This window comes from Papio anubis, chromosome 12, assembly GCF_008728515.1.
Source record: "Papio anubis isolate 15944 chromosome 12, Panubis1.0, whole genome shotgun sequence".
Taxonomy (NCBI): Eukaryota; Metazoa; Chordata; class Mammalia; order Primates; family Cercopithecidae; genus Papio; species Papio anubis.
Window position 1 is genome coordinate 39141665 of NC_044987.1, and position 138295 is coordinate 39279959.

General features: G+C 38.4%; 2 protein-coding genes and 2 long non-coding RNA genes across 8 annotated transcripts; 2 read left to right on the forward strand and 2 right to left on the reverse strand.

Annotated features, from left to right (window-relative positions):
- Positions 1 to 17004: 17004 nt before the first annotated feature.
- LOC103877826 lies at positions 17005 to 38825 on the reverse strand. Of its 2 annotated transcripts, XR_004177399.1 has the most exons (5): positions 38587 to 38825; positions 37984 to 38108; positions 37481 to 37565; positions 21923 to 21988; positions 17005 to 17527 (listed from the first exon to the last, which is right to left on the reverse strand). It is a non-coding gene; the product is annotated as an uncharacterized LOC103877826 (long non-coding RNA). The 2 variants fall into 2 exon arrangements; XR_637695.4 differs by having other exon boundaries at positions 37344 to 37565; positions 37984 to 38825.
- Positions 37702 to 104223, forward strand: SESN3 (sestrin 3). Of its 4 annotated transcripts, XM_017948881.3 has the most exons (11): positions 62526 to 69077; positions 69210 to 69400; positions 76823 to 76888; positions 78738 to 78935; positions 80374 to 80556; positions 84795 to 85031; positions 85703 to 85877; positions 91488 to 91606; positions 92409 to 92599; positions 94683 to 94827; positions 96401 to 104223. In XM_017948881.3, exons 4-11 carry the CDS (start codon positions 78828 to 78830, stop codon positions 96485 to 96487), a joined length of 1245 nt encoding a protein of 414 aa, XP_017804370.1. In that variant the 5' UTR covers positions 62526 to 69077; positions 69210 to 69400; positions 76823 to 76888; positions 78738 to 78827; the 3' UTR covers positions 96488 to 104223. The 4 variants fall into 4 exon arrangements, with proteins under 4 accessions (XP_009185401.1, XP_003910622.1, XP_017804370.1 ...); XM_009187137.4 differs by lacking the exons at positions 62526 to 69077; positions 69210 to 69400 and adding an exon at positions 37702 to 38007; XM_003910573.5 differs by lacking the exons at positions 62526 to 69077; positions 69210 to 69400 and adding an exon at positions 38958 to 39372.
- Positions 86595 to 113226, reverse strand: LOC116269698. The gene is made up of 2 exons (XR_004177400.1): positions 111901 to 113226; positions 86595 to 90850 (listed from the first exon to the last, which is right to left on the reverse strand). It is a non-coding gene; the product is annotated as an uncharacterized LOC116269698 (long non-coding RNA).
- Positions 113227 to 118646: 5420 nt separating this feature from the next.
- Positions 118647 to 124079, forward strand: LOC116269816. Its single transcript, XM_031653955.1, has 4 exons — positions 118647 to 118665; positions 122491 to 122633; positions 122762 to 122898; positions 123458 to 124079. Exons 1-4 carry the CDS (start codon positions 118647 to 118649, stop codon positions 123960 to 123962), a joined length of 804 nt encoding a protein of 267 aa, XP_031509815.1. The 3' UTR covers positions 123963 to 124079.
- The last annotated feature ends 14216 nt before the right edge of the window (positions 124080 to 138295 follow it).

Consider the following 138295-nt stretch of genomic DNA (forward strand, 5'->3'; position numbering starts at 1 on the left):
TACTGAATGAATGTTGAATCCAAGATACTCCATCCATGTGAGCTGGTTCACTGCCTGAATTTGAAACCACACCACTGTCATTTCAATTCCTCTCTATCTCTCCCTTGTGTGGGAAAGGCACAGGGCACTTTTGTTACTCTCTTCCCCCACCCCTACACCATTAAGGCTTTCCTTTGGAGAATCTGAACTCAGGGAACTATTCAACTGTCAAGTTGACAGCACCAAGCATGACACTTGGCATTCTATAGGTACAAGTCATTGATTGACATCTAGTTTGCAATGTATTGTAGAAGCATACTATGTAACCAGCTTTTGTGTTTATACAGTTTGTCCAACAGATTATGCAATTGTCCAACAATATTATGCAACGAAACTGTGACTGTTTGAAACAGTCTGTCTCCATTCAACAAATATTGATTGAGCACTGACTACATGCCAGGTACTATTCTAGGTGTGGGGACAGAGCGTGAACAAGAACAACATGGTGCCTGCACTCACATTGCTAACATCCTCTTTCAGGGAGGAATAGAGATGATTTTGTTTTGTTTTGTTTTGTTTTTTGGTGGGGTGAGGAGAGGGAAACAATAAACATGCAGGAAGAGAGAAAACCATGTGCAAACTTGAGGATGGGTATAACATGAAGCATGGTGCTGGCATGTCCCAGAAGCTGAGAGAAAGCCAATGTGGCTACAGCCCAGTAATGGAGAGGACAGGGTCCAGATTGTGCAGGGCCTTGTGTCGCGTTAAAGATATTCATTTCTCTTCTAAGAGCAAAGGGAAGCCATTTAGACAGGAGAATGATGAACAGATTGCCATTCCTGGATGTACCTCAGAGTCTGAATACTTAGCCAATTGTTTATCCTACTGAGGCATCTCTCAGCTGGCAGATTACTCAAAGATCTGGTTTCCGTTTGGCTTTGTTTGCTCTTGTCCCAAACACAAATATTGCCGAGCAGGGTCTGCATTTTGAGCCACTTCCCTTCCACCTTCACAATTCACTTTAATTGTCCGGGGCCATTTCTGCTTCTACCCCACTCCAAACTTCAAGCCAAACGGTAACAGAAAACTAAAATCCATACTATAAGAGCCTGGGGTTGACAGAACTAAAGCCACTAGCACTCAGAACAGTTTAAGAGAGTTTAAATTTCAATATCAAAACATAAAACAGTACGAAAACATTTCCCTTTGTTAGAGTAGAAGGTTTTGCCTCTATTCTACTCCACTCTGCTGACCTAATTCCAAACTGGAAATCCTACAACTGCTAACTCTATTTTACCTTCTCAGTTTCCTTCTTGATTGCCTGTTGCCTGGAAGCCTCAAGATCCACATGACCACCTCCCTTCTTTTCCCTGCATTCCAGAGGTGGCTGTAGATCTGGACTGGTAGGCAGAGCTGACTCCATGAACTGCACCACACTGGGTGTGACAGGAGAAGCGTAAGCTTCTTATGTCATGCACGTGTCTGGCAACTTGGTGTATTAGGCCATTCTTGTATTGCTATAAAGAAATACTTGAGACTGGGTAATTTGTAAGGAAAAGAAGTTTAATTGGCTCACAGTTCTACAGGCTTTACGGGAAGCATGGTGCTGTCATCTGTTCAGTTTCTGGTGAAGCCTCAGGGAGCTTTCAATCACAGTGGAAGGTGAAGTTGGTAGCAAGCAATCACACGGTGAAAGCAAGAGCAGGAGAGAGAGAGGGAAAGAGAGAAAGAGGGTGGGAGGTGGGGGTGTGCCACACACTTTTAAATGACCAGATCTCACAAGAACTCATCATCACAAAGACAGTACCAAGCCATGAGGGATCCACCCCATGATTCAGACATCTCCCACCAGAACCCATCTCCAGTATTGGGGATTACAATTCAACATGAGATTTGAGCGGAGACAAATATCCAAACTATATCACTTGGCTTGTGTCTGGGAAGTGTGAATCCCCAGGCTGAATGATTAATTAGAATGACAGTAGAGGCCTGCTCAAGGTGAATGCCCAGGATTCAAGGTATGGCTGCATCACAGGCACAGGGAAGCCTGGTAGACTTGTCCTTGTGGCGTGGGCCATGGAGCCAATGCACTATGTGGATTTTATTGAAAATATCTGCCCTTTACTAGAGAGACCATAAACCCAGTGTGAAATATGCCACCCACCCCTACCTGACAATGGGGGTGGGAAGCTGTTTTTGCCTTACAAGTAAAAGCAGGAACTTGTTACTTTTGTAATTACCTCTACTTCATTTGCTGACCTTTGACTTCTACCCCTTATGCATTCCGAACCTCCCTGTTCGACCCCATTAAATCAGCCCCAATTTAAGGAAGTTTTGCATTGTCCCTCAGTTCTTTGTACTTAACAAATACAATCTTATTTAATTTTTTTCAAATCTCTGTGATGGCAATGCAATGCAATTAGCTCATCGAATAAACCTGATGTTGAGTCTAAGCTGTGTTTTCCTTCTTAAGCAGTCTAATCTCACAGAACCTTATTTTCTCAACTAGACAATAGTGGGAAGCCACCTCATTGGTGTTGGGAAAGTTAAATGAGATAATGCACAGAGTCTGGCACAGTGTTTGTGTTCAGTAAAAGTTAGCTGTTGTTATTGTTCCCACTAACCCAGGCAGGAAGAAATCACCCGGGGGTTGGTCTTGTCCTATAGAAATCTTAGACACTTGAAGATGATCCAAAGTTTCTCTACTGCAGCTCAATTGAGTATTCTTTGCAAAATACAACAGACTGTATTTTGTTCTCCGCTCTAACCACCAAGATTAAGAGGCTGAATGTCACCTGCTAGACACAGCTCTGTGTTATACAGATGTTCTTTTGAACTGCATGCCCTTATAAACAAATGAATTCTGTAATGGAAGCACCAATATTTTTTATTTAGAGTCAAAATGCAGAGACAGGCGGATCTCAGGCCAATATACCCAGGGTTCCAAAGTCCTAATTTCCTACAATGTGGTGAAATCCTCCCAGACACTGCTGGTGGGTGGGTTTGAAAGCAACATAATAATCAGTCCCATGCTTCATCTTTTGTCTGTAGCAATCCCCATGCCGGAGACCTTTCTTTTCTGTGGCTAAGCGATCTTCTCCCTGGGCTTCTGGATGCTCATTTCAAGAGTACTCCATTTCAGTGACTCATAGCTAATTTACTGAACCTTGGATGAGGTTCTGGGCTCTGTACAAAGTGTTCTGGAAACACAGTCCTTGTCCTTAAGTTCCCTTCAGTATTCTCTTTATTAGTAAAATTGTACTTCTCCTTTTCTCCAAACATACCTGGTTCTTTCCTGCTTCTATACTTTTGCTCATAGTATTTACTTCCAGGAATACCATCTCCATTCCCTACCCTCCCTCCCTACCCATATCATCTCTACTTGTCAATATTCTTCTTAGCTATTTTAGTTCAATTCAAATACCTCCTTGCAGCTTTTCTCCTGCTTTCCCATATCCCTCTTTCTCCTCCAAAGTCTCACCTTAGAGTTCTTATCTTATTCAAATTATCATTTTGGAGTGTCATTTTCTATTTACACATTTGTCTTCCCTAATTCAGGATAATATACTAAAGAGAGAAATCTGTTATTCCCCTTTGGGTCTCCTACAACATTTACAGAACTTCACAGTTGATACGAAAGTTTGAGTGATTGATTGAATTCATTTATTCATTCAACGTATATATTGGCTACCTGCCCACTGTGGACCAAGCATTTTTGTAGGAGCAGGAGACATACAGGCGATTAGATAAAGTTCCTGTCCCTGGGGAGCTCACATTCTATGTGAGTTAATTGCAAAATGATTCTAATAGTAGACATGCAGGATGTTAAAAAGAAAAAAATGGATGTTACCACAAAACAAGAAAGTATGGCAAATATTTAACATCTTTGTTATTCCTATGCTGATTTTTCCCATCAACTAATACTTACCTTTTTGTTTGTTTGTTTTTTTGAGATGGAGTCTTACTCTGTCACCCAGGCTGGAGTGCAGTGGCACGACCTTGGCTCACTGCAATTTTCACTTCCCAGGCTCAAGTGATCCTCCCACTTCAGCCTCCTGAGTAGCTGGGACTACAGATGCATGCTAGCCACACTTGGCTAATTTTTTTGTATTTTTTTTTTAAGATGAGGTTTCACCATGTTACTCAGACTGGTCTCGAACCCTGGGCTTCGGCCATCCACCCTCCTCAGTCTCCAGGGATTACAGAACATGAGCCACTTTAACAGATATCATTTTATTCGATCCTTACAACCAAGTTGAGGAGCTATTATTACAGTTGAGGAGACAACAGCTCTTGCAGGCTAAATAACATATCTGAGCATGAGAGTGTAAATGAATGAGAAGGTTGAGATTTGAATTCCACTCTACCTAACTCCAAAGACGCTAGCAAAGAGCCGCAGTGCCAACAGACGAAGCAGCCTGACCCACAGCGTGCATCCGTTTTCCCCTCGGCATAGTTTCCCTGTAGCAGCCTTCATTGCCACAACTTTACCCACCACTTTTGATATACATTATTAGCTGAAAACATTTTCTTCATAAATTTTAACAAATTCAGTTTCTACATTTAGAAAACTGTTGCCAACCGTTCCTTTGTCCAGAGAGTGTAGGTTAGGAGAGCAGTCATCATTAATTTGAGTTTTGCCATGTCATATGCAGTGACAGCCCAGCTTCTTGAAGGTATTGCCATACCCCACACAACTAATAGGTCCAACCACTGACAACGTTTCTATATTCCACATACCCAACCAATAACTAACTTGTAAATCATCTTCTAGAAACTCACAGTTTCAACATGTGATGGCTCTGGTGACAGATGTGATTGTGTTCAAGGTCACCCCTGGAGAAACGATTTGAATATAATCAGTTGACCCGAGGCAAAGTAACGCCGTCCTTAAAATAGGAAAGGCGGCCGGGCGCGGTGGCTCAAGCCTGTAATCCCAGCACTTTGGGAGGCCGAGACGGGCGGATCACAAGGTCAGGAGATCAAGACCATCCTGGCTAATCCGGTGAAACCCCGTCTCTACTAAAAAATACAAAAAACTAGCCGGGCGAGCTGGCGGGCGCCTGTAGTCCCAGCTACTCCGGAGGCTGAGGCAGGAGAATGGCGTGAACCCGGGAGGCGGAGCTTGCAGTGAGCTGAGATCCGGCCTCTGCAGTCCAGCCTGGGCGACAGAGTGAGACTCCGTCTCAAAAAAAAAAAAAAAAAAAGGAAAGGCACTGCAGAGTGAGCTTCCTGAGAGGAAAAACTGTCTTGGAACTCTATCTCCACTATCTCTGGGACACACTCCTCATTCAATAGGTGTTTGTTAAATAAAATGAATACATAAATGATTTCCTTTTTAACATCACTCTGGAAATAATTTAATATTATTATTATTATTATTGTTGTTATCATACCACTGCACTCCAGTCTGGGTGACAGAGCAAGACCTTGTCTCAGTTAGTAATATAATTATTCATTATTAATGGCTCACTGCAGCCTGGACCTCTCATGCTCAAGTGAACCTCTCACCTCAGCCTCCCAGCTAGCTGGCACCACAGATGACTGCCATCATCCCAGCTGTTTGTTTGTTTGTTTGTTTTGTAGAGACAGGGTTTTGCCATGTTGCTCACGCTGGTCCGGAACTCCTGGGCTCAGGTTATCCACCACCTCAGCCTCCCAAAGTACTGGGATTACAGGCATGACCCATCGCACCCGGCTGAAAATAATTTAAAATGAGATGTATAATGTGGCCAAAAGAATATTGACCTTGCAGTTAAAAAAAAAAAGAAAGAATTTTGTTCCTAGCTCCAGTACTTGATATTTATGCATGGTATGATGCAAACAAGTAAACTGCGTTAACATTTTTTCACCTGTAAAATGAGCATAATGTTGTTGACACATGACTGTTGTGAAGAAACAATGGGATAACAATGGAGTGCGCAACAGTGTCAGCACACAGCAGGTCCTCACGAATGTTTCTTTCCTCTGGAAAGCAAATTTGCACGATTGGTTTGCACTTTTTCGTAAAACATAGATCAAAAGAGTCAGATTAGGTCTGGAGTGTACCCTTATTATCCTCATTTGAAAAGTCTTGTGATGTGGACATAGCAGTTGTTCATAATTTTAAATGACCATTGATAGGCCAGTGGCAGGTCCTGAGTTACTGTCCTTGCCAGGAGTTGGCAGTAGTATGGTAGCACACATGGGACAATAAAGTGCCACTTGAAGTATCTCCCACAATATTCACAGGAAGGCTGTAAGTCCATTTAGCCCTTTAGTCTGAGAGCTTCATAATGAAAGGAGTTTCAAGGCACCAGAAGTTCCCATTATTCCAAACAGGTGAATGTTCCTCTAATTTCCCAGAGGTTTTCTGTCCAGTGATCTGATCTGCTATCTCCAGATATCTTGGTTGTTGAGATCTGAATGAAAGGGAGTAAAGTGAGCAACAGCTTCAGAAAGCACTCAAGAGTACTTGAAGCATGAGAAGGTGTTGTCAGCTCATTGGAATTTTGCACCTATTTCCATAGGCTATGCCAACAAGAGTAGCTCCAAAAGCGACAGGTAAAGCTGTTGGCATATAGCAAACGATCAACAAATGCCACTTCCTCTCCTCCTAGAAGAAATCCTCGTATCACAGCCACAGTATTTAGGCAAACCCTCAAAGCTGATCCACAACAAACTAAGAAAGTATAGTGCAGTGGCTTTAGCAGCTACCAGGCAATGTGGCCTTGAATAAGGTTTTTCACTAGTGTCATCAAGTGACAACCACTTGAGTCAATTATCTCTACCCTATTATCAGTTATGTGAGACAGATATTTTCATCAGCAATTTTTTTTTTTTTTTTCAGACGGAGTCTTGCTCTGTAGCCCAGGCTGGAGTGCAGTGGCCGGATCTCAGCTCACTGCAAGCTCCGCCTCCCGGGTTCACGCCATTCTCCTGCCTCAGCCTCCCGAGTAGCTGGGACTACAGGCGCCCGCCACCTCGCCTGGCTAGTTTTTTTTGTATTTTTTAGTAGAGACGGGGTTTCACCGTGTTAGCCAGGATGGTCTCCATCTCCTGACCTCGTGATCCGCCCGTCTCGGCCTCCCAAAGTGCTGGGATTACAGGCATGCACCACCGCCCCCGGCTCATCCTCATTCTTAGAAATAAAGACAATGTCAAAAATGTTAGAAAGCTTCCCAAGGTCTCACAGCCTGTGAGTGGTTAAAACCCTAGATCCCTTTGACCGCAAATTACAGTTTCACTGTACTTCTAGATCTTCAGCTCTGACATGTCATCTAGAAAAATCTTTCCCAGTTCTAAATACCTACATTTTTATTATGCAATTTAATAAAAAATTGAAGTTCTACTACTCAGGTTTTCCTATGCTAGGTGTAGTTAGGTGATGTCAGGAAGAATAAAATGTGAAATCTATATTGACACACACACACAATAATCGTAATACAAGACTGAAATGGGAACAGTCAAGAAGCACTGAAAAAAGGGCTGAGGGACTTCAGAAAAGCCAGCAATTGGGTCTTGCAATTGAGCGGGCCAAAGGAGACTTCCGGGAGGAGGAGGAAGAATATGATCTAGACCTCTCAAATGTCCACTCAGTGTTCAAAGAAAGATACTTCTATTTCATAGGCACCAAGACTTCTGTGCTTTTTCTGCTTCTCCATTTAGGTTGAGAGAACCGCTCTGTGAACTGAGAGCTTGATATTATTTTGGACAATTTAAAGGCAAGAGATTCCTAGTGCCCATAATAAGGCGTATTTCAAAATGCTTGCTTTAAAAGACTATGCTATTTAAGGTTCAGTTCATCTAAATCCTTTCACTTCATCATTATTGTCATTTCTTCTATAAATCATGCACACATGGACATCTAAATAATTCAGAGCCTTACTGTCAAACTTTTCCTCTTGGTTCAAGGTGGGTGGGTAGAGGGTTTGGATTTCAAACCTTGGACACTAAACAGAGCTCTGCTTGTTTAGAAATCATACAATGACAAGGGAAAACACAGGTTGCACTCACCGTGTGCCAGGCATGGTTCTCAGTGCTTCACATATACTATTCTCAATTAGTATATGCAATTATCTATGAGATAGATACTATTAATATTCCCATTTTACAGATGGAAAAGCTGAGACACCAAGAGGTTAAATAATTTGTCAAAGATCACTCAGCGATTAATTGTCAGAGCCCAGGTTTAAACTAACAAAGCCTCGTTCTTGAAAATGTGTTCTTCACCGCTGTTCCACATGGCCGCCTCCTATGTGTACACAAACTGATTCATCTGGTTTAAAAATCAATAAAAGGAGAAAAACTATCATGATTCCAACATTTGAGGAAAATCAAAAGTGCGTGTGTGTGTGGGTGTGTGTGTGTGTTTTACTGTAAATTTTTGGCTCAATGTATGATTCATAGTTTTAATGGTCTAAATTTTATAGGCTTAGATTTTCTAAATTATTGTTAAAATGTATATATTGCTATTTTTGTAATATTGAATGTAAATCAAGATCATTGCAGAAAAATGTTATACACAGTATAGTATAAAGAGGACAACAAAATCACTTACGAGACTGCTACTTACATTTTTGGAGGATTTCCTTGTAAATTTTGTTTTATATGTAGAGCTATGTATTTGCCTTCTCTTTGCACATATTGGAGACCATGATATACCCAGCTTAATATATTGATGTTTGTTCATGTTGTCACATCTTATTGAAAAACTTTTGGCCAGGCTCAGTGGCTCACGCTTGTAATCCCAGCACTTTGGGAGGCCGAGGTGGGTGGATCATGAGGTCAGGAGATCAAGACCATCCTGGCCAACACAATGAAATCCCATCTCTACTAAAAAAATACAAAAAAATTAGCCGGGCATGGTGGCGGGCGCCTGTGGTCCCAGCTACTCAGGAGGCTGAGGCAGGAGAATGGCGTGAACCCAGGAGGCAGAGCTTGCAGTGAGCCAAGATCACGCCACTGCGCTCCAGCCTGGGCAACAGAGCAAGACTCCATCTCAAAAAAAAAAAAAAATTGTTTCATCCTCATTTTAAGGGCAGAAAAATATTCCATCAAATGAATATTCTATAATATATTTAATAAAACCTCTATTTTAGGCATTCCTGTTATTTCCACTTTTCTTGTTAAAATAAATGTTTCAATAAACATCCCTGTACACTTTTATAACTGAATATTACTTTCTTAAGCTGTGTTAGGTTTATATCTAATTTAATTAATTCCATAAATTAATATATACTAAATGTCTATAAAGTACCAGTTGCAGTTGAGGGGCTAAGGACACTGTGGTGTCACTGGATCAAAAGGGATGAATATGGTTAAGAATCTTGACACATATGACTAACTACTTCACTTCAAAGTTGTTCCAGTAATTTATCCTACATGAGTTGTCTAAGATTTTGCATCTCACTAAATCCTATATGCATTAAGCATTATAGTCCACAATTTGAAAGGTGAAAAATTGTATCTCATCATTTCCTTTATATTCCTTTTACTTCTTGTGAAGTTATACTTTTTTTTGTATATTTATTATTCATAAATGTTTAATTTTTAAACTCTTGTTCAGGGCCTAGTCTAATTGAAAAAAAAAAAAAATCCCCATTCCATATTTCTTTATAGCTTGAGAAAATGCATATCAAAAATACCCCCTGAAAGCCTTAATGTTGCCTTTTAGTACCCATAAAAGTCAAGGTCAGGCTTTTAATACTTCCAGCTCTCAGAAATCTGGGTTATTGGAGAACATCAAAATGGGCTCACTGTCTGCATTGAGAGCTTAGAATGACCTGGGCAGGGACATTAAACCAAATTGGTAGAAGACATAAAATCTGTTGGCCTCAGCTCAAGAAGTTTAGCAGGCATATCAATAGTTAGAGAAGTTCTTTCTACAAAATGTTTTAAAAGACCCAAGTTTGTCTCGAAGGCAAATTGTTATTTAATGTAACTTGAAATAATGTAATAATGTTACTGAATGTAACATGTGCATCTCACTGAATCCTATATGCAAAAAGTGTTTCAAAATAAAAGTCTCTTTGTAACCTGTTCTTAGAAATAGCATCCTTTCATCTTTGCCATATTCTGTTCATTACAAGTGAATCACTAAGTCCATACACATCAAGTCATTATAAAAGGGCATGAATACAAGAAGGCAAAGATTGTTGGGGACCATTTCAGAAACTGCCAATTACACTTTCTATCCTTTACCATATTTTATGTTCTTCATAGCACTTAGTATTCACTAAAATTATTTGTTTGCTTATATTTTTATCATCTATTTCCCTTCTCTAGAATGTAAGCTCCATGAGAGCAGGGACTTTATCTAAAGTCTTGTTTGCCACATTATCCCCAGAACCTCAACTGTATCTGGCATATAGCAGGTATTAAATAAATATTTTTTAGTTGATTAATTAATTGATGAATCTGATAGAATATAATGGACTGGGAAAGCATGTTTATTGGTCAAAAGGGTCTGTTGAGTCAAACAGACTTGAGTTACATTCTTGTATTTGCCACTTACCAGCTGCGTGACCTTGGACACATCAGCTAACAATTTTCTATCTCAATTCCCATATTGCAGTTAGTTGACTTGCAGATTTAACTTGACCTTGACATAAGTCAGAGACAGAGAGAGAGAACTTGACACATAGTAAGCGTCCAATACATAGTCATTATCCTTATAATTCAAATGATGGTTCTGATTTGTGTGTAAGACTAAGCCCAGCAGGCCAGCCTTGTACTGGGACCCATTTGCAATGAGATCTGCTGGGGAGAAGTGTGTGCATCATTTCCCAGGAGGGTTCACTCCTTCCCCACCCACCCGGGGCCTTATTTGGCCAAACTGACCCATGGAGAAAGAGAAAGAGGGGGTTACCAAAGCAGAGATCCACATTGCAAGGAGCCCATTACCAGTCACTACTTAGCTCCTGACCAAGGAGCTGAGCTACTGACCACCCTGCTGAGTTTGTGCTGAACCCTCTGTACTCTTTCACTCTGTCGCCATTCAAATGGAAGGGGAGGCCTTGCTCTTCAGAGTTTCCCAGTACCATCTAGTTAGTTCCCAGCTAACTAACCTCAAATAAGAGCAACACTGAGGAAACCAACCTTCTGCATACACTCTGACCGACTGAACTAAACCACTGTGGCCACAATCTGATTAAACAAGTCAAGTTGGTTGCGTCAGGGTTAAACTTTTTCCCTTACCTCAGATGAGTTGAAGCTTTTCACAGTAAACAACAGTACATCCAAACATTTTTAATAGTTAGAACTTGTTTATTATTTATTTGTCCATCCACACCACATTTATTTAGTTTAGTGCAAAGCACCATGCATGGATCTGGCAAGATTCACAGATGGGAGAATTGATTTAAGAAAATTGTGACAGAGTGCAGTGGGATCTAGGAGGGAACACCTAACTCAGGTATTCATATTTTTAAAAAATCTTTGAAATGGATCTTGAAGAATAAATGATTCCTTTCTTCAACTCATACTTACCAAGTTTTTACTACATGCTAAGGAAAGTACTAGGTAATAGAGAAAAAAACAGTGAATTGAGGTCAGGTGCAGTAGCTTATGCCTGTAATCCCAGCTCTTTGAGAGGCTGAAGTGAGAGGATCGTTTGAGCCCAGGAGTTCAAGACCAACCTGGACAACATAGTGAGACACCATTTCTACAAAAAACAAAAAACAAAAAATTAGCTGGGTGTGGTGGCCCATACCTGTAATCCCGGCTACATGGGAGGCTGAGGCAAGAGGATCACTTGAGCCCAGGAAGTTGAGGCTGCAGTGAGCCATGTTCAGGCCACTGCACTCCATCCTGGACAACAGAGCAAGACTGTCTCAAGAAAACAAAAACAGGCCAAGCACAGTGGTTCATGCCTGTAATACCAGCACATTGGGAGACCAAGGTGAGTAGATCACTTGAGCCCAGTTCGAGACTAACCTGGGCTACATGGCAAAACCCAGTCTCTACAAAAAATACAAAACTTAGCTGGGCATTGTGGTGTGCATGGTGGTGTATGCCCAAGTCCCAGCTACTTGGGAAGCTGAAGTGGGAGGATCGCTTGAGCCTGGAAAATCAAGGCTGCAGTGAGTTGTGACTGCGCCACTGCACTCCAGCCTGGTTGACAGAGGAGACTCTCTTTCAAAACAAAAACAAAAACAGTGAAATTTCTTTCCTCAAATTGCTCCTTGTTTTGTGGAGAATAAAAGGGCAGGTGGGAAGTCCCTAGAGAGCAAGTGAGTGTAGGATTTAAGAAAAGAGAAGTTCATGACTTAATATTTTAGTATGGCTAGAACACATCAAATGTGGACATGAGGGGAACTGGGAGGGAGTTCGTGGGAGACAAACCTGAACAGAGATGTTTGGTCCAGATGTGAAGAGCTAGGTATCAAGCTAAAGAGTTTCAACAGTATTCTGTAAGCAGCATCAGCTGTAGAGGGGGTGTGTAGGGGAATTATGTTATCAGATCTCTGTTTACAAAGATTCCACAGGCACTTATGTTGTACCGTGAGAGAGTGAAAGCAAGAAAAGTTTTACAGTTTTCAAGGCAAGAAATAACTGGGCCCTGAACTAAGATATATGCAAGTAGAAACAGAGAGATGGACAGGAGTCAAAGGGTAGATCAGAAGGAAAGCTATAAAACACTGGGAGACACTACATGCTCTCAAAGGAGTTTAGAGTCCTTTTAAGTCACCTACTCTACTCCTATTTCACAGGTAAGAAATTTTCTTCCACAGGGTTCAAGTTATTTGCTCAGAATTACACATAGCTGGCAGCTTTTCCCAGTCTGGTTATTTTGGTTATTGCTATATATATTAGTTTGCTAGGGCTGCTGTAACAAAGTACCATAAATTGGGTGGCTTAAAATAATAGAAATTTATTGTCTCCTACTTCTGGAGAACTCCAAAATCAAGGTATTAGCAGGGCCAAGCTCATTCTGAAGCCTCTAGGGAACCCTGCCTTGCCTCTTCCTGGCTTCTGGTGGTTTGTCAACAGTCTTCAGTGTTTCTTGGCTTGTAGATTTACCAGTCCAATCCTCTGTGTTCACATGGCTTTCTTCCTGTGTGCACCTGCCTTCACACTGTCATCTTCTTATAAGGACACCTGTCATGTTGGATAGGAAGCCCACGCTACTCCTATATACGTCATCTTAACTAATTATATCTGCAGTGAACCTGTTCCCAAATAATGTGACCCTTCCAAGTAAGAAATTTATTTAACCCATGATACCATATAAAATTTTCTGACAAAAAAAGAAAAAGGACACTCTCTTGGAATGAATTTGCTTCCCTTTGCCTAAATATAGGTAAAGATCTCTTAGGCCCATATACAGAGATCCAATTACTCAAAACTAAGCAGGTCTTGCACTCTTGGTTAAAGGTACTCATTTTAAACTTCTCCATTTGGACTTGAAGTGATTGGAATAATGGCGGTACTGTCTGGAGATCTCAACTTCCGGTTTCATTGTTTCCGCATTCAGTATCTCCATCCTGATGTCCTAATGTGATCTTTTGCAAGTCCCTGAGCTTACCCACAGACTGTCAGTTTATCTTTCTGTACAGCGGGAAGAAGGAGACCTTCTCTGTGTTGCAGTAAACTAAGCCTTGAGTGGACGGCGAATCTACGAAGTTATATCTTAGTCAGCAATTGCATTTCTCAGGAGAAAGGACCAGTAGCAATAGCAGAATGTTACCATTTCTGTAGTCTTCTTGATTTTTGACTAATGAGGAACCTAAGAGTCCAAAATAGCTGATTTGCCCTCACCCAGGAAATGCATCCCCTACCCGACTTCCTCCAGAAGTCTCTGGGTTCTACAGCTGCTATAACATCATACCTTCCCAGGGCTTTCACCTCTGTACAGACTCCTAGTCTGCTCTGCTTTGTCAAAAGTTTTTCTAAACTTCTCTGGCACCAGAAGCACCCCTTGAGGGATGTTCAGCTGAGGAAAGGGAATGGTGATAACAGCATTAGTTCAGATACTTCACATTTATGTCTTTCTTGTAAAGAGCACCAGGGCCTTATAGAATCAATCAATGGCCCATTGCATTAATCTCAAGGCTCCCAAACAAGTGAAAGTTAGATCACACTAAAGCCACCTTCATTTAGAGTTTGTGGTCAATCAAACAGAGCCTAAACTGAAATTTAATTTTGCCCTAGCAGTGAGAATTTGCTAAGCAAATTAATGCTAGAGGGCAAACAAGGCTTCTTGAGGCTGCCTAAGAGCCTTTAAAGGACAACATGCTTTCAAGGGCTGGAAGCAGTCTTTTTACATGCTAATTACAAATCCTACAGTATTTGTGAAAGCAGGTCCCTCTGGGATTTCTATCAGCCAACAAGTTGTTTATTTCCAGTTTAAAGGAGGTGGAGGGTCTATGAATTATTGAGTAGCTACTATGTGTTTTGCTTGCGCTTGGTGGTGAGAGATTGTTTATCTTCATAACCATCCTTCGAGCTAAGCATTGCCCCAGTTTGTACCTGTGGAATGGAGAGGTGGCTGGAAGTACAGAGCTAGTAATGGGTGGAGCTGCGATTCAAACGCTGGGAAGCCTAACCTCTGGAGGCTGTGCTCTCTCCTCCAGCATATTACCAACCTTTGAATGTAATGTCAGCTTTTCTTTAAGGAATATTCTCAAATCCAGCATTCTTAGTATTTCAGAATAGCCCGTCCCTAATTAGTTCAAATTAACTAGCTTTGTAAACCCTTTTTCATTTCAGTAATGAGGAAAACGAGGCATTCAGCCAAGAAGCAAACTGTGGAAGGATAGGTTGCAGCAGGTCTGGGCTAATAAATTGCAGTCCATGGTGCTTCCTGAGACCTACCAAGGACTCTGAAAGAAGACAAGATGAAAAATCACTCCCTCTCTTAGATATATATTTTCTTTTGGAAAGATGTGTTTTCACCACTCACAGGAAAGACTGCTTGCTGGCCTTAGATAGCACAGAAATTGTCCTCAGATAATGCCAGTGAGGAACCTGCCTGGGAGGTCTAATCGACCTGGGATATGTAATAGTAGGTTTAACCCTTCGATTGCACCCTTTTCCAATACTGCTGTCACTGCCTACCAAGATCAGAAAAACTGACAAAATATTGGGAAATAACTTCATGTTTTCAGAAATGCTACAAAGCCCTCTCCACTCCCACCCATGAGACAATGTCTACAAGTCACATCATACCCTTCCAGCTTAGACTTATTTTTAAAGCACACACAAAACACATTTTAGTGTAATTGGAGAATTAGCGCTTTTGCCCCAGAAATGAAACAGCTGTTGATTTCCAGGCTGCTTGTCATTAGAGAGAAGACTTGAAACATCAGAGGCAAATTCAAACTCTGTAAGAGGCAGTATTGAACTTTACTTGTAGCTCATGTGCCAAGAGCTGCCCAGCAGCACAATGCATGAAACAAAACAGGTTTCAAGCAATTATAAGACACAACATATAAATCAAGACTTCAGAATCTTTATTAATGCTGAATTTTTTATTACAAAAAAATACTTTCAGGAAAACAAATATGACTCATGACTTATGAGACTGGCTGCTTGGATGCAAATCATCTCAACTGCTTGCACACTCCTTGGTACCTTTTCAGCTAAAGAGTCATTCAGCCTCAGCTTCAAGTGCAGAGGAAGTGCAAATAACCCCTGCACTTCAGAGCACAGCTTGCTTTGCTAAGAGACAGTTGAGCAAAATCCCAGCACGCTCTGATTCATTCTGCCTGCTGATTGGTCGTTCTCCCTGGCTGCTGACATCATCCTGTTACTGGGTGGAAAACTTATGCAGCACAGCCCTGATGCTGACTTCTGATTCTTGTGAAGGGGACATTGTACTCAACAGCGAGATCAGATCGTAGCTCAAATGGAATTGGAAGATATCTTTTTTTGTGTGATCACTTCAGTCATCTTATGCCTCTTAAATTATAGAGCCCTCCCAACCCCCATGCAGTAATCTAGCAAATGCTATTGTGTGGCACTTTCCCTTCCAAGCCACCCAACCCCCAACAGCCTCTAGAATACAAGAGAATAAGAAAAAAACCTTATCGTTTGCCTTTGACTGTAGATGGAAGATGTCTTACACGTCTTCTAGGTGGGGCTGGTCTTCTGATTAGTTCATTTGTCTTTACTATCAGTATTAAACTATGTCTTCACTTGCTACAAAGAATTGTGAAGCAATATTTAGGACTTTCTATAAAAAATGCCTTATTACCTCTCATTTATTTTCCCAGCATTCTGTAAGCCTTAGGTAAACTGGGGAAGTAATGGCAAAGGCCAACTTGTCTGTTGCTCTTTACCGTGTGCAAAGAACTTTTTTATATACAGTGTCTCATATGTTCTTCACGGCAGTACTATTACTTCCCCCACCGTATAGATAAGAAAACAAACCCCCAAATATTAAATCCGTTGCCAGCCACATAGCTCGCACATGACGAAGCTGGGACGCAAACCCATGGTTTTTAATCCTAGTTTTTGAACTCTTTTCACTCCATAGAATCTTTCAACCTTGGGAAGCTAAGTGATTTGCAAGAACCAGTGCAAATTAAGTAGCTAAACCAGTGCCAGAACCCAGCAATTCTTGTTCTCCACACGAGGCCTTTTCTTCTAAACCTCTTGGTAGCTCTCAAGACAACATTAGAGATGCTCTTAGATACACATTTATTTTAGAAATCTTTAGGCTTTCACAAGCTTTTACTGATTAAGTGCAGCTTTGAGGGAAAAAAAAAAGAAGCCTAATAATTCAGATGCACATTTGCATTTATTACATAAGGCTTCCGTAAGGGATAAGATTATCCAGTTGCAGGCTTATTTTAAGTTTTAATGGAATGATTTTGACAGAGCAGAAATAGCAAGCTTAGTAACTAGCTCGGTAACTTAGATGTCAGAGACATTTCCATGGTGGATAGAGGGGCTCCTCAGCTCTCAGGAGACACTGGATTTCTCTTGTTTATCTCTGGCTGGGATGATTAACCACTCTTAGCTTGGCTTTCATCTTTCCTGGCACAGCTTTGTCTTTCATCTCATTCATTGCTCCAAACCCTTCTTCTTTTTCACCTTTAATTCACATACAAAATATTTCAGCTTCCCTAAGTTATTTTTACATAAGCAGAGCAGAAAAACATGGATATACTTCACGGAGCCGGCCACATTTGGTTTGCTCAGGCGAAAACAATGCTCCCTTACCCATCTTTATTTTTAAATGAGACAAAGAATCCTTCAAAAAGGCTTAGGAGACTAAAATGTTGGAGGAAAGGAATGAAAGAATGGGGGGCAAAGATTACTCAGACATGGAGGTGAATATTTTTATTTTCTATCTTGATCTTTGTGACTGCAGCCCCAAAACACATAGTGTGGTGACTTATATTTCACAATGTGCATAGCTGATTCTGTGTACTTTGCAATCTTCTCTCATTTTCCCAGTAATTGCCTTTTTTCACCGTGGGGCTGTTTGTCCCCTTGACCCCCAGGTCTCCTACTTCCTGTGTATGACTTAGGCACATCTAGCTCACTCTAAATTTCAGCAAAATGTTCTCTCTGAAAGTGACTTCATTTCACACCACTCAGATCTTCACATTTTCACCGCCTGTGGAAATACAAACTTACTGATTTTTGTCTTTCTGTGTTATTTGAAGGTAACAAACAACTTGCTGTGCTGAAAAACAGAACTGTTGTCTCATGGAGTCCCCAGAGTAATGGGCAGTTCCCACATCCAGCTCTCTGCCTCCCTGTTCAGTGGACCTACCACACCTTTGCTTCTGCTATCTCTTTTGCCTGAAATGTGTGTCTTAAAATATGGCACAGTAAATGCTGAGCAAAAACAACAAAATCCTATGGTCACATAGTTAGTGGCGGTTGAAACTGAAATTAGACCTCAGCCTCACATGATTATTAAACGAACATTTTAATGATAAAGAAAGACATTAATGTAGGCTAAAAACAATGTGTGCCCCATCCAATTCCAAAACTCCAGACAGGCACAGTGACTAACACCTGGAATCCTAGCACTTTGGGAGGCCAAGGCAGGTGGATCACCTGAGGTCAGGAGTTCGAGACCAACCTGGCCAACATGATGAAACCTATTAAAAATATAAAGAAATTAACCAGGTGTGGTGGCAGGAGCCTGTAATCCCAGCTACTCAGGAGACTGAGGCTTGAGAATCGCTTGAACTCGGGAAGTGGAGGTTGCGGTGAGCCGAGATGGTGCCACTGCACTGCAGCCTGGGTGACAGAGCAAGACTCCGACTCAAAAACAAACGAACAAACAGAAAACAAAAGTCCAGACATGAAAGTCCCTGCTGTGAGTCTGGGACTTGGAATCAACCCACCCAGGCCCACTCCCACTTCATCCATTTCTCCTACCTATTTTTCACTCTGGGAGATTCATTTTGCCCAGAAAGTAGGAGCAAATCAGGCCCACAGCTAGACATTATGTTCTAAGCTAGATGATCTCTAAGGACGCTTCCAGTATGACATTCTATGACTTTGAGCCCTTTGCAAAATTGTGTGCCGGATTAAGAGTTCAGGCTGTGGAATCAGGTCCTATTAAAACCTCAGCTCTGCAACACACCAGCAGACTACAGGGAGAGCGGAAGAGACGGAAACCAAGATAAGAGTGGGGATGATTTAACCTCCCTCTGTCTGTTCCTTTCTTTCTTTCTTTCTTTTTAATAAATCAAGCAGAGTAACATACCTGCCTCTTATAGAAGAGGATTAAATAGGATAATACCTGTGAAATCCCTAACACAGAATTGGATGTGGGATGTTCAAAAATCCCAGTAAATGTTGCCAAGTATTTTTGCCAAACTGATAGAAACTCAGATACATTAAGAAAGAAAAAAAAAAAAAAGATGGAGAGGAATTAATAAAAGCAAATTTCAAAAATCAGAATCTGTGGTCCTCATAGCTTAGGTAATCAAAGATAAAGGCAAAACATGTGAGGATAGAACGAAAACTCTAAATATCTCAAGATGGTTTACATCAAAAAGAAGAATTTTTATTTCTCTTTCAATGAGCTTTCCCAAATTAAGCTGTAGTTTTTATTATATTTATTTAGTATACCTGTTCACCATAGTTCTACTGTCAAATTCCAGGATCTTTCTACATGTCCTTCCCATGAAATTGGAGATCAGTGATAAGGGGGTTACACATCTCTTTTCTCCTGATTTCACTGCATCATTTGTAAAATCTCTGAGATAATCTGAAGACACTAAAAACTCGTATGACATATCAGGAAGTGCTCCAGAGACCAAAGTGTATGATTCTGTGGAGCCAACACCACGGCATGAACGTGGGACCCAGTTCCTAATCACATACAGCTAAACTGGGAACTGCCAGAAGGGCTACATTTTATATTTCAACCCTCAAAATTTATCAAATAGCCTGGCTGTTTTGAAAGTCCATAAAAAGCCGGGTGCGGTGGCTCACGCCTGTAATCCCAGCACTTTGGGAGGCCAAGGCGGGCAGATCACGAGGTCAGGAGATTGAGACCATCCTGGCTAACACGGGGAAACCCCGTCTCTATTAAAAATACAAAAAATTAGCCGAGCGTGGTGGCAGGCGCCTGTAATCCCAGCTACTCAGGAGGCTGAGTCAGGAGAATCGCTTGAACCTGGAAGGTGGAGGTTGCAGTGAGCCAAGATCACGCCAGTGCACTCCAGCCTGGCAACAGAGTGAGACTCTGTCTCTAAATAAATAAATAAACAAATAAATAAATAAAAGTCTCTAAAAAATCATGCAGGTTAGATTACTGAACAATGTTTACTGTCTGTCACGTGCAATACAAATACACTGTGCTCAATTTTGAGACTATTGTGATGAATAAAACAACAGCCCCATACTGATAGATGCATAACAACATTAAAATGTAATGTCATGAGTAGTGTGGCATAGGTATTCACAAGTCTGTGGATGCCCATAAATCAGGCACTTATTTCTAGCTGTAAAATAGGGAGAGGCTTCCCAGGGAAAAAACAGTGTATGGTACCCTACATGTACTGACCCATCAATTAAGAATCACCTGGAAAGAAATCTCTACTTGTGCCATGCTAAAGGGCTCAAAGACCCTCTGAGACCTGTCATCAAATTTTTTTTTTTTTTTTTTTTTTGGTACAGTCTCATTTTATTGACCAGGCTGGAGTGCAGTGGCGTGATCTTGGCTCACTGCAACCTCCGCCTCCCGGGTTCAAGCGATTCTCCTGCTTCTGCCTCCCTAGTAGCTGGGATTAAAGGCGTGCACCTCCATGCCCGGCTAATTTTTGTCTTTTTAGTAGAGACAGGGGTTTCACCATGTTGGGCAGGTTGGTCTCGAACTCCTACCTCAAGTGATCCGCCGGCCTCGGCCTCCCAAAGTGCTGGACCAATTTTTTAAGTAAGATCTTGAGTTAACAAAAAGAAGACATGTTCATCAGATCTGCATGTAGCATAAAGTTGGATGAAAGAGCTGGTAGCATGATTCAAAAAGATATAGCAGGCAGGGAGGATGGCCTGAAACCAAGAAAAATGTAAAAATTTGTATTTAAAAAAAATCAAACGTATAAGAACAGGAGGTGAAAAAACTGGTTCAGAAGCACTCCATGTGAGAAGACACAGGGAATGATTAGCTGGAAGTTCTTGGTTTGACTATTAGCTTCTTTAATGAAACAAAATGTCATTACTAAACTGTCATATCCTCAAGGACAGGGGTCACATCTTAAATATTTTAATATCTCTCCCTTGTCTAGCATAGGGCATAAAACAGAGTATGTGCTCAATATATCTTTCTGAAACGGAGTCAAAACTAAGAATGGCCAAAGGAACAGGTTCCACTAAAGAATGGACTGTGGTCAGAACCACCAGAGAAGGCTGTTTCAGTTCTCGGCTCATGTACAGTCTTTCTGACACTGCCCTAGGCTTTCTCCTCCCATTTTCTTCTTAAGATAAAAGTCAAAATCTTTTGCATGATGTAGAAGGTGGGACCTCTTCCCCGTTTGTCCTAAAGCCCCACTCCCCACTGCTCTCTTCCTGGCTCACATACTGCTCCCACTCTTTCAGTTCCTTCCAGTCTGAACAAGTGCCAGTCTCTTTTCATGGAACACTCCTCACCGGCCTCTCACACTCACACACATGCACACACACTCTTGTCTTTTTAACCTCCCCCTCTCTTTCTCTTTCTCCCCCTCTCCCAACTTTCCCTGTGTAGCTTCAGTGTAGGGGCCCCACAGGTTCAGCACATTTCTCCTCAAAGCAAAGAAAGGACAGCTGAGAGTACGGATGAACAAAGCCTCATAACCGCAGGGAGGGCTATTCCCTGGAGGAACAGAGAATCACATACCAATGCGAGACCCACTGCATCTGGGGGAGGAGATTCCTAGAACAAGGACAGGGCTGAATACAAAGGAGAGGGGCAATTTTGCCGACCCAAGCTGGCTAAGAGTTACCCAAAGGATGACAAAAGTAGCAATTACTCACTGCAGCCTGAACACTAATTCCTATCCTGAAACTTACAACTATATTCAATATTACATTTACACATGATACATGATATAAATTTGGTTTACAACCACTGATTATTAAAAACTCTTGAGTCATGCAACTCATATTTTATTAACCTGATAAGAATTCACTATTCTTGTAACAGATCAGATGACTTTTTGCATGGACTTTATTTATTTTCTTCCAAAACATTATTGTATTGAGGATATAATGATGAGAAAAAGCGTCCTCATGAAGCATATCATCTCATGGAGAAGGCAACCAAGCAAAAAGACAAACAAACAAACAAACAAACACGATTGCAAAGAAGGTGAGAAGTGTTGCAAGAAAATAACCCATAACCATATTATTGTATCAAGATGTAAAATGATAAAGTGAAACAGTTTAATCAAGCTCCTTCATGACTAAATATCAGTTTTCTGTGTTAACTTGATGAAGATGGCAGAAAGGTTATTTTTACTAAAGTAAGTTTTTCCCTGGCATGTCTGAAGAAAAGGCATCTACTTACTTGGAGTTTCCAGTTTCAAACTCAGCAAAGGCACTACTGCAACACAGCAGACACTGAAATCGGCACCTTTGGAGGCACAGAAAATATAACAGAGTAGTTCAGGTCAAACAGGTGGCTTCCATCAGTGGTTGGGTCGTAAAGAATAAAAAGGGAGAAAAGCGAGAAGATTGGCAATGTCTCAAATCCCACAATCCTCAATCCCTTATGTCACCCACAGTTCTGATGTGGGTCTTGAGTTTCACTTATTTTTCTCAGATTGATGCTTTCAGCTTTTCTAACAGGGTGTATGACCTCTCAGGTGTCACCTTTGCTGTGGATGTTCTTTTTTCCATGTGCAGTGATATGGCATATGACTTAACCTTCAGAATCTGAAGTTCACGAAAAGGTTTGGATGATCCCACTCTTCTCTTGGGCAGAGAATAGCAAAGCTTTATCTTACTTGCCTCTCCAGCCTCCATCGTAAATTTCAAGTTATTTTGCTCCTGAATAATGGCAGTGGTAGCTGAATTAGAAAGGTCACTGGAATTCTGATCTCAGCTTTTCACTTGTTTTTAAAAACGCTTCCTGTCGCTTGTTAAATCTTAGTTGCTATTGTTAAGTAGCACACGGTATTTACGGTGTGAGTTAAGAAACATCAAGAAAACTGTTCTGGATTACTTTGTCAACCCATTTACAGAAAGCACAGATGTGCTACCCTCAGGTGACCTAGGAGGCAATGGGTTCCCCTGTCATTGTTGGCCCACACTGTGTCCCCAGATAGACTAACATTTTAATTTCTGCCTCTTTTGTGCCTTCCATTATCCTGGGGTCCAAGGTATAAACGTGTCTGGAATCACAATTTGTGGAAGGTTAGTAAAATTTTGAAACAGGACCAGGACCAGTCAGTGCTTGAGATGGATTTTTTGGAGTTTCTCCAAATGTATGGGTTGTCCATTTGTGTCATGTGGCCAGATTTGAGTCTAGAATAGACAGTTAAGACAAAATTATGCTTACTGCAGGCTAGTTTTACAATGGAAAAAAACTGAAGGGAGCAGTCTGGAGAGGATTGCCTCTGTGCTTTAGAAGGCTTTTTCCATAGAGGAATGCTGCTTGAACACAGTAAGGCTTTAGGATCCTTAGGAGGCCATTACTATATAAAGGATGATTTAAATGGAAAATGATGGTGAAGACTGAAAAGGCCCTGGTTGTTGGCAACTGTTCTGTCTACTCAAAAGGAAGATAGTTGGTATCCCAGCACCACCATGTATCAGCTATATGAATTTGAGAACGTTAACTTACTTCTCAGAAAAGCAGTGGTATTATGAAGTTAGGGTTAAATGAGTTAATATGTATAAATGTTTAGCGCGATGCCTGACACATTGAAAGTATTCTGCCAAATCTTTTAAAGAGACAACCTAAAATATTATACTTTAGTGGTTTATATGGTTTTTGGGGTTCACTTTGGGAATTTGATGAAAACTGCAGATTCTTGCTCCTCAGGAAAACATATATATATACAAATTTTTTGCACAGTTTTAGGAAATTCAAAGATCCAAAGCAGTACAGTGATAGATTTAAGATTAAGATCCTTTGTTCTAGACCAAGACCCATTCCCAAAGAAAAAATAAGGTCCTCAGTTTAATTTATATTTTATATATTTTTGATCATTTGTAATCATAATCTCCTTTTTAAATTTGGAAGGGAGCTTATCTAGTCTAAATTCTATATTTTATTTATTTTATTTTATTTAGGAGTAATAGTACTAAGGTCCTGAGAAAATACTTGGTATCTCAGTTAAGCTGAGAACTCTTTATCAATTTTGCATTTCTATAATAAAAAAATTAAATGCATTTTCTCTTTATCCACTACCCTTCATGTCTGAGCTCTTCCTTAAATTTTACTTATTTCTACTTTGTTCCTAATCCTGTTCTCTGAGATACACTTACAGCCCTGAGAAATTCATGTCTATTCCAAGGTCCATGACAGATATAACAATCTTTTCATTTCTGCGTATTTAAATTAGCATATTAAACTCTGCCCTGCCATATCCAGTTGATATTGTGGTATTTAATGGAAAAGAACTTTGTGCTGTGCTAGAGTAATAACTTCATCAGGTAGGAATTTAAATTAACAAAGACTTATTGAACACCTACAATAAGAGAAGCTTCATTCTATGTCATCTGGAATACATGAATGAACAGAATCCAGACACAGTGCGTGCCCTCATGGAGCTTAGAGTCTAACAATGAAAATGGTCTTTCTTTCAGAAGAACATTCTGGGGTTAGAATTCAGTTCATGGATGGGGCCAGAGATGAGCTGCAAATTTTCAGCCATGTGAATGCCACCAATGTCTCCATTACCACTCCACAAGACACTTGCTTTCATTTGCTTAAACAATAGCTGATTCATCATGGGCAGCACAAAACACAGAATGACCAAAGTATGTCTAGGCAAAATCCCGTAACTTCCCCCTGTCAGGAGCATGAACTACTGAGAGCAAATAGGACATATTTAGGTAAGTCATCTCTAGGCTTTTCAGTGCAAAAATATTTTTAAGCTCTTCTACTTTGCTACCAGGATAATTTGGGTGACTTTTGAGGAGAATTTTAACAATAGAGCAAAGGTTCCAGGGTTTAGCAGTTTGCTATAGTTAGAAGGTGGCAGGAAGTAGGACAGATGATGTGAAAAGAAGCAGATTAATAAAAAGGATGGGAGACTGGGACATGAAAAATTGGAAGTATATCAGATATACGTGCCAGGGCCAAAGCAAGAGACATGAAAAGGCCTTGAAATCATGTAACATTGTTGAAACTGTTTATTCCTCAGAGCCCATGGATCCCAGTGACATGTTAGCTCTTCTGACTTTGCATCACCAGTGGTGATTCATAGGCTCTAAGGAATTCACCTAATCTCACTCCAGAATGGGGTTGAATGATGTTGCTGGAGCCCTGAAGACAAAAGGCAAAGAGAACAAAAAGCTGAGCTGGTCCAGAGCTGGTAGGGTGTGACTCCAGCCTCTACTCACCCTGGGTTGTCGCCTTATCTAGGGGAACGGACTGCTGGTCTTCATTTCAAAGCTACTATGGGAAGCACCAGGGCTATGGAAACTATGATACCAACACATAAAGGCATCTACCTTCCTTTTGCTTTTTCCACTCAGAAAAATGTTACCCTACTTGGTTACCCTCCATATCTAGAAACTTATTCTTGTTTGGCTAAATATACCCTCTGGTTCTTTGAAAAAGGGGAGAAACTCTTCCCAATGTTCTTAGGAGGACTGAACTCAGACTTTGCTTCAGCCCCTCTTACCTGAGATGCCACTGCACAATGAGCTAAGCACTATAGGTGAAAAGCAGAAATTAGGTTTATGACATCTGAGGAAGGTGAAATCAACCTAAATGAGTTGCATCATTAGCTCAAGAGAAGAAAATCATTTACTTATGACCTGGTAAAGCAGGGATTTTTCATGTGCACTCATAATTCATAGGCCGCAATATTTTTTAGCAGAGGAATTGCTTATCTCCTCTTCTGGTGAATGCTTTGATAGACAACAGTATAAATATCCTGTAGTATGGGTCTTTGGTTTTGTAAACAATCAGAAATAAATACGGCATTTTGCCTGATGACTAAGCCAGACTTACAAAGAAAGAGGCTTCTACAGACAGAAGGCAATCATAAAAGGCAAAGAAGACCTTCTAGAAGAACTGTGGTGCTTGGTACACACTTAAATACTCTTACCCATTTACCACCAAGGGGACCCTCTGAGCCCAGCCCCATATTTATAAAAACCAGACCTATTTATGTTTGGGTTCTTCCTTGAGTCATACAGAACATATTGGACATATTATCTTCTATATTTTGTTCATATCACAAAAGGTAGTTGCTTCCTGCTGAGTGAAAACAGGAATCATTACCTATGGCCAGTAGACAAAGCTCTAGAAGTATTCCAAAGCACTCTATCTCAGAGTTCCAGCTCTTAAATGGGAACAATATCTCCTTTTCATTAACTGGAAAACTGTAATTTTTTCAGTTAAAAACTTAAAGAATGATCTTTAGCTTAGAAAAAAGAGAATTTGTTGGGAGCAGGACACATAAGGGTAAATATACGTGTGTGTGTATTTGTGTGTGTACACAGACTCATCTGCGTACACATAGACTCATCTGCATACACATGTAACGCCAAATTTTAGAAATCATCTGTCTTCATCTAGAGAGGGGTTAGAATGAAGAACACATTCATGTCATTTAATTTCTCCATGACCTTAGCTTCTTCATTATTCAACAGTATCACTGACACTGAGTTCTCTTAGAATCTGACTGGATAGACTAGCTAACGGAAGACAAAAATGTACTTTGCAAACACAAGTGCAATAAAGATGTTTAATGATAAACCCTGAGTGTTATCAAGCACTTGAGGCCCTTTTAAATCAAAACAAACTGTCTTGGTAAATGGTACTAGGGAACCCAAAACATTAAAATTCAAGTAAATTTCAATTGCTGTTTAAAAATATATTTTTGTATGAAATCTTTTAAAAATAAAACAAATAGCTAACATTTACTGAGTACTCATGACAGGGAATACCTGTTCTAAGTGCTTTATATATGTCTTTTAATTTAATCCTCACAAAAAACCTGTGAAATAATGAAAAATGAAGTTTGAGGAGTTTTTGAATGGTGACTAGATTATACAATATTGAGGTAAAAAAATAACAGAAAATTTTCAATTTCACTCTTATAGAAGTCTTTAGGCAATATATTTTAGGTCACAGCTAAAGTTATACTTGCATAATGAGAATGTTTCCATTTGCTTCCATTCCTGGACACTCTAGTTCCCCATAGACATGTGGAATGTCTAGATGTTCATGTCTTCACTGAGGAATAGAAAATGCAAAGTGACAGGTCTGGTATATACAGAAATAACAGTAGTGCTAGCTCATCAAGAGCAAGGCCAGCACAACCACAACCCATCTAGTACTGCCCAGGGAGGCCATTTTATTTTCTTCACCATACCTGAAAGATGGCAGAGTGAAGTACCTCATTTATTTTCCAAAGGTTTAGTGAATCCTAAGAACTATTTCACGTGTCAGGTAGAAAATGAGTTCAAGGGTTGCTGAGCTCAGCATGAGTCCAGGATAAACTAGGCGGGGAGAGAGAGCAAGAGAGAGAGCAAGAGAGAGAGAGACAGAGAGAGAGAGAGAGATTTAGAAAGGAAAGGAAGGAGCAGTGCCTTCTGCAGAGATGAGGAACACGATGCAAAGGAATGGAAAACTAGAACAGTCCAGCTCTACTGTGATTAGCTGAGGCTCCTCCTCTAAAGCTAGCGATTGACCCTAAAGAAATGTATCAATTAGTTGTTCAGGGACATTCTACCTCTGGCAGGTTGAGTAAAATTAAAACATTTACACATATTTACATTTCCAAAACTAAATGACTTCCTAGTATACACATGGTCCCTTTATAACCACCCCACAGAGACCACCACAGTGATCTTTAATTTGCATCCTGAGACAAAGTGCCCTCATTCCCTTTGTTTTTCTCCTGACTACTTCCTTCTGGAAAACGTTTGAGGAAATTTAACTTTGATTTTTGTTGTTATTGCTTTGTTTTTCTTTTTCGTTCATAAACTCTGGGAAATCATTAAACCGGACCTGCAGGCATTAAGTCTGAATGAAGGATAATGTGTGGAAAGGGAGAAAGCCTTTGTCTCTCAGTTTTCTGTGTAGGCAATTGATAGCACAGACATATTAGAATCACTTCAACATGAAACCTAGAGAGGAGAAGCACTTTGGGTAATAGATTACTGATTGCCATTCTCTAACTTGCAACAGAAAAAAAATTCTAAAAAGTTTGAGGTTTTTGCACAGCAGACATTCTTAGTGAAACATAGACTGTAAGAATTTTTCTGTGTAAAAACTGAAATGGGGGTTTTCTGGCCCAGTGAGTTCTAGTTCTTTCTTTTGGAATGTCCTGACTTTCACATCCATTTACTAATGAGAACTAAGGGTAATATTTCATATGTATAAGTGCTTGACATGGAAATGAAGGAAGATTATTTCCGTCAGTCTCTTTTGGTTGAAAGAAACAGAATTAAGTTACTTCACAAAATCAGCCATGGGAAGAGATTAGATCGGTGAAGGAAATTATTACAAAGATACACAAGGACTGGAAGTGGAAACACACTAGGATTTAAGGAACTCTAAATACCAATGTCTTAGCTTCTTTGCTTTCTTTCTGTGTCTTGCCCCATCCTCCTACCCCTCCCAGCTTCCTCACCCTTTACTTCCTATCCGTTCTGTTCCTTCTTCGTTTTAGTTTGCATATGGTTCATGACATCCTCTTACAATCTGACTTTGCTGCCAACTGGCTTAGTATCATAGTTTCCTGATGCCAAATTTCCAAGAAAGGAATCTGATTGGCTCAGATTATCATTTTGAGCTAGTCCATACAGATGGATGGCTAGGTTACAGAATGACTGTCTTTGAGTCAACTGTCTATTCCTCGGTTGACTCACACAGTACAGAGCATGATTATTTAGAATAAGGCCACCAGCAGAGAGATTTACTTAGAGGAGTCTGTGGATAGGACAGGTTGATATGAACATCTTGAATTTGCTGGCAGGTTATGTGGAAACCAGTTTATTCATCTTATTTCTAGAGAATCTAATCCCAGCGATAGACCTGTACTTGCCTTGGTATAGCATGTGAAAGTACCAACAGCATCTCCTTCCTCTACCCTTAATTGTTAATTTTATCAACTTTATCTTCATCATGTCTGTCGCTTTATCTCTGTGACTAGCCAAGTGCTTAGGAATCTTCAGACTTATGTCTCAGAACATTTGGAATTTTGGCTTGGGTGCCAACAAAGGTAGTTTTCTTATCCAAAGATAACCCAAATATTTTTCGCGTAATACGCCAGTGGGTAATAAAATACTGGAATAGAGAATAATGGCTATGTCTTTGCCTATTCTCATAGCATTTATTTGAATAGGTGTCCAGTGAGCTATATTTGGTAAATGTATGAGAGATTTAATCTAGTGGACCTTACAGTTTGGTAACTTAACACAGATAATTAGTTCAAAGATATTTATAAAAATGACTGACTGAATAATGCCAAAGCATGATTTTATAACACTGTAAATGCTGGTGGCATCAAGCAGATCTGGGTTCAAATCAGAGCTCTACCTTTTGTGACCTTGACCAAACTTTCAGTCCCTAAAAATCACATTTAAATGGAGATAATTATAGCTACTTCATAGGCGTTTTACAAGTATTAGGCAAAATAATGTATGTAGGTTATTGAATAATTATTGGTACGTACTAAGTACTCAGTAAATGATAGTGGTTGCTTCTATTACTATATCTATGATGATTATCATCACTACCATGAAGGTTATGGGGATTACAGAATATAGATTAGAAATATGATGGTTATCTTCAAGTGCTTTACTGTCTTAAGACAGAAAATATCAATGTACTTGTTAGAAATGGTGCACACATATCACTTGCACATACACAAATGGAAATCAACAGGGTGGGGCCTAAGTGTGAAATGCTAAATGTTAGATAATAAAGTGATATTATTTAATTCGGAAAAATAGATTAAAATTTTGGTGAATTTTTAATAGGGATCTTGTCCCTCAGAAAAGAAAGGAAGATTTGTACCCCTTATGAAAGTTTGCCTACTGCAATGTAAAAAGCCAGGATTCATAGGAGTTTTGCAATTGGAGCATGAACTATATTAAAATGGGGAACTGAAACACTGGGAAAGGACCTACTACGTGGAGTCTCTGGGAGTTACTGTTGGAAACCAGGAGGCAGCCCACTTCTTGGGTTAACATTTCACTTCCTCGGGGAAGGCCTAGACCAGGAGAGGCCTAGACCAGGTTTGATCACCCTGCTTTATGTTCCCTTCCTGTGTTTTTCCCTACTATAACACTCGTTACACACTGGGATTATTTGTTTAAAGTCCGTCTTCTCTGCTAGGTTATAAATTCTGACTCTTATGTTCATCACTCTATCTCCATGACTAGTCAAGTGGCTGGAACATGGTAAGCACTCCACAAACATGGAGTGCTTGAATGCATGTATGAGTGAGGTAATGAACATGGAATTAGGAGGTGATTTCATCATACACTGTTTTGTATTGTTCTCTGGTATTTATAGGGGTTAATCCTATCTTCCTGTTGACATTGTACATTGCATTGAAACACAGCAAGAATTCTGTATCACATATCTTCAACACTGCCACTGAGATGTATCCAGTTATAGGCATAAATGCTCAAAAGATCTTTCTGGACTCTGCTAATAACCCTTTTTACATTCTATTCTCCATTTTCTATTTATCTTCTGTAACAATGCAGAGATTATACTTCAGTCTCACTATTAGATTATAAGCCTGTCCTTTGTTACTTTTATCACCAGGACTTACTGCTTGGTAAGGGTTCAATAAATAAATGACTAAATAAAGGATTATCTGGACAGCATATACTTCAAAGCATAATTTTCCAATTTTGCAGCCTTTCAGAATCTCAAAAGTTGCTGCTGTGATTCCAAGCTTGCAGTTCATGTGAGAATGCATCATCTCAAGACATTTCATCTTTGAAATTGCTGTCTTTGCTGCTATCATTCACATATACTTTGTGAATGTGTCTTCTTGCTCATAAGGCAAATTTTACCTTTGTATAAAAATAAATTTACAATTTTAAGACATTTGGGAATTTTTTGGTTAAAACAATCTGTTCACTTGATTTCTAGCTAACAAACTCTAATATATCTAATCATTTCATCCAGTGGGTTTTTTTGAGCACCTCTTAGATTCCAAGTACTAGAAATAGTCAGATGAATCAGTCTTGTCCCTAAAGATGCTCAAAGTCTAGATGTGCCATAGTCACATCCAGAAGATCTGAAAGTAGAGGTATGAATTATTCCCTTCAGAGGTTCCCTTCAATCCCACCTCAGTCCTGTGTTGATTTCCTGTAAATTCCTTATAATAGAATACTACATTATCTAAGACTTCTAAGTCAACAAATTATAACTCCTCTTTACTCCCATTAACTATATCCCACTCCCAAACTGCCTTATGCTTGTGTGACTTTTTCTATTGTATTAATCTACTCTCATTTTTAACACCCAGACAGCCAGTATATTTTACGGTAATATTTTAAATATATTTAAAAATATAATATTTCTGTCTTAATTTCCTCCTTTCTGAAAGAAGGGTTGAATATTTGGGACAGTGGATTTGGAATATCAAGAAGACTGTGGCTAACAACAACAACAAAAAATCACTGGGAGAACAAACAAAAACCAATACAACTCTAGTGATATCTGAGGATAGAGCTCCTTTTACTTTTACCCTGCCTACTTGAAAAAAATTCTGCTACTTCTCCTATATGCTGTTTCCACTAGATTCTTGTTGAAATATACTAAGACAAAACAAATCACAAAATTATAGAATTTAAAGAGGTCTTTGAAATTCTCTACTGAGACATGGATTAATCGTGAATTTAATAAAGTTTAAACTTTAGGATCCATCACTAGCATTGGCCCCTTCTGAGGTCCTGAGAGAGGTCCAGGCAATTTACTCACATGGTCATACTTTTAAATACATTTCAAAAGTAAGCTATTATAACCACTGTTGGTAAAGACCACAGTTTCTTTGTATACCAGTTTCCATCTTTCACAATCTCCCTCATGCTGGAGGCATTGGAGAAGCTGTGGGTATCTTTGTTGATCTGGCTGAGGGGAAGTTGAGATGGACATACCTTTAGCTTGAATTTATAAGTTAAATTTATGGGGCTCACAGTCATTTCAGTATATGGTTGTTATTTCCAGTGGTCTCAATAAAAGAATAGGTTCTAGGAATACTCCCATTGCTCACTGGGCCAATTCGCCAGGCATAATATCACAAAGATGTAAGGTCACAGGCTATTTCATGACACACATGTGTCCTAGGACACTCAGAACTAGGAATGTGTGCTAGGGGAAAGATTGAATTATCTTTCCATTCCCTCTAAAAAAGATAGTATTACAAAAATCATTAACAGAACAGGCATGGTGGCTCATGCCTGTAATCCAGCACTTTGGGAGGCCGAGGTGGGTGGATCACTTGAGTTCAGGAGTTCAAGACCAGTCTGGCCAACATGGCGAAATCCTGTCTCTACTAAAAAAATACAAAAATTAGCTGGGTGTGGTGGCATGCACCTGTAGTCTTAGCTACTCTGGAGGCTGAGGCAGGAGAATTGCTTGATGCCAGGAGGCAGAGGTTGCAGTGAGCCAAGGTCGTGCCACTGCACTCCAGCCTGGATAACAGAGCAAGACCTCGTCTCAAAAACAAAAAAAAAAAGTCATTAACATATGAAGAGGAAAATGGAATATACAGCCCCAAAGATGTAGGGAAAAAGTAATATAGGGTTGTGTCAGGCAGTTAATAAATATTTGTTATTTTTCTGGCTTGTGTGATTTTATAGTATTTTTCATCTTTTGAAAATTTATTGTGATTTTATTGCTGATTTTAAATAAGTATTCACTTTCATAACTATTAATAATTTTGCATCCATAATTTTATATTTCTTTTTTCAAAGAAGGTTCCTATAGCCTATAAGTTTTTGCCCCCACAAAACCTGGATCTGCTTCAACCCAATTTAATCACTCTTCCACATTTAATAGATAAGGAAGTGATTCCAAGTGATAGATAAGCTGTGATTCCCAGCTTGCATATACCATATAGTTCGTATATGGTTCACACCTGTAACTATATATGATACAGTTCACAGTGGTTCACACCTGTAACTATATATGATACAGTTCACAGCAGTACTGAACTAAACCCTAGGTCTCTTGACTTTCTGTCCAGTGCTATTTCTATTACCCTACATTATCTTACTTTTGACACAAGTATCTCAAAATCAAAGATCTTCACTGGAAAAAAAAAAAAAAAAGACAAATAAAAAAAATCTCCTGACAACAGTATATAATAATAGAATTTACATGGCATTTCTTATAAACTAGGCATTGTTTTAAAGTGTTTTATGTAGAATTCATTTAATCTTCAAAAAACTCTATGACAAAGCTAATCTTAATATTTTCATTTCTGCAGATGACAAACACTGAGATGCAGAAAAGTTAAGTAACTAGACCAAGGTCACACAGTATGTGGAAAGTATAACATCTTTTATATTGTGTCAGCTCACAGCAAGCATTTATTTAGGGCTTACAATGTTTCAGTTACTTTGCTGAGCAACTATAATGCATTATTTCAGTCCATCTTTACAATTGCCCTTTGAGTTAGGTAGCATTATTACTCCATCTTACAGATGACCAGATTGAAAGCATAGAGAAATTTACTAATTTTCCTGAAGTCATACATTTAGTAAGAGGCAAAGTCAATGCTCAAATTTCTGTCTAACTCCAGAGCCAGGGCTTCCAGCCTCTATGTGATACTGCCCATCAAATAAAACACTCTCAGTGTATCAGGCCTGGCTTCCTTGCTCTTCCAATATTCCCACATTTGCTGTGGCTCCTTTATCCTAAAGCAACAATTAGAATAGGAATTTGAGCAGAATGAGGATAAGAAGTGGAGTTAGCAGCGTAAAGGACATAGTAGCCCCTTCTTCGTTAGATAATTGTGCTCCCCATTGTGAGATATATATACTGTATATATGTGTGTGTGTGTGTGTGTGTATATATATAAGTTCATTTTCACACTGCTGATAAAGACATACCTGAAACAGGGAATAAAAAAGTGTAATTGGACTTACAGTTCCACATGGTTGGGGAGGCCTCAGAATCATGGTGGTGGCAAGAGAAAGATGGGGAAAAAGCAAAAGTGGAAACCCCTGATAAACCTATCAGATCTCATGAGACTTACTCACTATCAGGAGAATAGCATGGGGAAGACCAGCCCCCATGATTCAATTACCTTCCACTGGGTCCCTACCACAACTCGTAGGAATTCTGGGAGATACAATTCAAGTTGAGATTTGGGTGGGGACACAGCCAAACCATATCAATATACATATATATACATATTTTTAGGGTACCTGACATCATCATACATCACAATATTGCTTGCATGTGACCCCTTTCCTTAGCTTTTGTTAAAGAGATGACAAATTTATTTTTAATTAATGTTCTCTGATTAAGTTAACAGTGATAACTAACAGATCAGTAATTTAGATGCTGGAGAAGGTTTATAGAGGTCGCAAATTCAAATCCCTACAAAGAGCAAGAAGATAATGTAAATAAAATGACAAAAATGTAACCCCTAGGGAGTGGCAGGGACCTTAGTAAACAGAAGAGTGTATGTCCAAACCAAATAATAGGCCATTTGGGAATATAAGCCCAGTGTGACCAGATCTGACAATCTTTCTAAAGAAAATGGAAATCTAGATTTTTGGTTTTAAAAAAAATCCTAAATTGTGAATATTTGAAAGCAATTCAAAACTTTTTTCTAAAAGCGTCATGCTGGCTGACTGTGCAAGCCAAACAAATAAACCACACACCCTTCACATCTGTAGGCCTTTTGTAGTCTGCTTTATAGTGGGGTTAAATAAAGAACACTCTGATCTGAAATGTTAGAAAAGAAAACTGATAGGAATTTGGGTCCTGATGGAATATTTGTGTTTTGAAAAATGAGCTTCGATAAGAATAATCTCAGTGGAGGTGGGTGATTGAAGAGGTGGAATGGGGTGGGAACTAAAGTAGTGGCCTTTTTGAGAACAGATTCTCTTATTTCTCCTTTGGAGTAGTATTGGTCTCGGGCCTTAGGAAAAAATAGCAGGAATCTAATTAACAGCTCTAAGGGAGCAATCAATTTACAATTGTGTGAAGTGTAAATTCCTTTGTGCAAGAAACAAATTACAGTATTTGCAAATGTGTAAATAATGCAGCACTGCCTGAGCAATCCAAATGCTTTGGGTGTGCCCTTGAGAAAGAAAAAGAAGCTTGAAGAGACAAAATGTTAGAAAATGACCTATTGTCTCAAGAAATGGAATTTTAAAATTATCTTTAGTAACTGATTTTTCTCAATTAACTCCTTATTTTGAAACTATAGAGGAACTCAGTTCTTTGGTCAATAGAATGAGAATATCTAAAGAACTAAACAATTTCAAGTCCAAAGTCACAGCATATTATTAAAAGGGTAACTTCAATCAAATGTGCTAAACACAAAAATTTTCCTTCAACCCTTCCTACAGCTCTGGTTTGTGGCAATAACTTTCATTTCATAAAAGAGAGAATGATGCCCAACCCATAATAGTTAATACTTTCAATGTCAGAGAAAGATTGGTGACAGGTAAGAACATGAACCTAATCTCTCTGCTTCAAAGCAGTGGATTTTTCTGAACAATTCAATTCACATTTATTGGGTTGCTTTTATAGAGAGCAAAACTCATTACTTTCTATAATATTTTTTTGAGTACTTCCCTATTGCTTGAGCTAGGAGCCAAGGATACAAAGTAAATGTTACTCTATCCCTGCCTTCAAGGGGTTTGAAGTCTAATGAGAAAACAGGATTTAAACCTATCATTTGCATAGTAAGCTTTTTGGTAAAGAAGAGGTATAGAGGGGCAATATGGATGTTTGGACAAGTGCTTGATTCAGGAAATGGTTCAACAGGAGAAGATATTCACCAGGCGGAAGGAAGAAGGGAACGGGATTAAGGTAGAGGTAAGTGGAATACTGATGGACCTTATGCAGAATGATAGCTTTAAATGATTGCTCTCGCCTGTGTTCTTATTCAAATCTTTCCACAAAATATTTTAGCAAGTTGCACCAGGAGCCTTAAGACATATGTATACCCTTTTACTCAAAAATTCCAGGCCTAGAAATCAGAGATGCTGCCAGAAACTTAAGTATGAGGGAGTTTATTTCGTTATTTACAATCATGAAAAACCTGAAACAACCCACATACTCAACAATAGCACAAGGATTAAGTAAGTTATGGTACATCCAAGCCATGTGATTTTATGGATTTCCTGTTTAAAAAAAAAAATCACACTTTAAAAGAATATTTCAAAACAAGCAAAATGATTATAACAGTTTTGAAATGATGTGCAATGTTTAATGAAGTTATCATCCTAATTTTGTAATAAAAATTAAAACGTAGTTCTCAACATTGGTTGTAATTTTCACTCATATCCTACTTTTCTAAAGTTCTTTCTTGTTTTAAACATACCGGACACAAAAGGGGCGGAGTTTCTCCTTGTTCTATGTGCAATAAAAAGAACTGGCTTTTGTTTCTTTCCCTTTTAAGTGTGATCCTGGGTTTGAAATCACATTCTCTTTATGGTATTCAGGCTGGCTAAGAAAGGAAGGAAGGTTAGGTGAAGAATGGAAGAGAAAGGAGATGTCCAGAAACTGAACATTTCCATGAGAGAGGAGAACAACTATGATGGGAGTGAGGGTGTGAGGACAGACCAGAAAGAGTGGCTGCTGTGTTAAGAATAAGGTACTGGCATTGAGTAGTTGAGGGCAGAACATAAACACATATATAATGGTTCAGTATAAGAAATGTCACAGTGCAATACATGATTAACTGCCAAGTAAATAGCACTACAGACAATATATATTATAATAGTTTGGAGAAATTTGGTGGAGAGATCCATCATATGGTCAGATACATGTATGTGACCATGTATTATTGAAGATATTCATCTACTAAAATCTCCCTTTATCAATCTTTGTTAGAGGGTGTTATTGTATAGGGCTAGATTATCTTGGCTTTCCTTTCTGGGGGATTTAGTTACTGGGGTATTTAGTTAGAACTTAAAGGAACTCATTTCAAAAGGATTTTAGCTGTCAAGTGAAAAAAGAAAAGAAAAGGTTATAAGAAGAATGTGCTAGAAAACAATATGAATTTAAAATACTATTTGAGAAAATTCAATCTGCACAAAAATTCACTTCATCCTTCAATTTCTCTTTTCCTTTAAAATGTACTCACATAAAAATCTGCTTTAAAAGCCAGAACCAGCCAGGAATATAGCCCAAGAAATTTACCACTAAATGGGGACACATATGTGTTTCTTAGAAAAACTGTGCCTTGCTGACTTTCTCCCTGGATTTCTTGGTTCTCTGCATCGAAGGGCATGTGGTAATTCCTTCCTTTTCTGAATTTGCTTGCTTTTACAGTTTCTTCTAACTGAATCTTAAACACCTTCCCCACACCATCGGTCTTTCATTATATATGTCTACACAGCATCAAGCGACCTTTAGCTAACACTGGAGAAATGGATCAACACCTTTACCCAACTACATCACTTAGACCCTTTGGGGGGTTTCTACTCTATTTTAATCTATTTAAACCTGACACTAGCAGATTTCCATTTCCTTTGTTCCTTGTGTAGACTTGGTTTATATGTGTTGGTCTCTAAAAAGGGACAGAGAGGAGACAGCTGTTGAGAAATGAGATTGGCAGTTTTAACCGCACAATTTGGTCTAATACCTTTGATATGCTAAACTTGCTAGCTCCTCCAAGTGTACCTTTCCGATTTTGCATAACACCACCCTGAATCCCTAAGGAAACCAGGGTTTGTTGTTGTTGTTGTTTTTTAATTAAAAAGAAAAGAAAGAAATGCAAACCAGTGAAACCGTTCTTTTAAATCATCTCCACATAGATTTCATTCTACGAACTGCAGGCCTTCACAAATCCTGGTACGCTAGAGACCTTTAAAAAAGGAGAAGCCGAGAATACTGATTAGGTTCTAAAAATCGAAAACAGGTGATGTCATAATGCATAGTCCTGTGGCCACGGCCATGGCCGGGTGGGGAGCTGGGCTCCAGTGATCACTGCACAGCGCTCCATGCCAGTAGGCGATGCAAGTTATCTCCGGGGCCCGGAGGACACGAGTGAGGACCGGGCACCAATCAGGTTCTCGCTCTGCGCCTGCCTTTGTTCTCACTCGGGAGCAGGTTGCGGGCGTCTAGCATCGGGAACCCGCATTCGACTCCGACGCGCATTGCTAGCCCCTTCGGGAGACCTGGCTCCCCTACCCGTCTGTCCCCCCACACTCGGTCAGCCTGCGCTTTCCCCAATCAAGTCTGTCTTCTCTCCGCAGAACGTGGAAGCTAAAACCCTGACTCACCATTCTAAGCTTTGGAAGAGGCAGGTTTGTCCCAATAGTTTTAAACGGCAATTTGTTCTCTGAACCTTCCTTTCTGAGCAGGGCTCTGTGCTCTGCATGTATTCGAACAGCTGCCTCAGGAAGGTCTTTTGGGTGAGAAAACAAGCCCCTTTGGCCTTTTCGTGCTGGACAAGTAAAGGAACTTACATCTCTAAGATAACCGCGAGAAGGTACTTCAGAAACAGGAGGAAACCGCTAAACCAGAGGTTTTGTGTCTCTCCCCTCAAACTCGATTACTTGCATAAATATATATATAACTCAGACATTTATCCCCTATCCGCCTCTCAAGCCTCAAGTAACTGAAGTCTTTGCAAAACACGGTTCACAATAAATGATGCATAAAGTTCTTTGAGATCCCTGGATACAAAGTCCTTCATAACTGCAGGCTTCTTTACAGCTAAAGTTAGATTTTGGTGGAGAGAAAGCCTAACCACTGCCCTGAAGGAAGGAACATTTAATCCTCCCACTCCCCTCCCCCTTTCTCGAGAGATCAGGAAATATTTAGCTCAATCTTAGACTCTCTAGCGAGCTCTAGCTCCCAACTATTTATCTCATTCAGCTCACCACTTTTGCAGGGACCTGGGGGGCGTGGCTTATCTTGGGGGTGGGGCTTGGATGGCAGTATATTTGCATACCACCCACCCTCGTCCTCTTATTGGCAGAGGAGAGCAAACTGTTCCCTGCTACCCTACTACTTAGCTAACCGCCATCTCCCTTCAGTTCCGAGCCTCGGAGACAAACTTAACTTGCCCGGAGATTCAAGGCTTCCTCGGCCCCTGCGATTGGCCGGCGCGACTCCCAACCGGGCTCTCGTTGCTCATTGGCTGCGGGCTAGCGCCTGGGGGGCGTAGCCGGAGCTGTCCGATTGGCGGGAGGGGCGGTACCGGAGCGTCGAGGTGGTGAAGGTGGTGGGGCGGCGGAGGCGGGGCCGCACTGAGGCGCTGCGGCGGCTGCGGTGGCGGTGGCAGCGGTGGCGGCTGCTCGTCCTAGCCTGGCGGGGGCGGGGGTCTGGAGGATGGGGGCGGGTGGAACAACGGGCCGGTGAGGAGCAGCCGCCGCCGTCTCCGCCGTCGCTGGGGCAGCTGCCGCGGTGGTCGCCTCTGGCAGTGCCGCTCGCTTTCGGGCAGTCGCCTCTCCTCCCGACATCCCGCCTTGAGGAGGCTGAGGCGGAATCGCGGGTGGCGGCGGGGGGACGGACCGGCCCCGCAGTGGCCGCAGTGACAGCCCGGACCCGGCCCTCCGCCCGCTTGCGCCTCGGCGCCCGTAGCCACGATGAACCGGGGCGGCAGCAGCCCGTCGGCCGCCGCCAACTACCTGCTCTGTACCAACTGCCGGAAAGTGCTGCGGAAGGTACGGGTTCGGCCCGGGGTCCTGCCGGCGAGGGTCGCTTCTTGCCGGCGGGGGCTTGGGTGGCTCGTCCCCGGGCGCGCACTGGGGGAGGCTCAGAGGGATCCCCGGGCACCGTCCCTCCGCAGGGACCGAAAAAAGGGGGCGTGGGTTGAGGGCGGGAGGGTTTGGACTGCTGCGGCTTTTTATTTCCGCCGGGACAGACGCAAGTCCGGAGGGGTTGGGATATTTTTTTCTTCCCTTGTTCTTTTTCTTTGGTGCCTTTGCTCTCCTTTACGGCTCATTTCCCTACCTTACTACCCCGGGTCAGCTCCTTCGGCGGAGGGCGGTAGGGATCGATTCGATCCTCCTCCCTGTGCAGTTTAGCTGTTGATGGAGATCGGTGTGAAATCAGAGCAGCTGGGTCGGATCCCGAGGAACCTGGCTGGCCCCTCTTTGCTGTAGCTAACTCTTGCGAGTGTTGTTTTTGTTTATTCGGTTGCTTCTGCCTTGCGCGCCTTGCCCAACACCCCTCTTTTCAAATTGTTTGGATGGTCGTCCTGTGTCTGTAGTCTCGAAAAGGAACCAGTAAAGCATCTTGAACTTTATGCCCATGGGAAATGCAATTCGACCTGGCCAGTTCCTGAGGCTGGGGTTGGGGGAGGAGGAGACTGAGGTGGATGTGGGTTATTCCTCCTTAGCACCCCCCTCCCCCCCGTTGATCCAGAAAAATCAGGCGCACCATCAGTTTATTGCTGCTTCCTAGAGTGACTGATAGAAAGTTTACTCCAGTATTGTTTAGCTTACTTGGCTTAATCGCCCCGTGGGGAAGGACGAGAGGGATGGGGAAAGGAATGAAAAAAAGGTCTCTAGAGTTTTTGATCAGATTTTAACAGCTGCCCCAAAGTAATATTGTAATCAGTTTATTCGTATTCAAACTCTATTTTTACATTTTATTAAGTGGAAACGTTAGGTGAGATGCTTCTGTTTGTTCACTACAAATGAATTAAAATTGCTGAGCTGTGCAAATGCATCGGGACTGAAAGCGAGATGAATATGGTACCGTTTTTAGTCAATATCTCTAAATACAGTTCACTTTGGGATTGTTCTTTCTACATTTTTTTTAAAGGAAGAAAGAAAAAATCACGTAAGTAAGCAAGCTCAAATATTTGCGCTCTTTGTCCAAAAACTGTTTTTCTTCCTCTGTGGGTCAGGCCAAGTGCCAATCAAAGTTGTTTTTCAAGCCTCTTTTCCCTGCAGTAGGGCTGCTGCTTTTTTTTTTTTTTTTTTCTTCCTATTTTATTTGAGAGCGTGAGAGCAAAGGGATTGCAGATTTGAGGTTAATTGAACAGTTAAATATGCCTTAAATTGTGTTTATTGGATATGTTTCTCTTGAAACAGATTTTTATTAAATGTGCATGTTGAGTATGTGCAGTTATTTTTTTCCATAAACTCTAGGATCAAATTACAGTTGATACTTGCTCAGCTCATTGTAGGGTAGCTTGTGAGAAATGTAATGGATCAGAAGTGCAGATCAGCTTAGCTGAATGTTAACTCTTTCACTGCAGGGCCAGATGTCATCTGAACTTAGCTTTCAAAAAAATGTATTTCTTAATTTTTAAATTTATGTTATGTCTTTGACATGAAAAAAATGTGTAGTTTAAGACACGTTTGATTAAAGTGCAGCCTGGTTAAAATGACAGCAAGTTATGTTTTTTAATTGAATAAGGAAAAAGAGCACTGTACTGACTTTGATAAAAAAAAATTTTTTTAATGGCTCTGGCAATTTGTTAGGCTAATAAAATGTTTGGAGGTAATATTAGGCTTCAAAATGTATTTCATTTTTCTTTTGAGAGAGCTATGGCTATGGATCCATGACACTTTCCTAGCATTTAAGATATTACATCTTTCCTTTAGCTTTTAAGAAAAGAAACTGTTTCTGTTTACCTAGAAAGAACATCCTCATTTTTAGCCATTATTAAAAGAAACGTGGAAAAGGAGTATTCACATTTTCATATTTTATAATTACTGTGCACATCTCTGCCAGTATTCCAGTTTTTAGTAACTCCAAGGTATTTAATACTGATTCATGCAGTGGCATGAAATAACTTAATGGAAATAAGATTCTTTGAGCCAGTTATAACATGACTTGGCAACATTTGCAGCTTTTTAAGAGTGCCACTTTGAAGTGCTCTTAAGAGAATCAGTATGTAGCATTTTAAATGTTTCATCATTCTTAAAATAACAGTGAAAAATGTATTTCTAATAAAGACATGTTTTTCTTGTTGATATAACTCTAAGTTAAAAGTCATCTGTAACTCTCAAAATGTGATGCTTTGAATTTATCTTATTTTCCATTTAATAAAGTGTTCAGTAATATAGCCAAGTGAGTCATAGCATTTTGAATGTTTCTTCAGTCTAATTCATAATGGAAGAATGAAACTCATGCTCATCCAGTGTGAATTACTTTTGATTTTATATTTCTATAGAATGATGGAAGAAGGGTCACCTTTATATGGGGCAGAAAGTGTTATTCTCTCAGTAAGTGGCTTAATTTGTTGCAGTGTGTTGAATTTTAGGGGAACTTCACAAGGAATGGAATTCACCTTCAAATGAAATAGTTTAGTTTAACCCAATGCCTGAATATTGAATTGTTTATTGTATGAGAATCGCATTTATTCTTAGAAGTCCATTTACAGTTTTGATTTAGTATCCTCCAAAATAAAGAGACTTATTAAAATATTGAATGCACCTAATTTGGTAAACTTAGGTAAGTCAAAAGAATGGAGAGGTAAACCATATCCATAAATAAATGAACCATCAAAACTATCCTGAAATCCCTAACTCTTAAGTCTAACTTGCTCTATTGTCAGTGATGTAGTTCAGTAAAGTTTTTAATAAAAGAGGAAATGCTTCTATTTATTTTATAAAGTTAACAAGTTTTTAAGTTGAATCTTTTACTTGAAGAAATTCAAGTGATAACTAGAAGAACATAATCTTTTAATTTGAAAAGTGATGTCAAACTGCATTGAGGAAGGTAGGTAATTATCAGTCCACTCATCTTCCAGTAAATAAAAAAAGTGGCATATTACAATGTACTTTGGGTATTGAGCAGTTAGTGCTACTTGAATGAATAGTTTTGTCCTCTAAGTTTAGATGATCTAACATTTAAACTTTTTTAATGTAAAGATAGTTATAGTGATATATCTTTGAATTGTTATTGCACTTTTCACTTTGTTATATGATCATATATTTTGACAGCTTTTTGATGGTTTTAGAAAAAAGATACTGTCAAAATGAAAAATACTAGATTGAGGGCTGGGCATGGTGGCTCATGCCTGTAATCCCAGCACTTTGGGAGGCCGAGGTGTGCGGATCACGAGGTCAAGAGATCGAGACCATCCTGGCCAACATGGTGAAACCTGTCTCTACTAAAAATACAAAAATTAGCTGGTCGTCGTAGCATGTGCCTGTAGTCCCAGTTACTCAGGAGGCTAAGGCAGGAGAATCCCTTGAACCTGGGAGGCGGAGTTTGCGATGAGCCAAGGTCACACCACTGCACTCCAGCTTGAGCAATAAGAGCAAAACTCTGTCTCAAAAAAAAAGAAAAAAAAAAAGAAAAATAGTAGATTGAACTATATGGGCCTCATTTTTATAGTCAAAATTGTTAAGTAATAGCAACTTTATATGGTTTAGCCAATAAAAGGTATTTGCTTTATCTGTGGACCACTAGTTACATTATGCCTTGGTTAATCAGTTTTCTTGTGTTACATATTTTTGATTGTCAAAGGCAGTTTTTAACTTGGTTATTTTAAATATCCTAAGCAGAGATCAAGTAGTAAATTCGTGATGGCAAACCTTTATGCAATGGTTTTTAAACTGCTTCGTATGGACCCTTAAGATTCTTTGGGGTTTTAAAATGCTTGAGTTGCATTAAATTTTTAAGTATGTTTTAACTTATTTTAAAATTGTAATTTAAAAATATGGGTACCCCCAAATATGTACACATAATTTGAATACACTGGAATCTACCACCATTATCTTTCATTACAAAATTATTCTTGTGCAGGTCTTGAATTTTTTTTGTTGCTGTGTCATGTTATGAGAAAGATTGTCATTGATTGTGAAGGCACTGGCTTATTCAAAAGAATTCCTTGCATATTTACTTAAGTTAAATGTTTACTTGTGAGAACATAAATTTATTGTTATCAGTAGTTGTTACTTTATTACTAAAATACTTGAAAGTTGCTTGGTATATTTATATGCTTTATGGTTCAGGTTCAATAGAAGATTTAATTTGTAAAAAGTGGTCTGCTGCTTCCCCCAACTCCCCCCCACTAAATAAATACAAAACGTAACTACTAATGTAGTGATACTGGAAGCCACAGACGTGGTTGCTGTTAGGTCTTTGACAGATCTTTTGATTTCGAAGCAGAGTTTTCTCTGTAAAATGTTGATAATTTTTACTTGCCTTATAGGTTGCTGTATAGTTGGAGAGAGATGTGTGTTAATGAACTTAGTAAACCATGTAAGAAAGAAAAGGACAAGTCTATGTATTTTTCCATTTTCCCAGACTGTCTTAGTTCTTTCTGTGTTGTGGGAATATATTTCAGTACATACTGAGTAATTTGGTTAATACTCACTTTTCTGTCCTGTTTAATTATTGCCTGTAAATGAGAGGTAAAGATTATGCTTTTAGTCAGAATGACTTTTTTTTTTTTTTTTACTTATTTTTGATGTCCATATTTCTATCTGTATTTCTCACCCCTGCACTTAAATAGTAATTCAGGGCATTGACTTTTGATTCTCAAATAATTAAATTGCCTCCTTGACACTTCAGCAGATAAGGGGAATTAGTATATTTAGTTTGTAAAGACTAAGAGTTAAGGAAAATTGTGCTTAATGAAAGTGGGGGTAAATCTCGGGTAAAGCAAAAATTTTTAATTATTTTAGTTTAGGAGAAGAGATGAAAGTAAAAGTCTCTTAACCTTTTCTCCCCATCTCTTCAGCCTTTTTATTTTCTTCCTTTGAAAGAATTGGATTATAATACCTTAAGTTTGTATTGACCTTCACAGTGTTTAGGGTGCTTTCACATTATCTCAGTTGATTCTTACAAACTGAGAAGATTTAAGTGGCCTGATCTCAGTCATACAACTAATAACAAAGAAATCCATTTAATTCTTAATACTGCCTTTGTAATAAGCTGTTTCAATTTGTCCTCTGCAATATTGAGGCTGCTAGGGAATATCCCTACTCCCAGCTTCAGCATCTGTGAATGCCCAAAGGCACCTAAGATTCTCCAGGTAATATTGGTTGGAAACATGAAAGTTAGCCACACTTTAAATACTATTGAAGATTAACTGAAGGAGTAGGAGAAGAGTAAGCTGGCTGCTTTTATCTCTCTAACAGTTGTTTCACCAATTCCTTAATAAGATAAAGCAGCAGTTCTCAAAGTATGGTCCTTGGATCCCTGTGGATCCAAAACCCTTTCAGAAGGCCTGAGAGGTCAAAACTGTGTTCATAATTATACAAAGACTTTATTTGCCTTCTTGACTGAGAGCAAAAGCAGTGGGGGTAAAACTATGCTAGCCCCTTAGTATCAATCAGGTTAGTAGCACCAAACAGTTATCACTGTATTCTTTACCACCGCACATTCAACAATGGGGAAAAAATTTCAGTATCACTGAATGTCCTTGAAGAAGCAGTAAACATTTAAATTTTGTTGAATCTTGACATTTTTGTGTCCATCTTTTTAATACCCCGTATGACAAAATGGAGAGTATAAAGTGCATCCACTGCATAGCAAACTGGCTGGCTCCAGGAGAAAACTTGTGCAGTTGTTTTAGTTGCAAGCTGAACTAGCCACTTTTTTCATGTAACCCCATTTTTACTGGAAATAACACCTGTCAGACAAACTTTGGTTACTTAGACCTGGGTGTTTGATAAACATTCTTATAAATGAATAATATGACCCTGAAAATTCAAGGAAACTAATTGACAATATTTGCTGCTAGTGATAAAATTCAAGCTTTCAGGGAAAAAATAGAGTTTTAAAAAATATGTGTCTGTCACCAGTAGCCTTAAAGCTTCCCGATTCTTAAAGGCTGTCCCCTTGAGATCAAGTATGATATTAGTGGATGTAATTTTTTGATAATGTATAATAAAATTTGTCAGTATTTGAAAGATTTATGTAACTCATTGAGCCAATATTTTTCAAAAGACCAACAGAGAAAGACATTATTAATTGGGGTCTTTCTTTCCTTTTCTGCCAAGAGCAGCCAATTAGAGCGTAATGGACAAGGTAATGTTTGTATCTGACTATTCTTTTTATCACTGACAATGATTATTGTCAGTTGTTTTCCTCTAGTTTTCAGGATCACTTTGTTTATTTTTGAGGAAATGTTTATCAAAATCATATATGGGTAAAATCCATTCAAACCACAAAATGTACAAGTGGATTTTAATATGATATGAACAGTTGAGGTCATGGATATGATTTCAGATACCACATTGCAATTAGCCTTTAAGAAGCTATACTTGTTGAGTTTTAGTGTGGTATCAAAGAAAAATATTCACACTTACCTTCTTTTTCCAACTATATAGCTATGTCAGGTTCGATTTTTCTCGCATTGTTCAATCAAAACACATCACAGCAGATTGAATGGGGAAAATTTAGCTGTCTTGTATGAAATAGACATTAAAGAGATTTGCAAAATGTAAATGTCACTCTTCTCACTTTTTATGTTTTGGAAAATACAATTATTCCTAAAAATAATGTGATTTATATTCACATGTAATAGATTTTATTACTATTTTAAATGAATTAAACATGTCAAAGTTTTCTCGGGTTTAATTTCTAATACAATAAATGTTGGCAGTTATAACCCACACATAAACAAAGGCTCTTTGGGGTCCTCAATAATTTTTAAGAGTGTGAGGGGGTTCCAGGACCAAGACATTTATGAACTACTAAGCCAGAGTTACTACTGATGCCAGTATATGGTATATATAAATGTAGTTCTATGGGGAAAATAAAAAGCTTAATACCACTGATAGAAAATGTTGGTAAAGCCAACTCAGTTACCTCTGTTTGGTGTGTGTATGACTTGCAGATGCTGTCTACCACCCTTTCAGTGACGTCCTAGAAGCTTCTCTACTACCACAGTAACTGGCTAACTGGAAATGATCTTTCCCTAATTTCCATGAGCATCTTTTTATCTGATAGAAACCAGGGAGGGAAAAAAGCAAAGTTCTTTCACTTGGAAGGAATATTCTCCTTTAGTACTGTGCAACAGCTGAAGAAAGGTCAAATCCAAAAATTATGTCCTTTATACCGAATTGATTGGTTCTTGGCTGCAAGGGAAAGAAAGACCCTGAGTAGCAAGGTTAGCCTGTTTGGCTTGAAAGCTGAGAAGTGTGGGAGAAGCAGCAGCCGGAGGAACAAGAAAAAATCTGAGAGAAGAGACAGAACTGTTAATGCAGGGTACTGATAACAAGCATTGTTAAGATTAAGACAAAGGAAAACAGAGCCACTGCTGTAAACAGGAGATGGGATAGCTCTGAATGTGGGAGTCCCTAAATAAATCCACAAAGGTACAGTGGACTTTCTATGTGTGTGTGGTGGGTTTGCGGGGGTGGGGTGGAGGGGGTGTGGTACACTATACACAAAAGCTATGACAGCCAGCAACTACCTGCATTCAGTGTGGTCTTGAAGGCATAAGCATAAGGGTCTATTTACTCTGTCTGACTAGATCTGGTGAGACCTATAAGTGACTAGCTGTATCTAACTTGTCCCTTAGACATCACTGTGATAGGATTAGAGATGGTGGGCAGGAAGTGGAATTCACTATATAAAGTAAATACATTACCAAGCAAAAACGTTTAGTCATGTATCCCCATAACAGTTCCTTAAACCTATGTGATTTAAACTATTTAAAATATGTATCCTATGTAATCTAAACCTGTAGTTACCATATAGAATTACTATTTGTCTTTCAAAAATCCGAAGAAAGACTGTTCTTCAAAAGTCTGATGACATTTCCAAAAAGCCTTTTCTAATCTTCCAACTCTTCCTTCTCCTTCTATCCTCTGGACTGCCATGATATTCAATTGCACTGCATTTATTGCACTTAGCATACTGAATTATAATTAACAATTACATAAACATTTCTCCAACTAGGTTGCCTCTTATTTGGGATCTAGTTAATGGAGAGTTTATTGTTAGCAAAATAGGATTTTGATTTAAAAACATTTATTTAAAAAATATCAGTAGCATATTTATATTAGATACAATACAATATAGCCACTGTATGAAAACTTTTCTCATTTTCCAAAATACGTCTGTTCTTTTATGGCTTTATTTTGTTCTCTTTATAAGAAACACTTTCAGAAGTGCCATAGCAAAGATTATTTGAGAAAATAATCTTTGAGTGCATTGGTGCCTGGACTTCTTTGCTTCTTTGTTTTTGCTTTCAAGCATTTCATCATCCTTGTGGCCATGAAAATGTTTCAATTAAATACATCACTTTTGAAGGAAATTCTAATAGAGAGCAAGAATGTCCCGTCAAGACACCAGCCTTAGCTGCTGGTCCTTCTCAGAAATGTAAAGTGGCCATTGCTTTTAAATGGACACATGCTCCACTTCTTGGAATCTGTTAGTGTTTTATAAGGAATGGCTGTTTTTGAGTAGTTAAGGGTATACCTTCAAAATTCCAAGATTCTAGGTGAGCCTAGGGTTCCAGTTTGACTTTAGAATTCTGACAGCCTTTCAGTCTTCCACTTCCACAAGCCCTTTACTTTGAAAGTCTCCCAAACCAGCTATGAACCCCTTGGCCAGCAGGCACTCCCTTGGTAAATGTGAAATAGAGTTGTTCATAGGCCCAGACTACCCCATAACTAGCCTTTACTTTTTAGATCCATGCAGAAGTGAGTCATTTATTGGTCTGTGGGCCAGTATATTGGCTGCCTCTTGAGGGACGCATGAATATCATAAGATATTTTATTCCTATTTAGGCTGGTTGAAATATCTTGCCTTATGCTGCCTAAAGTTTCTAATAAGGTATGACAGGCATTTAACCTTATGTTTTACAAAGAATGTATTGAAAATATTATATGTGAATAAATAAGACCAAAAATTAAAATGGCTGATTTAGGGCTATATTATTTCTTGCACCACCAGGCACTTCTTAACAAGTATAAAATACGTATTTTAGTAAGACTTATTTTCTTTTTATTCCCTGCTAATTAATAGCTACTTGTAATGGAAAGATATGTTCTTCTTTCTAGATACATATTTTATTTTTACATCTTCCTATACTGAAAAGATGGAACTAGTCAGTTGAAGAAATGAAAATTATCTTTTCAGTTATCAATATATATGCTGAATATTTAGAAAGATCACATTTACCTCATGGGTACTAAAATTGGGTTTTGTAGAAGATCATTGTAATTATCTGAGACTGTGACTCTTACTTCCTTTTTTTTTTTTTTTTTTTTTTTTTTGAGATGGAGTCTTGCTCTGTCACCCAGTCTGGAGTACAGTGGCGCCATCTCGGCTCACTGAAACCTCCGCCTCCCGAGTTCAAGCGATTCTCCTGCCTCAGCCTCCCAAGTAGCTGGGATTATAGGCGCCCACCACCATGCCCAGCTAATTTTTTGTATTTTTAGTAGAGACAGGGTTTCACCATGTTGGCCATGCTGGCTTCCAACTCCTCACCTCAAGTGATCTGCCTGCCTTGGCCTCCCAAAATGCTAGGATTAAAGGCATGAGCCACCCGGCCCAGCTGTGACTCTTACTTTCAAAACACATTTTAGAATATCTATAATAACAATAGCTTCTACTGAATACTGCTTGCGTGCCATAGTCTATGCTAAGCATTTAAGCTTTGCGTATGTTATCACATTTAAGCATCACAACCTGCAATGAATTATTACTCACAGATTATGCATAAAGAAACTGGGGCTCACAGGGCATTCTTAACTTCTTAAAGGTTATAGTACCAGTAAGTGACAGACTTAGGATTTGCAACCAGGTTGAACTCCAAAGCCTGGCTCATTATGCAGGTATAACCACTGCCTTGTCTTATATTTCATGTTTTTCTTTGTGTAAAAGGCTGTTATAAAATGTAAAACTAATGAAACTTAATAGGACCTGATTATTCAAGAGTTTATAGGAGTGATTTCAAATTCATATGTATTCTATCTTATTTTTACATTAGAAATGCAAAAAGTTATTTTATAAGATTAAATCTATTGAGAAACACATTAAAGTTCTTACTGAACAGTTTTAACCTGTATAGTTATCTCTTTTATGTGTGTAAATCCTAATTATGTGACCATTCTTTCTTAACCTCAAGATTTTTTTCCCTAATTTACCAGCATACTTTGCCCTCCTCCTCCTGCCAGCCAGTCATTAATTAGTTCAATAACATTGAATCATTTAATACTGCTCTAGTGTCTGTGACAAAAGATATTATCTGGAAGCATTTTGAGTTTAAGTATGTGTCTCGCAAATTGGACCTCTAAGAAATATTCTCACTTTTTTGTAAGTTTTTTTCAGTAAAACAATTATTTATGAAGATAAATAATAACATGAATGCCCATTTCCACTACTCGTTTGGCTTTCATTATATGTTGAGACAAAAATTTTGTTTAAAGGAATCAAAGAAACCCTTGGACTGTTATCATTCCCCTACCTACATCCCCTATAGTCTACAGAATCTACATCTCTAGATTTTCCAGTCTTACAAAGGGTTTGTGCTGGGGAGAGGGATTTATGGGGAGATGTGGTTCTGCTATTTATTTTAAGTTAGAACTCCAATTCTGAGAGTTTTGTTCCAGAGTACTATTAATATTACAGGTATGTTCAGGCATTTGTGAATTAGCCTAGAAACCTAACCACTGCGTATAACATTGTTTCCAGAGGAACCTATATCCTCAAATTCAAGTAACTGCTTCACTGGAGACTGTCTTTTCTGACTTGTTTACTCAACATTAAAAAGGTAATGATTTTGGCAAAAAAGTATTTTTCAATATGTTTACTCCAAGAATGTGCTTGTCAATTGTGCTGTGTCTAATAGGAAAACTGTGTTAATGAAGTTCTATCCAATATTTAGGTAGGAGATGAAATGAAGAAACAGATAAAGTTGGTTAATAAGCAAGGTGTTGGGACAACCGATGGCCAATATCAAGCTGGTTTATCCTTGTTCACTTGTACTGACCAAGGTTTGAGCCCAGCATGGTGAATTTTAAGTTGGGTAGCATATTTGTTATTATTTATTTTTGTCTTTAAGGTAACACAAATGAAAAAGAAATCATATTTTACCTACCCAGAAAGTTCCTCTTTGATATAAAATTAGATATTTAATATGTATATCTCAATTTTTTGGTGTAAATTAGTAAAGTAAAACAAGTCAGTCCAGCAAATGTGCTCCAGTAAAGAAAAAAAACCCTAAAACTAATAAAAATAAATGGCTTTTAAATGAAAGTAAGATACCTTAGCACTAAATTCCATGTAATGTTCGAATTCTTTTATCAAAACTTTTGTATGTTACTTGAAATTAGTGAACTCTCAGTTGAGGTGTGGAATACCTATTTGTGTTGTAGTTTCATTATTTTAATAGAGTATGACCTATATAATTAATCTCATGAGATTAATTTTTATATTGTATAGCTGTTAAAAATAACTAAAGCCCTAGTTTCTAATATTCTTTAGGCAAAGTGCAATGTTGAACACTCAAAATTTGCATAAACTAGTAAGTATTCTTTTGATTATACAAGAAACCTATTTAGTATTTGGTGCTCTTAAAAATGAGGGTAAATGTATGTTTAGGTAGATAGGAATATAGAAACAGTTTTCTTTTTTTGTAAAATTATACAGATTGCCATTTTATGCTTACCAGAATTCTATGTCAAATGCTCTTACCTTTTACTGGCCTTCAGATTCTTAGGCCAGAAATGTTAAGGCTATTAACATTTATAAATCACTGAGTACTATATGAATATCTTTTATTTATTTAGGAAACATTAAGTGCTCTCATCTGTTAGGCACTGAACAAACTTAGAAGGAGAACATCAGGGTTTTTACCTACATAGCGTGATGACTTGCAACACATGCCTGGGTCTCACAGAGATCTTCAAGGTTATGCCTCCCAGTTGACAAGATGGTCAAGAGCAGGATTTGGTAAACTTTCTGTAATGGGCTGGGTAACAATATGTTGGGCTTACAGGCCGTACACATAAGCACAGTAGTTCTATAGTAAATAATTGTAAAGCTTTGAACTAATCGTCTTATTGTCTTAAAATCCTAATTCCCTACCTACCTTCCCTAACCAACATTAGCACAGTGGTGCTCAAGAAATGTGTCACGTAATAAATGAACCATACACTTAACTCCAGAGGGGACAAAGGTGGTACCTGATGCAGGAATACGTGAGTGTTGGTGTTGGGGAGTGTTGTGAGAGGAAGGTTATTCAGCAGAAACAAACCCTTCCTCTGATGAGCAGAAGTGGTGGACGTCAGTAATTAAAAAATGGAAAATCAAGTCATTCAGAATACTTTTTTGGGGGATAAGCTTTTAAAATTGCACACTGAGCATTTAATCAATGTAGTTAATATGGCACCATTATCTAGGTTGCACATTTGTGAAAGCATCAGTATATGATGCGTTCCATGGTTGGGATCTAACGATACCTAGATCAAACCATGACATAACTAGTTCAGTGTGCAAGATTCAAGCCCTATTCAGTCAGAATTCTTCCTTTGAAATGAGGATTGACAATTAAGCTTTTTTTTTTTTTAGACAGCGTCTCACTCTTATTGCCCAGGCTGGAGTACAGCGACGCCATCTCAGCTCACTGCAACCTCCGCCTCCCGGGTTCAAGCAATTCTCCTGCCTCAGCCTCCCAAGTAGCTGGGATTACAGATGCCTGCCACCATGCCCGGCTACTTTTTGTATTTTTAGTAGAGATGGGGTTTCACCATGTTGGCCAGGCTGGTCTCGAACTCCTGACCTCAAATGATCCAACCACCTTGGCCTTCCAAAGTGCTGGGATTACTGGTGTGAGCCACAGTGGCCGACAGTTAAGCAGTTTATTAATGTATGCTTCAAATTAGATTTGGTAGGGAGTCTCCTGACTAACTCTTGTTATGGTTGTGTAGTTTTATGATTACATATGGGAGAATTAAATGCACAAAATGCATACATTGATATGGGTGACCTTTCTTATCTTACTCTCTTTTATCTTGTCAAGCAATCACTAATCTAAATGCGTGTGGTTTTAAAAAACAAATTTGCATGATGTATAAGCAGGTAGTAGTGGAAAATATTTTACTTTTTTTTTTTTTTTTTGAGACAGAGTCTTGCTTTGTTGTCCATGCTGGAGTACAGTGGTGTGATCTCGGCTCACTGCAACCTCCGCCTCCAGGGTTCAAGCAATTCTCCTGCCTCAACCTCCTGAGTAGGTGGGAGTGCAGGCGCACGCCACCACACCCAGCTAGTTTTTGTATTTTTAGTAGAGACAGGGTTTCACCGTGATGGCCAGGCTGGTCTCGAACTCTGACCTTGTAATCCACCCGCCTCGGCTTCCTGAAGTGCTGGGATTACAGGTGTGAACCACTGCACCCAACCAGTATTTTACTCTTAATTGATGTTAAACTCTTTTTTTTTTTAAATCTTGCCTCCTTTACTAATTATTGCTAACATCTATGTGATTTTATCTTACTTCCTTTACTAATTATTAGATATTTATTAGAGCTGTTGTGGAGAACATATTTGTCACAATGGAAAATGGAATGAATTGATAATAAGTACCTCAATGATAACTCCATTTATAGTTAGATGTAGATATTTATAGAAACAATTTGATTTTTAAAAACAATTTGATTTTTAAAAACACTGAATAGGAAATTACCTAGGATGCTGCCATCAATGTGCTGAAGCATTTCATTTTTCATTTTAGAGTGCTACTAAAATTTGAACTCATTTTGACAGTGTATATTTAGTAAATTTTGCATTTAATAAACCACTGTGTTATCATTCATAAAAAGTACTGTGATGTCACAAAAATGAAGTAATATGTCTTCTATCACTCCTAACCTGTCCATTGCCTTTTCAGTGATAGGTATACATTACATGACTGTAAAAAACGAGTCTTTTGTTACTATAAAAGGTCATTTCTTTTTATTCTACCTGTATAGTCATCTTAACACATTTTATTGTTTATGGATCATTTGACAGAAGGTGTAGAGCACTTAGAAACTAAAATACAGTATGCTGTCTATTGTAGGATTTCTAAAATGAAGGCATAAGTCAGTGGAAAAGCTAGACTGGATTCACAGAAACTTGATACATACCTTTTCTAGAGCATATGTGCCACATAATTGGTTTACAGTTATTTCTAGGAAAAATTTACATTCAAATACTAAGTTCCTCTTCATTATTTTATAATAGATATTTGTTTATCAAGGCCAGTTGAATTCACAGGGGACACAGACCGTGTATGACATGTCAGGTGTTTATTTTCCTGAATGTCATTGTAATTCAGCATTTCACCAAACTAGATAACAATTTTTAGGACTTAACTTCATCTTCATTGAATTAATATCCTTCCCAAATTGCTATGATTGACTGTTCTTACTTCCCCTCCCCCTGACCGAAGCTATTGTTTTATTTAAAATATTTCATTTGGAGAAAGATTGAAATATTAACTAGCAAGGAATAACAATTCCGTAAGCGAATCAGTTTGTTTAATGTCTAGGACGATGGTTCTGCAGTGTGGTTCTAGAACCAGCAGTATCAGTATCAACTGGGAGTTTGTTAGATTACTTCCCCACCCCCCACCCCTAGACCTGCTGAATCTTCTGAAATTCTGGGGATGGGACCCAACCATCTGTAGTGTAACAAGTCTTCCAGGTGACTCTAATACTCTTAAGAATTTAGTACCACCAGTCTAGTATTATTAACCAAATGCATCCACAAATGAAAATTGTTTACATCCACTTTAGTTTCAACATGCATTATCAGTTGTTTGAGAGAGATTATATCGGCAGTACCAGTGCTAGAATCAGGAAGATTCCTTTTGCCTGTTTTACAAAATACAGATTTGAGACCTTCAGATATAATATGCTCTCACTGTAAGAAAAATATGTCGTATTTTGTTGTTGCTACATTCTGAACTTTAGCTTGGGGAAAAAGGAATTGGGTTTTGAAAACTTGTTTACTACTGGAATCAAGTGAAAATATCTCTTGGACGTGCTTGCTTACATAAAAATAAGCATTTTGGCACTAACACTGGTAGACTCTAGTAGGTCTTTCCATTTAGATTATTTTTATTTCAAGGAAGATTGATATTTTAAGCTTTCATAAAGAAAAGAACTTTTTATAATCAAAGAAGAAATGATAACATTTGTCCTGATGACAGATTTGGGATTGATATATATATATATTTTTAATTCTTTTGAATCTCTTGGACAATATTAAATATATATATATATAAATTATGGATGTTCTCTTTCACCTATAGTAGCTTACTCTTCAATTAAAAATGGAGTGTCAGAAAGTCTCCATTAGCCTCTGTAGGAGGCCTACAAATTAAAACAAAAGAAACCCATGGCATGTGTATTATACATGGACCATAGATAAATAGAAGGTTGCTCTTTGAAAAGCAAAGATTGTTTCAGTTAGTTGCAGTTCTATCTAGGACAGTAACTATAAGTAATTTTATTTTGTTCTTTGGTTGCATCTAATTTTGAGGTAATGGGTGTTTTCCTCATATTAACTCTAAGTTAGTACTAAAATTTAACCTGTATTGATGTTACTTATGTGAATAGTGGGCTGTATTAAATTATCCCACTTTAATTCCAAAGTTCCTTATGCATGGGCTGCCCCAGAAGCATATGTAATTACTTAATTCTAAACCATGGTAGGTGACACTTTTCTATTGAACATTTTTCTATCTCCTTCTGTGAGGAAAGGGCTAATATAGTACCTTAAATAGAACTGTCTCCATGGCAATGGACAGTCAGCTTTTGACTTTGAGTCTCATGAAAAAGAAAAATGTAAAAAGCATTTTCATGGTCTAAAATAGCAGTATGGCAAAAGTAAGGTATGAGAATATTTCCTGTCAGTTATTGCATGACTGGTTAAGGCAGCAGAACTTTATCTTTTTATCTTTTTTTTTTTTTTTTTTACATAGGACTTTTTATTTGAGTATTTTGAAATATTACAGAATTCCTTCTCTGAATTAATGAATGATAATTATTATCTTCAGATTGATAGAGAACTTGAGAAGCTTAGATATAGGATTGGGTCCATGCCTGAGGAAAAAAGAGTTGCCTAGCTCTGGTTGTAATTTTACTCTCATAAAGAATAAAAATACTGACTAAATTATGGGTCATTCATAAGTACATTTAAACAGAACTATCTCTGGAATACTGGAAGCAATAACAAGATTAAAAATAAAAGCTTAACAAATTATGCCAGTTTTTTTTCCAGCCAACTCCTACGATTTGGGGTCTACAGATCACTTATCCTATTTAAAAGACTCCACTGGCAGCCTGCTTCCCTTGTTCACTCTTGCATCCACACTTACTTAAAAGCAGAGCCCTTTGATTCTAGCTGCTTGTTCACCTAGCTTTCAGTAAAGGTCAGTGACAGTGCTGTATATTAGAAGCTAGAGAATAAGACCACATTGTCATCGGTAATCTTTGTGTTTTTCCTTTCTATTGTTGTTTGCCCCTTGACTAAATCTTATCTCAGTATAGGGCTCATTTTCAATTGAATCAGCTGTCATCTTTAACATATCGTCAGTAAATGCTTAATGCTCTGAGGTTACTGTTAATGAGGGAATTGGTTAAACAAATTATGTGATATAAATACAGTGGAATACTGGGCAACTCATAGGATATAGATCTATGTATAGAAGTGGACAGACATCCATAATATGTTATTGATTGGAAAAGACCGAGTTTTTTTTGTTTTTGTTTTTTAGGAATATGAAGATTTTTGTTTTCATTTAAAAAAAAATAAATACAGAAGGAAGGAATCCAAAATTAACAGTATTAATTTCTGGGTGGTGGGGTTACAGGAGATTATTTTTACGATCTACTTCTCTTCATTGTCCTTTGTTTTTAACAATAAACGTATTTTATAAAATTTTGAAAGCTATTACCTTTTTGAAATAATAGAGAAGAACAGATAATTTAAGTGATGGATAGTACAGACAGTAGATTCAAATGAGATGGCAAATTAAAGATTCATTGAGATAAAGACAAATGTTCACAGGTTTAATAGATATCTAAAGCAGCTATGGGTAAATCACCAAGGGAATAATAATGTGTGTGTAGGAGGCTAATGAGGACTCAGATGCATAGACATAGATAAATACAATCTGGAAATGAATGAAGGTACTGTGCCTATCTATAGCATATTTCTTTATGTTGTCATATCAGTCATTCTCTTTAGGAATCTGATGTGCTTTATTAATATTTCATCAGAATATTAGTTCTTTTCCTTAACTATGAATTCAAGAGATAGCTGCAGTTGTATTGCTATACTTTTATACCATATGGTAGATAATAAAACTTACTGCATAAATTTCAGGAACTTAAATATATAATCTGAGCACTATATGTTAATCTAGAGATATTTTCTATTAGGAACTGAAATAGAAAAAGATGGCTACTTTATAAAATAATGTAATTTTATAATTATTTAATTAACATGTATACTAGGATTTTTGAAGACTAAAAAAAGGTATATGGAGTCTGTCCTAGGTTTTAGAGAGCTTACTGTGTGGTTAGAGAGAAAGATGTTTTATAAATAACTATAAAGATGGCTAAAAATGAAAAACTATACCTTTTGGCTTTTTGTAGAGGTTAATAGATTATTATGGATCTTCACTTGTGAAAGCATGGATAAGTTTCAATTAATTTAATACATTACTGTATGGAAAAGAAGGGTAGTTAAATATTAAATACTTGTTCTTATGTTTAAGGCAAAGGTATGTGGTTTCAATGGACTGTCTATTTTTAATGATTTTTTAAAATATATATTTTAATTCTCAAAAATGCAAAATGTGTTATAGCATTATAGAGTATCTATAACCAGTTATTTTATAAATGGGTGTTTTTTACTTAAGTGGCTTTACTTTCCAATTTTATTTTCCATTTCTAATAGGATGGATCATTTGTTGAACAAAATATAGAATTAGGGGCCTCCTTTGAGCCAATTGATAGTTTAGTTTTCTAAACCCAGCCTATTCTGTAAATCTTTTCTTTAGCTTGTGAGACAATTTCTAAACATTTTGTCTAGTGTTGTACTTAGGAACTTAATATTGCATAATTCTAATAATAACAGTTACTTTTTTTTTTGAGATGGAGTTTTGCTTTGTCGCCCAGGCTGGAGTGCAGTGGCGTGATCTCGGCTCACTGCAACCTCTGCATCCCAGGTTCAAGCGATTCTCCTGCCTCAGCCTCCTGAGTAGCTGGGACTAAAGGCACGCACCACCATGCCCAGCTAATTTTTGTATTTTCTTTCTAGTGTAGATGGGGTTTCACAATATTGGCCAGGCTGGTCTCAAACTCCTGACCTTGTGACCCACCCGCCTTGGCCTCCCAAAGTGCTGGGATTATAGACGTGAGCCTTTTATAGTTGTATAGATAATGTCACACTCTTAAGAGCTTTACAGATATTTATTCATACAATATTCTCACTGCCTGTTTTAATAGCCTTCTATTCACCCACTGCTGTGGGAGGGACTGCCACTCTTGGGTCATGGGGGTAGCTGAACATATAATACCTAACACTGTACAGATGAGATCAACAGTTTGGTTTATTAGTCACATATACACACAGCCCGGGGGAAAGGACACTGCACACCATGCAGTGCACTTGGAAGTTGTATTCTGGAACAGAATGAGCAACCAGGGGCAGTGAGACAGGCTTTGTAGAATAAAGAGAGTGAGATGCCCCACGTTTCTACATGAAACTATGATTGGCTTGTTTACATAATTGCACGAACTGGCAGTGAACTGAAACCTGCCACCCAGGAATAAGTGGGAATTACACCTGGTTCGTTTGAGAAGGTGAGCTGTTTGGCCAGGGGACCTTATGCCCATGAGCAAGGTAGGGAGGGAAGGGGAACTTGCAATTATCTTTTAAGGTCCTCCCAATTTTACCAGATTCAAGGGATCCTATAATATTGGACTTCAATTTTAGGCCTTATACCACACTTACCCTATGAGGGAGGTATGTGCTATTATCCTCATTTCATAGATGAGGTTATTAGGTACACAAGGTAACTTGTTTAAAACTATTAACAACCATTCCCCTATTTTCTTCTGTATTTGGTTTCCTTCAACCCAGGTATTATAGAAATTCTTGATGTCCAGAAATAAAAGGAAAGCATATAGAAATGTGATGTTTTATCCCATTTCTAACTCAGAAATGAACTACCTTGACATTTTTATTAATTGCCAAAGTTTTTAATCCAAGTCCCCTGATGATTCTGTTTCCATTTATTAGTCCACAAACTCTGATATAGGTAAATACATTTGTATTTCTTGACTGAGAGCTGATAGACATAATCTTTATAGACAGAGGTAAGAGATTTGGTTTCCTCTTTAAGAGCCTTTAAAAGCAGAATGAATAGTAAGATAATTTGGATTTTGCTACTTTTGGAGGGAATGGTCTCCTGATCATCATTTCTAAAGATCAGTGTTTCTGTGAGTAATTTTAACTATCTGTGTTTCTTAAAAATGTATAAAAACCTTTTGGTCAATAGAAATTTTGCTGGTTTACTTGATTACAACTTTAGAATTTGCAAACTTGGTTTGTCATTATTGTTTTAACACATACTTTTCTATGCACCAGGAAGTAATTAATGATTATCTGGGATATTTTTTATTCTTTTCCCCCATAATTGTGTCAGAGCATCTTATTTCTCTTGATAAAACTGGGTATCTTTTTCTCTGAATTTGTTTTTCACATAATGCAAGTGTAATTGTAAACTAGCTGCTTTTGTTTTTTCCTTTTCTTTAGTCTGGCCAAACCTTTGATATAAAGAATAATAATATTTATAGAGTATTATTTGTAATGAACTCTATGTCCTAATTAAAAGCAGATTTACCAAGTTTGGGTTTTTCTCATTCCCTTTATCTTGCCTGTGAACTTTGTCAAATTAACTTTTAAAAAATATAAACTCTGTTTATTAAAGAGTCTTGAATCTAGTATATGGTAACAAGTTTCTTTAGTCTTCCTTTCTGTTTTAATAAGAACTGTGATTTAGTTCTTATTAAGTGATTTAGTGGTAGAATGCAAAATGCTCTCAGTTCTGCTATAATACGTAATGCAAATTTGTTTCAATTGATGTATTAGGGAATGATTTGAGTATAACAGTGAATTTTGTGTATTAGGATACATACTTCAAACATCTACCCTCTACCTTTAGTTCATCAATGTGTTATGAGTGCCATCCATTCATATCTGGTGTTACATTGTTCTGTCTTATTTCAGATCATCCTTCTGCTGCTACTTTATAACTTACAGGCTATAGGCCTTGCAGTAACCACTTCCTTAAACAACTTTCTTTTTCAAGGTAGAGTGCCATATGCATATATATTTTAATTATACTTTAAGTTCTGTGATACATGTGCGGAAGAATGTGCAGGTTTGTTACATAGGTATACATATGCCATGGTGGTTTGCTGCACCCATCAACCCGTCATCTACATTAGGTATTTCTCCTAATGCTATCCCTCCCCTAACCCCCTACTCCCCAACAGGCTCTGGTGTGTGATGTTCCCCTCCCTGTGTCCTTGTGTTCTCATTGTTCAACTCCCACTTATGAGCGAGAATGTGCGGTGTTTGATTTTCTGTTCCTGTGTTAGTTTGCTGAGAATGATGGTTTCCAGCTTCATCCATGTCCCTGCAAAGGGCATGAGCCCATCCTTTTTTTTTTTTTTTTTTTTTTTGGAGATGGAATTTCTCTCGTGTTGCCCAGATTGGCGTGCAATGGCACGATCTTGGCTCACTGCAACCTTCGTCTCCTGGGATCAAGCTATTCTTCTGCCTCAGCCTCCAGAGTAGCTGAGACTACAGGTGCATACCACCACACCCGGCTGATTTTTGTATTTTTAGTAGAAACGGGGTTTCGCCATGTTAGCCAGGCTGGTCTCAAACTTCTAACCTCAGGAGATCCACCCGCCTCAGCCTCCCAAAGTGCTGTGATTACAGGCGTGAGCCACCATGCCTGGCCAAACTCATCCTTTTTTATGGCTGCATAGTATTCCATGGTGTATATGTGCCACATTTTCTTTATCCAGTCTATCGTTGATAGGCATTTGGGTTGGTTCCAAGCCTTTGCTATTGTGAATAGTGCTGCAATAAACATAAATGTGTATGTGTCTTTAGAGTAGAATGATTTATAATCCTTTGGGTATATACCCAGTAATGGGATTGCTAGGTCAAATGGTATTTCTGGTTCTAGGTCCTTGAGGAATTGCACACTGTCTTCCACAATAGTTGAACGAATTTACACTCCTACCAACAGTATAAAAGCATTCCTATTTTCTCCACATCCTTTCCAGCATCTGTTGTTTCCTGACTTTTTAATGATGGCCATTCTAACTGGCGTGAGGTGGTATCTCATTGTGTTTTTGATTTGCATTTCTCTAATGACCAGCGATGATGAGCTTTTTTTTTTGTATGTTTGTTGGCCACATAAATGTCTTCTTTCGAGAAGTGTCTGTTCATATCCCTTCCCACTTTTTGATGGGGTTGTTTGTTTTTTTCTTGTACACTTGTTTAAGTTCCTTGTAGATACTGGAAATTAGCCCTTTGTCAGATGGATAGATTGCAAAAATTTCCTCCCATTCTGTAGATTGCCTGTTCACTCTGATGATAGTTTCTTTTGCTGTGCAGAAGCTCTTTAATTAGATCCCATTTGTCTATTTTGGCTTTTGTTGCCATTGCTTTTGGTGTTTTAGTCATGAAGTCTTTGCCCATGCCTATGTCCTGAATGGTATTGCCTAGGTTTTCTTCTAGGGTATTTATGGTTTTAGGTCTTATGTTTAAGTCCTTAATCTACTTTGAGTTAATTTTTGTATAAGGTATAAGGAAGGGATCCAGTTTCAGTTTTCTGCATATAGCTAGCCAGTTTTCCCAACATCATTTATTAAATAGGGAATCCTTTCCTCATTGCTTGTTTTTGTCAGGTTTGTCATAGATCAGATGGTTGTAGATGTGTGATGTTATTTCTGAGGCCTCTGTTCTGCTCCATTGGTCTATATGTCTGTTTTGGAACCAGTGCTATGCTAGTTTGGTTACTGTAGCCTTGTAGTATAGTTTAAAGCCAGGTAGCATGATGCCTCCAGCTTTGCTCTTTTTGTTTAGGATTGTCTTGGCTATATGGGCTTTTTTTGGTTCCATATGAAATTTAAAGTAGTTTTTTTCAATTCTGTGAAGAAAGTCAATGGTAGCCATTTAAGTGAGGAATTACTACCTACCAGCCAACCTATATGCTCTGATAGTTATAAGCACATTTGGCACTCTGATGATCATGCAGCTCTTCTTTTAGAAGAAAAAAATGTATTTTTTGGCAATTACATTCTTTGGGAAGGAACAGCTGTATTTGAAGTCCTGTCATGATTATATGAACTCTCTACAAAACAGTTATGTAAAGTTAAACCTCACTAATGTATACAGGCCCAGTAATACTTCATGCTGGAACTAAAATTATTTAATATATTTTTAAAATAAAAATATGTAAGGACAAGTCCATATGTTACTTTCTGAGGACTTTCAAATGTTATTCACACTACTAGATTATAAAGGTTACTAGTCATACAAAGATTATTTAAAAGACTACTCTATCATTTACATAAAATACCTTAACATAATCCTTGATTCATTAAAAAAAAAAAAAAAACTAAGGAAAGAAGAAAGTCATTGAATACCATAAATCCTAACAATAAATAGATTGTTATTATTTCTTTTTTTTAGATTATAGTATGCTTCGTCACTGGATCATTTATGAACAACATAAATTGACTGGGCATGGTGGCTCACGCCTATAATCCCAGCACTTTGGGAGGCCGAGGCAGGGCAGATCACTTGAACTCTTGAGTTTGAGACCAGCCTGGGCAACATGGTAAAACCCCATCTCCACAAAAAAAAAAAAGAAAAAAAACATAGAGTGTAGAACACTGAAGAGAATTTTAGACATATTTAAAATTACAGTTCTTCTGCTATTAAATTATGTAAATTATGTGATATTATATGATATGTATCTACAATAGACTTTTTTCCTAATCTTGGTTTTATAACATTTTACCAAAAATCCAGAACCTATCAGTTTATCAATAGGTTAGGTAAAATTATTTTTAAAACAAGAAAACATTTTTTAAACTAGCATGGGAAAGTAATTTTAAAGCATGTAGCTTATTTTCTTTCTGAAAACTTTCTACCAGCATTTAGAATCTTTCACAGCATTCTGTATAACTACAGAATGTTCATGCAAAAAGGCCTCATGGAATGTCTCTCATTTTTCAAATGCAAAAATTAATTCCTTAAAAAATGATCAAAGCCCTGATCCTTTCAGTGCTAAGAAGGGAAGATAACTCAGGTTTTAGTACCTTTTTCATCATATTGCCTTACCTCTAGCATTAAGTTATATATTATTTTGTTTATTACTCTTTGGGTGTATATATCTAATTTTACAACTAGTTTGTAAACTCCTTTAGGCAGTTTTTATACTTTCTGTTCTTAAAAGAGCTATTACATAAGTTGCTTAACAATGAATTTAGTTGGTACATACTGATTGGTTGGTTGATTTCTTTGATTTGAAAGTGTTTTAAACTTAGAATGTCTAGCCAGGCCTCTGGTCTTCACTGATGTCCTTTCAGTGCTTAAAAAGTAGTGATGTTGGCCTGCACAGTGGCTCACGCCTGTAATCCCAACACTTTGGGAGGCCGAGGCAGATGGATCACAAGGTCAGGAGTTCGAGACCAGCCTGGCCAAGATGGTGAAACCCCATTTCTACTAGAAATACAAAAAAAATGCCTCTGTAGCCCCACCTACTCAGGAGGCTGAGGCAGAAGAAACACTTGAACCCGGGAGGCGGAGGTTACAATGAGCTGAGATCGCACCACTATACTCCAACCTGGGCAACAGAGCAAGATTACGTCTAAAAAAACAGTAGTAATGTTTAGGTGATATGAATGACCCTGTTTATTTTGAGTTAACTGAAAAACTATTGATTTAGTACACTAACATTGAAACCTTAAGTACAGGCTAAGGATAACAAATCCTGTTATCCTCAGTTAAGTTACTTAAAAAAGAATGATAAAGAACAGAAAAGGGCCTGAATAGCATCTGTATGCAAACTAATCTGGAAAATGGGAGGAGATATCAGGAGAATGACAAATTAAAGGAAATCTTTGTGATTATTAGAAGATAATTACTTTCACAGATCTTAATTATAGCGTAATTATAGCTTTTTCTTTCTATCAAAAACTGCACTCTGAGAATTTTCTTGCCAAAACAGGAATTGAGAAACTTTGGATGTTGTGAAGTAACTGTATTAAATTATGTGTGTGTGTGTGTGTGTGTGTGTGTATTTTAGGACTGGCGTAAATCCAGGATGCCAAAAAACATTTTAAAGTGGTTATTGTTCAAAAATAGTTTCTAATGTCATTAAATGTGTAATAGGCTGAGTAATATATAGAAATAGTGTGTTATCAAGCAACATTTATTGAGCACCTGATTTGAATTAGTCATTAAGCTGGAACACTTCTTTTATAATTAGTGAAAGAGAAGATAAACACTTTTATATAAAAGGTATAAAAAAGAGGTTTACTTCTCTTTCACAAAATGATACCAGGTGTCACATAAATGGGAATCTGAAAGATGGGAAAACTCACTGTGGTTTTGAATGAGTCAATATACAGAATTTAGGAACTATGTTGAGGTTTATGTGATGTGTTCATCTAAGGGAACACTTGGAAAACAAAAGTTGAAAAGTTAGATTAGGGGCCAGAATGTTGGATATCTTGCCTTTCTGCCTCTACTGTCCTTCCCCCAACACCACCCCCTCAATAAGCTAAGGATAAGATGATAGGCTAAACTGGGGTAGTAGTATTAGAAACGGAAAGCAAATTAGAGTCACTGAGAAGAAGTTTGTGAACAGGTGGTGAGATAACCTAGTATAAAGTTGTTATTAAATATTAAGGTGTAATGCATAATAAAAGTTTGGGTCTTTAAATGCAAATTAAAATAATGAAACATTTGATTCTTGACAATGTTTTCATCTCCTTGAAACTCATGTCCTTCCACATTACTGTCTTATAAGCATGTATCCCTAGATTGTGAGAATCAACCTAAATCTGAGCCACCTTATTGTGTGGATTTCTCTTATATCAGTTGGTGTCGCCATTATTCATCCATCCAGTCATCTAATTCAGAATTCTGTGAGGAATCCTAGACTTCTCTCAGTATTTTACCCTGATATTCCATTAGTCACTCAGTTCTATTTAGTCTCCTAACTAGCGATCAGTGTAATTCCTTTTCTTTAATCCCTACTGCTTAATTAACCCAAATCTTACTAATAGCTCATATTTCCCCCAGCCTCCCCCATCCCACTCTACTTTCTAATGGATGTCAGAAATATTTTCTTAAAAGACAAATATAATTATTTTACTATTGCCCATTGTTTATATAACATCAAAGCTCTTTAGTCTGACATTCGTGACGTGACTCTTGCCTATGTCTCTAGTCTTATTCCCTGAGAAAGTTTCAGGAATCATGTAGAACAACATAGTTCCCTCGATGTGTCACATCTTTGTATTTTATATTTCTTTTTCCTGGTATTGTTGTATCCACATAGACTTAACTATCCTTTTCTAGGTATCCTGACAAATTTCTACTCCTTCCCAAGATTTATCTCATCTGGAAGGCTGTTTTAGCCCATACTCTTGCAGGCAGAGTGAGGCATTCCTGTTTTGGTTACTCCCATTATAGCTCCTAACATATATATTGTAATTGTGCATCCATACTTATTTACCTGGCATTTCCTTGAAGTCAGCACTTGTGCTTCATTTATCTTTGTATTTTCAAGCACTTAGTTCAACACCTTCCAGAAAATGAGCTTGTCTTAGTCCATGCAGGCTGCTATAACAAAAAGCAAAGATTGGGTGGCAGAAGCAATGAACATTTATTTCTCACAGTTCTACAAGCTGAGAAATCCTAGATCAGGGTGCCAGCAAATTATGTCTAATGAATGTCTGCTTCCTAGTTCATAGACAGCTATCTTTGCACTGTGTCCTCAACAGGGCAGAAGAGGGCCAGGGAGCTCTTGGGGTCTTTTATAAAGGGCACTAATCCCATTCACGAAGACTCTACTCTTACGACCTAATTACCTTCCAAAGGCCCCACCTCTTAATACCATCACATTGGGGGTTAGGATTTCAACATATGAATTTTGAGGGGGGGACAGGAACATTCAGTACATAACAGAGGTTTAAAAAATAATCAAATGAATTAATAATTCTTTATAAAAGTTACAGTGTTTAATTTCAATTTTAGTAAGGTTTATTAATAACATTTATTTTTCATTAACTTGTATTATAAATTACATAAACTTTATTGTAATAATTGTAATTTATTTAAATGCCTATTTATCTCAGGTACCTTGCTAGTCACTTAAAAAATTATAAAAATTTCAAGCAACACAAAACCAGAAAAAATAGTATAATGAAGCTTCGTAAACCCATGACCAAATTTAATATTGGTTAGATTTTTGTCACTGTTAACTTCATCAATCCTGTGTTGCTATTATTGCTGCTGAAATAATTAAATCTCAAAACTCATTTTCTTCTACCTGCTATATACTTTAGTATGTATTTCTAAAATATAAGGACACATTCTTATATAACTGCAATGCCTCCTAACTTTTTGAATTTGCAGCAAAGGGGTCACCTATCAGCAGGATCCAGTCGTACTGGATGAAGATGTCTTTGATCTGCTTCTTGGAAGCCTCATTCACATATTTCTGGTAATAGGCTACCAGGGATTTGGAGACATACTGCTGGATAGCACAAGTCTCAGCCACATGACCACTACCCTTCACATGGACACAGATGTCCACACCAGCAAACCACTCCTTGCCCAGAAGCAGAGGGGTCAATAATTTTTAAGACTATAAAGAGATCCTGACATCAAGACATCTGTGAACTGTTTACTTAAATGAGCATAAGAATGGTTTTAATTCTGATTACAGTAGGTTTTAAGTTTATCTGTGTACATTAAAGCACAATCTTGTAGTTTTCTGCTTATAGACTTGGGGATTGACAAAATAGAGCAGAAATGATGTCTTCGTGCATTTACTGTACAGATCAGATCTGTTCATTCTATTCCGGGTAAAAATGAAAACGCGACTGCTCCTTTTAAAACTAGGAATAAAGACTTCTTTTAAGTTTTATTAAAACTGAAGTTTAATATAATTCAAAGTAAAATCAAGCATACTTGAATTTATACAGTTGTTGTGATCCTGGGAGGCTGTGTGAAAGGTACTTTCTCAATTTAAATGAGAATGTGAGTTCTTGTTATTTCTGACTCAGTGCATAAAGAAGTACTGGTTTCCATATGGCTAAATGCTTATAATTTGTTTTGTAAATCTCTAGAAATCAAATACATTTAATATATTTTCCTGATTCCTCTAAGCTGAGTAAGTGACTTATATTTTATCATTGTGTTTTGAAAAATCTGAAAACCATCCTATCATTCTGTTCCATTGGAATAACCTAAAGCCTTTTGATTTTATAATGCTATAGTCAAGCTGGTAGATGCTGAATATGGAAGCTTGATTTAAAACTCCGCTTTTCCCTCATACACCAAGATAACTACATTCACTGCATATTTTTGTTTCTCCAAAAGTACTAGTAACTATTCAACCATCTACTGAGTAATATTAGAATGTTACACAACTATAATTGTTTCTAATGGGAATTTTACTTTCTGAAAGCTTCCAATTTTAATTTCTTTTCATCTAATTGAGACATTTTAATAAGTAAAGCTTTCTAAAATTCAAGGGGAAGTTTTATTGTTACACAATACAGAAACTGTAAAAAAATTATTCATATAGAAGTAAAGCCCGTCTTAATACTTTTTTGGGACCAGATCTTATAATTAGTGGTAGAAAAGCATATTGTCTTTTTGTTAATAAGGAAGCAATGAGTTAAGTGCTTATTATGGACTTGCATTATCTCAGCTACTAAGATTTATAGTTCTCTCCTCATTTTCTTGGGCTTTAGCTCAAAATTTTACTAGCATATTCAACAGCTATATTTTGTAGCACTATAACTCTATAGAAAGTGTTCAACACTTAAAAGCTTATACAGGAGGCTTTGTTGCCCAAGATTAGTGTCACAGCATGGAATATTACTGATTTCTAAGAAAGTGGCACAAATTATGGGAAATTACAGATACTGTTTGTTTTAATAATTAAGAAAATAAACAAATAGACATCCAGAGGGCACATGGAAGATAGTAAGTAGATTGATGTTTAGGACTGTGTTTTATATATTGGTTTAACTTATTGGTGTTTCTAATAAGAATACAGAGAACATTAATTTCCTTAAATCCACAGGATGTTCTTGTTCTGTTCAAGGAGGAGAAATGGATGAAAGAGCCTACAGCCAGACTCCTATCTCCTTAATTCAATTCAAAAAATATATGAGAATCCATTATTTTCACTTTGCTGAGCTGTAATGCTACAGATATTGTGTTAGAAATTGATTCTACTCTTTAAGGAGCTTATAGTCTGAAAGAAGCAATAAGATAATAATATATGTTAATAGCTATAAGAGAGGGAAACAGTATAACTGAACCTTAAGAAAAATAAATTTAAATTCATAGGAAAGCTTGGGAGTTAGGAGAGAAGGAAGACCAAAGGGGTTGGTATTTGAGACAGGGCTTAAAGGAAGTATGGATAGCCTTTCAGTAGAGAGAAAAAGGGAAGGCAGATCCTCAGGAATACACTGGTTCAAATACATCTAAATTCCACAGGGCACAGAAAAGACAAGTCATTTTAAAACTATCAATTACCTTTTAAATTTGCAGGTGACTGTAGCTTTGATTTATGTCACTCTGTGGCATTACATGGAAAGTGGAAAAAGTGTGTTCTTTGCCACTTGCCTCTGGGTGACACTGGACATGAGTGTGATTTTAGATTTATTTCCAGTTTAAAGGACTAACTAGTAGTACAATGCTGATGGTGTTGCTTAAAGACTCTCCTACAGTATTTGTTCTTAATTATTTCCACCTTTTTAGATTTGTATAATTCTGGGGTCGTACAGGGTTCTCGGGCTACCTTGAAGTGGTCCTATTGTTTTTAGAAGCTTGCCACTCCATAGTCAGTGTATAAACATAAAAACTTGTTTGCACTTTGAACAAGTTCACTATGTGTTCTAATGACTAAAAATTAAGGGATTTTGTTAGTAGCCAAGCAAAAGCTTATTTAGAAATTCAGCTGTACTGCAATGCAAATTAAACTCATTAGCTGCCCTTTGCTAGATGGATATACATTTTTAATTCTTTGTTCATTTTAATTCTTTTAGTGCTGGGATGAATCCATTCATCTTTAAGTACTTAACTGCTTCCACTACAATGAGTACTACTGCCAGTTTCCACTAATAATAGCAGTACTCATGGCTACCATTTCCAGAGTACTCACAAGGTGAGCTTGTGTAGCTTTGGGCTCACAGTTAGTAAAACAAGTAAAATTTATGTAATGGTTCTTACCAAATGGCACACCAAGATTTTTTTAAAATGAGAGTGCTTAATCATAATATCTCATATTATTTCTTAGAACTCATTCTCTTGGAAAAGTGAAATAGAAAAACATACTGCTATGCAAATGACCATTATTACATAAAGCTATAAAAACCAGACCAGAAGTTTACCTCACATGTACACCATTCTAAGATTGAAGTAGTCAAAGATGAACAAGGTACTGACCGACCGGCCTACAAGGAGCTGATGATTCAGTAGAGAGAGGAGGTAAAGAAATTGCTATAATACAGTTGATAACTACAGTACTTTTGAATGGAAATGTTTTGAGAGTTCAAGTTAAAAATCAGATTTCATATGTATTGTTGAAAAAGGCTAGATTTCACGCTATTAGTAGCAAGATCTTTCCTATGTTCCTCAAATGATTCTACCCAGAGGTAAAACTGTTGCAGGAAGGACTTGATAGCCTTGGCTTTAATAGCTCAGTTAAAAGGAGGTCACTCTTAAAGTCTCAGGCCCTTAGGATTAGATGAGATTCCCCATTATGAAGGAGAATTTTGAGTGCTCTTTGGAGTGTCAGTGAATTTCTGACACCCCTGTAATATCTACTGGGCTTCTGATGCTCAGTGGTTCCTTGAACCACTCTAGCTTCAAGTAAGAGAAGAGATGTTGGTGTAATTTAAAAGATTCTCACCCTTGGTGCCATTGCCATTTTCTGCTTTCAGATCTTTTCATATGGAATAACCTTGGATCTCAGTTATTATAATCTGGTGAACATCAACACATATTTTAATATGGTATAGAAGTCACATTTTTTAAAATTGTCTTTCAGATTTTTCTTTTAGAGATAGTAGGAACAGAATTTATGTTCCAGTTAGTGACTGGCCTTTAAAGTTAAGTTTCCTACAAAAGTACCAATCCGTTATAATTCATTTAAAACCTGTTGTTTTCTCACCTAGGGTTACATCAGCATTATTTCATAGCATAAAGCTGCCTGTTTATACCTGCTTTTTTGTTGTTGTTGTTGCAGTGTTTCAGCCAAAATGGAACATCTATAACAATAAAAGGAGGGTCAAAAACTGAAATTTACTATTTGTATAGACCATTACAATTGACTTTCTTACATTCACACCTAAAAATTTTGTTTGGAGCATGTGTTTTGTATTTAAGATATTTTGTCATTGTAGTGTATTTAAAATATAACATTGGCACTATTAAATTATCTTCAAAGGATATCTTTAAAAATTGTGGGGCTAGTGTTCTCCATGGAGTCAAATTTTACTTTACCAGAACATTTTATATGTCTAACAGATGTTCTTTAAAAAAAGATCCTTAAGTGTTTCTCTGTAAATTAATTACACATTTTGCTCCCCTACTGAGATAAATTATAAAATTTTATAAAATTTTAAAATTTACATTTTAATGGATAGAAGTGTATGATTTTGCTTTTCCACTTTTAATAAAAAACACTGAAAAAAGATAAGTGAAAATTAATTTTAATAGTTTATTTTAAAGCATTTAGTAGCTTAAAGTGCAGTAATGAATTTTCTTTGGAAGTCAGTCTTTTAGGGGCAAGTAATTTGCTGATTACTCCTAAAGACTCACAATTTTAAGAGTTTCTGACTTCCAAATACAAGTATCTTAATTTTCTATTGGGATCAATTCATACCCTTTAAAGGGATCTAATAAGTTGCTTAGCTGCTAAGTGTCAAAACAAGTGATTTTCTAAATGTAATTCATCTTCATCCTTTCAGTGTTTTGTTTTCTAGCAGATAATTGCTTTATAGGCATAATCTCCACTGATGAATTTCAGGCATAACTTTTTTCAGTTATAATGAGGTATCTGTAAAAATAAATTTTCCTAATGGTAACATTCTTGAGATTATAAACCTTGTAAAATAATCTCTTAGAACACATACAGGTGACACATAGAAAGTGTGAGTTCCTATTTTATAACTAGTTTTCTTCTTGACTAAAATTATAAGATTTCATGAAAAATAGCAAATTCTGAAAACAAATCACAATAAAGTTATCACTGCTTAAAATTTTTTAAGTACTTTTATATTCCTTTTTTTTAAAACTCAAGTCAACATTTTAGAGAATTTCTTTCATTCTTTTTAGTTAGTCATTTCAAAGTTGCCATCAAATTAAGACTCTGAAGAATGGTATCTCTCAACTTTTCTGTTATTAAGGTTAATTGGTTGGTTTTATTGGGTTTTTCAGTTTTAACATTCAAGTCAATCTTTTATTTCTACGAAAGTACTTTAGTACATGTTTATTATGCTATGTTTCTTCCTGATTTTGTAGCGATTTTATATCTTTGCATTTTCCTAGCAACTGAACAATATTATGAAGCAGCACTATACCGTAGAACCTTTAGCAATGGTAGAAATAGCCTAGATTCACATTGTCCTGAATGGTACCCACTAGCCACAAGTGGCTGTTCAACACTTGACGTGTCGCTAGTGCAGTTGAACTCTAAATTCTTAACTTTATTTAAAGTTAATCAGCTTAAATTTAAATAGGCACATGTGGCTAGTGACAGCAAAATAAATTGAAGTACTTGTTTTGGTTTTTCACAGAAATGAAACAAGATTTATTATTTAAAAGCCATTGTGTAAGAGTCACTAGATCTTCGACTAAATGATCAAACTCATTTATTCCCAAAAATAAGACAGTAGCTTTAGCTTAAATACTTAGAAAAAAAGCATGGCAATATTATTCCTCAAAATTAGTGCAGCCACTGCTTATTTTCACTCATAGCATAGAGTAATCCTTGAATTTTTCTAGTCAAGTAGCATCTGTTAAGAAAACATAGCTGTTTTAGTCTTGGGTGTTTTTTTTTGACATTGAGGAAAATAAGCAGAAGAAAAATAAAAATATTTTATTTTACATTATGCTTTATGACATTTTTATGTGGTATCTTCTCAAAACTTCCCAACAATGGGGAAAGCTACAGTCTAGAATTGATATTATTCTCACTTGTGAGGGGAAAAGGTTTCTTGGCATGAGAGAAATCTTACAACTGAGAAGAGGGTGTGGAAAGGATGACTTAAAGATTTAGTTGGCAACAGACAGTTACAGGATTTAGCAACCCTTTGAATGCAGGCCCCTAGGATAAAGAGTCGAAGATAACTGTGAATCTGAGCCAGGGTTGCTGGTATATATGGTGATTTTATAACCTACAGAGGAAAGTGAGGAGGAACAGCTGGTTTGAGATAGAAGATTCATTTTAAACATGTTGATTTTAAAGTGCTAATGTTGCATCCAGGTTATGTCACAAAATACCCAAAGCCAGACTGGAGGGCAGGGAAGAGCTAGCAAGTTCTCTAGATAAAAAAGATTCAGGAGGCGTTGCATGGGTTGCTCATTTTCATATCACATGCCCTTATTTTTTCCTTTATCTGCTCCTATTGTCTTCCCTACAATGTAGTGACCATAACAAATTTGAGTAGAATTTTGTTTAGTGTAAAGAGTATGGTAGCCATAGAAGAGAACATTGACTTGAAAGAATCAATATTTATAAGGAAGGAGTTGCAAGGGACATCTAGGAAACATAAAAGTAAATGATCAAAGAATTTAGTGGGTTGAGTGGTGAAGTGTTATGGAAGCTCAGCAACTCAGGAGGCTGAGGCAGGAGAATCGCTTGAGCCCAGGAGGCAGAGATTGCAGTAAGCCGAGATCGTGCCATTGCACTGCAGCCTGGGCAACAAGAGTGAAACTCTGTCTCAAAAAAAAAAAAAAAGGAAAAAAAGAAAATAAAAGGAAGCCCAACAAGGAGAGAGTTGCCCAGAAGGAGGTAGATTTGACTTGTGCAAAGAGGTAAGAAAGCTGAGGATTACATAGGGAGAATCTCAGCTGTGATCTAAAGACTGTGTTTACATAAAAAGCAAAAAGTAGAATGGTGGTTCCTAGACCTGGGGGCAGGGAGAAGTAGGAGTTGCTGTTCAATGGGAGTAAAATTTCAGTTATGCAAAATGAAAAAGTCCTAGCTCTTCTGTACAACATCGTGCATATAGTTAACAATACTGGGGTTGTACACTTAATTTAAAAGGGTAAACCTTGAATGTTATTTATTTATGTAGTTATTACCACAAGAAAGAGAAAGAAGGAAGGAAAGTGAGCATGCCCTTGATACTTTTCTGGGGACTGTAATGTAAGCAGAAATTGTGACAAGGGTCCTTGGAACTGGCTGTTAATTTTTTCTCTTCCTAATTTGCCCAAATAGGATGAATAGGTTGATTGGTTGAGAGCATTTCTGCAATTACACTAAAATGCTTGGTTCTAGGATTGAGTAGATGTGACCATCAAATGAATAACTCTGGAGAGCAGTCATTTAACATTTCAGAAACGTATAAAAATGTCTGAAAATGCAATTTTAAAAAAGGAAACCAAACGAGTCCAGAGCAGCACTGTCCAATAGAACTCTCTATAGTGGAAGATGGAAATGTCTGCACTGTCCTGTAGAGTACACATGGCCCTGTGTGGCTGCTGAGCGCCTGAAATGTGGTTAATGTGACTGAGAAATTGTGTTTTGAAATTTATTTAATTTTAATTCATTTAAATTTAGCCATATGTGACTGATGCCTACCATGTTGGGGAACGTAGGTCTAGAAACTTCAGGAAAACTAGTATGAGTGAAGTAGGAACTTGGTCCTTGGACATTTGGGATTTGAAAGAAAGGCAGAGGAAAGGCATTATAATTTGACCGGAACTCTAGCTTATGGTCTTATCTTAAAAAAAAAAAAAAAAAAAAAATCAATCTTTTGGATATAGTCCTGTCCTATTTTTTTGTATTTGATCTTACTGACTTTAAAAGCATGCAGAGATAGAAAAGTGGGTGGAAACAAATTTTCAGAATGAAATGTGTTTAGAGTAGAATTTATGAACTGCTTTGATCATTTTTAAAGTTGTTTTTCACCTTCCTGTGAATAGACAGAGCAGCCAACTGAGACAATACAGTAGTAGAGTCCTTGCCAGAAAAGATTCTCCTTATGCAGAAACTAGGCTGATCATTTCGAAAATGGCAACATTAAAAAATATAATTGAGGAAGAATACATGATGGTAAAACTTAAAAATTGTGTTAGTTTTCTTTTATGTTTGGTATATAAACAAATATTTTAGGTCAGGCCATATTTTATCTCTCCTGGACTATTACCAGAGCTTCCCAGCTGGGATTTTTCCCTCTCAGGCCCAGGAGCTACATCTACCCTCAACACTATTAAAAACACAGATCTGATCACATCTCTGCTTAAGAACTTTTTACTACAAATAAGCATACAATAAAAAGCTTCAAACATGTTTTTGGATGCTGCTTTTTACTTTTGAAATTAGTGAGTTAAGTGGACATTTTCTCAGCTGATGAAAATAAAATTGGTAAGACATTTTTGTTAGTTTAGCATATTGGCAGTAAGCAACAAGAAGTTTAAAGGTATTTATAACCCAAACCATAGTAAGTCCACTTCTGGGAATCTTCTGAAAGAAACTATCGTAAACAACACAAAATATGTCCCAACTGTCTTTATATGAAGGTGTTCATCACAGGGTTGCTTATAATAGTGAAAACTGCATATAACTAAAATGTTCAACAGTAGGAAAATGACTAAGTAAATAATTGCTAAAATGATGTCTTCTTTCATCACTTTTTATATGCACCTGCTATGGTATATGTCATATGTCGTATAGTTGGTTGTATGCATTCTGCCAGTCTAATTCTTATTTGTGTCCTCACTGTGCCTAGCACATTGTTAATGCTCAATTAATGTTTGCTAAATAAATGAAAAAAATCAATGTTGACACAAATGAAATTGAGTTTAAGTTGCTTCTTTTCAATTGCTAAACACTTAAGAGATGTTATATTCATTTAAGTGCAGTATCTTTCAGTTCCATTTATAATGAAAATGTTTTTGCAGATTTAAATCTCTCCTGTTCTGGAAAATATTTAAAATAATAATATAAAACATTTAAAGGTAAATTTAGTTACTAACTATATCAAATTATGATTTTATCAACAAATTTAATAAATCATTCTTTGTTTCCAATATCCCATTGTCCATCTTAACATAAAAGAGTTTATATTTTGCTCCCGCTACATGTTCTCCAAATTTTGTCCTTTTTATTATTTAAAGATACCGACATCTCCCTGTTGAAATTTTTTTCCTCAAACCTCGTAATCGTAATTTTTCCTCATAATCAGTTTTTCAGCTGCTTTGTTCATTTGAAATGAATAGTTGTCCAGAAAATTGCTTTTCACATACTACTACATTAAGTTTTTTGTTGTGATGGTTTTGTGAGATGAGGTCTCACTCTGTCACCCGGGCTGGAGTGCAGTGGTGTGATCGTAGCTTACTTTAACCGTGTAGTTCATTGAGTTATAGAGACAGTGTTCGAAATTTTTTTTTGTCTATATCTTATGGAGGCTAGCAAAAGGAAGAAACTTGTTATTTTCCTTTAAATTCTTTCTGGTTAAGTCTAGATTTGGTTGACATAGACAAGAAATACCAATATTGGAATTCTGACTTCATCCTTTTAACATGCAGTCCTCCAGTGTACTTGACCAGGAGACTGAGGCCTTTGTCATCATTTTGTAAATATAACCTAGATGCCTACTTATTTCTGAAACTGTACCAGGTTAAGAGTATTATTGTTTAATATATTTATTTCAACAGGACCCCCAAAATTGATGAAGATTGTGTGCAAAGCTCATGAGGGCAGAGAGCATATCTGTTTTCCTCACCCTGTATCCTCAAAGTCTATCACAGTATCTGATTAGGCTCTCAAAAAAATCATGTTAAATGCCTGACCGCCTGCTTTCACCAATTTGTCTTGTAACTGCTTCCTAATGAAGTAAAGGATTTAAGAGATTTAAATAACTATTTTGTGTTTGATAGGCTGTTTGATTGTAAGGATCAAAAAAGACTCAGGTTACCTAGTAATGGGGGGAGAAAAGGAGGGAGAGAAGAAGGACCCTATTCTCTGATTCAAATTTTTATGACTTATATCACACTTAAATGAGGATACTAAAATATTTTTCAATTTTAAAAAGTTAACAAATTTTTAAAAACTTAAAATCAGCATTCAGGCATACCATTGGCAGTCTATCAGTTGTTAATACTACCAGTAGAATAGCAAGTGGAACAATAAGAATTACTATGTTCTTCATTCCTTATATTGAACTAACCTTTCTTTTTCTAATTTTTACATTTTTCTTAAAGTTTCAAAACTTCATGTTAGATATGCTGATTGCTATTTTAGGGGAAAAAAACGGATTAGGTAATTGCTTTGGAGAGTTGTTAGGTAATCCTCTTTGGATTTAACCTTTTCTTTAGTTTTCAAATTGATGTCTAACAGTGTACTACTATAAAACACTATTTTATTATGGAGGTTAATGGTTTTCAGGCATGTCAAATATGGGCTTAAAGTCTATGGTGTAGACTATGACTAAGGGATATGACATTTTGAGGAGGCTGTGCTGCACTTAGCACTGTGGTAGGCATTTGCCCCATTATCTTATCCTTGCAGTGGCCCTATGGGTTTTCTTTGATCAGAGACCCAACACTTATTCTGGTCTCACATAATTTTATTTAATTATTTATTCTATTTATTTTTGGTACCTTAGCAATAAATGTGTACAAATTTAACATTTCTTAGCAAGTCATCATTAATAGATAAAACTTTTCTTTTAAAAATAGGATAAAAGAATCAGAGTATCTCAACCCTTGACAAGAGGACCAAGTGCCTTTATTCCAGAGAAGGAAGTAAGTTTATCTGTCTTAAAATATAAAGTATGATTTTAAAATAACTTAATTGTATCAAAGAATATCTCTTTTTAATATGGAAGTAGGAATGAATTTTTTTCTTGAGTTTCTTATTCCATGTCAGAAAACCATAGAGATACTTTCTTTTCAGCTTCACAAATATTTACAGAGCACCGATTATGTGCCAAGCATTGTCTTAAAGAAGGGACTAATAGAAATAGAATAATGCCAGATCATTGCCAGAGTCAACAGTTCTTTCATCATCAGATCACCTTTTTAGTGACCTTCCCACCTAAGTGCAAATCCAAAGTGACAGTAACATTTCGGGAGCTCAGTGACAATAGCTGATCTGGGTGAGGACCATGCACTGGAGAAGCTGCCCTGCTTATGCCTATTTTCCTCAGATAGCTTTATATGTATATGCCTACTACATATAAAGACTTCCTGAAGCACAGTCATTTTTCACAGTATATATTGGAGGATAATCTGGTTTTTAGGATCTATTGCATCATATGAATCTATTAATATATCTTAGGCATCCAGTTAGAAGAAACTTCTGCTGGGGAAAGCAAAACAAAAATAACAAATATTCTATTTCTAATTATATGTGGTTCATCTGGATCCCATTATATTTGTAACTATCTTGGTCCCTGTAGTTGACAAAATGGTGGGGAAGTGAGCAAATCAAAATATACTTGACTCCATAATGAGTTACACCATTGTAATTAGCATTTCCTCACAATTTATACTATTCAAACATTGTATTTCCTTTGGGGTTAAATTTCCCTAAGTCAATAGTGCCTTTGTATAATGCGTACTTATTTTTCAGACTGTGAAGCCAGCTCTGAAGAGTAAACAGTTTCTTAATAGCAGTGTGGATGTTTGGAAAGACTGTTAGTCTGGACGTTAGGGAATCTGGATTCTAGACCAGACTCTGCTATTAATAAAGTGCATGAGCTTGAATTTAATCTTAATTCTGTTTCCTCATCTCTAAAATAAGTCTAGAACTCCAATTCTGAAATACAAATAAACAATGAACCACTCCTAGAATTATGCAACTCATGTCCATTAACTCCAACAGTGTTGAGTCTTTCTACAAGGTGCTAATAAACTCTTAACACCTTCAGAGCCAGTTCTTGGTGTGATGCCCAAACTGTCGTTGTGTTTGAAGCTATATATAAATAATCTATTTTTGAGACAACTCTTTTGGTTTCCTAGGATGAAGAATGTCCATTTTAATAACTTGCCTTGTTTTTAGTAATTATTATTGTTAGGCTCAAAATAGGACAGTATTCTAGTGTCCTCATTAATTTTTCAATTAACACTTTCCTACAAATTATTATATATTCCTTTGTCCCTGAAAAGACTTCAGAAAGCTTTTTTTATGTTGAATCACAAAAGCAAGCAAAGGATTAGACTGAAAATATTTGTCTAAAAATGATGTGCTTATCTTCATAGGCTAATAAATGAAATTATAAATGTATGTAATCAGATGCTGCTGCTTGTGCTTTACCACACATTGGTGTGACAATGGCCAGGCAAATGGGCCCTGAAAAATCTGCCTAATATGCCTAGCAAAACAGATGGAAGCTTCTTTTCTTCATTTTCGTAGCTGTGTGTATAATGTTTGATAATTTAACATTTGTTGTTTAATAAATTGTGGTACCAGAGCCAAAAATGACTGGTGCTTTCTTTTTTTATTTCTGTTTCCAGTATGAGCAACTGCATAATTTTGTGTCTGTTAATATCAAATGAATATTCATTTGCTTCAATAGTAGCATAATTTATGTAAACCAAGGGTGTATTTATGGCTCAATAGTCATTTTGTTTTGTGTTTCTTGGTTATAAGGTTGTCCAAGCAAACACAGTGGATGAACGTACTAACTTTCTTGTGGAAGAATACTCTACATCCGGTCGTCTGGACAACATCACACAGGTCATGAGTTTGCACACTCAGTACCTGGAGTCTTTCTTGCGGAGCCAGTTTTACATGTTGCGCATGGATGGTCCCCTTCCTCTACCATACAGGCACTATATTGCAATAATGGTGGGTACTTATTTTCCTGTATTCACATAACACCTTCCTCACTTATTCTTTCTCCCTTCCAAAATAGGTGTGTGTGCATGTGTGTGTATAGATCTAAGTATAATTTATGAACATAGGAATTGAAGAAGCCTATGGCCTTTTGGATACCAAGTTTCTTGGATATGTTTGGAATATGTTAAGCCACTTAATGCACTGAATGTTTCTCATTTAATTTTCAGTAAAATCATTTTTCATATTTAATCTCTTACAAATAAAGATGCTTATAGCATGCAAAGTAATACCCCACAAGTTTTGTCTTTGCTCTTAATATCTTGTTTTTATAAAAACACAAGTTGTTTGTGACATTTTTCTTAGTAATTTTATACATAAAGAATATCACTAATTTGGCCAAGTAAGAGGAAAGTATCAGTCAGCATTCATGGAGAATCTGAATGAGAGAAGAATTCTTGAGTTGAATTATTATAACACTTCTAAGTATAGTTCTGATTACAAACTGGTTAACTAGTTATTCACAGGCAATAGAGGTCAGGGAGGAGAATTATAAAGTTGTGTGTGTGTTGGACTTTAATGGAGAAAAAGAACAACAAGAACATGATGAAAATGCTATATATGTGGAGAAGTTGGGGAAGAAACCGGGCTGACAGGGCTGGCATAACTAGCCAGAAGTTAGCAGATTAAGTTTGACCACATTTGATTTGATTGTCTTTTTTATAGTCTCACTGAACTTTTAACAACAACAAAAAGCAACATTCCGTGTTTTATTGAATGATGAACCTCAATGAGGCTGTAATTTTAGCTTAAGGTTTTGATGACAGTAAGGCTGAAAGCAGACTTAGAATGCTTGTAAAATACGGACAAATAAGATGTAGAGAATAGAAAGAATAAAATAATACTGTTTTACTGAGAAGCAGCCCTGAAGAAAAAAGAGGTCAATTGAGGGCTGATTCTGACTGCATAGGAAGAAAAGGGTCAGTGAGCTTCCATGTCATCTGAGTAGGAAGATGTGTACAAATATGACTGAAGTCACATTTATCTTAAAGAGGATAAGAGAAGTAATCAAATTAGGATGAATCCTGAGTTATTAGAATATAAGTTAATGACATTTTATTATGTTTTAAGTAGAATGTGGTAGGTATATTTGTGATATTGAAATGGACCTGTATTTCCTATTCATAGCTAGAAAGTGGCTTAAGGTATACCAACTTCCAGACAAGGAAATAATTGGCTTCAGGTGATATTATTTGCTTATACAAGTAATCAGCTTCATGTATTGAATCTATTACATCATTATGACGGATGTTTTAGAAAAGAGATTCTGTAAGAAAAGAGGTACTGGCTATAAAAATCATTAGCTCCATCTGAATTATTTGTTTAGAAATAGTGGAATGAAACTCTACTGTGATTCTTTTATCAATGAATTTTTTTCTTTGTGCTTCAGGCTGCAGCTAGACATCAGTGTTCTTACTTAATAAACATGCATGTGGATGAATTTTTAAAGACTGGAGGTATTGCTGAGTGGTTGAATGGTTTGGAATATGTGCCACAAAGACTGAAAAATCTTAATGAAATTAATAAGCTGCTAGCACACCGACCTTGGCTGATCACAAAAGAGCACATTCAGGTACTGAGTGTTTCTTTGAAATAAAAAGGAATTTACTTAGGACTTAATTTTAAATAAGTGTATATTAGGAACTTGGAACATAAATAATAGTGTCTTAATATGTGTAGAAAAGATAAGTTTAGAAAGTCAGTGGGTTTAATTTAAGGACAAATGAATACTTCTCCTCTTTAAGTAATCATTAATTATCTTGTACAAATACTTTGGTGAATGGCTATGAGAAAATTTCGTTTCTATTTTTAAGTAGTAGATAGACTGAAGAAAATGCACTAGCATGATAGGATGCCTCAGATCTAGTCTGTACTCTGTTACAAGCTTGTGTCCTTTTAGTAAATTAACTTCTATGGGTCTCAATTCTCTCCTCTACAGAATGAGGGAGCTAGATTAAATGAGTTTTAAACTTTTTTATAGTTCTAACATTTCATAAGTTTTAGATTCTCAAAAAATGATTTTGCAAATAAAAAAGTGATTTGCCAGCTGGTGTGTGAATGCTTAAATGCCTTTTAAAACTAGAGCTTAGATGAGAAATAGAGTTGTCGTGATTAACTAAGAGCACTTGTCTTTCTGAAGGTGCTTCCATTGAGGCCTACAGGGTGAGGTCATTATTCAATATGCTTAGCACTATTTTTGGCACATGGTAACTATTCAATAGATAGGAACTATCATCTAAATTATCAGTGGAAATCTTTGTTACTTAAAATATCTGTTCCTAATGCATAGAAATGTCCTTGGTTTTTGGATCCTCTTGTTAGGCTACATTTTTGTTATTTGCCCTTTCAACCAATCATAGTGTTTATCAATCTGCATACTCTCAGATTTTGATGAAGTATCTGGGAAACTGTGAAGCACGATGCTGCCTTTAGATTTATGTTCTGATTTGATAATATGTTAGCTAGATAGGGGAATTAATCATTGTTTTTAATGTCATGTCTTAATTACTTTGTGCCAGATACTTCGGTGGGTAAAGATAAAGACCCTGCCCATACATTTGCTTGGAGTCTAGGGTAGAAGAAGAACAGGGTAATAACAGTAATCACAGCACAACAGTGTATGAATGTATGAATAAAGAGAATGGAACCAGAAAGTTTCTTTTCTGAAAGAGGTAACATTTGAGCTAGGTCTTGAAGAAGAAGTGAGAGTTCTCAAGTAGAGCAGAGCATTTCAAAGAAAGAATAGAGTATTTAATATTATGGTATACTGGAAGAATAGCCAGCAGTTTCAGATGATTGAAGGGTAGCGATGTTTATGTAAGGTGGGAACTGGGAAGAATTGAGATCATATTGTATGACCCAGTGAATACTGTATTAAAGGATTTGTATTTTATTCTCAGAAAGTTATGGTCTTCAGGGTTATGTTATAGTACTCAGGAGGTACACAAGAAAAATTTCCAAAATATTAACAAAATATTTGTGTATGTGTGTATATGCTTATCTCATTCTAAATTTTTGTATTTGTGTATTTTATATTATTACAGTACACATATATATTCTATATAAAATATATTTTATGTGTATAAATTCACAAATAAATATACATAATATCTGGGGTTGGACCTTTCCCAGCTGTTACTTTTGGAAGTACATTTGATCACAAGAACTTGGAGATCAACGTGATAGAGAATCGAGAATCATTAAAGGTTTTTGTGCCAAGTTGTAATATAAATACATTAGGTGATTTAGAAGATGAATTACAGATTGTACAGACTGGAAGCAGTAGACCAGTCATAGTACTACACCTGAGAGGTGATTTTTTTTAAAACCATGGGAGAAACATAGGATAAGATTATAGTAATGATTCTGCATGAAAATAAGTAGGACTTTGGTGACTGACAGGATGTGAGGATGGAGAAAGTGGGTGGGACAAGAGAATGACTAAGGTGTCCTTCTTCATGACATGAGCTGACATGAACATATACAGGCTGACAACAACAAATAATGACATCCACAAAGTGATGCCCACTTACTAAAGGAAATACAGATCTGTAACTCAAGATAAAGTGTGAGTTAAAAGTAAAATTGGATAGTTGTTTACAGATAAGCAAAGGTCAGGTTGAAGTAATGAATGGCCCATCCAGGGAGATACTGCCCAAGGAAGGAAGATTGTGGATGGAATACAGCAATAGAGAAAAATCTTTCTCAGGGTAGCAAGTGTACTTCCCTCCCCAAAATGTGGAATTGTTGAAGTCAAGAGAGATTAATGTCAAGAAGGGAGAAAGTAAACAATGTAAAGTCTGCAGAGATCAAATAAAATAAGGACTAAAAAGAAATAGTCAAATTTGGCCATTTGGAAGGTCATGTGTAATCTTAGTAAATGTAGCTTCAGGAGTTTGCTTGAAAAAGAAACCAGATTGTAATGAAATTTTAAAAGTAGAAATGAATGTGAGGCAAGAAATTAGAGATAGTGAGTGTTGGCTGTCCTTACAGGTTTAATGATAATCCTGCAAAGATTAGTGAAGGCATTGTAAATTGTAACAATCCTTTTGCAAAGCTCTTTGGCAGTATTATTGAAAGTCATAAAAATATTAATACTCTTTGTTCTAAAAATCCCATTAGGAAATGTTTCTAAAATAAGAACAAAACTATAGTATGAAGATGCTGCTTATAGAAGCAAATAAACAAAACAAATTTAGAATATGAATAATGGTATAAGAAAGGAGTAGTTATATATATCCATTGATATACAGGAGAGGCCTTGCTTAAAAATTAATATGACACTGTGGCCTCATGAAAAATGAACCTGTCAAAATGTCTGAAAATCAGAAAAATATAGGTATATGTGGTTATAACTATATAATTGCTTGCTTATAAAAAATAAAAGAAAATATGTAAAAGAGTGGTAGAATTTTTTTCAGTCTATATTGCAACCATTTAGTATATTTTGTGGCTACAAGGTTAGGTGCATACAGATGTAAAGCAAGTATATTTTTCTGGTGTACATTCTTTTATTATTAATTAATGACCCTCTTTATTTACATTATTGCAGATTGTAATAATGATATTTTTGTCTTAAAGTCACTTTTTAAATTTTATTTTTTAATTAACAAATAATTGTGCATATCCATTGGGTACATAGTGATATTCTGATAATATATAATGTACAACGATCAGATTAATTAGGATACCCATATCTCAAACATTTATTATTTCTTTGTTTTGAGAATATTCAATATCCTCCTCCTAGCTATTTGAAACTGTATGTTATTGTTAACTATAGTCATCCTACAGTGGTATAGAACACTAGAATTTATTCCTTCTATCTAGCTGTAATTTTGTTCTTTAACAGATCTTTCCCTATCTCCCCCCACTATAGGATGATAGAATTTGACTGATTTTCTTTTCTTTTCCCTGAACTTTTGGTAATATATTAAATTGTATATGGTGTGTAGTTAAATAGTGGGGAGTAAAGCAAAATAAAGCAGTTTTTTTGTTTGTTTGTTTTGGTTTGGTTTAGCCATTAAGTAAGCCAAATGAAAGTTCTAGATTTGGAAGGAGAGAAAAAGAGGGATGAGATTCCCCCTCACACACACCTCTCTCTCACACACACACACAGAGTGAGAGAGAGAGAGAAAGGGAGAGAAAATGAACACCGATGGGAAAGAATGCCTGATGGATTAATTGGTGGAATTCACTCTTGGACAAAGTGGAGGAATTACTGATTTTAATGACTTCATTTGTGATCCCATCATTCAGCTGGAGGGTCAAGTGAAATATGAAAAAGTGCTTGGAAATTTTAAAAATTCTTATTCAAATGTGATGTATTATTCTACAATTTCTGTCATCTGCTGCAGGTCTTTCTCCATTAGAAGGTATCTAAAGGATAACTGAAACTTGACTTGTTGAATTGGGGTTTTTCGTGATTTTGTGAGATGAAGTTTCCAATACACCTTAAAATGAATGGTTTTGTTCAATAATCTTTAAAGTCCTATCAAGCTCCAGTGTTCTTTGATTCTCTGAAAGTATTTCATTAAAATAGCATACTATATAAAAAATACTTTGGAAGCAGAAGATCTATTGTATAATAAGAGATTTAGAAGACACTACAATGTAATTACATTGTTAGGTATGATAGTTTTAATGGAGCATTGGCCAAAATCATATTTTTAACATGTGAAACATTTTTTAAAGAGAGTTTTAAGTTTTGTTACTCTAAGTGGATATATGAAAATTGGTAGATTTTCATTGAAATTGCTTTGTAGCATTCTAGAATTTTTATATTTGCTCTGATTTGCTTTCTCATTTCAGAAACTTGTCAAAACTGGAGAAAATAATTGGTCTCTGCCTGAACTGGTACATGCTGTGGTCCTCCTGGCACATTATCATGCTTTGGCAAGCTTTGTTTTTGGTAGTGGTATCAATCCAGAGAGAGATCCAGAAATCTCCAATGGATTCACTCTAATATCAGTCAACAATTTCTGCGTTTGTGATCTTGCTAATGACAACAACATAGAGAATGCATCTCTTTCAGGCGGCAACTTTGGGGTTAGTTTTCTTAGCTATTTTTCTTTACTTTTTTGCTTTGAACTTCTAATATTAAAAATATCTAGAGAGAATTTTTCTCCAATTAGATAGGATATTATATACTTAAAATATTTTTGCATAATTTTTATTACTGTAAAAATTTGGTACCTGAAGTTCTGATTTATTTTAAAGAGGCTTTTAAAGCAAATTCATATTACTGCAAATCATGAAGACTCAACAGTGATGCATTCTAGTGATCATAGGCTTTTAATGTTAGACCCTTTGGACAGTAGATCCCAAAACAATATACTTGTATGTATAAGATGCTGGAACAACCAATGGAAAACATATCGGACAGCAAAAAGTAAAACAATTGTGTTCCCTCATTTTTTAAGCTAAACTGTAATATTTAATGTATACCAAATGCTGGAATTCTAGATTTTATACACACACACAAACACACACACACATATATACTTAGAAACTTTTATATTTATAACTGAAAAAAAATCATACTTCTGAAAATGTTGGAATCTGTCATGATTTCCTTTGAAATTCGTGAAAAACCAACTTAAGAACTTCATAACTGTGCCTGTGCCACTGTACATAGTAAGGTGACATTGGGAGATGGAGATATTTACTAGAACACGTTTAGTATGAATAGCACCCAACATTATCTTATCTGGTTCCAGATTGTGGATTCTCTAAGTGAGCTAGAGGCCTTAATGGAAAGGATGAAAAGACTTCAAGAAGAAAGGGAAGATGAAGAGGCGTCTCAGGAAGAAATGAGCACTCGTTTTGAAAAGGAGAAGAAAGAAAGTCTTTTTGTGGTCTCTGGAGATACTTTTCATTCATTTCCTCATTCAGGTGCTTTTTTGTACTTTTTGCCTTTTAGTTGTTCTTAGAACCCTGACAGAGCAACTTCAGTGTTTTCCATATGGATATGTAAAAATGATTCTGCTATCATCTTTCTCTTATTTAGTTCTCCTCTTCTACCTTACTGTCATGCTATTGCTTTCCCTCAGGCTGGTTCATCCTTGAATGTATTTCAGATTGAGTTGAGAGGACCTTTCAGCTTTGTAGTTCATACTCTATCCTGGATAAAATGTTACTTAAAGCAGATCAGTTGCTTGTAAAGTTAGATAGGCATATTTAATTTATCCTACTTTTGTGATTTTTTAAAATGATAAGTGAAATATTATTTCAATAGTTAAAAATTTTTTTTAAAACTTTGCCTTTTTTGTGGGTGGGGTGTGTGGGAAGATTATTCTCACACTGCTGCTTTTCCAGATTAGTTCTAAAATTACACTGCACTTGCATTTACATTTCTTTGGAATTCTATAAAAATGTATTATTTAGGTCATTTTTTTTTATTGAATTTGGAGGAATTCATCCTGTGTAAAAGCTGAGATTCTTTGCTGTAGTCTTGAAAACAGTTTATCTAACACTCGAAGAGCCTGAAATAGGAGGGAAACTCTTCAATTACAACTAAAAAGATATTGAGCACCACATAGTAAATGCTATTAAAATAGCATAGACTCAATACAAAGCTTAAATCCTTTAAAAGTAATCCATCTGCATAACTTTTTTTTTTTTTTTTTTTTTTTGAGACTGAGTCTCGCTCTTTCACCCAAACTGGAGTTCGGTGGCGTTATCTTGGTTCACTGCAACCTCTGCCTCCAGTGTTCAAGCAGTTCTCTTGCCTCAGCCTCCTGAGTAGCTGGGATCACACATAACATAACATATTTTTTAAAAATAGAGTTCTGTTGATCTAAAAGAGACCTTCAAAACTACTGCCCGTCTTAAAACTCATCAATCTCATAAATTTTGAGAATTGTTTCAGCCGTAACTTGTTAAACATAAAATATTGATCAGTAGTTCTGTTTTACCAGGAAGAACAAGAACCCTTTCTATCATTTCTCCTGATGATCTTTTTTATGAAAAATTGTATCTACCAAATTGAGTAACCATTTTAATCCTTTCAATTAATTTAATCCATTAAAGATTACTGTCACTAAAATCAGAGCCTGTAGTCAGCAGGAAATCCCAAACAAAGAAACCTAGTGTTTGGGCTATTGGTTTAATATTCACTCTGCAAACACTTACTGAGTACCCCATAGAGTTTCAGCATGATGTTAGGTACTAAGGTTTTAAGGCTAAATAAGATGTGATTCCTGCTCTCAGGGCACTCTCATTCTAGTAGCAAAAAAATAATTGTAACGCATAGCAGAATGTGAAAGATACGAGCCTAGAAGAGGGCACTGAACCCAGTCTTGATAGGCAAACGGTGTTGGCAGGAAAGGAACCTAGAGGAAGAATGCCTGCAACCCTTGGCTCTAGAATAAGTCTTAACACAGTTGAGTGTGAGGAAGTCAGGTAATGACTGAGGGGCACAGGAGGACCTGGTAAACGGCATCCAGGCCCGAGCAAAGGCACGATGGTAAGGAAACAGGATGCTGGGTCCAGGAACAAGTGGTTCTTTGTTGTTAGGACGTACATCATGAAACAGGTAGTGTAAAGAGAAATCTGGTTAGGTAGGTAGAGGCCCTACTGTAAGGATCTTGCTAACCTTAACAAATATGTAACCTACCATATTTTGGACATTTTGAGTAGAGATGTCTATAAAACAACCAGTCTGGAAATGTCTTGCACAGTGCTTCTCAAACTTCAGTGTTCGTGAGTCACTTGGGGAATCTTGTTGAGATGCGGAAGTTGAATCAGTCAGTTTAGGGTAGGGCCTGATAGGCCACATTTCTATCAAGCCTCCAAGTAATGCCGGTGCTGCTGGTATGCAAACCACTCTTGGAATACAAAGTGTAGAAGAGATGGGAAATCAGGAGAGGACTTTAAGGTCAAGGTAAAATTTTAGAAGTTACCAGCATATAACTGGGAGCAGACATTAAAAGTTGGTTATAAAATTCATCCAGAGAGAACAAGTGAGGGTGAAGGAAAATAATGAATATATGATGAACCTTCTAGGTAAACTAATGTCTAAAAATGTAAACATTTTTATTAAAGTTAGTAGTATCTGTGTTTTCAGAAATTAATTTTTAAGAGCTTCATTAAGTAACTAAAGCTTGAAAAATGTCAATGTTTTATTTCTCTTAGGTCTTTTGAAATATTAAAAATATACTTTGGATTTCAGTCTCTACCTTCTTGGAACTTTAAGCCGGGACTACAGCCTTCAAAAGTGAATTTTCACTAGCAAGTCTTGGACCTTAGCCAAAAATTATGTTCTCATTTTAATAGAAGAGGCTATTTTAAGGAAATAATGTCAATATACATACATACACCCCTCCACATACATATATTTTTATATATCTACACACACACATATATATAAATACATATTTTACTCTTAATCATTGCCAGTACCAAATTTGCTGACTGCACAAAGAAAATATAGAAAAAAGACTCAGTACAATAGCTAATTGAGTCATTTGTGTAGACTTACCATGTTTTAAAATAGAAATAAAAAGGTTTTTGGTTTTTTTTTTTTTTTTGGTATAAAAAAAGTCTTGGTTTGACCAGTGTTATAAAGTATTCCAGATTCTATGTAAGGATTCTAAGAATAGTTTTTCAAGTCTTTTGAAGAAAATAAATGTTTAAAGTATTCTACAGGTGTCATATTCTGTAGCTTGGTAACAGGGTTAACTAGCTTTTACGGTTTTTTGTTTTTTCCTTTAGGCATACCATTACTGCAACAGAACATTTCCTGTATTATGTCAGTAACTACTTCTTAGGGGCAGAATAATGCAGATAATGAACAAAATACTATTTCTTTTGAGTACAGACTTTGAAATATTTGTTTAGATAGAATTAAAACTAGAGTTTTAGATTTAATAAACAGAATGCTAATTTTAACGTCTTAAGATAAATTTAGGAAAAAAGTATTTGTGGATTGAGGGACCTTTGTACATTTCTTTCTGTGAATAAAAAATGTCTAGGAAACAGGTGTTAATTGACTCCTAAGTTAAAAATTAATGCATAGAGATTTTTCCTAGGATCACTTCTCTTATTTGGCTGACTACTTACTTTTTACTTACTTTTTACTGTTTATTTTAAAATGTTTAAAAGTCATACAACTTGAAAATGTGTATCAGCAAAACAAAAACTAAAGAGCCAACTATGTAATGGTCAACTCCAGTATCAATATTTGCCCAATGAAACTAGTTGGTTGTGCAGTGTCAAAGGAAGAATCGCTTCTAGAGAGACACTGTTTTATAGAGTTTAGTTATTATTTACTATTTTTGGCTTTATTTTACTTTGCAACCCATAAACTTTGCACCCTATAAAACTACTTTTCATAGCAGCCTCAGTGATTGCTACTACATTTTATAATTTTTGCTTCATTCATATTATTATGTAATGAACTGAATTAAGGAAAGTATAAGCTGGTTTGTAAATGTTAAGAGGTAATTCATTGAAAATGCCATTTAAAAAGTATTTCTGTTGACCTGAATAGAGTGCTGGAGCACAAGGAGAAAATAAAGTAGTTATGGGATCAGGCTGGGAATAAGCCTGAAAATTCTCTTCACAGGACTGAAAAATCACTTAAAAACTTCAGATCAATTTAAGCATTTAATTTTAGAAGTTTTTCACATCATCTTATACTTAAACATCTATGCATTGTATTTCTTACTGACACAGTACTGACCATGGTATTAGTAAGATACAGTTCATTTATTTCTTAAATGGATATTTCTTTCTGTATTAATGGAACAAAAAATAGATATTAAGTGTGTAGTATAGTACTTGTGTATGGTAAGTACTCAATAAAGACCATCTCTTTTCTTTATATGTAATAAAGAAGTTTGGTAAGAATTTTTATAAGATTTATCCGAAATTAGTAGCCAGAGCACTTAACCTTTCCTGCCATTATCAAGCACCCAGTTAGTCCACAGCAGTGACCTAAAGACAGCTGAAAACTTGTGAGAAAAGAATACTTAGTGTCAGGATTATCATGCAATAGCAAAGATTAAAGATAATGAAGTGTTACTACCAGGCCTTTCTTTTGGAAGAATTAACATAATTATACTTGTTTTTTAAGTCTCTCAAAAATTTTCACAGTTAAGAATTATAGTTTATCTTTTATTATGCCATAATACTGTTTTACTATTATTTATGAAATATGATATTTAATACTAAAATACTTATAATGAAAATATTGTTCCTTTCAGGGAAATAGCTAGGTTGTTCTTTTATTTTGAGAAATATATGTTCATTTTCTAGACTAGAAGCTAGTAAATGAAGCTTGTTCATCCCCTTTTAATGGTTAAAACCAGAAAAAATAGTAAAGACAGACCAACCTAAAATAAGAAGTGAGATAGAATTATTTTTGCATAAATTAATATGCATTGGATATTTAAACTTTTTCAGTGGCAAATTGTTAATGTCATCAAGTATGCAGAAATCAGTTTTCTTAAAATATTATTATTGCCTTGCTATCTTCCTGAATGCCACTTTGGTAATATTCTAGTCACAGTCTCATTAGGACATTGTTTAGTCCATATGTTGCATACTTTTTGTTTTCATATGCATAGAAAAGTGCACATATCTTAGGCATAAAGCTCACTGAATGTTCACAAACTCAGCCCCCCTACTTAGCACTCAAGTGTATTAAGATAATGATAACGGCATCCAAAAGTCTGCTCACCTCCCCACTGAGTGATCCTTCTCCCTATGTGCTTTTTTGCAAACTAAATATAAACTATATTGAACTAATTTTTATTGTGAATACACCCAGGTAAAACACCATGTAATTTTAACAAAGTTTATCTTAAACTCAGAGTGGTCTTTCACCTTCATCTCTTCTTCTTCCTCTCATCCCACTTCATCCCCTGGAGAGATAAAAACAAAACAAAACAAAAAATGGTTAAGCTGCACTTCGGGAGGCCAAGGTGGGTGGATCACGAGGTCAGGAGTTTGAGACCAGCCTGGCCAACATGGCAAAACCCTGTCTCTACTGAAAATACAAAAAATTAGCTGAGCATGGTGGCACGCACCTGTAGTTCCAGCTACTCAGGAGGCTGAGGCAGAAGAATCACTTGAACCCAGGAGGCAGAGAGGTTGCAGTGAGCCGAGATCGCACCACTGCACTCCAACCTGGGTGACAGAGTGAGACTCTGTCTCAAAAAAAAAAAAAAAAAAAGGTTAAGCTTTATGCTTACAGGCCTGTGCTATCTTCCATTTCTAAATTAGTAAAACTAGCATATTGATCCTTTGCTACTACTGTTTAGATAGTTTAGTCAGTTTACCTGGAAAACTAGTTAAATGGTAAGATTGCCAGTATTTGGTAATGAAATTATATTTAAAGCTTTAGCAGTAGATATTTTATATAAATTTAAGTCACGGAGTCAATGTTTTCACTTTAGAAATCCATGGAAATGCTAAAAAGTGGAAGAAAATGGAGTTCCATTTTATTGTCTTAACCATGTACAGTATCCTTAACACTAGATTGTTCATTATTGTCCTTAGATTTTGAGGATGACATGATTATAACATCTGATGTCTCTCGATACATTGAAGACCCTGGTTTTGGTTATGAAGACTTTGCGAGACGAGGAGAAGAGCATTTGCCAACATTCCGAGCTCAGGTATAATATGTCATTAATTCAGAGAAATGAGAAAATACTGTCATTTTAACTGTTAAGTGTTGAAATTTTTTAAATTGGCATCTAAAGAATTTTTGATAGGATCTATAAATCTTTGTATCTAACCTAGTTTCAGCCTAGTCTAATTGGAGTTCCCAATAGATGTATAATTATTTCAACATTTTTCTCCCTAAGAAGAGAAAAGGAAACAGTCTGCTTTATTCAGTTACTTCTCTTATTACATGGTATTTGCATAATGTTTATACCATTTTTTTGGAAGGGAACAGAGAGGAAAACAAGTGACATCACTTTTTCTTGGAATAAAATCATACACCAGTAGTCATGGGCTTATGGGCTACTCTAATCTTAACCCCTAGGAAATAGCCACAGCAGTGATGTGACTCCTAAAGAGGGTATGAGATTGAATTATGACAAACTCCTTCATGGTTATTTTAGATGATCTGTTAACTGTCCATGTCACTGGGTAGGTTTGTTCACGTAGGAATATTCCAAGATCTCCTGGGGCCCTTCCAGATAAGGGGATAGTGTGCATAGTACCTGAATGTAGGAGATGATCAGAGTTCATCACTAACATGGCAAATCCCATACCCTTTGAAGAAACATCCAGACACTCTGATCTACTAACTGATGTGAAGGGTTCTTGGTAAAGCCTTAGTAAAGCTACAAACCTAGAACTAAATTAGAAATAGCCTCACTTACTTGCTTCATTAGTTATATTTAATAAATACATAGAATTTACATGGAAAATGCCCACTTTGTAATTAAATACATTTTATTCTTTTAGGACTATACCTGGGAAAATCATGGGTTCTCCCTGGTGAACAGACTTTATTCTGACATTGGACATCTTCTTGATGAAAAGTTTCGGATGGTCTACAATCTCACATATAACACTATGGCCACCCATGAGGATGTTGACACAACCATGCTGCGCAGAGCTTTATTTAACTACGTTCACTGTATGTTTGGAATCAGGTATGTTCATTGTAGAGACAGTTTTATACATTTCTAAGTGAAAATTCAAGCATAAGTCTTATTTTTGTCTTGTTTAGGGGTATATGACTCTGGGAAAAAAATATTACATGTAGACTTCTGATTTTAAAAATTAATTTCATTTTATGGAGAAGCATTTTTCTTTAAGTGTCATGAATCTTAACATTGATGCACATATAAATACAGTGGTAAAAATTTACTAAGGAGGGAAAAAAGCATCAGTAATCATTGGGGATAGGATAGAATTAGACCAAATCTGAGAATCCTTCCTGGAAGAATAGGTGAGTTTTAAAAAAACAGTTGTCGTGTCCCTTTAGATCACTATAATAAATTCTGGTTTGTTTAGTTAATTTGGTCTTTTTAAAACTTATTTTTTAAGGAATGGCAATTACGGTATAAACAAAACTATAGTAGATTGTGCCTTCATAAGCTTACATAACGTCACATAACACTGAAATTAAATATATCAGCCCATATAAATTAATGACCTTTAAATTTAGAAAATTGGCATTGAGAGGACAGTAAGTAAATGAGATTGAATAGTCTAATCAAGAAAGCACTTTTTGAAGAATGTGCCTTTTTGACTTGTGGTTTGAGGCTTTCATGGAAATAGCTTAGCAGACAGAAAAAATTTCCAGTTACAAATTATTCAACTTGACTATATATCCGATATATATCAGAAAGACTTTATGATAATTAGAATTTAATCTGTTAAGCGAAGTATTTTCCATAATTTTAGCTAAAGAACCCCAAAATTTACTGATAAATCAACTAATAACATGATATTCCATGTAATAGATTATGGTTGTATGTAATAACTGAGCTATTTGTCCATTTACCATGCTAGACAATGTTATCAAAGAATCAACACATTTTAAAACACTTATATATCATATCTACCTACCTAAGAAAAATAAACACTAATAGAACTCAATTTAAATGCAATAAATATGTATTGGATACAAGGCAACAAATGTAGTGAGTATATTTATCTGTTGGATGCTAGAAAATAAAGCTTACATAAATGCATCGAGATACTCTTTTTATTAAACTAAGCATTATATGGGTTAAAAATTAAATGAAAATATAACAGAGAAATTCCACAAGCTCCCAATACCACATTTACCTACCTGTCTGCATCTGTGCCCATTTACTCTGCTGTCATTACTGTCTATGTTCCTATCCACTTATGCACAAAATCCCATTTCTCATTTTCTAAAGATCTCAATTCTAGCAATATTCCTTTCTCTCTCCAGCATAATCAGCTTTACTCTCTTTATTGGACCTTTCCCGTCAGCATAGAAACACACTTAATTTCTCCCATCTTTAAAGAAAATTTCAGTTTCACCTTTCATTTCCCTCTGGCTACTGCCTCATTTTTCTGCTTTCGTGCAAAGCAAATCACTGACAAAATTGTGTATATTTACTGTCACTATTTTCTTATCTCCAATTCTCTCTTGAACTTATTCACAGTATCAGGCTTTTGTCCCTATCAACCGACAAAACTGCTCTTACTGAGGTTGCTAGTGACCTCCATATAGCTACTTCCAGTGGTCGGTTCCCAGTTATTATATTTGACTATTTGGCAGCATGGGACTCCGTGATTACTTCCTCTTCCCTGAAACACTTGACTCCTACCTCAAGTCCTTTACACTTGCTTCTTTACCACCATCTGGTATTGTTCAAATATCAACCTTTCAGAGAAGCCTTCCTGCCCACCCTATTTAAAATAACAACTCCTCTCCTCCCAGACCAAGCTCCATTTCCTCTCCATGGCAGTTATCATCTGACTACAGTAAGTTTATCTTTTTAATTTTTTTTTCCTTTTTACTTCAACAAAATTTAAGCTCCATGAGACCAAGGATTTTTGTCTATTTTGTTCACTAGCATATCACTACTACTGAGTACCCATGGCACATAATGGGTACTCAGTAAACATTTGTCGATTCAATTAATTAACGAGCTTTTAGTATTTAATTACTAGACAATAAATGTCCTTAGTATAGCTTTGGAAATTAAATATTTGGATTTTGTCGTTATAAAGCTATTGTTGTGTTGCTCATAGGTATGATGACTATGATTATGGAGAAGTTAATCAATTACTTGAAAGAAGCCTGAAGGTTTACATTAAAACAGTGACCTGCTATCCTGAGAGGACTACAAAACGCATGTATGATAGTTACTGGCGGCAGTTCAAACACTCAGAAAAGGTAAGTGTTTCAATGTTAAGCATTATACCAAGGACAGTTCTTCAGTAGAAGAAGTAATAGTTATGAAAAAATGACACATGAAAGTATTAATAAATTATTGCCATTGACATGGAAGTGGCATCATCTAGCTATCTGGGGTTTTTTTGTTTGTTTTTTTGAGATGAGCCTCACTCTTTTGCCCAGGCTGGAGTGCAGTGGTGCAATCTCGGCTCACTGCAACCTCCACCTCCCAGGTTCAAGTAATTCTTCTGCCTCACCCTCCCAAGTAGCTGAGATTACAGGTGCCCGCCACCACGCCTGGCTAATTTTTGTATTTTTGGTAGAGATGGGGTTTCAGCATGTTAGCCAGACTGGTCTCAAAGTCCTGACCTCAGGTGATCCACCCACCTCGGCCTCCCAAAGTGCTGGGATTGCAGGCAGGAGCCACTGCACCCAGCCACTATCTGGGTTTTTAAAATATTTTTTTAATTCAGATTTATTGAATAGTAACCCAATTATGGTTATATGCTGTGTTCAACATAGTGTATAAAATAAAAGTTTATCATGAGCCTTTGAAATACGAGATCTAAGCATTGATATCTTCAAAGTACATTTGGAAAACTGTCTGCAGTCCTAACTGTTAATAAAAATCAGACGTACTGAAATGTTGTGTTAGGTGTAATTGTATTTTGGCCCAGAAGGCACATCCATTTCGAGATTTTTTTAACCACTAGAATTAACCTATTAAGACAATGGTTTCTGCTGAGCACGGTGGCTCACACCTGTAATCCCAGCACTTTGGGAGGCCAAGGCAGGCAGATCACTTGAGGTCAGGAGTTCGAGACCAGCCAGGCCAACATATAGTGAAACCCCTTTTCTACTAAAAAATACAAAAATTTAGCTGGGCATGGTTGCACATGCCTGTAGTCTCAGCTACTTGGGAATCTGAGGCAGGAGAATCGCTTGAACCCAGGAGGCAGAGGTTGCAGTGAGCTGAGATCACTCCACTGCACTCCAGCCTGGGCAACAGAACAAGACTCCATCTCTCAAAAAAAAGACGATAGATTTTTCCCCAACTTGGTAATTTAGTGTTTTGACAATATAATTCAGGACTTTTGTGCCAAATATACTGTTACATAAAAATATTTATTTGAAAGAAATATATAGGAAACATTAAATTAGAAAACCTAATAAATGTTAAAGCTTTTCACAGGATAAGCATAAACTGTCAAAAAAAAATGAAGGCTGATTTTTAGCCATGTAAAATTTTATAACTAGAAATAAATATAATTTGTAGGAAAATTATAATTTATAAAAATTAGTTTTATTTTATAACCCAAAAGATTGACTTTACAAGAATAACAACTTTAATAAAGCTATCAGAATTTTTTAGATTTTATGGGTTATTTTTACTGCTCGCAGAGCCATTTTTTATAGACACAGGTTTGAGTGTTGCATCATGAACATGGATAAATATGCCTAGGTGTGTGTGTGTATATTGCTTATATAGACATTAAAAAACCTTTGTGAATGTCTAATAAGATATTTTAGGTGTTTATAATGGTTACTAAACTGATGACATTTTCACTTCTAGGTTCATGTCAATCTACTTTTAATGGAAGCACGAATGCAAGCTGAACTTCTCTATGCTCTTCGTGCCATAACTCGGCATTTGACCTGAAGTATCACCCAAGGAAAATGTCATACATGTGTAAAGACCTTTCACATAAGATAAATATCAGAAGCTATTTGTGATATAACATCAAAAATTATTCAGTTCTCTAATGTCAAAGTTTAGCCGTTTGTTTTTTGTTTTTGTTTTTTGCGGCTGTAATGTGCAATGATGTGTTTTATTTTCCTTGATGCTTAACATTACTAACAATTGCAAAAATAATACTGAGGAGCACTACTTTGCATTGTTTATAGTTGGAGTTTTGGATACTGATCATAAATCATGAATCTGGCTTATTAATGCTTAACTTCAGCGCTTTTGAGTTGTGTGTATGTGTATTTTTTCTCCCTCCCAACCCCGCCCTTTTTTTTAAGAATAAGGACAAGTGCTTACAATCTGCTCAAGCAATTGTTTTTCAGATGTTGGAATTCAGCAAAGAGTGACCTCTCTGGCCATTCTAAAATTTTAATGTTGTGTCCTAAATCTGGTGGAGGAAAAGCATGCGCTGTTGAACCAAGCTGCTCACTGGACACGTATTTGTGTCCCCAGGAGATTATTTGTCAGGCACTGTTTTTTTTGTTTGTTTGTTCATTTATTGTTGTTTTACTGCTATTGGCGATAACATGAAATGTGATACAGCCATTGCCCATAATTTAATGTGAAATTAATCATGATGAATTCTATAGCATGCTACTGAAATGCCAAATTCAGCTATTTTCTTTCTCTTCTAAAACAGAAGTTTCAGTTTTCCATATCAGATGTATATATTATAAGTGGAATTATACACAATCCTATCACTGACAGTAATCCTCAGTCACCTTAAATAATCAGTGCTCACAGTGCTGCTTACAGTTCATTTAGTTGGCACATATAAACCTATACCCACACATGACTGACCAAAAATTTTCTTTGCACATTTTTCCTTTCTCATAGTCTTTTTCTATATTTCGTTAAGCAAAGGAAGGTTAATATGCCTATTTTTTTCCTGTTAGGCTTTTAGAAATTATTTTCCATGACTTTTGTTCTTATAATAGGTTAGACAGTTTATTATTCAAAGGTAAAAATTGTGTTTCTATGCATTAATGTGATTGAACAACAAAAACAGAGTGCAATATGTTCAAAAAATACTCAACTGAACGTTTCCCCATCATATCACTGCAAAAGTGTCCTTTTCAACAGAGCCATAAAGAAATTTTTTTCAAATTTCTTTATTGCACAGGCTTTTTTCAGTTTTACCTTACTGGGATTGAACAATGTTCCTTTCATAATGCCAAAGCATTCCCTTCCCCAGAAAAATCTCCTTGGACAACTGGTTTAAAAAAGTTATCAAGTCATAGGGGAGGAATAAGCGGCCAAAAAGTCACATTTTTGCATTGGTTTACGTTGCTTGCTTGATTAGACTATCTTCAGAGAGCACAACATTATGTGTTTATAGCTTTAATTTGTATTATGTCAACGAACCAGTGAAGTGCCTAAAGAGATGCTTACAACTATCCAGTAGGACACAACTGCACTGCTTTTTAAACACTTTTTGGTTAGTTAAGGGTGACTTGAATTGTACACATACATGCTAATTTTTGAAAACATATCCATTTTTCACAGTAAATAATATAGATACAATTTTCTGTTAGTTCCAGCAAAGATTTCATTTTAGACTTTGTGATATAAGATTTAACTTTTCTTTTGTGAAAGAATCGTGAACTAGTGTTTCATTAAATCATTTTCCTCTTCCATTTATCATCCTCTTCTGGTACAATATATTGGGTTGCTTTCTTTTAGATTTTGTTCCAGATAGGAAAACAAATATGACTGTACACTTATTAACATAAAGTAGTTCTGCATTTTTGGATTCCAGGATCCTGTTTGAAATCTTCCATGTGAGGAAAAAATCACTAATATTTTTGAAGACAGGGTGGTTTAAAGAGATTATTCAGAGAACTTGTGCCATCTCTCTTCTGTTTTATTGCATATGCCATATGTTTTATTCAATATTACATTATGTAGATATGTAATACAAAGAAAATATTTAGGAGAATGGCAAAACACAAATGGCAACATAAATGTCCATTTGACTTCCCTAACTTTACAACTTTCAAGTTGAGGATGTCTTTTATTCTTGAATTTGTTTTTTTACCAGATGCTTTCAATTAATAGCCCTATATTTTTGTGCAGGTGAACTGTATAACAGGATAAAAAATGATTTGTATGTATTGAAAGGAGGAGAAATTCTCACAGAACACCATATGAGCTTTAGACCAAAAGGGGAAACAAGGTTTAAGTAACTAAAATGGCCACTTAGTTTTTGTTTATTTTTTTCCCTGGAAATGTAAGTAGTTGGAGTCTAGGCTATGGAAATATTAGTGCCTTTAATAGATCTCTTTTCCTTGCAAAGTTTCTTTTTAGCTCAGCATTGATCTATTTCATCAATAGTCAGGAAAATAAGTTGACTTGGAACTATAAACAAAAACAAAACATTTATGAACCTCAGTGAACCAGCCTAGAAAAATTGACATCTGCAGGTGCTAAAGCACCTACTAATACGCAGCATGCACAGCATTTCAGGTTGTGAATACCATTTTACAACGAGTTTGCTGTTAATTCTCTTTATCCAATGCAAACTTGAAATTCCGATGCGGTTTTCCAGGGTGGTATTTTTTCAGAGTATTGAATTTACTATTTAGTAATTTATAGTATAGCTTTTTATATTAAAATGTGATATTTTTAAAAGAGATGTCTGGTTCAATTGGTATAATGATGTGATTATGCAATATGCTGATCTACACCTTGCACTCACATTGTGCCAAACTTAAATGTGCAAGTGTACGTGAGAAAAGCACATGTGAATGTGAATTCTTTAATTCTTTGCTTATTGTGTTAAAATTAGTCTTAATAGTCCACTGATGTGTATGCTTGAATAATGTCTATTTACTTTGGAATTTCAAGATTTCCAGCTTCAATGGTAATTTGTAATTTCTCAGATCACCTCAAGAAATATTGAGATACTCCCCCATCTGAAAATAATCTGTTCTTTAACCCACCTGACTATGGGAGTAGCCAGGCTGGTGCCTCACTGGCTTCTTCAGATGAGGCTTCCTCAGGTGGATGCATGACCATTAGGGGAAAAGAGGCTTTTGAGACAGCTTATTACCTCCTTCACCTTTTTGAACTAAGTACATTGTCTCAGTCCCAGTATGAATTTGTCCCATTTGGGGTATTTTTAAAATAAAAGATGGCTAACATGGAATCTGGGGCATAGCCTTGGCCTTTAATTATGGTTGTAAGCCCAAATAATGGCAGAGAAACACAGGGCTGTTTTTACAACAGAAAACTCAATATAAGTTTTATGTAGGAATCCTATAAAATTTGAACCAGGTCTCCTATTTAATTATTATAATGTCTCCTAAAGATTTTAAATGCTCCTAAATGCTAATTATTATTCCAGAGCGGCTTTTTCCTTTTCCTCCTTATAAAGTTATTTTAAAACCCAAAATCTTAGTTTTCTGTGCCACAGCAAAATAAAACGATCAACAAACAATTGAAGATCTGTACTTAAAATAGTTCACCATTTTTAGTGGAGGGAGGGTACATGCCTATTTGATGGTAAGATTCTTTTGAACTCTAAGGACAATTCCTTATGGAAAAAATAAATTACAGTGCATGTTATAAAAATGATTTGCACTGTGTTAGCAAAATAAGGTGTTTTAGGTTGTATTTTAAAGACAATTCTAAATCATTTCTCTGGAAAACAAGACCTTAAATTCTTCTCTTTAATAGGACTGCTTTTATGCAAAGAGATAGTCTTACATGGAGTAAACAGTATATAACAATAATGTTATGTAAATAGTATGTCACATTTGCTTAGTAGTACAATTCCACAGCAAACTGAAAGTTGTGGCTCCTCTGCTCAGATTGAATTTTAAGTTACCTAATATGTGTAATCAGAATCTATTCTAGGTAGCTGTCAACATAAACTGTGTTTCCCTATTATATCCCTCTGGAGACTGAGAATCAAATTAAATAGTCTTTCTTCAAAACAGTACTGTAACATGAATGTATTTATCTCAGTCAACAGAACTTACATGCCCACTGTATGTGGAGCTTATTTCAATGCTAATTTGGCTTGGTTAACAGACCTAGAATCTGCCCAGGTGAGACCTAGAACTTAAAAATAGCTGGGGTGAAATGGATAATAGAGGTAGAGGTATATGTCAAGGCAGAGCCCTATGAGGAAGGAAAAGTTTTCAAAGAATACAAGGAACATAGTGCTGAGAGCGTGGCTGCCCTCAGCATCGTACACCTAATCTAGAGAAAATATTTCCCATGTGGGAGCTCCTATCTGCATTCAGTTCACCCTTTCCTGCCTGCTTTTTCTTCCTCCAAGTGCCTCAACCTCTACATGCTTACTCCCCTCCCCTTCCCTCAACCCATCCTGGTCTAAGCAGCTTTCACAATCCAAACCAAACATCACCAGCCACCTGCTGATAAGTCACCAGCATTTACTTTCCTGAGTTACTTTTTCTGCATTCATTGAGACTATGGATTCATCCCAACTCCTTCTAAATCCCTCAACCATCCAGCTATACTTTGGCTAACCTTTGCCCTAGACACTCTACCAGATGTTATGCAGTATCGAGTGTAAATTTTGTCACCCTATTCTGTTCTACCCTTTTCCCAGCTGCCGAAATACCTTGCTCTCCTCTACCTCATCCCCAAAGAGCCTATAAATTCAGAGTATCCAACCTTTTCATGGATTCACTCACTGTTGTTCAGTAATACAACTTCCATATTTTAAATAAATCATAAAAGATATTTGCCTTCTATCAAAGTAGGAATCTTTATATTTATACATGATACAGAAATTGAACTATTTCTATCGTTCAGAATTTAGCATATAGCAGGATTTTAAAGTGATTGAATTGCCATCCTAACTTGGATTTGCATTAGGTTATGAATACTGTTGTTAGTCCAAGCTATTTGAATGTAAAGTTAAAATTCTCCAGCAATCCAGAATGACTTGTAACCCTTCAGTGGAATGGGAAATTTCTGGCATGCAAATAGGGTGGTGTTCCAGACATTTGTTTTATTGGTGGTGTTTGGGCCTTGAAACACATTTCTAATAGAAGGACATACGGCAAAGGGTATTTAGATGGTCCCATGGGATCACAGAAGCCCATTTGATTTATAATATAATAAAATAACACAAAATTGGGTACATAAGGGTTTAACCAGGCTTTCCTGGGTTAGACTAAGCCTCTAACCTCTGTTGCTATCCTATTCTTACGGGAGGAAAAAAATGTTCTATGGGATGAAAAGAAAATGCATTGACTTTGTAGTCTTTATTCTCCTAGCTGCACTTAGGGTATATCCAGAAGGAAGAGGAAATGCAAAGAGGAAGATGTAATAGTTCTTCTTCTCCAGCTAGGTGCACTTGAGGTTGTTCATAAATGTAAAATTATGTCAGGTTTCTAACATGGGACACTGCACACGGTTGTCTGACCTGATGAACCATCCCATTTGCAAGTATAGATTATTATTATTTCTTGTGGTATTTGGATGTTTTCCATCTCATTCATGAACAACTCAACCTGATAGTAGATTCCAATAAATGCCTTTCAGGGCTCAGGAATGAATTGATGTCCTAGTTAAGAAATGAGACTTGATAATGGAGACTGAGGCGGTTTGTATTAAATCATATGCCATGAAGTGTTCATTTTAGCTTTAAACTAATTATGACTGTACCACCATGAAGTACAGAATGAAAAAATATATTTATATATATATATATTATATATATATATATATGGGGGGAACAGAGAATGAATATCTGATTCTTTTGAATGCTTGTGGAAATCTTTGAAATAGTGCAGGGCATACCGCAAAATAGCCTTTAGAACAAATACCCAATTTTACAGTTCATAGGACAACATCAAACATTAGTAAGTCTAAATATGATTAATAGAATTTTTGTTATGTAAATTTTGCTAGAACAGTCTATTTTCTTGCACCCCTCAAGTTAACCTCTTAAAAAAATGAATGTATAATTTCTACCGAAAGAGTATCAGAGAGAATCTCTCTGGTCTATAGTGTTAAAATATTGTTCACAAATCCTGATTAGTTAAGGGCGTACATTATGAAACTTACAGAATAAAACTTATTGTACATCTCTTTCTTAAATTAATATCTTTACACATTTTCAACTGGCTCCCCAAGTCTGATAAGGAAGGATTCAAAGGTAGAAAAAAGGAAATGTATTAGTTGGGTGGCCAAGAAGGTTCCTTTGTAATGTTGAGAGACTTCCGCTTTCTGAATTTCACTGGTTCTCTAAGGTAAAAGAGTTAAATGGTACCCTTGTTCACCAAGGAAAGTGATCCAAACTATATATCTAGTGCAGATATTTCCTTTGCATTATTTAGTCTTCTCTGGAGAGAAAATACAGTTTCCCCTTCCTCTTTCTCTTCACATTTACTCTTTTCAATCCAAAATAAGAGACACAGAAAGCAAATCACAGCCAGTTTGGCATCTTCTCAGTGCTACTAGTATAGGCACATACACATACACAGTCTGAGCAAGGTAATAAAGAACCCTGTCAGGTCCACTTGGAACATGGCCTTGCTACTTGGATTAGCTCCTTTAAGCCTGAAAATAACTTTCCTGGTCATGGAAGAACTGGATGCATCTTTTAACTTATGAAATAGAAGTTGAACTTGAAAACTCTTTTTAAAAAATCCTGGTTTTGCAGGACAGCTACATAATGAATGTATATATTAAGACTTTGTAGCTGAATTGCACATGAAATCAGATTGCCAACTTCTTGACTTTCAACGTTAGACATTTATCCTTAAGTTGTGAGCGATATATGTAGCATGCTGTGAAACGTCTATTATAGTTCTTTGATTCATCAGTATTAATACAGAATTATCTTTTGCGTTTCTTGGTACTTTTTATTCAGTGTAATCAGAAGCTGTGATGTTTTGCCTTTGTAGTCCTGTGCTTTGTTACTGTAATTTTTTTTTCTTTTTACGAAGCACGTGACTGGACTAATGTAAGGCAGATGACGTGATCTTTAAGACTGCTATATATATCAGTCTCTTACTCTATAAGGTTTTAAATTAGAATAAGCTTTTATCAAATAGATAATTGATGCAATTTAAGATTCACACAAGTTTCAGGGTCAAATGGCGGTCTTATAGTTTCAATTCTGAAGATAGCAAACTTAATAAACAGCCACTTTAAACTTGTTCTGGCAAACCAGACCCTGCTGTAGATATAGTCTAAGGTAGTTAACCATATAAGCCTTTTCAACTCTTAATGCCCTCCACATGAGTCAGCAGTTAAGAAGGTTCTAGAACCCATGAAAGCTTTTGTATGTATTACTAGGTTTTGTTTTTCTTATGTTGCTGATTTTACAGTTCTGACTAAAGCTGACCTAAATGGATCAGTTTATGTGTAATATTCTAGTGCTTTAATGCCTCTTTTTTTTTTTTGGAGGGATGGGTAATATTATTTGGACAGATGCAGAAGGAACTGTTAGTGAGTCAAGACAAACACATTTGAAATAAAGGAACTGTGTATTAACATGTTAACAATTCATAACTGCACTTTTTATGACATTTTGAAAATCTATTTATAGGTACAGAACAATGGGTTTTGTTAAACTGTATCACATTTATACTTGCAGAAATTTATTTCATTGTTATTAGTAGGAATTTTATTGGTTCAATAAAATTGGCAAAACTGAACACCAATCATTTGCCTACTTTGTTTATATTGGAGTAGCATTCTCACTTGGTTTATTTCTGCTTGATTATTGAGACATGTATTCTTAAAGATATCACAAATATAGGAGTCATTATTTTCACTATTTTTTTCCTAACCCAGTTTCCTGGTGATATTTCTTAGCACTCAATATTCTATTTGTGGAATATTGCAATAGTGTAAGTTGTGCAAAATGTATAGTCATTGTTACCTTTTAAAATAATTGTGATCTTAGCAAGAGACAAATTAACTTTATTATTGTCTCTTGTTAACCTAAGCCATAATTAGAATGAGGAAAGGGGCATCGGACATAAGGTTGGGGCCTGGATTTAAAAACCCAGTTTTTTTCATATTCTACTAGCTTTGCAGCCTTGAAAGTAAATTAATCTCTATGATCTTTGATTTCTGCATTACCTTCTATCAGGAGTAATACCTTCTTGAGATGGTTAAGAATTAGGTGATGTGTACTAATGTATTTGAAATACACAGCACCATAATGAATTTGAATGGATAAACAAGCCCAGAGAATACTGTTACTCTTTGATATAAAGTAGAAAAAAATTAATGGAGAGAGGAAGATGATATATGTGCAATTTGAAGTGGTGATAAGACTTCTAAGTAGGCATGTAAAATCGGCTTTTGGAAAGCTATAAGGGATGTGCAGTCGTTTGTGCAAGTTTTCTAAGGAAGGACTTGACTTTTCATTTATCTTAATTCACGTTACGTAAAAATTCATACCAAAGGCAAGATCTCTTCCTTTGTGCCATGTGTCTAGCTGTAATGGGAGATGAGTGGAAACCAGCTGCTTGCTGATTAGAGTCTATCTTTTGGCTAGGGGTGGTGGCTTATGCCTGTAATCCTAGCACTTTGAGAGGCCGAGGCAGGAGGATCTGCACCTAGGAGTTCAAGACCAGCCTGGGCAACACAGTGAGACCCTGTCTCCCAAAAAAACAAAAGTCTTTTTTTCAATAATATGCAACCCCAGGGGGAGACAAAGGACAGGGTCTATCAGGTCAAACTCAGCTAACAACTCAGTCTTTCTATAAGTTCTCCCCCAATTCAAAATCAGGCTTTTGACACTAGTTTCCCCATGAATTTATTAACAACTTTGAGCCATTTTTTAAAGTAAAATAATACTTCATGTTTATGTGTGTACTTTGTCCTTTCACGTACACAATTTCATTTAATCCTCACACCTTTGTGAAGAACAAATCCTCACAATAATTTTGCAGTGACGGTTTCTTCCTTTTATAGATGAGGAAATTAAGTCATAGAAAGCTTTATTTGCATAAGAGTTGGTACAGTTTTTAGAACTGACACAGTGGAGATTCGAATTCCAGTCTTTCTGACATTTTTTTTCTACTGAACTTCACTACCTTAATTCAGCTTAAGTTTCTTGTTGAGTGATACAAATGACCATGCTATCTGCCTGACATCTTACTGAAAAGCAAATGGATGATCCATGCTCCAGACAAGGTTAGATAACTTTCCTTTCTGGCTTACTTGCAACAATTTTAATTTTAAAAAATAGATTTTTTTCCCCTCCAGTCCTAAACGGGTTTTTGATTCAAAAGATGGTCCCTGAGGGGAAGGTTCACAGACCAAGAGATAAAAATCAGCACCTGTGAATTTAAAGGCTAAAAATTCTAAGAGAACAATGGACCTGATCCTAAAGAAGACTCAGGAACTTAAAACTGTGTTGCATTTCTATTTTAGGAACATTCTACTGTATGGCAAGAATTAGGAATTCAAGTCATGGTTTTTAATGCATGTAACTTTCTAATATGGGCTTCCCTTTCTGTGGACTTAGAACATCTCAGAACATGTCTCTTCTCCCATAATCTCACACACTTGACATGTTTCAAAACACAAATGAGCCCAAAACCTTCCCATAAAACTCTTTAAAAGGAATTTGAGGCAAGAAATTTTTTTTTCTTTTTTTTAGATGCAGAATCACTCTGTCACCCAGACTGGAGTGGAGTAGCCCAATCTCGGCTCACCATGACCTCCACCTCGCGGGTTCAAGTAATTCTCCCACCTCAGCCTCCCAAGTAGCTGGGACTATAGGCACTGCCACCACGCCCAGCTAATTTTTGTATTTTTAGTAGAGACAGGGTTTCGCCATGTTGGCCAGGCTGGTCTCGAACTTCTGACCCCAGGCGATTCACTCACCTTGGCCTCCCAAAGTGCTGGGATTACAGGCGTAAGCCACCGCACCCAGCCTTGGCAAGAATTCTTAATACTCCTTCCTACACAGGCATGCTCCTAAAATAAACATGAACAAATCCGTCATCTTCACATCAAGATGAAATTCAGGAAAACTCTCCTGGTTACAGTACTTTTCAGCACACATTGACTCTACTTGCTAAGAGGCATGTAGTGCACACCTCTTCTACACCCCTTCACAGTCACCTTGCCCATCTCTAACTTCAGCGCTGGTGTGGTGGCAACCAATTCTCTGCAAACTTTTGCCCAATTTTCATTGATACTTCTCTCGTGGTTCTGGACTGCTTGCTTCTGGCCTCCTGCCTCGGGGCTTCCCTGAGTGCTTTTGGTAGAATGCCGGAGGGTACTGTCTTTCCACTAAGTATGAACAACCAAAAGTGCAAGAAGTTAACTCTGGTTAACCTTTAACTGGGCTTCCTTTCATTCCCCAAGCCACAGTTTTGAAATGTAGAGGACTTGGTGGGATCGAGCACCAGTTCAACTCTATCAGTTGTCCCTCCTTTCCTATTTCACTCCACCTGTCCTTCACTCCTACCCGCCTCTTTCAACCCAGTGGCAAGTAAACCTTGGTCTCAGGCTTTATTTCCAGGGGGAAGCCAGGCTAAGACAAGGCAGCACACACAGGGTAGGGGTTTAAAAGTAGTTCCTAAAATAAATTCAAATCTCAACTCCAGTATTGCTAATTATCTGCCTTTGAACAAGTTACTTAATCTTGTGGTTCTTCAGTTTCCTCATCTGTAAAATGCAGAGAAAAGCAATAAGAAGGAAGGCATAACTCTTGTCCTTAAGAAGAGGGAAGCTCAGGGAGCAAAACTGTAACAAAGGCATTGGCTGGGCATTAAACAACATAGAAAATAAGAAGATAATGGCTTGTAAACGGGGTCATAAAAAAGCCATCATTTATCAAGGACCTTGTAAATGTTAGAAACTTTTAATACAGTATTTTTATTATAACCATCCTGGAGGTGGATATTATCCCCATCTTAGAGAGTTAAGAAAAATAGGCTTAGCAAAATTAAGCACCATGTCTAAGTCTAACAGTAAGTGAATGATAAAACTGTTCTCAGATTTGTCGGAATTTACTTGCTATTTTTTACCTCTCTTTGCAACATAAAGAGGAAACAAGCACACTTTTGTTTGGGGTTATCAGTGAAGGATTTTTTAGGCAGAAGGCCATATTTAAGCAGACACTGTGAGTGTTAAGATTTGGATTTGCAGAGACTGAGGAACATCATGTTGAAGGTAAAAGAGACAGAGGAAACAAAAATCCAGAGTGTGGTGTTCAGGCCATATGTGTGGTACTTCACGTACAAGATGAATTTGGCAAGTATAGTTTGGTCAAACAGTGCAGTGACTAAAGGTTACAGGCTAAGCTATTTGTATTTCTTCACTTAGAAAAGGAAGTGAAAGCCACATTGAGGCAGATTTTAAAAGGAGCCATTTTCAATGAGTTTTTAGCACAATGATTTGTCCCACTTTGAAACAACAGCATCTCCTTGGCAATCAGAGACTGTCTAGAATTTCAGGGCAGCATAAAAACAGGATATTCAAGGTAACCATAAGGCATTCTTTGAGTATGTGGGAATTTTTTGAATATCTTGAATAATTTCCTGAATACATTACACATCCCCCTTGATGTACATCATTGATAAAGTATAAGATACTCAAAGCAAACTGTTGACATGCAAGGCCTTACCTTCCCAGGTATGTGCACACAAACTCTTTTGATACCTGGGAGCAATATAATAACCTTCAGAATTTGATGCCTTGTAACCTGTTAGGTAAACAGGTAAAGCTTGGGTAATGGATGTTGCTGATTGTTTACATAACTGGCCCCAGTGGATGTAGCTGATTGTTTGCATAAATCCATACTCACACATTTTGGAATGTGACTTTACAAGTTCTTCCATCAAGAGGTAAAGTCTATTTCTCCACTCTTGAATCTGGGCTCATCCTGTGACTTGAATTGGCCAATAGAATGCAGCAGAAGTGACATTGTATATGCTGCAGACCTAGGCTTTAAGAGATTGCATGCTTCTCTCTTTCTGGATCCTGCCATGCCTGGGCTAGTCTGCTGGAGAATGAGCCACCTGGAGCAAGCTCAGTTGTCCCAGATGCTCTGGCTAAGGCTCAACACACATGAAAAAATCCATCCAAGAACAGTAAAGTCAACTAGCTTACCTAGAACTGACTGCAAACTCATGGAGGTACCCCATCAAACCCAGTTAGACCAACAGAATCACCCAGTCAATCCACTGACTCATGAGCAAAATTTGATATTGACTGTTGTGCACCATTGAGGTTTTCTGGTTGTATGTTACAAAGTACAGCATTGTTGTAGCGATAGATAACTGACAGAATGTAAATGCTGGAGGTGGCCAGTGCTTTATCCATAGAGAATCCAGATTGGAAAATTTCTTCTTTATATCACAGTCTATTAAGGATAGCCTTGGATAGTCTTGGGGATTTTTACTTATATCACTAAACCAGAGTCACTATAGTTGGTAACTTAATAATCAGTCCTTTGCTCATCTCTGCCCTCAGAATGTTCACCTTTGTGGAGTTGAAATATATCACCTTCCTGTTAAGCTTGTTCTTAGGCCTTCACCCTCAACGTTTTAGACCCTAAGCATGACTGTACCTATAATTGGACTGGTACAATTAGGACAGAAATACTCAAACTTTAGAATATAAGAATCACTGAGTGTGATGGTTATTTTGTGTGTCAACTTGATTGGGCTAAAGGATACCCAGATAGCTAATAAAGCATTAATTATTCTCAGTGCTTCAGTGGGCACTGAGTCCATCCCTCTTCTGCTGAAAGGGAAAACCAGGTGCTCTAGCATTTCACTAGAATTATTGGGCTGTTCTGGTTTTGTCTCCGAAGGTGTTTCTGAAGGAGATTGGCATTTGAGTTGGTGGACTGAGTGGATAAGGTCTGCCCTCAGCATGGGCAGGTGCCATCCTATCAGCTGGGTGCCTGGATGAAACAAAAAGATGGAGGAAGGGCAATTTCTTACTTTCTCTTCTGGAGTGGGGATGCCCTTCTCCTACCTGGAGTTCTTGAACATCAGAATTCCAGGTTCTCCAGCCTTTGGGCTTCAAAATGTGCTCTAGCAGCTCCCTGGGGTCTTGGCCTTCCCCTCGAACTGGGAGTTACGCCATGCCATTGGCTTCTTTGGTTCTGAGGCCTTTGGACATGGACTGGACCGTGCTATTTGTTTCCCTGGTTCTCCAGCTTGCGTATGGCCTAATGTGGGACTTCTTGGCATCGTAATCACATGAGCCAATTTCTCTAATAAATCCCTATATATGTATATACATGCACAGAGAGATAAAGGTTCTGATCTAGTGAGTACAGCACAAGGACCAGGAACCTCCATTTTTTAAAAAGCATCCTGGATAACATGGTCATACTCCAAGGGAAAACAGTTAGATTATAAAAGGACTAATGTAATAAAAAGGTCTAAAACTTCAATACAGGTACACACCACAGAAGAATAATGGAAGGCTGTAAGGAAAACAAAAAGAATTTTAAAACAGCAAACCGAACCACAGAAGGACAGGTGGGCACAGAGGCAATCATGAAATCATGAATGGGGGTAGGACACAAGGGAAAAAACATCTTTTTCTCCTAACTGTTCAATGAAGGTTCCTGGTACACTTTTTTTTACATTTATTTATTTATTTATTTTGAGATGGAGTCTCACTCTGTCACCCAGGCTGGAGTACAGTGGCGCAATCTCGGCTCACTGCAACCTCTGCCTCCTGGGTTTAAGCAATTCTCCTGCCTCAGCCTCCTGAGTAGCTGGGATTTCAGGCTCCTGAACCACGCCCTCCTAGTTTTTTGTATTTTTAGTAGAGACAGGCTTTCACCATGGTAGCCAGGATGGTCTCGATCTCCTGACCTCATGATCCCCCTGCCTAGGCCTCCCAAAGTGCTGGGATTACAGGTGTGAGCCACTGCACCCGGCCCCTGCTACACTTTTATTGCTACCCCGGGTGGAATTTAGGCGAAATTAATAGTTCTCAACCATACTGCACCTAGAATCATCTGAAGACCTGAGAACAAATCTCAACCCTGAGAAGCTGACGTAATTGGACTGAGGTGAATCCAGTGCATTTGGTTTTGAAAAGCGTTCCTGGTGATTTCAATGCACGATATATTTTGAGAACCACTGGCCAAAATTGTATTATTAACTCCACCCAACAGATATCTTCCTAACAGCAAAAATAATTGCAGCTCTGATTTACCAAACTGGCCTGCAGGTGGAATGGAAAGTCAACAGATGAATTAGGTAGAAATGAGAAAAAAAAAAAAAAAAAATCCTGCTTTTTCTAAGACCACATCTTTAGGGATGGGGCCTAAGAAGTGCTAGAAAGGTGAAATAGAAACAGGCACCCGTGTGTCCCATGACACTGAGAAAAGAAATGAAGTGCCTGTGCTTGCTAGTGAGCAGAATACTTTGCATACCGAAGTCATTCTAGATTTCTCTGTATCTATACACAGTGTGTGCACTTGAAAGTGTGGCATATGGGTTATGTAATATTTTTTGAAATTACACTCTTACCTATAATTTGGCAGTGAGAATGCTTGTCTAGTATTTTAGATATTTCTTGAATGCATGAATCCCATGTGACATACAATATTCCATCAAAATAAGATCTAGTAGAATTTCTTAAAAATGAAACAGCCTATGGTAGATTACATTCTAAGCTGTGATTATCAGACCTCTATCTGAGCATCAAAATCTAAAGGAAATCTTGTTAAAAATAGACATTCCTGGAAACCACCGTGACTTGCTGTATCAGAATGGGAGGTGAGGGGCTCATAAAATGTCCCATTTTACAAGATCCCCACACAATGTTTATTCACTCAGCACCACACCAGTCTGCTTTTGGAAACCATATGTCTTTTGGGAGCAGGCTCTCTCTTTGACAACATTATTCACAGAGTTATACAGCCTTAAATCCACCTTGACTGCCTACACGCCCCGTGTTCCATATATAACTGGGAAACTGACAGAGTTTCATGATGTTATTAAAGGAGCAAATCAAATAGAATTCAGAAGACGCGACATCAAAGATGGATTTCCCAAAGTGAAAAAAACTCCCCATTACAAACCTGTTAGAAACTGCTTTTGAAATGGAAGTTACTGAAATGGAATTTCTCAAATGGCAAAAAACACCCTTAATACTCTTGATACACATTTCTGAATTGCTCTTCAGAAAGGTTGTGCCAATTTACACCAATGTGCATGAAATGCCCCTCCCCATGGTCAAGAGCACTTCAGATAAATTGCATCTCCTTCATGAATTTATACAGTGCTGGCCGTGGTGAGATGTGAGAGAAATACTCTGTGAATGGACCAACGACTCAGTGAGGGGCAAGGCCCAGACAGCCATGGGACTTCTGAGCAAGAGAGAAGGACCCTTCTTACCACTTGATTGAAGTGGAGATTCTGGGTAGTGTTCAAGAGAAGTGTGGCTGTCCAACCTGGCCAGGGCGCAGCAGCACTTACATCTCCAGTTGTGGCCCAGAGTTGGGTGATGCCTCTTGTAGAGTAATCTCTGACAGAAGCAGCTCGTCTAGGCTGAGGCCAGAAGCTATCCCTGGGGAGGGCCCCCAGATGGGGTACACGGAATGACTGAGAGAGTAAGAGGTAAAAAGGAGTGGGGCCAAGTTAGGAGTTTCAAAAGACCTTTACTCTAACTTCAGGCATCAGTCATATCAGCGAAGGAGCCAAGTTAGTCCTTATGCCCTTGCATTCAGCTTCCTGGTGCTGTTATGATGCCTCTAACTGCTCAGGACTGTGCCCACCCAGCTTTTCCAAAAGGAACATGCCCTTTCTTGTCTGAAAATGGTAGATTCTAACTGACTTCTTCCATCGAGTGAGCATCCTCTCTCTAAAACAGGATTCTGTAAATAGAACTACTCAGTGCTGGCCATCACCCCAAAAGGATTCATTCCAGAGGTGGCAATGTGTTCCCAAAGTGAAATGATGGCACATTAAGGATTTGCAAAAGTGGTGATCCCAAATCCATTTTGTGAACTTTACTTCAACCCCACTCCTGGCTATGAAAGAGTAGAAGTTGAAGAGGCAAAAATAGAGGGTTTGTTTTAGAAAGTGCTATGCTTTGAGTTCCAGCTCCCTTCAAAGAGTTCATTCTGAGGCATTTGTACAAATCTTGTGGAGTTTAAGGAACAATATAGACTGGCATTCAATTCCAATCTAAAAGAAAGCATTCTTTTTTTTAGATTGCTTTATAAAAAAAAGATAGGCATGCAAACCCATATAGGCATGCAAACCCAAGAGAGAGGACAGCCACAAGAACAATTGCCCTTCCAGTATTTGGCACGGCAAGGATATATGAGCTCTCTGTAGGTCAAGAGAAGACCTTGGAAGGTAATCAGGCTGGAGTTGTCTTAAAGGAATACTGTCCAAGAGGGCAGCTTGCCAGAGTGAGGTGCCTCCCAACACAAAGGCCAGAGACTGGGGGGATCATACGAGCTCAGCCAGAGAGTGCATTGCGGAAGTCAGCCTACTGTATGGTCTGGGCTACAAAGCCTTTAAAGCTAACACAAACAAAGGATGTTGGCTTTTTTTTTTTTTTTTTAGATGGAGTCTTGTTCTGTCACCATGTTGACACCATATTAACCACGTTGATTCAGGCTGGAGGGCAGTGGTGCAATCTCAGCTCACTGCAACCTCCGTCTCCTGCATTCAAACAATTCTCCTGCCTCAGCCTCCCGAGTAGGTGGGACTACAGGTGCACACCACCATGCCCAGCTAATTTTTGTATTTTTAGCAGAGACGGGGTTTCACCATGTTGGCCACGCTGGAATCAAACTCCTGACCTCAAGTGATCTGCCCATCTCAGCCTCCCAAAGTGCTGGGATTACAGGCATGAGCCACCATGCCCAGCTGGATGTTGGCTTCTATTGTAAGAGCAATGGAGGCTGTCAGAGAATTTTGCATTGTGTGTATGTGTGTGTGTGTATGTGTGTGTGTTGGTGGGGGGGTTGTTATGATGGTGAAATGATCAGATTTGCATTTCAAGGATGCTCTGGCTGGAGCATAAATAATGGAGGGGAACAAGAACAGAAGCAGGAAGACTCATTAATAAGCTAGTCAGGTGAAAAGAGCAGGCAGTGAAGACTACAGCACGAACTGCAGAGATGGGGAGCGGTAGGTGGATTCGAGCAATAGATAAAAATCAACAAGTCTAAGTGATTGGCTTGCGGGGAGGGTAAACAATAAGGAGGCATCAGGATGACTTCTTGGTTTCCGTCTTGCCCATGCTGGTGCCTGATGGAGCCATTTACTCAGAGAACACGGGGAAGGGGCCAAGTTCTAGGAAAAAAATCATGTGCATTGCCTTGCTAACTTGGGAATCTGAGCTGCCTTTGAGATATACAAAGATGTCAGGTAGACTAATTGAAGCTTTATACCTGGGCGAGCATTTAGGAAAAAGCAAGAAATAAAGGTAACCTAAGAGCCTTGAGGAACTCCAACGCTTAAAGGCCAGGAAGAGGAGAATGTACTAGAGGGGATGAAGGAGAGAGAAGAGGAACTGTCAGAGTTGCAGGAAAAAAGGCCATGTGCCAGCCACGCCGGTCCTCAATGCTGGCTACAACAGGAAATAAAATGGATGTGACCCCTGCCATATGGCGCTCACAGGGGAGTGAGAAGGTGGATAGTAAGCAAGAAAACCACAAAATTATAAAACTACAAATTGTAGTCAGCGTTATAAAGGGAAACAGAATAAAAGTGAATTGTGGGCTAGGCGCAGTGGCTCACGCCTGTAATCCCAGCACTTTGGGAGGCCGAGGTGGGCAGATCACCTGAGGTCAGGAGTTTGAGACCAGCCTGACCAACATGGTGAAACCCCATCTCTACTAAAAACACAAAAATTAGCCGGGCTTGGTGATGCACGCCTGTAATCCAAGCTACTCGGGAGGCTGAGGCAGGAGAATCTCTGGAACCTGGGAGGCGGAGGTTGCAGTGAGCCAAGATTGCGCCACCGTACTCCAGCCTGGGTGACAGAACAAGACTCCATCTTAAAAAAGAAAAAAAGAGTGAATTGTGTGGTAGGAAAGAGCTCATCGTGGATCTGCATTAGGATGCTTATGGGCGGCAACTGTCCCCAGGGAAGTGTTTGGAGAAGGGAAATTGTCTGGCACCTGTTGTCTGCTTTCCCACTGTAGCCCTGTTCTTTTCTCCCCAGTTACTTCCCAGGAGGTGCCAGGGACCTAAAGACTAAGTGTCCTTGAGCAGTGAGTGTCTCTGAAAAGAAGGGAGTGAGGACCTTCAGAATGGACCCAGGACAAAAAAGCCCAGCTGACCATTAATGGGTTGGAAAGATGCTATCACAGGGCCTGGTCCCATTGGAAGTTGTTTGGGCTTTTCTCCAAGGCCTGGTGACCTCCACCACCTGATGTGAGACTGCCCCTATAACAGCAAAGCCCTTGATCAAAGCAAAATGACCCAGAGAGTTTCAGGTATCGCACAGCTCTGCCAAGCAGATTTCAAAGAAATGCGAACTGAGGTTATCATGGGGATTTTGTGCTAAAGGAACCAGAGTATCAAGTGGCCATGCCTTCTCAGGGCCTGAGCCTTGGGGATACCGCACAAGTTCCCTATCCAGGCTTTCTGAAATACACTGCAGCCTAAGGGCATATTTATTCACCCAAGGTCCGTGTCAGATTCCTTTATTAGGTTCTTTTATTTCTCTAAAAATAAACAGTGCAGTGTAATTCATATACAATCCCATTTAACAAGGCAAATGGAAAGTGCTGTTTTAAAGCAGCAGCCATAGGCATTGTGAGAAAGCACAAAGTGAAGGTGTGGGGCTCTGGAGTCAGACACACCCTGGCTCAACTTCCAGCTCTGCCCCCTACTAGTTCAGTGATGTTGAGACGGAGTCTTGCTTTGTCGCCCAGGCAGGAGTGCAGTGGCACGATCCCGGCTCACTGCAACCTCTCCCGAGTTCAAGCGATTCTCGTGCCTCAGCCTCCCAAGTAGCTGGGATTACAGGCGCCCACCACCACATCTGGCTAATTTTTGTATTTTCAGTAGAGACAGGGTTTCGCCATGTTGTCCAGGCTGGTCTCGAACTCCTGACCTCGAGTGATCCGCCAGCTTCTGCCTCCCAAAGTGCTGGGATTACAGGCGCGGGCCACCACACCCAGAAAATTACATAACTTTTTAATGCCTTCCTTCTTCATCTTTATGGGGATCATAGATTTATATGAATGAATTAATGACACGGAGTTTAAAGCCTTTCCCGGTCTAGCCTGAACTCACCTTTCCAGACTCAGCCTATGATTTTACTCCCTTCCCCCAAGCCACATGAGAGTCCCAGGCTGTAGTCACACTGACGTCTCTGCTACTCCTTCGAGCCATCACCTTCTCTCTTACCGACCACGCTTCCCACTGCCTGGGTTCCTTCACGCCACCCTTGTCAACTGAAATCCCACTCATCTTTCAGAGTGCAAAGTAAATGTCACCTCCTCTTTGAAGCATCCGCTGCCTCATCCAAGCAGTCAGCTGCACCTTGCTCTCTATGCCCGTATACTTCCTCTACATCTTCTCGATGATAGTAATAAACACTCAAAGTATGCACTGAGCTTAAGTACTTTAACTATTTTAACTCACTAAATCCCCACAGGAACCATATAACATAGATTTTATCACTCACCCCATTTTTAGGATGCAAAACATAATGCACAGAGAAGTTAAGTAACTTGCCCAATGCCACACAGTCCACAGCAGAGCCAGGGAACAAGCTAAGCCCTGTGATGACAGAGCTGGTGCTTCTAACCACAGTGCTACACTGTGTACTCCTTATTCCTTATCCACAGGGTGCGAAGTTCACTTCCCCCATCAGGTGGGAGAGCCAGGGATTGCATTTTCTTCATTTCTGCATCTTCAGATCATAGCACAGTACCTGGCACATAAGCTCTTGCAACTTTCTTCCTCTCACACACCAAAACTAAACTATTGAAGGAAAACCACTAATTCAGTAACATTTACCCATGTGTTCTGGTCTCCTCTTCTTTTTGGCCATAATTTCTGATTAAAAAATACTGCTCTGTAGTCCTGGCCAAGGGGCCTCATATAGTCTCTTTGAAGTTGATGAATAACAATGAACTTCTTCCAGTTCCTTCAATTAAAAAAGGAGAAGCCATTTTTTCCCATGAAGAAGTTTGAGGCCTAAGGGTAAAATAGAGACAAGGATCTGTCGTGACACCTTTTTTCCCCATTGAAATGAAGAGAATCTGTTAATAAAGAAAAAAAAAGAGTAAAAACAGAATTCAAAAGGCAACCGGGCTTCCAGAAGGACCCTCCCTGGCCCAGCAGCTCCTGGAGGCAGTTGTGGAATCTGGAGTTGGAGGAAGTCTTGAAAAGAGAGCTCTTTGAAGGCACAGCTGGCTACAAACCAGTCCCGGAGCCGGCAGCCCAGCCCAGCTCAGCATATCTCAGCCAGAACATAGCTAGGCAGGCCAAGGAATCATAAGAAGGGGATGATATTTTTAAAATCTTTGGCGTTAGCAAAACTGAAGGTTGCCTGACCAGTGCTTGTCTCTTTCTTTTTCCCAGCTCAGTGTCTAATTTGTGTATTTCCAGGATTCTGAACCTTTCCCCAGCAGATCAGGTCTCGGTGCAAATGGTCCCTAAGTCACCCATGTTCCTTAGGCTTTATCCCTCCTTAGAAACAAAAGGTGGAGCTTTGCCAAGATGAAGTGGCATTCCATTCAAAGCTCCAAGTCTGGCTCAGTTCAATATGCTCATGAGGAGGACTTTGAAAGTGCTATGGATAATTTTCTAATAAGGCACAACTACCCAGCAGGACTGAAGCCAAAAAAAGAACCATCTTTCAAATGTAAGTTCTTATCAGCTCTGAAAAAAAAAAAACCAGATGTTATTTAAGCTAAAGTTTAAATTTGGGCTAAAGCCTCAGACTTGAAAAATGCTTGCAACCAGAATTGGGAGGTGACAGAGGTGAATGAAGGATAGGTGGGGGTGGGGGAAGCACTGGTTTGTGATTTTACTTCCAGTCTGCGGTCACTGAGTTCATGAGTGTGTACACTCTTGGACCTGTCAGTAAGAAAGTATGTATTGAGCATGGATGTTATAGCAAAGCTCAATATAGCATTTGGAATCGTATGAGACAGGGTTGTTGCCCTTGAGTACTTCACCATCTCACTAAGGAGAGAGAGAACAAAAATAAGCAAAGATCTTTTTTGAGGACTTGGCATATGGTAGGGGCCTCTCAAAGTCACTTCCTGTATTCCCTTTCGGGTGTTGGAGAGAAAAATGATGTGACCACTAAAGATGTCCCTGGGACAGAGAGGAGCCAAAATTGACCACGGAAAGGGAAAGATCACTGTGGACTTTAGTGGCCTGTGAGACTGGCATGGTAAGAAGACAGCTATGGGTAAGGGAGGCCATCCATGATGAGCTGGTGGAGGAGAGATGGGAGGGCCCATGGTGGAGAGTGGTGAGAGTGAAGGGCAGAAAGCCCAATCAGGGACCTCCAATTCCAGGCCAAGTGGTTTGGTTGAGCCCAGGTTTCAGATTGGAAGCCAGACTCTCTGATGGCTATGGATCTGTGAGTGTGAGAGTGTGTGCGTGTGTGTGTGTGCGTGTTTCTTTTTTGCTTTTATTGGAGTTGATTATATATGTTTAAAGTCCGAATTGGAATGTCTGGGGTCAGGGAACATGTGCTCTTCAATTTTGAATTTAGCTTCAGGCCCTACTTACCCAACTAGTCACTTAATTCGTATGTGTATGTTACCTACCTGTAAAAATTTGAGTTTGAGGCCCCAGTCCTTCAAGTAACAGAGAACTAATGGATATTTTTGGAATGATGGAAATGGTATTTCATGATTAGCAGGGTTGCCAGATAAAATACAGAATGCACAGTTAAATTTGAATTTCAGATAAACAACAAATAATTTTTAATATAAGTATGTCCCATACAATAAAAATTATTCATTTTGAAAATTCAAACATAACAATGTAACTGAGTATCTTGGCGTTTTGTTTTTGCTTTTTGCTAAATCTGGTAATCTGGCTCATGTGGCATATATAAAATTAATGGGAAGAGAGAGAAATGAGATTAAATGAGGAGGTTGTACAATAGTCTCAGAAAGACATGGATAATCCATTCCTTTAACGGGATGGATGACTGGATTGGAGGTGAGAGACATTCACAAAAAAGAACGAGCAGAGCATGCAGCTTGATTAAAGATGGGGGAACAAAAGAAGAGAAGTAACCCCAGGGTTACAGAAACACAATTCACACTACAGCACTGCCACTTAATTACACAAGATACTCCCAGCCTTGGTTTCCCTGTTACCACTTCTAATGTGTCATGAGGAGTAATGAAGATGCCTTATAAATGCTGCACAAATGTCAGTTGTTATAATAAATGCCCCAGCCCCATTCTTTTCCACATACACTATTACTAAAGCCATGTCTCTTCCATGCTGTCCTTGTCTAATTATTTTGAACACAAAGGTAAAATGCCCCTTTGTTCCATTTCCCTCTTGGCCCACACAGCTCAAACTTGTACAGTTCCCTGTTCTCCATATGGGCACTTGCAAACACTCAGAGCTTCCTGTCCTTGGCAAATTCACTGACCTTTCCTCTGTTTTTTCAGCAAGCCATTGGTAAAAATGTGTATTAGGACAGAGTTGGGGACACAATAAGCCAGAAACTCTGACCCTCCAGGTGGCCATCAGTCCATGCATAAACACCCTCTGGGTCCTAATGCACTATACCTGGACTTTGTTTCTCTGTGGCCAAACATCAGACACAGACCCCCTGTGCCGATAACATGAGGTGATGGAGCCCAATACTGACCTACCCCTGCTACTTTCTAGCTCGGTGTCTTGTGGCACATGGTGTAACTTTGCCTGTAAGATAGTTTGTTATTTACTGTCCTTTTATTTCAATTGCTTTTTCCTTTCTTCAATGTCAGTTGTATGACTAATTCTTACACTAAGTGTCTAAACCTTTTCTTTCTGGATTACAAATGATGGATGCATAAAATGCTCCCTCTGACCTGGCTTTCTTCAAGTCACCTTGCCCCTGCCCTCAGGGAGCTGAGCTTCTCATCTGTCTCCGGAACTCCTGCCAGAATGCTTCACCTTTCCTTGGCCTCTGTTGCCACCTGCAGGAGCATTTGGAGGAGGGTTCCCGGACCCTGGATGCCAGAGAGGGAAGCAATAGGCGGGTGAAATCTTGGCGTTCACCAGACAAAATCTCTTCACCTCTCTTGAGCTCAGGCTCCAATATTATGTATTTATTTATGTTTATTTATTTGAGGCAGAGTCTCACTATGCTGGCCAGACTGGCCTCTAACTCTTGAGCGCAAACGATCACTGCCGCCCACCCGCCCACCGCCCCCACCTTAGCTTCCTGAGTAGCTGGGATTATAAGCGCGCACAATCATACCCGGCAAAGCTCCAATATTTAATCAGTTGAGTGACTTTGGGCAAATCATTCCTCTTAGCCTATTTCCTCATCTCTAAAAGAGTATTTGAAATCCATAAATTTGCTTTGATAGTGATTGTAAATGGGTCATTCATGTATGTATTCATGAAGCAAACAGCATGTTGGATAAAAATATATGAAAACATAAGAACCTTTTTGAGAGAAAAATCACAATCTTAAGGGGGCACCAGTCAAACCCACAGGAAATTGTCAGTTTGTCTTGATAGACCTATGAACAAAGTGTCACATGGTCTAAGTCATGCCTCTTGTCAGGTGCAAGCAGGGAAAGCTTCACAACAGAGGTGACATATTAATTGGACTTGGAAAACCACATAGGAGTTCGCCAGGGCTTGGAAGAACACACAGGAGTTCATAAGGCAGAGAGGAGGGGAAAGGACTTTCCAGAAAGGGGAGCAATAAGCCAAAATGTTTTCACCTGCAGACAGTTCCCAAAGAGTGACTGAACTCTTGTATCCTGCAGCAAGCAGGCTTTGTAGGAGAGCAACCTAACGAGAGAGGAATGTTGCCAATGTCAAGGGAAGGAGTGGAGAGGCCTGGCCCTCGCAGGAGTCTAGTAGGGGGATGAAGAAGAGGAGTTACCAGGCTGCGAAAAGAACATTGAACCAGGATGGGGAGGTCTGCTTCACGATCCAGGCTCTTCCAACCACTCACTATGGGACTTTGGCTAAGTTAACCACCCTCTCTATGCTTCGGTTTCCTCATGTGCAAGTGAAGATAATAATCCCCACCTCGCTGTGTTGTTGCCAGATAACACATGCAAAATCATTAACAGAGTGCCTGCCGCAGATGTGCTCAAATAGGTCAGCCACTGGTGTTACTATTAGATATGCAGCTTCAGGGACTTATTTTGTCTCACCAAACCTACTTTCCTCGTCAATAAACGGAGAACAAGAGTGTCTGCCTTGCATGCATCAGAAACTGAAGATACAATCAAGTAATACAAGCTGCACAGAATGAGATAATGAAGCCTACACTTTAAAAATATACAAGGCGTCTACTAAACAGAAGGCAGTTTCACTTTCATTACCGTATTTAACTTTTTCTGACAACAACCTTATGAGGTAGGATTATAATGATGTTTGTTTTACATGTGATGAAAGTTGGGTTCCTTCATTTAATAGATGCTCTTTGAGCAGGTTCTGTGAACAAGACAAGACCATGGGAACTGTAGTTGAGAAGAGGAAACAGACTGCATGTACACGTTGGGGGAACCGGATCTCAGGGCTTCGCTCGGCTCTGTCTCTACTCACTCTCTAATGATCTCTCCAAGCTCGTGGCTTTCAGTCCCATGCCTGTATCATGGCAACCCATATTTCTATCTCCAGCCCAGCCCTCTCCAGACCTGCGTGTCTGCCCAATCAACTTCTCCACTTGTTTTTCTAATAAACACCTCAAGCCTAAAATATATAACATTAAGCTCTCTTTCCCCTCTACCCCAACATCTTCCAATCTCAGCCAGCAGCACCTCTGTTTTTCCAGCTACTTGGAGTCATCCCTGATTCCTGTCTTTTTCTCATACCCCCACAAACAATCAGAAAAAAAATCTTATACATATATATATTTGAGACAGCGTCTTGGTGTCTTGCACTGTCATCCCGGCTGGAGTGCAATGGTGCAATCTTGGCTCACTGCAACCTCTGCCTCTTGGGTTCACACAATTCTTTTGCCTCAGCCTCCTGAGTAGCTGGGATTACGGGTGCACACCACCACACCCGGCTAATTTTTTTTGTATTTTCAGTAGAGACGGGGTTTCACTATGTTGGCCAGACTAGTCTCGAACTCCTGACCTCATGATTCGCCTGCCTCGGCCTCCCAAAGTGCTGGGATTACAGGCGTGAGCCATCGCACCCGGCCTTTTATCCTGCTTTCAAAAAACAAATCCAGAGTCTGAGTGCTTCTCTCTACCTCCAGCGCCACTCCATGGCCCGAGCTCTCTTTCACCTGGTTCACACCTGGATCGCGGCCTCCAGTTTGCGCAGTGACCCCTACAGTCTGTTCTCCAAACTGCAGCTGGCGTGGTCATGGTGAAAAGTAATGTCCATCTGCTGCTCAAAAACCCACGAATGGCACCCCCATTTCTTTCCCATTAAGGCCAAAGTCTAAAACATTTACAGAGTCTTATACGATCAGTTCCTATCTGCTTTCCTTATACTGGAGGCTGTGAAGCTCCTTAATATATAAACAGTTCTCAGGAGAAGGAATAAAAGGACAGCCACCTCGTCAGCAGAGCCAGTTCACACTCTGCTAGAGACAAGACGAGCTGGGACCTTCTCCCCTAACCCTTACTGCATATGCGAGAGAAGCCAGACCTGCTGGGTCGACTGGAAATGCCCAGTGCCTGAGACCGGGAGGAAAGAGAAGCCATGGGGAGGAAAAGACTGTAAACCTGGAAGACGACGAAGTCCCACCTCACCAGTTAGGCAGGGAGGAGAGAGAGGCCTAGGGCGCTCAGGAACTTGGAATAAGATTGCCCTCTGCGGGTGAAACTGTGAAATATCTCACAGTGGAGGAGCGCGGAGACTGTTCGCACAGCAGCCCAGCGAAAACGTCACCCGACTGGAGGTACGAACGCTTTGCAGACTGGGGGCCCCCAAGCGCATCCCAGACGCGAGGGCAAAGGTCCAGGAGGGCTGTGGGGCTCTCGGAAGTATCCGATCACCTTGAGAGGAGTCCGCCGGGTGTCCGAGCCTGATGTCACTGCACCTTCGATTCCTCCGACGCCCCTGCCCTTACTTCCCAGTCTTCCGGCAACTTCTCCCCTTTGGCCTCCCGTAGGCCTTGCCCCCAGGGAGGGGACGCGCTCCACAGGTGGATTCGCACGTGTGGACCCTCGGCAGCACTATCTCGTGCAAATTAACAAGTGGCCCTCAGGGTGGAAGCACCGCCCAGCCTTTCCCGGGGAGGTCACCAGGGTAAGGCCGTTCAAGGTCTGCAGGCGCCCGGCGTTGCCGGGATCCTCCCCGCGCGCTGGTCCGGGGAGGCCAGGAGAGGGCGAACCCGTCCCCGACAAGCGGCCCTTCCGGGGGTGGGCTCTGACCTCACCGAGTGGTCAGCGGGTCCGGGAGTTCCAAAGGGTAGGGCAGAATTGGGTAGATAAGGGTGCATTTTTCTGGGAGGAGTCTTAGGCGTCGCTGACTCTGAAAGGCCCGCATCCGGAGAAAGGGAAAGCGCCCCCTCCCGGGAGGAAGGACGAGAGGCTGGCCCGCGGGAAGGAGCCCTGGCCGTCCCTCCAGGCCTAGGTTTACCTCTTTGATCTCACCCTCCCTGTGGCGGCGAGTGCCACCAAAGATGTGAGAGGCCAGCGGGTATCGGGAGAGAGCTGAGAGTCCGCGCTGGCGGGACCCCAGATTGGAGCCGCCGTCGTCCGACGGGCAGACCCTGCTGTAATAGCTCCCGGCAGGCCACGGGAGGCAGGTGGGGCCCGCCGCGAGTCCTAGTGAAAAACACCTTCCCCTCTTGATTCTCTCAAAGGAGCCCGAGCCCTGGGAAGGGACACCAAGGTACTCCCGGGACTCCGGAGAAGGACAACAGCCCCAACACAGAGTACTCGGCCATCCAACCGCCCTTACCCAAGCGGGGAATCTCTCTCCACCTCCGCCCTGCCGGGACTCAAAGTTGTTTGTCTAGAGGAGCCGCCAGGTTTCCTTGTAGCTGGGCACGATATGCACTGTGCGCGCGGGCGCGCGCGCACACACACACACACTCACACACACACACACAAGTATATGTATTTTTCCAGTTGCCACTGCAGGACTGCCAACTTTCGGAAATAAGCATCCGCTCCCTCTCCCGGGACTGGGCGTGGGGTTACCGAGAGGAGAGGAAGAGACCTTGCGTTTGCGCTGGGCCTGCTCGGTGCCAGGCCATCCCAGGCTTCTGTCTATCCTGGTTTCTGGTCTGTGCGTTGTGGGTAGCAGCATTGGCGTGTTGCGCCGGAGGGAGCAGGCTGAGCGAGGCTCCAGAAGGTGCGCAATAGCCGGAGAGGAAAGGGCGATGCTGTCACCTGGCCCCCTCCCTGAGACTCCATCCAGCCCAGAAAAAGGAGCTGCTTTCTCCCCCACCTACCCCAGGAGAAAATAAACGGTCGCTGGCATTTTCCTGCGTCTTTTAATTTTGACAGAACTGTTTTGGGTTGGCTATTGTGGGCCGGGATGGAGGTCTTCTCCTGCCAGGAGCAAACCTGCCCACACCCAGGCCGGCAGTGGAGTCAGCCTTGCCCCAGCCTGCCCTCCCGGGAAACAATGCCCCTTTGTCGCTCGCCCTCCCGGGGCTGATCCAGCCCCTCCCCTTAGCTTAGGGCTCCCTCCCTTTAGAGCATTCCAATGATAGCCACAAGTCACACTCTTCTTTGAGGTCTCTGCCTGCGAAGAAAACAAAGCAGCCCTCCTAATCACACGGAGGGAGTGGAACTTTTCCTGCCCTCTGACTATGTGCCAGCCTTGGCTTCTCCCTGAAGCCCTGTCGAGAGGGCTTATTAGGTCACTTATGTTTTGTACCTCGAGTGAAGTCCCACAATCAGTAGATTATAGAGGGGGGCACAAACCCAGCAATGTCTGACATAGAGAAATTACACATACATACATACATACATACATAGTCTTTCCACCACCCAGGATTGAAAATTAATGCTATTTTTGCATTGTCCCTTATCCACCCAAACCCTCCAAAAGGCTGGCTGGCATTTGCTTGACTCTAGTTCTACCTTCCTCAGTACATAACATCTTCCCACTCCATCCATCATCCACCTCCCTCTTTACCTGTCCCACCTCCTTGGTTGCTTGGTGGCACCAAGGGTCACAGTGAGACTGTTTTGGGGGACCTGGCCTCATATGCCCCCTGCCTCCTCGTTCAGTTCTGAGAGGACAGTGCCTGCCACTTGGGTGTGCCTCCAGGATGGTCCTTTTCTTTTAGACTTTGACTTGTTAATCCTCCCTCAATGCTCCTGCCAGAGTCTCAGTCCCACTGCCAGGACCCAGGCGGACTCTTACCTCCCATCTGTTCTGCAGAAGGGCAGAACTTTAGGAGTGCTATGAATAATGGCATTTTCCCTTGATGAACTGTTGGCAGCACTGATAGGGGTCCACACAGGCTAGAGCCAGTCCTGGTTTGAGTGTGATCATTAAAGGCGCAGGGCAGTGGATGCTGGCTGTGAGGTCACTAAGGGACCATAGTCCTGGGACTTGGTTTCTCACTGTTTGGGTGCAGCAGGAGGGAACATGTGTTTTGGCAGCTTGCAGGGTGCTTTGGCAACATTTTAAAAATTATTGCCCCCCTTTCCTGATAAATGTGCCCAATTCCAGTTCCCCCTTCCCTCTTCCCTTCATTGTTTTTCTTCTCTTTCCTATTTCTTCCCACATCCATGGGTTTTCAAGTGGTCCTTTGGCATCTCAATTTCCTCTTCCGAAAAGCTTAGGATTATAGTAATCCATAGGGTGGTAATACAAATTAAGTGACATAGCATGTATTTAATAAATTAGTTCCATCTCCTTACGTTTTCTCATTTTTTCCTCTTCCCGGTTGACTTCGAATTCTCCCTACTTTTGCTTCTGCCTGTTCACAGAGACTGGAGATGAGGCTGCATCAGGCAGAGACATAAGGGATGGAATCTGGGGAACGTATGGTTCCTTTATTTCATTTCACCCTCTTTGGACTCTACCCTTTGAAGATGACTATCATTATGAATAGCTGTTAACGTCTGATTAGTTAACTTTCTCCCACCACTGACCTCCATGAGTGACTAGCTCCTGAATTATTTACTTTTTGGAACTCATCATTGGGTATATGGTCACACAATTTGGAATCCTAGAGTAAAATATTCAATACTGTAGGTTGATTCCATTTGGGGCCATGTCTGAACTCAATGACATTAAAAATGTACCAGCCTGCTCTGAAGATTCGTCCGGCAGGTTATCTAGAGGGACTTGCAGCATTCGTCTTAGCGCTTTGTCTGGGCTAAGAGACCTGGCTTCACCTTTTGAGGATTGTATAGTAGTGAGGGCCCTGAACATCCTAGTCTTTTGCAGGAAAGAATCTTCTTGTCGAGAGCCTAGACCGGCTGCCCTTACATGTCAGTGCTTTCTCCCCTCTGTGATACTCCCTCCCTTTACACTTCAGCCTTAATCCGGCAACCATTTACTATGTTGCTTTCTACGTTGAAAGGGGTGGAAATGAAAGTGCAGACTCTGCATCCCTGGTAAGACAACTCTGAAAGGCTATCCTGGCTTCAGAGCTCTCTGGGGGCCTGCTGAATTACTGTTTGCATCACAGCCCACCTTCTCCTTTGCCTGATCCTGCATTTTCCCCTTCCCCACATGTGTTCCCCCTGAGCACTTTTTTGTTAACTTCCTGCATGCTACTGTCATCTCAGAGACTGATTCCTGAGGAGCTCAACCTACAACATGGAGCTCAGTGGAAAGCACATGGAATGTGGACTAAGACATGACTGTGTTCAAACCCTGGCTCTGTCGCTAAGTGGTTATGTGGTTTGAGGCAAGGCATTTAATCCCTCTAAAGTTCACTTTCATCTGGGGGAAAAAGATAACTGTGAGGATTAAGTGAGTTTATATATAGTGTATGAGTGCCTGGACCAATGAAGCAGTGCAGCAGACGTTAGCTCCTCCTTCAGTAATATTTATTGGCATCCCAAGTGTTACTAGAATTTATATTTCTACTTTATAAATTTTACAAGAATTTATATTTTCATATTCTTGATACTAACACTGCATTTTGAAAGGGGTGACTCCTTCCTTATTAAAATTTTAGAACACTATCCTAAGTGAAGTATAATGGTTACCAAATTAGAAGGCATCTGGATCTGGTTGATCTTGAACAAGTAGGTTAATCATATAACTTAGCTAAGTCATTGTGAAATTTCCTCATGTGTAGAAAGAGATATTAATAGTAACTACTGTGGCAGATGGCATTTTCCATAAATGCCTACAAAATACTTTCCATCTCAGCTGCTCTTCAGAAATGACCTTGCCATTCCTCCATCAACAGATGAAATCTAATTCCCCTTCCTTTGCATCTGGGCTGGCCTCAGGGACTTACTTGAGCATTGGAATGTGGCAAAAGTGACGGTCTGGGACTTCCAAGGCTAGGTCATACAAGCTAAGTCATTCTGTGTGGGTCTTTTGGGATGCTCCCTCTTCAAACCCAGCCACCATACTGTGAGAAGCCTGAGCACTTGGAAAAGCCATGTGTAGGTGCTCTGGCTAACAGTCCCAGCCAACAGCAAGCATCAACTGACAGCCGAGTGAGCCCTCCTGACATCCAGCACCTTTGGGCCTTCTGACAACTGCAGCACTAGCCCACATCCGGGACCCCAAAAAGAATGGGAATATACTGAGCCCAGTTAGTATACAAACGAAGACAGATAATAATAAATGGTTGTTTTAAGCCATTAAGTTATGGAGTGGATGTCATGCAGCAATAGAAACTAAATCACTAGCTCCTAGGGTTATGTGAAAATCAAGTAAGACAATGCATGCTAAGTGATTACTAAAGTGCTTGGTAAATGATTAATACAGTTGCAGAAAAAGTAAGCTGATTATATGGGGAGATAAAACATGGGCACAAATAACTGCAAAATTAAGCAGGCATGATCTGAATCAATATTTAGTGGGCACCTATCCCATGTCAGGCTCTCTATATAATCATAGAATCTCCAAGTAGAACAGAATTTGGGAGCTATTCTAGTTCAACCTCCCACTTTGTGAGGACGTTTTTTCTTGAATGCTTGTTTAATACAACAATTATTTATTAAGCTCCGCTCTGCACCAGAAAGTGTGGTAGATGGTAATGTCAGGAAGTGGGATAGAAAGAACTAAGACACAGCCCTGTGCCAGAGGCAAACACATGGACAGCTTCTGCCCAGTGTCATATGTGCAGGGAGAAAGGATACGAAGAAGAGGGATGCATTTCCCCTGCATGGAATGGGGTGAGTCATCTCACTGTTAATTCTCACTGTTAATCAGCTCTGCTGATTCAGCTTCCTGGTGCTCTGGATCCTGCTGATACGTTTTCTGTGCATCAACTTGTATTCTGAGTGGCAGTTCTCCAGCTCTTTGCCTTCTTGCTCCATATCCCAAAGTTGGCAGTTTACACATCCACTTATCCATCTCTGTTCAAAGCTGACCCTTGTCAAGGAAGGAAGGGTTTACCTGGCTCTTGAACACCAGCCTGTGGGCTCTTTGAGGCCAATGCCTGGATCTTGTTCATCATTGAGGCCCCAGCTCCTAGAGCCAGCAAAATAAAACAAAACAAAACAGAGAGAGAGAGAAGAAAACAGCCACCAAACAAATGCATCTCATTTTGTGTGGGTTCAGAAAAATGCCGGAGATTCCTTTAATTCAAGCTTATTTCAAACAACTACATCAGGGAAAATTAGCAGTGTAAGCTGCTTTCTCAAGCTTCATGAGCAACTCTAAGTGTTTAATAGGCTAAGGGTTTAATAGGCAAGTAAAATCAGTTAACAAACAAACAAACAAACGCTGAAGAGTTCGAGTCCGTTACAGCCAAGTAGTTGGCAGCTGCTACAGTTATGACCTGTCATAGTTACCCACATACAGCCATGTTTTATGGCTTCTTAAAATTATTTTTAAAAATATTTCACAAACCATGGGTTTCACACAAATATAAGGGTTAGAGTTTCAATTTTAAAAAATAAACTAAGTTTGGCGTCACATCAGAGAAAGCTCTGGATTTCTCCTTTTAAGAAACAGAGGAGGTGACTCACCAGAGCAGAGGAGTCATCTGAATTGGGCCCTTTAGTCTCAGCCTAACCTGCTGAGGAGCATCATGTACAACTCACAAGGTACTGGCAGCAGGAGAATTTGCATGGATAGACAAAAGTTTGCTTCATTGCTCAGTTTAAGGTTAAAGATAAAATAGTTTTCAGGGGTAAGGCCTGCTAAAACAAAATCTAGACAGAACCTGAGAGCTTCTTCACTGATTAGTTACATTTTCATTGTATTCAAAACACCATCTCCCTCAGTGGTGATGGATGTAGTTTCCCACTATTTAATAGTTGATTTTTTCTGTGCTCTTCTCATATGATCAACCTAAGCCAAACAAGGAAAATTGCTTTTCCTCTTCCTTGTGAAGAAGGCAATGTCATGTCCTTACATAATGTTAGCATTTGGAGACAACATCTATACAGTATCTAATTTCTCAAAGTGAGTAACTTTGTGAGTCTTCTATAAATGTACTGAAGAGACATGTGTGTTGGTGATTAGATCACCTCCCCTGTCTTCTTTATCCAACCCACAGCTTGGAGTTGGAGCTCTGAGTGGAGCAGTGTGAAACTCTTCTCCAAGGAATAATATAGCTCAAGGGGCTGTGGGATGTGAGCACTCTTGACAGTATCAGAAATCTGCAGCTGGACATCACACCCTGCCTCCACAGCCTGCCAGTAGAGTTAGGAAGGAGGGTGGTGACTGCCAACAACACCACTGGCATCAGAGCAGCTATTACAGAAGCACTTTTCCTATATCCTCTCCCTTCTCACCACACAATGCAGTAGCTGGTCCTAAATGAATCATTCTCCAGGGCCCCATTGTTCTGGGAATGTAGAAGTAAACAAGCTAGAATACAATGACACTTGAAAAACTGATCAAACAGAGGGACAACTTGATCACGAGTTCCTCAAGGATGGGTTCCTCATCTGACTCAATCTCATCCCTGCTGACCAACGTACTGGAAGATCAATGGATGGCTTCTGGGAAGTTGGTTAAACAGACTTCGAGGATGACGGGAGCAAAGGGAGCTGCAGGAGGCAGTTCAGGCTGCCAGTAGACCCAGAGTCCTTGATCCTTCTCCAAGGAACATTGGACATTAACCGGGATCAGCCTGAGCAAGAGAGAGTGCAGTTTTCCTGTCTGTACCATTTTGCTGTCAAACTGGCAGGGCTGTGAGACTCCCTGGGCATGCCCCCTAGAGGGGATCCAGCTCCAGCAGCTTGTGATCAGCATTGCTCGATCTCTGTTTTCCTGAAAGAGACTCTCCACAGTCCTTTGAAATCAAACCTCTCTAATGGGGGCTGGAATTACTCAGGGAAGCCAGGAGTTGAGCATCTATCTGCAATAATGGTATTGCAGGCCAGGGATTGCAACAGATAGACACCCGCATTCTACAACCTCACCTCTAGTCAGAGTGGCTGAATGCATTTGTAAATCTGAATTCTTTCCTAAAGATAAGTTTTTTGGTAACAACTTTGCATTTTCCCTTCTCAAAATGAGAACTCATATTTGGAAACCCTTTGCCCATGAAATTATTTTTCTGGCGATAAAAAATACACATAAAGAAAATATGTCATATGGGAAAGATTACATTCTTAATCTGCCTTTCTATAAACTCGTTCTCTTCAAAAAGATAAACTGTGACTTTATATAACAAAAACACAATGGTGACAGTTTTCTTCTTAGGCATTTCTGTGAGCTCTATGTATATATTAAGGACGTTAGTTCTTTGTCTATCATATTATTTGCTTATCAGTCTTCTCCCGACTTCCCCAGCCACAGTATATAGGCAGTTGGTACAAGCACTGTAATAGCGGGTACATGACTATGCTTTTGGTCTACTCTTTGTGCCTAATATACAGTCTGGTGGGCATGAAGGTTCAACAAATGAATATTAACCATAAACTCTAGAAGGCAGATCATCCTAGGTTCTGCAACCTAGCTGATAACCCTACTCTTATTTCACTAGGTTTGTTTTTAGAAGCAAAGGAAAAATATTTGCATTGAAAACTCAATCATAAATACCCTCTGTCATATTCAGATAGCACAGAAAATTCTAGAACAAAGCACCTGTCTCCTAGCAGAGCTTTGTCTGCTTTGAGATTGAGAATACCTGCAGAAAACACCTAAGTCATTTATTAAAATACTGAGCTGAGAGAGTCATTCCCTTGTAGGAGAAGGCTCATTTGGTTATCGCTGTGGGCTCTGGAGCAGGACTTTGGTATGTCAAGACCCAAATCCAGTTACTGGCTGTGTGACTTTGGACAAGGTAGTTAACCTCTCTAAGCCTCAGTGCCCTCCTCTGTAAGCTCAGAATAAAATAGATGTACAATTTAGTACAGTGTCTACAGCTAAGTGTACAATTCATTGTAGATATTCTTATCATTATCATTATGATTATGATATTACTCAAGTCGTGGAAACAGCAAATCCAGTTTCTGGAGACTGCAATGATGTCATTCCTCACACCCACTCAGACTCCAGGAGGCTCATCCAGTTTCCCACCAAGTAAGTCTACGCCTTTACTGCTCCCTTCTATAAAACACTAGGATAATCATGGTACATAATAATGCCTTTGTGTTTATAGGGCATGATCACATCCATTTTCTTATTTGACCCCCACAATAACCTTGTTATGGTAAACAAGGAAGATCATGTTATCTCCACTTTAGAAGTGAGGAAATAAAGGGAAAACGAGCTGAAGAGATTGGCTTAAAGTACTAAGAAGTGGAGTAGAATTTAAAACAAGATCTTTCTCGCTGTGTCTCTGGGTGGAGTAGAAAGACCATTGGCCAAAAGGAGCAGCCCCCTATTGGTCAAGTTTTGCTGCCATCACTGGGACCACCAGAGTGGGGAGCATTTCTCCTCCACTTTTCAGGATTTTGGATCTGCAGTTTGCTGCCTTTAAGCTGCTGATGTCAGTGTCTTATCTTGCCCAAGATTATACTGACAGGTGTTACTAGGAGATGTCTGGCTGGAGCAAGTCACACTATTTCTACACATACACACTGACATCTTTATATAGTTTACATATCATTGACATGCTCACCAGAGGCAGCTTTGAAGGGAAAAGGAGATCTCGAAAGGGCATTAGGCCAGCTGGAGTAGACGGATAGATGGCAGGGATGGAGGGGGCTTTTGCTCTGTGAAAGGCCAAGTAGCTCCATCTTCTAGAGGCCAGGTCTGAGCCTTGAGCACTGAGGTGACTGACTGGAGCACTTTGCATGCATGAGCAGCAGCTCTTGTGGGTGATCCCCTTTTGCTCTAGTTAAAAAGTGGGGGAGGTTTCTCCCAAACTACCTGGCCCAGGGCAGTTATAATGGTCTAAAATCACAGAACCAACCCTGGCTGTACAATAGAATCATAGGTGATGTTTTTAATACTTACAGATGCCAAGGCCCCACCTAAACCAATTAAATCAGAATCTCTGTGACTGAGATCTAGGCATCAATATTGTTGTTTACATTTGTACTGAGGTATAATTGATATAAACTGCACATATTTAACAATCAATTGGATGCACAGTGACATAATATATATCCTGACTCTTCACTATAATCAAGATAATGAACATATACAATATCTCATAAAGTTTCCTCATGCCCTTTGTAATCTTTCCCTACTTCCCCATCCCATCACCAAGAAAACATTGATCTGCTTTGTGTCACTATAGATTAATTTACATTTCTAGAACTTTTTACAAATGGAATCATATTGTATGTTGTCTTTCTTTTGTCTGGCTTCTTTAACTCGGCATAATTTTTTTGAGATTTACCCATGTGATTATATATGTCAGTTCCTTTTTATTGATAAATAGCATTCATTGTATACCATACTTTATTCAACTGTTGCTGGACATTTTTTTTTTCTGGTTGTGGACTGTTACAAATAAAGTTGCTCTGAACATGCACATTGCATGGTATGTCTTTGTATTGATGTATGTTTTCTTTTCTCTTGGATCAATACCTAGGAGTGGAAAGCCTGAATCATATGGTGGACATAAGTTTATCATTTTAAGACACTTCTAAACAGCTTTCCAAAGTGGTTGTGCCACTTTACATTTCCACCAACATTAAATGAGAGCTCCGGTTGCTGCACATCCTTGCCATTCTTGCATGGTCTACCTTATACTACATAGTGAGTACAGTTGGTCTCAATGTGATTTTAAATTGCATTTCTGTAATGACTAACGAGGTTCAGCACCTTTTCGTATACTTTTTGCTATTTGTATATCTTCTTTGTTGAAGCTTATATTAAAACCATTAGGGATGGGACCCCAACATTAGTTTAAAAATCAATAAAACCTCCCTGGTGATTCTAACATGCAATCAGGATTAAGCATCATTGTCTCATTAGAAAACTGAATGCAAACCTCTCATTTTAATCACATGGAAACTGGGAGATTAAGGTTATTTGTATAGCAAGAAAAATTTCAAGACAATAAAATCACTCCTAAAATAGTTGTGGACATTACAGAGCGAGTTCTCCTGCAGACCTAACTGTATTATTTGCATAAGTCAGACAAGTTTTACTATTGTCTCTGGTAAGACTTAGTGATATAATTAACTGAATTATTTGTTCCAATCTGATCATTTATCATTTCACTTAGTCACAAGCACTTGTTCTACAATAAATTTTGAAGGAAGTGCATTATTTCAACTAACTTTGTGACAGTATTATGACTCTAGTGAAATGGAAGGGAAAATAGCCTCAGGGCTTCCACATATAGAGTTGACTACACAACCCTAGAGGGCTCCCTTCACATAGCAGATATGAAACTTGTGCATAACTGTTACAACCGTGTGCGGGTGACTGAACAGCCTCATCTTAAAATCTAGATTCTGGGTCTCACCTTCTAATTGTGTGACCTTAGGAAAGTCAGTTGAATCTCTGAATCTTGGTTTAAAATAAAATGGGTATAATTAGTGTTCACAGAATAGATGTGAATGACGTGAGATCACATTGGGGATCAGCAAACCCAAAAGGCTACAGGAGCCAGGTAAGTAAGTTAAAGGAGCAAAGTGGGTCAGATCAGAGAGGCAATAGAGACACGATGGAGACTGTGACAAACTCTAGGGTGCTTGCCCTGTCTACTCAGCTCTAGCTTGTTATGGCCTTGAGGAAATGTTGGCCATAGCTTCTGTTCTTAAGAGAAACCAAGCACATCTGTGGTTCTGATGCGGTCCACTGAAACATGAAAGAGCTTTGCAAGTTAAAAGCCACCTAATAAATTTAAAGGTATCATTATATGTCTTAAATAAAGCTGTAAGTCAGTCTATGAGGGACTATTGTGGATGTCTATCTTGCATCTTCTCCTCTGTCCTTCTGATGAGAACTAGCAACACCATCATAGGGATCCATAACCCAGTCTGGGTCAATCATCTTACTGCACCCACCCAGCCACAGTGATTGACCCACTGATTGCATGTACCCTGCTAGGAAAAAGAACCTTCCTGGGGATTCTCCTAGCCAGAACACAGGAGCTTTCCTTCTCCAGATACAAGACCATCAGGGTGAATATTCAGAGCTCCCTGTGCTTCACAGTGTATGAAGAAATGTCATTCATTCTAGGTGAGAATGAAGACAACACAGAGTTGTTGATGACGGATAGAGTTCTGTCATTATGTGAGTACCTGATTCAAGAGGCCCCTTCTAAATTCTTGTTACATGATCCAGTAAATTTGGGACAAGGCTAGTTTGAGAGGGGTTTCTATTGCATGCAAGCAAAGGTATCCTAACTAATGCATTCTGCCATCCAATGGCAGAGGATGAGTTTGCATTGATTTTCAACACATCCTGTGACATCTGATTCACAGATAGAGGTTGCAGAGCTTAGAGGTGAGTCCGAGACAGGAGATGGAAACATGGTATTTCAGGGAAAGCTAACCAAGGCTGTGCAGAATTCTCTCTGCTGATTTGAATACCACAACCTGAAATATTTTCCAGATCTGAAAGCTCAGATGTGGGCTCTGCTGAGCTTCTGGAAGCAATAAGGCTCTAAGAAAAGGATTCACGCTAGGACACACAAGAGATTAAGGACAACACTACAATGGCATTTTATTAATTTACATTAAAAATAGAGCTAATATATAGACTGCAGCACTCCCATGATCATCTTACGTACATTATGTTCTTAAGCTACACAGGAAGCCAAAACATAATCAAAAACCACTTGTTCAAGTTGCTTTAGTATAGCATTGTCAAGAGAGTTTGAAATCCGTATGTTCAGTGTACTTGGTCCATAGAGGCAAACTAACATAGAAAGCCAGGTCATGAGCGCTAGTCACAACAGCAAAGACTTGGAACCAACCCAAATGTCCATCAATGACAGACTGGATTAAGAAAATGTGGCACATATACACCACGGAATACTATGCAGTCATAAAAAAGGATGAGTTCATGTCCTTTGCAGGGACATGGATGAAGCTGGAAACCATCATTCTCAGCAAACTATCACAAGGACAAAAAACCAAACACCACATGTTCTCACTCATAGGTGGGAATTGAACAATGAGAACACTTGGATATAGGGCAGGGAACATCACACCCTGGGGCCTGTTGGGGGAGTGGGGGGCTGGGGGAGGGATAGCATTGGGAGAAATACCTAAAGTAAATGACGCGTTGATGGGTGCAGCAAACCAACATGACACATGTATACCTATGTATCAAACCTGCACGTTGTGCACATGTACCCAAGAACTTAAAGCATAATAATAAAAAAGAAGAAAGAAAGAAAGCCAGGCCATGAGCAGAAGCTTGTTTGACTGGAACAGGATGGAAAATGAGGCATTAGGTAAGTTATTGTTTAATGGCACTGAGCTAAAATAACCTTATAAATTTATTTTACAGGGTTGGGGAGGTAGCCTTTGGATTTCAAAATATGTAAAGTTCAGATTGTCAAGCCTTCCTCTCTCCTGGATAGTACTCAAAAGGGCAGTCTCAGTGATTTTCCTTCCTCTGCCATACTATAGCTGTTCAACTCCTTTTCTGCTGGAAATATTCCTTCTGTGTATCTTATGCACTCAATTGGATAATGAAGTAGTGGTATGGGTGGTACCAATGATGACATTCCCAGTGACTTGCATCAGCTCAGGAGCACAAGCTGTGTACCTACCTTCCCAATGCTGCTTTCAGTGATGTCACATTGGCAGCTTGACATCAGCCATGATGGAAATATTGACACTACAGAAACTGGCAAACATTACAAATCAGGATGCTCTCCCCGCAAACACAGAAAGCTGGTGGTTCAACATTTACCAGCACACCACTGGTTATGAGTGCAATAGGCCCAACACCCTTGTTGTTTCTTTCAGGTGTACATTTCTACTTTGATCCATTATGGACTGATCTAATATTAGGCATTTAGAGAGAAATTCTGTGGCCTTATTTCTAAGATCTTACAGGGTCCTTCACTTTGTCTCCGGCCCTTACAATAAAGGGCTCACTTGGGGTAAGGCTCCAGTTCCACAGGATGCTGGTCTAAGACAGGCACCTCCTGACTCTCAGTATGGTGTTCCCACCACACCTCTTACCAATCAAAACAATGACTTGCGTGTAGAACTGTTCCCAGCTAGTAGGAAGGATTTCATAAAATCATTTACCCTAAGTTGCTAGCATTGACGCAATGTTAACTTCTTTCAGATTATTTGTGTTTTCCTAGCCTACAGGAAGAGTGATAAGTGGTGAAACTTCTGGCAACACTTCAGGCTACTGAGGGAGTTAAATAGAAGCCAGGAACATTACCAATATTTCTTACTCTTAGGCTGGCCACCACCTAAAGGCAACCCTGCTAATTAATTCTCTAAGCCTGGGGAGAAGAAATGCTGATGATGATAATAAAAATAATGATGTTTTCAGGACCAATCAGTCGCTGTCCCTCCTGATAATGTCACAGGGAATTTCTCTGACTTTTGGTAACTCTCAGATATAGGAGAGATAAGTTGATAGAACTCAATCAGAATCTCTGTGACCCAAATATATGAAAGTACTTGTTGAAAAGCAAGGATTTGTTGCCTGACATTTGAGAAGACCCTAGAGATGGTCCCTCTCTTCTTGTTTTGCAAATATACCAATGATGACATCCAGAAAATGTACAGTAACTCAGAGGAGGGAAACGCAGGGCTCCTGTTTTCCGGGTGCACTCTCCCCTTTACACAAGTCTGCCTCTTCCTCACTTCTGAGACTTCTATCTCCCTGCAAGTTTCCTTCTAAATGCAGTAAACATAACACATCTGGATATGCCAACTCAGCACGTATGCTGGAGAAACACACACTTGGTACAGCCTAAATAAACTAAAGCCCAGAAGCGGCTGTCTGATGTTCTCAGGGACAGATGTCAGTGGCAGGCCTGGGCTGGCCTTCAGTGTGCAGGCTGCCAGGGGCGGTCTAGGCAGCTTCTGCCAGTTCTCAGAGATTCACCAGGACTGTTCACTGTCTCACACTTGTTTCTTTTCAGGTTTTACAAGACTCATACGGTGTCTTTCGTTTCAGTGCCTATTACTCATTTCAATGATTCAGCCGACCCAGACAGGAGGAAAGCAAATGGACATGAGGTGTGTGGAGGAATCTACTGAAAATGGGATTGACTGGGTGTTAAGAAAGTAGGACTTAAAGTTGGATGAGGCAGCATTCTGAGGATCTTAAGTTCCCAAGGCATAATGTTCAACATTTATTGTCAAACTCAATTTCTGACTAAGCCATTTATGCTTTCTGAATAACCACTTTAATTTTTATTCACATCTACTCACCTTTTAAAAAATGGAAGTATGCACCAATTTTTAAAGAAATAGGACCAACCTTGGAAACTTATAATTATGAATCTTTATATTTTTATGATAGTTAATAGTTTACAAAGCTGATTTCACTTGATCTTTACAAAAGCCCTATGGGGTGATATTTTTATTACCCACATTTTACAGATAAGGAATTAAATCTCACAAAGGTTTGAAGACTTCCCCAAAAGCGTCATAGAGCAACTAAAACTAGTTAACCCCAAGGCCCTGTACCAGAATGATCACCTGCCTTTCCCCCACCAACCCACACTCACTAGGCACAGCGTCCAAGAGGCTCTGCCTCTTTCTCAATACCATCTTTGGGTTGCCTCATCCTACCTGCAGTGCTTACCTTCAAAGCAGATGCTGACAATGCGTTTGGATTTTGGAGGCTTGATTATGAAATAAAATTGAATAAATAGTGCTGGACACATGCTGAGTTTCAGTTTTCTGACCCTCCTCTTTTGAGACTCCAGGTCCAACCCTCACCTGTACCTTCAGATTCATAGACACCACTGATGAGGTTCTGGCTTGTTTCATTTTCATTCATGACTTTGACTCCCAGACCATACTTTGATCCTGGTTCTTACAGCGTTGTTCTAGAGACATCCTGACCTCTAAGGCACCATCAAACCAATTTTGTCCAAGTAGTGTAAATATCATTGCCCACCACAGATCTGGCAACAACAATTTAACATTTGCTGAGCACTTACCATGTGCCAAGCATGGTAAGTGATGAATGCTTTATGTTCATAAACTCATTTAATGCTCATAGCAACCCTCTGAGGTAGGTACTCATA

Excerpts from the sequence above, each read along its gene's own strand:
- SESN3 (XM_009187137.4), top strand. The coding sequence starts at position 37,702 with ATGCCAGTAGGCGATGCAAGTTATCTCCGGGGCCCGGAGGACACGAGT. Across the intron at positions 78,936-80,373 it reads GGCACTATATTGCAATAATG|GCTGCAGCTAGACATCAGTG; the intron begins GTGGGTACTTAT and ends TTTGTGCTTCAG. Across the intron at positions 80,557-84,794 it reads TCACAAAAGAGCACATTCAG|AAACTTGTCAAAACTGGAGA; the intron begins GTACTGAGTGTT and ends TTCTCATTTCAG.
- LOC116269816 (XM_031653955.1), top strand. Across the intron at positions 122,634-122,761 it reads GGGCTGTGGGGCTCTCGGAA|GCCTTGCCCCCAGGGAGGGG; the intron begins GTATCCGATCAC and ends GGCCTCCCGTAG. Across the intron at positions 122,899-123,457 it reads TTCCCGGGGAGGTCACCAGG|GAGCCCGAGCCCTGGGAAGG; the intron begins GTAAGGCCGTTC and ends ATTCTCTCAAAG.